The sequence below is a fragment of the Cervus canadensis genome, chromosome 2 (genome assembly GCF_019320065.1).
Source record: "Cervus canadensis isolate Bull #8, Minnesota chromosome 2, ASM1932006v1, whole genome shotgun sequence".
In the NCBI taxonomy this organism is placed as follows: domain Eukaryota; kingdom Metazoa; phylum Chordata; class Mammalia; order Artiodactyla; family Cervidae; genus Cervus; species Cervus canadensis.
Window position 1 is genome coordinate 33540539 of NC_057387.1, and position 121896 is coordinate 33662434.

The window sequence follows — 121896 nt, forward strand, 5'->3', positions numbered from 1 at the left end:
CTGCGAGTTGCCTGTCAGCGCGGGGCTGTTGTTAGCCATGTTGCAGCGGAAGGAAGGAGGGAGGGAGAAGGGAGGGGGAGGCGGCCAAGCTCGATCTCGCTCTTCGGGACAACGGTCCGGGACCCTACTCCATGGAACGCCGTCGAAGAGGGGGCCGCCTCGCTGTCCCCCAGCTGGGTGAGGGAGGGCAAACGGGACGTAAGAGACGGACCCCTGGTCGAGAACAGACGCCGAATCGTGGGCCTCGAGAACTCCAAGCAGACACTGAGCCGGCGGGCCTGGTAGCGCGCTCTCTTCCGCCAACTGCCCCTGGGAGCAAGATGGCGGCCCCGGCGGATATGACGCAACACGTCCCAGAATGCCAAGCTTAGCCGACGGCCAATCAGAGACGCCCAGGTGGGCTGGAGATTCCTCTTCCTAGTTCCGCGAGTTCCGCGCGCACTGCGGTCGCGGCCCTGGCCTCCACTGCCTAACTCTTTGGAGACTTACACTGGGGATTTGGCGGCCAGGGGCGGGGATTATCTGTCTGATCTGTATGTTGGACCGCGGCCCCGGTTTCTCCTTTTCGGAAGCTTAGCGGAAAGGCGTTCGGAGGGCTGTGTGCTTGCAAATTCGTGACTCTTGATTCCTGTGGAGTCTCTTGGGTTCACAGTTTTCGTATTCTCTGATAGGACCGCACTCATTCATGTGATACCTATGCAAAGTCGTCCGCCAGGCTGTAGTGTCTGACCGGAGGTCTTATTATTGGAGCCTAAATTTATTCAACAGTAAGGTCGGGATAACATTTTACTGGACTGTTAAAAAAAAAAAAAAGGCATTTTAGCATTAAAAGAACTGCTGTACCTGTAGCGCCGTTTTGTTACGTGACTTCTATTTGAGTACTTACATTCTGCCGATGCACTCTGACTGGGGGAGGAAGAGGTGGAAGAAGCTGGTCGGTGTGAAAATGAGTCAGAATCGGTCTCACCTTTCCAAAAGCTACTGTTAACCTAGAGAAGATTTATGGTGTTTGGGAGCTAAGAGAAGGCTAAAAAAGGCAGTAAAGTTTGTGCAAGTATTCATGAACTGGGCAGTTTTATAAACAGAAAGCAGCCTGAGTATCCATAGAAGCAAGGAAGATCAAGCTCAGTAGCAGGTAGTCTGGCCGACCGAGGCCAGGAAATACACTTATGGGGGAGTAACGACTGGATAGGAATTAGACCACCTAAGTGCCTGGAATGCCAAGATGAAACATTAGGAATTTAATGTCATTTAAACTCAAGGGTTACAGCTATGACTCCAAAGTCACCTTCGATGGTAATATGCCTAATAGTCTCTGGTTCCAATTCATTCTTCACAGTGTTGCCAGAGCCATCCTTAAAAGCGCCGCACTCCTTACTCAAAACCTTGGATGCTCAGCGTCATCCTAATTGCCAAAATCCAAGGACATTTTCCATTCTCCATCCTATTTGATTTCTCGTTGTGGCACTTTAATCATTTAGTCTTGCCTAGAAACTGTTGAAGTTGGAAGTTTGAAGGTGGAGTTTTGTTTTTTTTTTTTTTTAAAGTATTTAAACCTTTTATTATGTATTGGAATATAGACTATTAACAGTGTTGTGTTCTTTTCAGGTGAACACTGAAGGGACTCAGCCATACCTATACGTGTATCTACTCTCCCCCAAACTCCCCTCCCATCCGGGCTGCCACAGAACATTGAGCAGAGTTCCTTGTGCTATACAGTAGGTCTTTAGTGGTTATCCATCTTAAATGTAGCAGTGTGTACATGTCCATGCCAAGCTCCCTAACTATTCCTTCCCTCTGTTCTTACCTCCACCCCAAGCTTAAGTTGGTTCTCTGTGAGTCTGTTTCCTAAGTTCATTTGTATTTCTTTTTAGATTCCACATATAAGGGATGTCATATATTTTTCCTTCTCTGTCTGACTTAATTGAAGGTGGAGATCTTAAGTTCAGTGGCTTAGACACAGAGGAGGGGAAAAGGATAAGACAGAAACTTAGGGGGAAATCCGCACTTGGATGAAGTTGAACCAGTAGGAGACAGTGGTATGACAATGCAAGGAAAGATGAATAAGAAATGAATGATTAGAGTGATTAATATTTAGAGCTGAACAGTACGTAAGTGATCATCCTGTCTAGTTCCTTTATTTATACTGGAGAACTAAAGAACTAAGAACCACTTTCAGAAGTGGTTTTTAACTTCCTAGTAAATCTTGTTTTTCTATACATTAGTATAGACTTACTTCCCAAGGAAAATACATGATCCCAAATTTTAATGAATTACTGTTAAAAATAGCATGAAAAAAATTTTGAGCCCAGTTTTTCCTTTATGTGTATTTTTTTGCCTTGATAGTAAGTTTATTAAGTTTACTCAATGACATTAATTGCCAAATCCTGCTAAATGCTTTCAGTTCTGTTCATGTTGTGTCCGACTCTGCGGACCCCATGAACCATGGCTGCCAGGCCTCCCTGTCTATCACCAACTCCCAGAGTTCACCCAAACTCATGTCCATCGAGTCGGTGATGCCATCCAACCATCTCATCCTCTGTTGTCCCCTTCCCCTCCTGCTCTCAATCTTTCCCAGCATCAGGGTCTTTTCCAATGAGTTAGCTCTTTGCATCAGGAGGCCAAAATATTGGAGTTTCAGCTTCAACATCTGTCCTTCCAATGAACACCCAGGACTGATCTTCATGCTTAAATCTTTTAAAAATTCATTTACCTCTAGACTTTGAGTGAAAAGCTTAGTAGAGAGATTGAAGTTTGATGTCAAAGTTTCAGTGGCATCAAACTAAGTATTAATATCAAATCAGGTATTAAGATAAAGTGCTTGACATATTCAATGAATCCCTAAAACAGCCTGAATGTAGAACTATTATCCCCATTTAAAAAGTTATATTTAACTTAGGAATACTACACTGCACATAGATAAAGCTGGGAAGTTTGGTTTGCTTCATTTTGATACATGTACACTTATTGTCTTAGTCTTTGCAGGCTATAAAAAAAATCACAGACTGAGTAACTTATTAACAACAAAATTTTATTTTTTACAGTTCTGGAGTTCTGGAGAGTTCAAGGCCAAGGGGAAACTCTCTTCCTGCTTCATGGTTGGCCCCTTCTAGCTATGTAATCACAAGATTGAAGTGATGTGGAAGTTCTCTGAGATTTCTAAGAGCACCAACCCCATTTGTGAGGGCTCCTCCCTCATGATTTAAGTACTTCTCAAAGGCTCCACCTCCTAATACCATCATTTTGGGGGATTAGGGTTTCAAATTCTAACTTCAAGGGTTAGAACTTTGAGAGGGACCCTTAGGTCTATCTCAGTACCCATTAAATTATCATCACAATCAAGGTAACAATCATACATCATCCCAAAAGTTCTCTTGTGCCCTTTTGTAATCCAGTCTCTCCCTCCATCTCCATCCCTAGCAATCACCTTCTGTCAATATAGATTAGTTTGCATTTTCTTGAATTATAATAAATAAATACAATCATACACTAGGTTTCCTTTTTACCTGGCTTCTTTGACTCAATAATTTTGATATTCATCCTTGTTGCTTATATCAGTTGTATGTGTGCTTATTTTATTTTTTTACTGTGTAGTATTACATGGTATGGAATTACTACTATTTGTTTACCCAATTATCTGCTGGTGGACATGTGGATTTCTAATTTTTGTCCATTACAAATAAAGTCACTATGTACATTTGTGTACTAGTCTTTGTGTAGATGTTTTTGTTTCTCTTGGTGAAATACCTAGCATAAGACTGACAGAGTCATATGATAGCTATATGTTTAACTTTTTAAGAAACAGCCAAACTGTTTTGCAAGGTGACAGTACCATTTTACATTAACACCAGCAAAGTCTGAGAGTTCCAGTTGCCCCATAAACTCATCAACACTTAGTATGAGGATTTTTTTTTTCTTTAATTTTAGTCATTCTAAAGGGTGTGCAGTAGTATCTCACTGTGGTTTTAATTTACACTTCCCTTATGACTAATGATGTTGAACATCATTTCAGGTACTTACCAGCATTCATATACCTTCTGTTGTGAAGTAACTTCAAATCTTTTGCCCATTTATTTATGTGGTTGTTTGTCTTGTTGGGTTGGAAGATTTTTGTTTTACATGGTCTGGATAGAAATCCTTTGAAACACGTGTTGCAAAGATTTTCAGTCTGTTTCCTGCCTTTTAATTTTGCTAGTGGTGTCTTTCAAATACTTTTTTTATCTTGATGAAGTCCAAGTTACGAAATTTTTTTTTTGCTGATGATTTGTGCTCTTTTTGTTCTAAACACTTCCATCTTTAAGATTGCAATGATTCTCTTATGTTTTTTAAAAGTTTTATAATTTGAGAATTGGTACTTAGGTTTGTGATCCATTTTGAGTTAATTTTTGCCTATGGTGTAAGGTAGAGTTGATTTTCTTTCTTTTTTTCCCCCATGTAGCTATTTAATTGATCCAGCACCATTTGGTGAAAAGACTTATTTCCCTGTTGAATTTCTTTAGCATTTTTGTCAAAAATCAACTGACCCATCATGTATGAATCTACTTCTGAACTCTACTTTGTTTCATTGGTCTTTATCTTTTCGCCAATACCAAACTACCTTGATTACTGCAGCTTTTTAGTAGGTTTTGAAATCAAGTAGGTTAGGTCTTCCAACTTCATTATTTCTTTTAAAAATTGCTTTGGTTACTCTGGGGCCTTTGTGTTTCCATCAATTACTTAAGAAAAAAGCCTGGCATGTGGAAGGTGCTTGATAAACATGTATCATTTATGAATAAGAATTAAAATAATTGCCAAATGTAACTAAAATAACATAAAGTGTTCTAATATTTTGAAGATTTTATTGTTGAAAACAAACTACAAAAACATCAACCACAATTCTAAAGTAACAGAAGAAGCCATTGACTAAAGTACCCAAGAATAAAAATCTGATACTACTGATAAGTTGTTATAAACAGTCAAAAGTGTTAGACAAAGCTATCCCTGTTTCCTTGGTTATGACTTCAAAATACTGAATCAGATGAGGTATGAATTGAGATTTAAGAATTATTAGGTTTGGGGGAAAATGCTTACATGTATATGTATGGCTGAACCCCTTTGCAATTCGCCTGAAACTACCACAACATTGTTAACTGGCTATATCCCAATACAAAATAAAAATTTTTAAGTTTGGGAAAAAAAATTAATAAAAGAATTATCAGGTGTTAGTAGAACCTGTCAATCGTTTCACAATAAACATAAATCAAACCATCCTACTATATGCGTTAAACTTACACAGTGATGTATATCAATTATTTTTCAACAAATTGAGAGAAGAAAACAATCAATTCCTGATCCGGGAAGACCCCACATGCCGCGGCGCGATGAAGCCCGTGTGCCACAACTATTGAGCCTCTGCTCTAGAACCAGGAGGCTGCAACGACTGCTCCCGTATGTGCCACAAGTATTGACGCCCGTGTGCCCAAGGGCCCATGCTCCACAACAAGGGAAGTCACCGCAATGAGAAGCCTGTGCACCACAACTAGAGAGTAGCCCCCACGCACCACAACCAGAGAAAAGCCCTCACAGGAACGAAACACTGGCACAGCCAAAAATAAAGAAAAAATTATAAAAATAAAAGAAACTAATTGCAACACATCTGACCCCAAATGTTAGCGGTTTCCCCCACCCCCACAAACCAACCAATTTTTCATCTCTTTGTACACTATGTGTCCTACAATTTAATTGCAGTCCTGACACTAATTACTCGGAGTTAGCACATACTGCGCAGGTCAAGGGCTCAGTCCCACATGCCTTCCCAATTTAGGCATCAGTCACAAGGAGTGGTGAATGAGAGCAGGACCCTTAGGGCTCTCCAGCTGCAAGTCCTTTCTGCGCCCCTTGGTTCTTGTTTGTAGAAAATAGGCTTCATTCAACCTCCTTGACCTTCCCTGAGTTCCTATCACTGCTCACAGAACTCAGAACACAGAACTTTGCTTCTTACTACAAAGGCTATTATAAAGGAATAGCCAGATGAAGAGGTACATAGCGTGAGGTTTAGAAGGACCTCAGTGCAGAAGCTTCTATCCCTGTGGAGTTCCGGGTGCAACAGCATACAGATGCATGGCTGTCTTCATCAATCTGGAAGTTCCCTGAACTCCATTACTTAGAGGTTTTGTGAGGTTCTATTATTGATACATTGGGATGCTTGATTGAATCATAAGCCAAGGAGGTCAGGAAGAAAGAAAGTGAAGTTGCTCAGTTGCGTCTGACTCTTTGCTACCCCATGGACTGTAGCCCACCAGGCTCCTCCGTACATGGTATTTTACATGCAAGAATACTGGAGTGGGTTGCCATTTTCTTCTCCAGGGGAGGAGGTCAGGATAGGGCTGAAAGTTTCAACCTTCTAATTACCTGATTTGGTTTATCTGGCAACCAGTTTGTATCTGAAGCTATCTAAGTGCCCAGCCAGAATTACCTTACTAGCATATAAATGATACCAAAAAAACAAACAACCCCACCAAAAAAAAAAAACCAAACAAATAACCCCTTATCATTCTAGAGATTTGAAGGATCTTAGAAACTCTTGTTGGGAGTTCCCTGGTTGCCTAGTGGTTAGGATTCCGGGCATTTACTGCTGTGGCCTGGGTTCAATCTCTGGTTGGGGAACTGAGATCTTGCAAGTGCTGCAGCATGGCCAAAAAAAGAAAAGCAAAACAAAACAAGAAGCTCTTATTTTTGGAACTGAGGACTAAGAACCAAGTATTATAACAAAAGATGCTCCTATCACTCCTATCACTCAGGAAATTAACCAGGGCTTTAGAAGTTCTAGTGCTAAGAACTGAAGACAAAGACCAAACATATATATTTCTCAATATACAATATTTATTTATTTATTAAATGAAGAAACAAATTAATAAATTATTGGTTCCACTTGGAGAGTAAGCCTGATTCAAAGTCTTCAGTAAATGTGAGGACAGCCCAGGAAGTCAGTTAACTCCATGTCAGAGAAGGATAGACATGTGTCTCAAAGATGCATCAGTGTTATTCAAGGGTGAAGCAGTAATCATGATGTAAAGTAACATTCATAAGAATGAACCTGAATTATTTAAATTATTGTTACGAAGGCATGGGATTATTTTAGAAAAGATATGCAAATTTTAGAAAAAAATTACATAAAGCTATTAGTTATTTAAGTTTTAAATGATTAACACCTAGTTATCTGAAAAAGCCTTATCTTCATCATTTCGTGTAAGTGGGATGTTGCTGTAAAAAAAAGGATAGTCAGTTGTTAAGAACACAAACTCTGGGGCTTCCCTGGGGGCTCAGTGGTAAAGAATCTGCCTGCCAATGCAGGGGACATGGATTCAATCCCTGCCACGTGCAGGAAAGTTACAGTCAAGTTACAATGCTATAACAAAACTCCTTTCAGATCCATCTACTTGTTTATATGAATGAGGTCTTTAGCACTTACATATACAAGTATGAAAAAAATAGCAGGAATTCCCTGGTGGTCCAGGGGTTAGGACTCGGTGCTTTCATTGTGGTAGCCTAGGTTCGATCCCTGGTCATGGGGGAACTGAGATCCTTTAACCTGCACAGAATTGCCAAAAAAAGGATAGTATTGACATTATGCTGTGTCTCATCTTTTTTATTTTTATTTTTTGCCTTGCTGCACAGGATCTTAGTTCCCTGACCAGGGATTGAACCCATATTCCCTGCAGTGGAAGCCTGGAGTCTTAACCATCGGGCCACAAGGAAAGTCCCGTGTGTCTCATCTTAGAAATCAGCAGTATTCATAAACAGCTACATGTACTAACTGTTTAAAAAGATATATCTTATTAAAAGATGTATTTCTCATAAAATGTTGCTTTCATGTTTAATAATCACTTATCAATATTTATAGTATGTGCCATTTTGATCAATTGTGCATTAATAGTAACTGTTGAAAACAACCAGATAGAAGAAAAACATTAACACTTAGAGCCTTATAATCCTAGGAGATGAAATTATTTTCTTTAACATATATAGTTGTTTAGAGAGAAGTATGATAAGGTGATCACTAGAAGATGTGTGAACATAAAGATGTCATTTGGAAAAAATTTTATGAGTAGAATGAAAATACTGGATAAAGGAGGAGTGATATAAAATTTCTTACTTCATATGGAGCTTTTTCATGTCTTTTTTTTTTAATTGGAGGATAATTGCAATGTGGTGGTGGTCTCTGCCGTACGTCATTGTGAATCAGTCATAATCATATATATATATCCCCTCTCTCTCGAGCCTCTCCCAACTCCCTTCCACCCCTCTAGGCCATCACAGAGCACCAGGGGGCTCCCTGTGTTATGCAGCAGCTTCCTGCTAGTTTTCTATTTTACACATCAGAATGTATACATGTAATGTTACTTTCTCAATTTGACCTGCCCTCTCCTTCTCCCACTGTGTCCACTAGTCTGTTTTCTACGTCTGTGTCTCCATTTCTTCACTGTAAATAGGTTTCTCAGTACTATTTTTCTAAATTCCATTTATATGCATTAATATACGATTTCTCTCTCTGACTTCACTCTGTGCAATAGGCTCTAAGTTCATCTACCTCATTAGAACTGACTCAAATGCATTCATCTCCATGGCTGAGTCACAGTCAACTGTATATATGTACCACAGCTTCTTTACCCATTCATCTGTCAGGGGACATCTAGGTTGCTTCCATGTCCCAGCTTTTGTAAATATACTGCAGTGAACATTGGGGTACATGTGTCTTTTAGAATTGCGGTTTTCTCAGGGTATATCTCAGTAGTGGGATTGCTGGTTCATATGGTAGTTTTATTTCTAGTTTGTTAAGGAATCCCCATACTGTTCTCCATATGGTTGCACCAACTTACATTTCCACTTCATGTCTTCTTAAAATGACTGTTGTATCAGTTAGCTATAGTATTAAATTTCATTGAATACTTTTAAAAAGTTTTTATTTTTTGGTAGCACTGCACAGCATGTGGGATCTTAGTTCCCTGACCAGGGATTGAACCCGTGCCCCCTGTAGTGGAAGCACAGAGTCTTAACCACTGGACCACCAGGGAAGTCCTACACTGAATACTTTTTAAAAAGCAGTGTAAATATTATTTTCAAACATCAATATTTATAATACATAGCAAATTAGATCCATTACAACCACTTAAGCATTTGGTGAAAAATTTGACATCAGTTAAAAAATGTGTGAAATTAAGAGAACAAGAAGACAAGCCACAAACTGGGAGAAAATACCAGACATATATGATAAAGGACTTTTATCCAAAATATACAAAGAATGAGAAATTCAGCAAGAAAATTAACAAGGTGATTAAAAAATGAGCAAAAGATCTAAGTAGCCACCTTGCCAAAGAAAATATTGCTTCCCTCATGGTTCAGTGGTAAAGAATCTGCCTGCCAATGCAGGAGACACAGGATCAGTCCCTGTGTGAAGAAGATACCCTGGAGAAGGAAATGGCAACCTACTTCAGTATTCTTGCCTGGGAAGTCCCTTGGACAGAGGAGCCTGGTGGGCTACATACTGTCCATGAGGTCACAAAAGACTCTGATATGACTTAGTGGCTAAACAACAACAAAGAAAACATACAGATGGCCAATAAACGTATGAAGGACTTCCCCGGCAGTTCCGTGGTTAAGACTCTGAGCATCCATTGCAGGGGGTGCAGGTTTGATCCCTGATCAGGGAATTAAGATCCCACATTCTGTGTAGTGTGGCCAAAAGTTAAAAAAAAATGTGTATATGTATAATAAACATATGAGAAGATGTTCAACATTATGTCTTTAGGAAATCCCACTATACACTTATTAGAGTGGCCCAAATTCAGAACACTGACAACACCAAATGCTGATGGGATGAGAAGCAGAAACTCTCATTCATTGTTGATGGAAAAGCAAATGTTATAGCCACTCTGGAAGACAGTTTGGCAATTTCTTACAAAACTAAACATAATTAAGGATTCTGATTACCCTTTGCAATGTGTGTCGGGTGGGTATTTCTCCATACCATCAAGCAATGCTCAAGACACTCATGCTTGATGCTCAGGACACCAAGTGGGTGTCCTACAGTTCAAATTAACTTTGACAAGGTCTACCTGGAGATTATGTCAGACCCCATAGGTTAAGGGTTCCTACAAGTCTGCCCACCCCTTCCTCTCAGTTAGACATTGGTCACAAGTCTAGGTTGATACCTGTGCTGCTGCTTCTTTTAACATTTATTTATTTATTTGGCTGCTCTGGGTCTTAGTTGCAACATGCGGGAAATTTTAGTTGGGGTATGTGGGATCTAGTTCCCCAGCCAGGGCTCAAACCTGGGCACTCTACATTGGGAACATGGAGTCTTAGCCACTGGACCACCAGGGAAGTCCCCGATAACTTCCCAGTCATTTATTTCATGTTAGACATCTATACCTGCTGGAATAGTCGAGCCATAACAGAGGACCTCTATTTTTCTTTTTCCCTCAATACAGTACTTGGTCCAAAATAGGCACAACTGTACATACTTATCAAATAGATAATCTTAGTTATTTCTCCTTTTTCAACTGAAAAAAAAGTTGACAGAGAGGGTAAGTAAATTTCCAAAATTTAGAGTGTAATAGTCAAATCAGGATTTTAGGTCTATTTGACTTAAAACTCGTCCTGAAAATGTCTACTATGTCCTGTATCTCAGTGGTACTTAGAATCTAGTGGAGGAAGCTAAGATTAGATATGTTGAGAAAATGAGATGACAAAGAGTAAGTCACAATATTGGCTGTGGGAAGGAACAGATGCAACGGACAGCTTGAAAAGGTCAAGATTTGGTGATTGTCCAAATGTGGGAAGGATGGGGATGAATAGAGCCAAGGATAATGATCAGGCTTTGAGAGAGTAGAAGACCAGGAGAATGATGAAACAGGAACATTTGGAGAAGGAACTGAGGCTGGATGCGAGAATTCAATTTTATTAATGAGCCACCAGCAGGCAAGGCAAAAACTATAAATCCAGGAATCCTATACAAATCATTTATTAATTTCTAAAAAAATTTCTTCAAATGTTTGAAATTGTGGTAAAATATACATAAAATTACCATTTATTTGATTTGGATAATTTTTTTGGCCACACCATGAGGCATGTGGAACTTTCCTGACCAGAGATCAAATCTATGTCCTTTGCAGTGCAAGCATGGAGGCTTAACCACTGGACCATGAGGGAAGTCCAAAATTTACCGTTTTAAAGTGTATATTAATAGTTCAGTGGCATGAAGTACATTGATATTGTTGTGCAACCATCCCCATCATCCATCTATAGAATTTCCTCATCATTCCAAATTGAAACCCATTAAACAATAACTCCCAATTCCCTCTCCCAGCCCCTGGCAACTACCCTGTTAGGTAGTCAGTCAGACATGAGTGAGTCCCTGCCCCAGCCTGGATGGGGTCATCTTTCCATCCCCCACCTGGACACTGGTGATCAGAATATGCCCAGAGATCCTTCCTTTATTTAGTCAAGGACTGCTGAGTTTCCAGCCTTGTCAGGACCAAGCTAGATAAAACTTGACAGCACAGGCTGGTGCAGGCCCACCAAGACCTTAAAGGTGACTCAAAGTAACCTGGAGTTCATTATGCCATATTTATAATAAATTAGCAATGCAGCTTTTGCATTACCTGCCCCTCTGCTCCCAACACACACACACCATTGGGTTTCGCTTGGGTGCTTATGGGTAACTGCAATGCACACGAGAAGAAAAGTTATATAACCTAAAGCTGTCAATCAACTTGCCAGTCAAATGATGCAGGACACAGGGAGGGACTTTCCACCACTCTGAAAAATTAACCCTACCCACACTGTGGGGCTGCTTCTGGTTTAATTTTAAGCAGCCGCTCTTAGCTTTTCTTGGGAGAGTACTTCCACTTTGCCAATAAAACTCTTGCTCCTTAAGACTGTCTGAGTCTCTCATCTGATTTTTTTCCCTTGAGAGAACCAAAGAAATCATCATCGTTCCACTGGTGAGACTTCTACTTCCTGTCTCTATGAATTCGACTACTGTAGATATCCTGTATAAATGGAATCATACCAAAGAGGAAGAAAAATAACTTTTCCTTTACCTTTTTGAGTTCTTGCCTGAGATTCCTTGTAATAAGAGATGGATTAACAAGAGAAAAACAGATAGAAGCTTATTAACATATATCTAGGAAGAATGAGTTACTCTCTGAGAAGGCCCAAGCTACCATCTTACATAATGTCTTCAGTAAAGATAAAGGAAAGATATTGGGGTGGTGGTGAGAAGAGGCCAGTTATGGGAGGTCACCAGGAAAAGCATGGTAAAAGGGGTAATGTTTGTTTTATAGATTTAAATCAGTATCTTCTTTCTCCAGTAAGATTTCAAGTGATTTAGTCATCGTTCTCTGCCAGAGAACTCACATAAATAGAGATTTCCTTTACAAACATATATTTCCATTTCAAAAGGGTAACGTCTGTGTTTTCAGAGATTCTTCTGTGTCTGCTGTTTCTTTATTTTTTTAATTTTAATTTTTTAAAAGGATCAGCCTTTTCTTTCTTTTTAAAATATTTACTTATTTGGTTGTGCCGGTCTTAGTTTTGGCATGTGGGATCCTTACTTGCAGCACATGGGGTCTTTAGTTATGGCATGCGAGATCTTTAGTTGCAGCATGCAAACTCTTAAGTTTAGGCACATGGGATTAGTTCCTTGACCAGAGATGGAATATAGGTCCCCTGGACCACCAGGGAAGTCTCTGTCTGCTATTTCTTTAAACAATCAGCTAAAAACAGTCCTTATGCCAAAGAGGCATATCTTGGGGAGCCATTTCTGCTATCCTGCCTTTGCAACTTCCCCGAGAAGTTCCTGCCTTTGAAACATCCCCAGAAGCTCAGTTGGTACATTGCTCCATTTCTCATTGAATTAACCTCTTTATCCTGAGAACAGGTCAGTTAAATTAAAGTGTGCTATCTAATGTCAGGAGGCAGTGATGCAGGTTGGCTTCCAAAGTCACGCCTATATGGTACAAGCAATCATGTATTCAATAAGAGGCATTGCCATGGAAACAGAAGAAAAACAAAGTTAATGGTTAGAACAGAATATAAACAAAAATTTTGAGTCTAGGGAGCTGTTAGTCAAGATTTCTAGATGTTGGGCTTGAAGCATCTTCAGAGTGAGGAGAGGCAGCAGTAATCGGATAGATTTTCCTGTTATCTCTGGTTGATGGCAGAAGGTGTTCCAGTGAAATTTCTGAATGGGCCATAGCGCAAAAAGCACAAAGTTGGTCTGGATGTGAGATGTTGTGGTGATTTCTCTGAAGTTTATATCAAGTTATTCAGCTTCAGCTTTTAAGTCTTTAAGAAAATGGCAGTTTTTGTCTTTATGATTTCAAGTAACAAGAGTGGGAAAAATGTGGAAATGTTAATTTAGTGACAGATATTGGTGAAAACTAGAAGAATTCAGGATTCAGTCTAATTTTCAGGTAGATAACAAAACCCTTACGGCAGAGAGTGAAGAGGAACTAAAAAGCTTCTTGATGAAAGTGAAAGAGGAGAGTTAAAAAGTTGGCTTAAAGCTTAACATTCAGAAAACTAAGATCATGGCATCTGGTCCCATCATCTCATGGGAAATAGATGGGGAGACAGTGGAAACAGTGTCAGACTTCAGTTTTTTGGGCTCCAAAATCACTGTGGAATGGTGACTGCAGCCATGAAATTAAAAGACGCTTACTCCTTGGGAGGAAAGTTATGACCAACATAGATAGCATGTTGAAGAGCAGAGACATTGCCAACAAAGGTCCGTCTGGTCAAGGCTATAGTTTTTCCAGTGGTCATGTATGGATGTGAGAGTTGGACTATAAAGAAAGCTGAGCACCGAAAAACTGATGCTTTTGAAATGTGGTGTTGGAGAAGACTCTTGAGAGTCCCTTGGACTGCAAGGAGATCCAACCAGTCCATCCTAAAGAAGATCAGTCCTGGGTGTTCATTGGAAGGACTGATGCTGAAGCTGAAACTCCAGTACTTTGGCCACCTCATGCGAAGAGTTGACTCATTGGAAAAGACCCTGATGCTGGGAAAGATTGAAGGCGGGAGGAGAAGGGGACGACAGAGGATGAGATGGCTGGATGGCATCACCGACTCAATGGGCATGAGTTTGAGTAAACTCTGGGAGTTGGTGATGGACAGGGAGGCCTGGCGTGCTGTGATTCATGGGGTCGCAAAGAGTCAGACATGACTGGGCGACTGAACTGAACCAAAACCTCTTGGCAGGAAAGCAATGACAAACCTAGACAGTGTACTGAAAAGCAGAGACATTACTCTGCTGGCAAAGGTCTGTATAGTCAAGGCTATGGTCTTTCCAGTGGTCATGTATGGTTGTGAGAGCTGGACTGTAAAGGCAGAATGCCAAAGAATTGATGCCTTTGGACTGTGGTGCTGGAAGAGACTCCTGAAAGTCCCCTGGACAACAAGGAGATCAAACCAATCAATCTTAAGAGAGATCAACCCTGAATATTCACTGGAAGTATTGATGCTAAAGCTGAAGCTCCAGTATTTTGGTCATCTGATGCGAACAGACAACTCATTCAGAAAAGTCCCTGATGCTGGGAGAGATCAAGGGCAGAAGGAGAAAAGGGCATCAGAGGATAAGATGGCTGGACAGCGTCACTGATGCAGTGAACATCAACTTGGGCAAACTCCAGGAGAAGGTGAGGGACAGGGAGGCCTGGTGTGCTGCAGTCCATGGCATCGCAAAGAGTTGGACATGACTGGGTGATTGAACAACAACAACAAAACCTCCAAGGCAATGAACAGGACTAGAATCCAGTATCCACAAATCCAGTGTCTATTGAAGATTATTTTTCCTTCCCCACCCACAATGCAATATGTGTCCTTTTGTGACCACCCTATTTCACTTAGCATAATGTTTTCTAGATTCATTTATGTAGTAACATGTCAGAATCATTCCTTGTAAAGGATGTATATGCCACTTTCGTTTATTCATTCATCCGTTGATGGGCATTTGGGTTGTTTCTACCCTTTGCTATTTTGAATAATGCTGCTGTGAACATTGGTGTAAGAATATTCATTCCAGTCTCTGCTTTCAATTCTTTTGGGTACATAAAGTTAACAGATAAACTGAGGAATGTTGGAATTTTTAAGATTTTGATCAAACAATAAAAAAGAATTTCAGCAAACATCAGTTCAAATCTGGTAGCTCCTAATCACTGTCAGGAACTAGAGGAAAGGTTTTTATAGGAAAGATGCCAAAACAAAGCAAGGAAATTACTTGACTGGGTATCACTTGTTGACAAAGAAATGCAGAAGGTTGCAATAAGAAGAGATCATTTGGGGTCTTGGGAATTACAACCCAGGAGACACACATTTGGATAAAACCCAGTATTTTGTGGAAGAGAAAGTCAAGGGCTTATAAACGAAAAAGCCACAATGTTGTTAAAATTATCTGCCAAAAATTATGACTGACTGGACACAAAAAAGGAAATATTTGTCTTTAAGGGATATCCTATCAGGCGTTCTTTCGGGGTAGAGGTTCAATAATTATCTTGAGTTTTGGAACATTGGGCAGACGGTCTGGATGCCTGAATTAAGGGAGTAAGTGGTGTTCAGTTCAGACTCTACCTAGGCTCACACATGCATGAGTCACACTTCTTCAACGGTCTTCTGGCTCCATTTTAGAGAGCCTTCTTAGCAATACCTATTCCATTTTGTTTTTTGCTTTCACAAGCTTAAGCTGATGCCTTATTCAGAAAAGCCTACTTGCTTATGATTGGTTGTCCTTAGGTTTCCATTACTCTCCCCCACTGTGGGCTAGCCAGGCGTGTGTAGGATCTTAACTCCCCACACCAGGGACGGAATCCATGCCCTCTGCATTGGGAGCTCAAAGTCTTACATGCTGAATGGCCAGGGAAGTCCCTAGGTTTCCATTTCTTAACATTGAGGCATTTGCACACTTTAGTTTTGTTTATACAGGCTTTTCAGGGCATTAGAGCCACCTCAGTCCAATAGCCTCCTTATTTAATTGATTTAAAAATACACAGAAGTGGAATTAACTTTCTCATGCTTAAAGATCCTGTTTAGATTATATATTCTATAATAGGACATATGCTCCTTCAAGGAAGGCTGGTGGTTAAAACTTTTGTTTCCTAGAGCCAACAGGAACCTGCTGAAGCTTACCTTAAGTTACAAACTTTTCCCTAGGAGACTAGAACCCTCAAAATGTCAAAAATAAACATTGTGCAATGTATCTTTGTGATACCCCAAAGGGGTCAGCATTGTGCTTTGCATATAGTAGGTGTTAAGTGTTTGAAAATATGTTATTTCCCAATATATTATTTATGATGTATTAATAGGTTATTTTGCCGGGAGAATTATCAATAACCTCAGATATGCAGATCATTTCTGCCTTTATGGCAGAAAGTGAAGACGAACGAAAGAGCCTCTTGATGAAAGTGAAAGAGGAGAGTGAAAAAGTTGGCTTAAAGCTCAACATTCAGAAAACAAAGATCATGGCATCCGGTTCCATCACTTCATGGCAAATAGACGGGGAAACAGTGGAAACAGTGGCTGACTTTACTTTTTTGGGCTCCAAAATCACTGCAGATGGTGATTGCAGCCATGAAATTAAAAGACGCTTGCTCCTTGGAAGAAAAGCTATGACCAACCTAGATAGCATATGAAAAAGCAGAGACATTACTTTGCCAACAAACGTCCATCTAGTCAAGGCTATGGTTTTTCCAGTGGTCATGTATGGATGTGAGAGTTGGACTATAAAGAAGGCTGAGCGCAGAAGAATTGATGCTTTTGAGCGGTGTTGGAAAAGACTCTTGAGAGTCCCTTGGACTGCAAGGAGATCCAACCAGTCCATCCTAAAGGAGATCAGTCCTGGGTGTTCATTGGAAGGACTGATGTTGAAGCTGAAACTCCAATACTTTGGCCACCTGATGCGAAGAGCTGACTCACTGGAAAAGACCCTGATGCTGGGAAAGATTGAGGACAGGAGGAGACGGGGACGACAGAGGATGAAATGGTGGAGGGCATCACCGACTCAATGGACATGGGTTTGGGTGAACTCCGGGAGTTGGTGATGGACAGGGAGGCCTGGTGTGCTGCGGTTCATGGGGTCGCAAACAGTCGCACAAGACTGAGCGACTGAACTGAAATGAATTCATTAGTAAAACCAGATCGAGTCTCTTAAAATAGGACTAAATTCCTCTCCCAACAGCAAAGGCAGCTTCGTTTCTCCTCTCCTAAGCTTTTCTCTCACATATTAGAAAGAAATAACTTTTGAGGTGTTAGGTTGAATCTCTGCAAGGGAAAGGGCAGACGATAAAGTAACTTTTCTAAGAGATCAGATACTTGTGTCCAGAGCATGCGGTAGTTACCAGTTGGAGGTTTGCGGACTGTACGGTGTTAAGGCTTTTCTGAGTTCAGATGTTACCGGCAGAGCTTTAGGCAGCCCACGGTCCCCTTTAAGGTCCTTGTGGACTGTTCTGGGAATGGGAGTGTTGGCCGATTCGGACGAGAGCGGCTGCTCGGCTCGCGCTCAGCCCGGTCGCTCCTCTTGGCACCTTCCATTGGCCGGGACCGTTTTCAGCTCTTTGCCGCGCACGGGGAGAGCCGCGAAGCCAACAGCCGCCGGAGCCCAGCGCCCTGCTCGCGGCCCCGGACACGCCGAGCGAGGTGCCGCCTCGGGCCAACAGTCGCGGCTCCTGGCCGGCTGGGGCGGGTCGCAGCTGCTCGCGAGGGGGGATGTGGCAGGGATCGTGGTCCCCCCGCTAATGTGCGGATGGAGACTTCAGACATGGCTCTGGAGCATGAGCCACAGAGGCCGTTAAAAGACACAAACCCAATGTCTTGGAGCCAGGAGCCTAGAGGAAAGGGGCTGAATCCGGAGCTGGGCTCCGGACACCTCGGGCGGAGGAGTAGGGAGTCCCCGGGGCGGTGCCCCCGGCGCAGGTGTGGCGGCGGGCGGGTAAAGTCACGTGGTGAGACCGCGCGTGCGCCAGTGTCAGGGGCCGGGCCCGGGGAAAGACGCGGCCGCCGCTTTGCGGCACCGGCTCTCCTCCGCAATGTCCGCTGGTCGGCCGCGCGCGGAGGTGCTTCTTACAGAAAGGTAATAGTTGCATCCACTCATGCTCTCCTGAGCTCTCTCGAGGAGGGTTTCCGAGTTACGATTTAGAGAATAACTCAAGTCAGGAGATCGATGTGTCCACACTTTAGACTGAGTTCTAGTGGATAGAGGCAGATGTGCAACAGAGTACTAAAAATGTAAAATTCAAGGCCAGTAGTGAATTGGATACGTGCTGGAGCATATATGCTTCCGTTGTGGCTCAGCTGGTAAAGAATCCGCCTGCAATGGGGGAGACCTTGGTTCAATCCCTGGGTTGGGAAGATCCCCTGCAGAAGGGAAAGGCTACCCACTCCAGTATTCTGGCCTGGAGAATTCCATGGACAGCATAGTCCATGGGGTGGGTCGCAGAGAGTCGGACACGACTGAGTGACTTTCACTTAGGACACTTTTCTCTTTAAATTTCATTTTGACCACGTGTGAAAGAGTAGCTGAAAGCAATTTGAGTGACGTTGAGGGCTTTAATGAAATAGTCACAACTGATAGAACTGTTCAGTTTTAATCCAACTAACAGTAAAAGGAAAGAATGGGTGTTATTGCGTGTGTTTGGTGGAGCGGAAGGCCACTTAGGCTTCCGTAGTTTCTTTGCTATTGTCTGAAGCAGTGCTTCCTGGATACATTCTGTGGGTTAAAGGATACTTTAATGTGGATTAAACGTAAAGAGAAGGGAGAAACCTTGCTCTCTTCCTTCCCAGTGATCTAGGCAGCAGCTACTTAGTCTAGCCTTTCCTCTACAAAACTGATACACTATTTACAGCCTAGTCATTAATGATTCCTAGGGGTTGCAGGAGACAGCTGCACTTCTGTTTCAACGAAACTTGAAAACAAAGGCGGAAAACAACATGGAGGTAAGGCTTCCTTCGTGACCTGCTGTATGACTGAAGAGTCATCCCCGTGATACCCTGTGAGGTACATTCCTCCCTCGCTAACCCTGGGAGGTAGGTTCTAGGACACCGCGTGCACACTAAAATTCGCGGATGCTCAAGCCCTTTTTGTAAAATGGTTGTAATTCACATGGTTATTAAGGACTTAGGATGTGGCTTTAACAACTGAAGAATGGAACTTTAGTAGACTTTAAAATTAATTAAAAATATTTCATTATTGGAAAAAACGGAAGTATGTTTGGAATAACTTGGGCGAATCTTTTTAAAGGTACCTTTTTTTGACATTCAAATACAGATAAGGCATTTCTGATTTTATCTAGAAATATTTCAGATATATTAATTATACCTTAAATCTATTAAAAATAGGCTATGAGAAGGTTGCATATTTGCATATTTTTTGAACAGCAATGCTCTAGTGCATTTTGGATTCCTTTATAAGACTGTGTGTATAAGTCAAGAAGCAACAGTTAGAGCTGGACATGGAACAACTGATTGGTTCAAAATTGAGAAATGAGTATGACAAGACTGTATATTGTTATATCTTGCTTATTTAACTTATATACAGAGTACATCACGTGAAATACCTGCCTGCATAAATCAGAAGCTGGAATCAAAATCAGTGGGAGAAATAGCAACAGTCTCAGATATACAGATGATACCACTCTAATGGCAGAGAGAAAAGAGGAACTAAAGATCCTCTTGATGAGGGTGAAACAGGGGAGTGAAAAGTTGGCTTGAAACTCACCATTCAAAAAACTAAGATCATGGCATCTGGTCCTGTCACTTCATGGCAAATAGAAGGGGAAAAAGTGGAAGCAGTGACAGAATTTTATTGTCTTGGGCTCCAAAATCACTGCAGATGGTGAAAGCAGCCATGAAATTAAAAGATGCTTACTCCTTGGATGAAAAGCTATGATCAACCTAGACAGCATATTAAAAAGCAGAGACATCACTTTGTTGACAAAGGTCCCTATAGTCAAAGCTATGGTTTTTCTGGTAGTTATGTACAGATGTGAGACTTGGACCATAAAGAAGGCTGAGCACCAAAGAATTGAGGCTATTGAATTGTGGTGCAGAAGACTCTTGAGAATCCCTTGAACTGCAAGGAGATCAGAGCAGTCAATCCTAAAGGAAATCAGTCCTGAATATTCATTGGAAGGACTAATGCTGAAGCTGAAACTCCAATACTTTGGCCACCTGATGTGAAGAGCTGACTCATTGAAAAAGACACTTGTTGGGAAAGATTGAAGGCAAGATTGAAGGCAAAAGGAGAAAGCTTCAGCAGAGGATGAGATGGTTCGAAAGCATCACTGACTCAGTGGATATGATTTTGAATTTGAGCAAACTCTAGGAGTTAGTGAAGGACGGGGAGCCTGACATGCTACAGTCCATGGGATTGCAAAGAGACAGACATGACTTAGCGACTGAAAAACACCAACAATAATTTAGGAACAACAGTAACAGTAGTTATGGATTAATCATGACATTATTTTGTAATGGGAGTCATGTCAAGGAAATTTTGACATTTGTAAAAGGAAAACTATTTAGGACTATTGCACTAAGAGCATTGCATTAGGGGAGAGAGGTGGGGCCCAACTCTATGCAATAGACAACTGGGGATACATGGCATGTGAACAGAATGAGGGAATCAGTGGGTGGAAAAGAAAGGAGAACCCCATCAAGGGTATGGGGTTCTTGCTAAACCTATTTGATAGGATTCTGAAGGTGGGCCAGTGTGATCACATATTGAGGTGGGGGATGAAGTGTGTGATCAGGTATCAAGTGTGGGTGACTTTAGGATACCTGTAAAACTGTGGTAGGCCAGCCAAAGACAGGACAGGGTTCAGGAAGGTGTAGTCAAAAGAGGGCACAGTCTAACTTCAGTTTGGTTAAGGAGAGTCTTTGTCAGTTATAGACAGGTTCTAGCCTCCTGACCACCTGGACCCCAGGGTTTCCCTGGTGGTTGAGTGGTAAAGAAGTTGCCTGCCAATGCAGGATACGAAGGTTTGATCCCTAGGTCTGGAAGATCGCCCGGAGAAGGAAGTGGCAACCAACTCCAGTATTCTTGCCTGGAGAATTCCATGGACAGAGGAGCCTGGTGGGCTAGAGTTGGACACAACTTAGCATGTATGCACTAGCTGGACCCTAGGCCTTGTAGTTCAGTGTGGCTGGGAGACTTATGATTGTGTTATTAAATGAATTCATAAGTAATTTTCCCTTCAGCTGACCCTGAGTTATAGGGGGCATTAAAGTCAGATAATAATTTAAAAGACATGAAAGGAGGTTTAGATGAAATGAAGTGTGGAGGAAGTACAGTGCCACCTAATCTTAGGATTTGAGGTGATTCAAGGGTCTATGTATTCTACGAAGTGGTTGGGGGAAATAAAACTTTTCTCTTATTTAATTCCTGAAGTCATGCATGATTAGAACACTTACCTTTTTTGTTGTTGTTGTTGTTATTTATAAACTTTCAGTGCAATAGTGTGGTTGATGGAAACGTCAAAGAAGTTACCAGTAAGAAGGTAATTAAGTTTAATCCTCCATTATACAAACAACGTTACCAATTCGTTAAAAATTTAGTGGAGCAACATCAACCCAAGAAGGTAGGTATTTCTCTTTCCAGATATTTGCTAATAATGCCTTCTCTAATGCTTTGTCAAATAAAAATATCTTAATAAGGACCTAGCGAGTAAGCAGAGGCTATACGAGAGGACTTTTGCAAGGAGGGAAAGGGTTTGCAATAGGGAGAGCATCTGTCTTCATGGGCAAAAAGGAATTTTCTTTTATAGAGAGGAGGGTGAGGAGAAGTACGATAAAAGAGTGGTGTAATTGGATAGTGGAAGGTGTGAACCCTGAAACCAGCCTATTACCTGGGAGCAGTCCTTGGCTAAATGCAGTCCAGTGTTCAGGGGCCTGGAAGGAGGAGAGAATTTGGAGACAAGTAGTCAAGGTTATCATTCTAAGCAAAGAATGGGAACACTAGGCAACATCTGTGAGTGTGGGCAAGATGGTACCTTCTGAAAACTCTTCGTGGAAATACAAAGCATGGGGGATAGGAGCACAGAGGTCAGGTAAAATTCAACATTGCAAGTTTCAGATGTGAAGGAGATCTTGACATGTTACCACTGGATGTGATCTTCATGTGGTTCACATTTCTAGAGCATTTAGTCCACACATCAGGTAGACAAGTCGTATGGACATAGATACTGTGGTTCTTTTTAACTAGATAATAATGGTGGGGGAAGGCAAGGAACACTTGGCATCCATCTGCTTTCCCTTTGTAGCAGAGGTATGTGATCAGTGTTGGCACTGGATTCTGTCTTAGTAACACTTAGTCCCTTCTGTGTCAGTGTTTGGATTTCTTTTTTTTTAAATATTTTATTTATTGATTTTGCTGTGCCAGGTCTGTCTTAGTTGCATATGGGATCCAATTCCCTGATCAGGGACCAAATCCGGGTTCCCTGCATTTGGGAGCATGGAGTCTTAAGTCACCGGACCACCAGGGAAGTCCAGTGTTTGGATTTCATAGGACCAGGGAAACTGGCTAGCCCAGTGAACATCTGAAGTCTGTAGGGCCAGTTACAGGCTAAAGGATAATCGACTTCTTAAGAAAATGGTAGCTTCTCTCATGAATTAAGTTAACCTCTACAGACTTCTCTTTGCTATGTGGTTTACAGTTAGTGATAGGTTTATAGTTAGTGACAGTGATCACATACCTCTGCTACGAAGGGAAAACGGATGGATGCCAAGTGATAGGGCTCATATATACTTAGTATAGTTTCAGCTCCATTCTTTCTTTATACTATTATATAGTATATATTATATACTAATACATATATAATATTTATACTGATAATGTATTAGTATATACTAATTTTTAAATAGCATATTATATACTATATTATATAGTATACTATATATTTAAAAATTAGTGCAGCTCAGTGCTTCTGTGATACGCTTTCTGTAGTTAGATTTTCCTTTTTCATTTCTGTGTTCCCCTTCTCCCACCATTCCATAAATGTGCCTGCCGCAAAGAGGAAAATTAGTGAATAACCATGGGTGTAACTCAGATGGTGTCTCTTTTTGGGTGTAGGTACTTTTAAGTGTTTGTCATGAATTATCTTCATTTGCCCTTTTCATAAAGTAGAGTTCAGAAATATATAGATAACTCTCTGTGGCTAATGAAGATTATTGTGTGATTAAGAAAGTCAGATATAATAAAAATCTTAAGAATGTATGTGAATATAAATTAAGGAGATTAGATTAACAGATTAGACTGTGTCCTAGTATGTTTGGTCAGTATCCCTTTTTAAATCTTCAAGCTTCTCGGAGGCACAGACCCCTCTTAGAACACTTGCCTGTCATCGGTGCTGCTCCTATGCCAGGCCCCTAGAATTTACCTTGAAAACTGAGTTAGTTTATTTATTTCTAATTATTTAGTTTTGCTTGTGCTGGGTCTTCACTTCTGTGTGGGCTTCTCATTGGGGTGGCTTCTCTTGTTGCAGAACACAGGCTCTAGAGTATGGGTTTAGTACTTGTGGTGCATGGGCTTAGTTGCCCATGTGGCATGTGGAATCTTCCCAGACCAGGGATCAAATCTGTGTCCCCTGCATTGGCAGGCAGATTCTTAACCACTGGACCACCAGGGAAGTCTATGAATTAGTTTATTGTCCAAACACTGTAGTAGGTCTTGGGAAGTTAACAGGATCTAGTTTTTCTCCCAGGTTTTCAATGTATCAGGTTATAATTTCCTTTTTATTTTTCTACCAAAAAGATATTATGTAATTTTTCTACCAAAAAGATATTATGTAATTTTTCTACCAAAAAGATACTATGTAATTTTTCTGATACCCAACTCTTTCTGGAGAAAGAGTGCTTGATCATGTGTGATTTCTGGCTATAATGTCTTTGAAATAACATTCTTTCTCATCTACAGGTTGCAGACTTGGGGTGTGGTGATGTTTGCCTCTTAGCGATCTTAAAATACCAAAAGTGCATTGAAGAGCTTGTTGGAGTAGATATCAATGAGGGGAGACTTAAGTGGAGTGGGTAATACTGAATTCTCTAAAATAATTATGCATTAATCTATAACTATTAATTATAGTTAGATGAAGTATTTTTTTTTCTTGGCCATGCCATGCAAATTATGGGATCTTAGTTCCCCACCCAGGGATTGAATCCAAGCCCTTGGCAGTGGAAGTTTGGAGTCCTAACCAATGGATTGCCAGGGAATTCCCAGATGAAGTGTTTACTTACACTTCTGTACAACTTGTTTAAAAGAAGGCACTATGAGAGCTGCAGGCTTACCAAATAGTGCCTTGACCATGACATTAATTGTTTGTATGTTGTGAATAATACCTAGAAGTTCTGTTTACCTATGTAGAAAGTATAGCCTCAGTTCAGTATTTAAAGCCGTCAAAGCATTGCAGATTCAGTTTCAAATGGCAAAGTCCAATGCTGAACACCAAGATAACTTAAAGCAGAGGATTTAAATTGCCACAGCACTGGGACAGAGGCCCAAGGCCTCCTTCAGTTTGAGTTGAGTTGCTTGCTCATATATGACTTCCACAGATCGTTTTAAGAATGTTTTTCTTCTAAAGAACAAAACATTTAATATCACTGATCCAAAGTGAGGAGAGAGAACCAAAAGTATTAATAGTGAGAGCAATATCAAGTACTAAAAATCTTGTTCTTGTCGGCCATTTAAAGTCCCATGAGAGAGGAAGTTACCCTGTGACCTTGTGCTTAATACAGCAAGTCATGGACACAGGCTATGTCAGACTTAACCAGTGTAGGCAGGAGATAATTTATCAGGGGATCAGAGTTTCTGTAGCTGGTAAGATATTCTAAATAGATTATATGTGTTCAAGTGTTCCTTCTGCAATAATGCTTTGCAGGTCAAGGCTGTCCCCATGTGTAGGGGATCATCTGGATCCCCGAGAGCTGGATTTAGCGATTACCTTGTATCATGGCTCTGTTTTAGAGAAAGACTGTCGTTTGCTCGGATTTGACTTGGCAGCATGTATTGAATTGTAAGTATGAAACTGGTTCTTACTATACACATTCATTTGAAAAATATGAATTAATCAGTCTCAGTAAAGTTAGTATCCTAAATATTTGTCATAATCTGAGTTATTTGTGGAGAAAATTGCTTGTCAGTTGGGACTGGGTTTTCACTGGTTTTTTCCAACTTTTTGTTTGGAGATGATTTTAAGCTTATAGGTTAAGATACAAAATGTATAGAGTACCATGAACACCCATATCCTTTATCCTGATTCACAGGTGAACATTTCCCTTATTTTCTTTATCTTATGTATATGTGCTCTCTTGTTGTTTCCCTCAGTCTCCCTCTCCCTCCACACATTTTTCTTCTGAACCACATAAGTGTAGGTTTTACTCTTTGCTCCTAACAAATTCAGTATTAAACAGGCAGTTCCCTTTTTGTTATTGGTGGTGCCTCATGGCTTGCAGGATTTTGGTCTCCTGACCGGGGGTTGAACCCAGGCTATGGGAGTGGAAGCACCGAGTCTTAACCACTGGACCACCAGGTGGTTCCTCGGTTCTCTTTATTTTTAATAGGAGTATTTTTCAGTTTGGGCTCTTAATGATTAGATTCCTGGAATACAGTAGAGCACTGTATTTGGGTCCTCAGGTCGTTCCATCTGGAGGCACTAATGTCTGTTTGTTCCTGAGGAGGTTAATTTTGATCTCTCCAGTCAAGGTGTGTTTGTGCTTGCTTAGCTGTATAATTACTGCCTTCCAGCCCCAGATAAGCAGAATGGAGACTGCACACCATGCACATATCTTGTTACTCATCCATATTCCCCCCTAAATTTGCCTGTATTACATGGTGGTAAATATTTTCTGTGGTTTCAGTACTTCTCTGTATTTACTCGTCAGGAGCCCTCTCACCCGTTTATTTATCCTCAGTGTGAACTCATGAATTCCTGTTTTTTTTTTTTTTTTAATGGATTGTGACTTACTTTATTTTGTTACTCAGATCTTCCCATGATTGGTCAACAGCAGTGGAGGGTCCTTTCAAGCTGGCATCTGTGTCCTTGTGATATGTCTGGTTTTTGGGTTTTTTTTTTTTTGAGCACTGACTTCCTGTTGTAACAAGATGTACCAGACTGGTTGTCTACTTTTCCTTCCTAATCTGCCACTTCTAGTTCTTTCAATGGGAAATGGTATTCAGAAACCAAAATAGTCTCTAAATGACCTCTTAATAGTAGTTAAGTGTCTTATTCTAGGGTCAGTTTGCCTACTGTCGTGTCCAGATTTCCAAGTGTTTAGTAATGTATTCTCTAGAGCAGTGTTTTTATTTCTTTTGTATTCCCTTATGCCTGGCACACAGTAGGTGCCTAATGTTTGAAATGACTGACGGAGAACATTGGAACATGGGTTGAAGAGCAAGGCGCAGCGATCAGTGTCAGCCATGTGTAGCCTGGGTCTGAATGTCATTTTTAAGATCGAATATTCCATTGTATATATCAGTGTGCTTATTCATCATTTGCTTATTTTTAACTGCCTTTTGGCTATTGTGAAAAACGTCAGATCATGTTTCTCTTACCTGGTCTGAGAGGTCCATGGTTAGACATTGCTTTGCTAAATCAGTTAGGGAGCTACTTGCAAGTGAAACTAGGTTTCATTATATCTTTCTCACTGACCACTTTAGAATAGAACATTTTGATTCAGAAGATCTGGCGAAGTTTCCTGAAGTTGTCTTTGGGTACATGTCTCCAGCCATGATTGTCATCAGCACACCAAACTCTGAATTCAATTCCCTGTTTCCTTGTGCAGTCTTTAGAGATTCAGATCACAAATTTGAGTGGAGCAGAGTGCAGTTTCAGACCTGGTGAGTTCTTAAGTGTCTTTTTTTTTGTGTGTGACTACACTGGAGGTTTAAACCATATGAAATCTTAGTATCTATGGTTACCATAATATGTTATTTCTTACTTTATTTCAATAAAATTGATTCCCAAAATGCAACTTAGCATATAATCATTAAGGAACTACCACCTTTGGGCATTTATTTTCTCTGTCAAGTGTGGAAACGGTGTGTGGGCACTGGTACCTCATGTGAAGGTATCAGGAGTTATCTCCCAGAATGGCATGACAGATGGTCATGTTCTGGCAAAAGTGCAAACCCAAATAGGAGTTGGGATTATAGCCCTTCTGGTTTCCTTGTCCTTGCATGCTGTTCCATATTCTTATGATTACTGGGAAATTGACACTGTCATTGCCTTAATGCTTTTTGCAGAAATAAGCAAACCCAGTGATATGGCCTTATGTGAATGTTGTAGGAATTGCAGTTTATTTTAACTTGTAATTTTTATGTTCTGTCCTACTGGAAATGGTTGTTTTAGTTTAAAAAACCATCTTTTCTCTTTGTTTTGACTCTTAGGGCTTTAGATGTGGCCAGTCGCTACAGTTACTCGGTGGAGTTTACTGGTGTGGGGGAACCACCCACAGGAGCTGAGGATGTTGGCTATTGTACCCAGATAGGAGTCTTCCGGAAAAAAGCAGAAGCAGCTGGATTGGCTGATTTGGAGCATCATGGTGAACATGTTTATGAAGTTGTGAGTGTTCTTTGTTCTCAGAGCAAGTTCACTTACTGGGATGGTGAGATGAGTCCCCACTAGAGAGAAGTGTGAATGACGTTCTTTTGAGGAAAATCCCATGCTCCATGATCTCTCAAAGCATGTTACAGAGATGATCTGCTGGTGTCTTGGAAATACTTCTCCAGCAACTGTGCACCCCACCCCCCCAACTTTGTAATCTGTTAGGAAAGAGGAAAAACAGCAGTAGTTTCTGTGTAGCTTGATTCAGGACATGACTTGAAATTGAGTCTGGAAGCTTGTCAGACCCATTTTGTTTGAGGAGGTGTGCATGGTAAAGAATATGTTGAAGAATATCTATATGCCAGGAATTTTTGACCCTCATAATTGGGACATTCACAGTAGGTAAGGTTTCACATGTTCATATGCTTAATTGTATATGCAGGTAATTCTAATGTGCTGAAAAGTTACTAGTGGTTTTGAAAATTTTTCTTCTATTCCAAGTCTTTTTTTTTGCTCCTTCAGGTTTATACAACCTCATACCCAAGTTTACAGCAGATAAATTACCGTAGACGTGTGGTGATTTATCTAGTGTACCGAGAAGTGAGCAGATTGAGACAGAAATACCAAGTGGGTTTGAGACAGCATGAATTGGAGCCTGAGTTCGTAGCCCCTGGCAACCAGACAGGAAAATTCACCCCAGACCTTCCAGTTCCAGTACTCACTGAAGATGACAAAGCCATGGAGATGGCTCCCCAACCTTTCTGTATTGAAGATAAGTTTTACGTACCCCTGCAAAGAATCATTGCTTATCCCAGGCTGGGGCACTTATGCGGTAATGTAGAGAAGCTGAGAGAGTTCCTTGGTGACGTGATTGAACTGAACTGTGATGGTTCTGCGGTGAAGGTTGACTTGAACGATTGTAGTGACTTTTGAGCCATCCTTACTTCCTGAAATTCAGGATCTTCGCAATAATTGGGCTCATTTAGAATTTAAACATTGTGCAGTCATAATTGAGGTAGCTTTTCATTTTAAAATCACCTAGCTTTTATGGTTTTTGGTGTGTGTGTTGACTGTTGATATTAAAGAGTTTTAAAGAAAACTGAATTATCCAGTAGTGTTTAAAACCTTTTTTCAGGGGGTAGAGCAGCTTTAAAACCTCTCCCTCCTTTGGGCTTAATTCTAACTTGTGATACTTAGCCTAAAACATATATACAATAGGAATGCAGGTATTTGAGAGAACAAAACCTCAACAGTCAAAATATTGCCCATGGTTTTTGAGTTTCGCTCTCTGGAGCTTACTGGCTGGAATTGGGGTGGTAGTAGCAGTGGGAGAAAGAGAAATATAGTTTCTTGTATTGGGCTTCCCTGGTGGCTCAGATGGTAAAGAATCTGCCTGCAATGCAGGGAACATGGGTTCGACTCCTGAGTTGGGAAGATCCCTCGGAGAGGGGAATGGCTACCCACTCCAGTATCCTTGCCTGGAGAATCCCCTGGACAGAGGAGTCTGGCGGGCTGTAGTCCATGGGGTCACATAATCGGACATGCACGTAATAAGAAAAAAAGTTGTCTAAATGAGACATTTTTTCCTAAAGCATGGGAGTGCAGTGGTTAGCCAACCAAGTGACTGCTATACCACACAGGGACCCCTCTGCAATCATATGTCCATCCTGCCATTCCACTGTATTTCATGTGCACCCTGGGGACAAAGATGGTTGTTTGAGCTTTAGCTACCACTTGGCAACTTCCAAACCAGTGAAAAAGAAAAGGGAAGGGACAGAGGGCACGTGCCAGCTGTCTGGTAAGGTTTTTTGCACTGCTCCTGATTCTTGGCCAGATGGAAGTCTCATGGCCAGGCCTTACAGCAAGGGATGCTGGGAAGTGGAGCCTTTTATTTTGGGATGTCATGTGCCCATGTGGTAGGCTTCTGCCAAGGAACTAGGGGGACAGAAGACATTGTGGCAACCTGCCACAGCTGGAATGTCCTGAAACAAGCTCTGGCTAGGCAGACTGGGTACCTGAGAAGGGCTTCCTTGGGGGGGAGGGGGAGGGCTGTAATTCTCAAGCTGAGTTTTGAAGGGTTAATAAGTAGATGGAAAATGGATTTGGTGGGGGATGGTGAGTAAAAAAAAAAGGGATTCTGGGAGAGAACACTATTAATCTGACTGTTCTATCAGATCCCCTCTATGTACTTAACACTGATTTTACTCCCCGAGGCATGCAATCTAGACTTTTGCACCACTCCCCCCACCCCCCCCACCCAAAGGGCCCTCTGTCCTCACCTTTCTAGGCCTATGCAGCTTTCTAGGGTTTCCTTCTCATTGCTCTTCTGTTAGAGCCAAGATCTTCTAGCCAAGACTCCAAAAATCTACTTTGTTCAGGCTTAATGACCTCCCAGAAGTGTTTAAATGCCCATGACTGCTATGGGTGATGGGAACACGTTCCCCGCAGCTCCCCCACCCTTCTGTGGCTCCTGTACCTGCTGCCTTCTTGATTTGTCTTTACCTCCCTATCTTGATACAAGCCTTTATTTGCATGTTGAATGGTTCTAAGTTGGGGGTCAGCAAACGTTCCTCTGGGGACAGAGTAACTTTGAGTGTTGCAACATGCAACTGCACGAGTTGACTGGAAAAGTGAACACAATAATTCTACATGTTTTTCTGAGACCAAATGATTAAATGTCTGATTTAAAGAAAACAGCACTGGCCACCCTACTCGTATCTGCATACATGATGAGTTGCGTGGTACCTTGCCAGGTTCTAAGTGTCTGTGATACCCATGGAGTGTGGGTACCTGCTGAGATGCAATATAGTCTCCTCCAGCCACTCCTCAGCTACTCTTGCCTTCTGCTCGCTTTACAGTCTTGCCCAAGGGCAGCCCCCAGCTCTCTGGAAACCAGCTCCCCAGGGTGCAGTGCTGGAAGGCCTGTGGCTTTTCCTGACTACCGAGGATAATTTGCTAGGAGGTTTCTGAGAAGTGACATAATCTTATCTGAAATTTCACAATCATGTCTTGCTCCCTCCCACCTCCCAATTTGTGGGCTGCATATTAGTAGGCAATTTGGTGAAGTGTTTTATATAATTTAAAAATCTTTTCATTGATGGAATTTAAATTAAACTTCATACACTTTTTTTTTTTGGTCATGCTGCATAGCTTGTGGGATCTTGGTTCCCTGACCAGGGATAGAACCTAGGACCTCAGCAGTGAGAGCACAGAGCCCTAACCACTGGACCACTAGGGCATTCCCTGAACTTTATTGACTTTAAACTTTATAAACCTTAAAATTTCTCCTTAATGCCTAACTTTGGAAACACCACTGGGAACCCGCTTCCTCTCAAATTCATTGCTTTTCTAAGAGAGTCCACTATTCCTTACAGAAGTCCAGTGGATAAAATATCTATTCTGATATCAATTATTTCATATAAATGGTATTATACATTTTGATGCAGCTTTATCATTAGTAATATAAAATTCATTTTCATCTATTTGTATCCCATTCTTTTTAATGACTACATATGCTTTTTAATAAAGTGGAAATAGTAGTGCAAGTTCATGCTAAAACCCAGACTGCTCATAAAGGTGTAAAGAAGAAATCCCTCAACAGTTTGCGCCCAGCCCTTCCATTTCACTCCCTAGAAAACTATTAAAAGTTTTTTGTTCCCCATGAAGTACAAGTAAATTCCAGTTTTGCAAAGACTAGTGGCCTTTTAGGGAGGCAGATTTTTTTTCTCCTAGGAAAACCATTTGAATGGGCCATACTTTTGTAACTATAAAGGCCTTAAGAATAGCAAACTTTGCTCCACGGAATTAAAGTACACTGTATGCCAGTGAAAAAGGTTGTTGTGTAGGAGGAAGAGTTTTATTTGCAGATTTGCTTGGAAAGTTACCACCACTGCCACCATCATGGCCCACCCACCAGGTTAGATGGAAATTTATGCTACCCGGTATTAGCTGGAACTTACAGGCCCTTGTTCTGAGTGAAATTTGCCTGTAATTCCTATTTGCATGGTCTGGCAACTCCAAACCCCCTTTAAGAATTTCTGCACAGCTCACAGCACTCCCTTGTAGTGCAGCTGGGATGTGAAACAGCCCCTTCAGTATCTCAAGACATTCTACACAGCCCCAGTCTCAGCGCCCTTCCCTTAGCTTCTCACCTCCTCACCCCTCTCTCCTTCCTAACCCGTCTGTCTGCAGCATACCCAGCAGCTCAGCTCTCTTTAAACTGCTCTCAAGCCTCTGGGGCTCATTTCCGTCAGGGAGTTATTCCAAATGAAAGTAATTTCTTTGATTAGAGTTTGGGTACCAACAAAATTACCTCTATATAGCCGGTAGTGTGGAGACTGAGCTGAGCACCTGGAGGCTGGAGGCCAGGGACTGAGCGCCGCCAGCAGTGCTATGGCGGAGTCTTACCAGATTATACCTTCATGGAGTGTGCAGGTGTTAACATGGCCAACATGGTTTATCACTGAATGTGGTGCACATCTTTAGGGATATCCAGAAGTAGGGAATATTTAAGAGTATTGGTAAGATCTAGCAAGCCAGCTGGTAGGAGCTGGAAGCCAAATTTGTACAGTAAATGTTAATTTCACCTCTTTTGCAACTAGTTTTTGATGCCGCCATCAGTCTAGTTATACACCTGTCTTAACTGTCAATGGCCTCTGCCTGTTTACCTGTTGGGTTCTAAGTTCCTTTTATTTTTTTATTTTTATTTTTTTTAAGTTCCTTTTAAACTCTATGTGCTCTGTGCCAGCATTGCTGCCTACTCCACTTAATTCCTGTAATACACTGTGACCAGACCTGAAACTAGTCAAACTCTGGTCATTCTGTTCTTTCCTAGAAGTGCTGCATTGCTTCCTATTTGCACACCTCATCCCACACTCAGGTATTTTGCCTTCATTGAATCAGCTGTGTTTTCCCACTGCCATCTCTTTGTCCAGCCTTGTCCCTCTGGAATCCCTTTATCATGCTGACCTCCCAGTCTTTTCTAGGAGGAATCATGTCATTGAGCTTACTGAATCTTTGGTTAATTCCATACTAAAAACAACTTTGCCTTGTTTAAGCAGAGTATGCAATGCTTTAAAATCTTTTAAAGTGCTTGAAGTTTTTGAATTTAGTACTGAGAACACAGAAAATATGTTTTTCCTTTGGTCTTAATTCCAAAGAATATAGGAATATAGGGGAAAGAAGAGCCAGACAAAGGCTCATGTGGGAGAGGCAGTTTGGAATGGAATCACTTAAGTTCAATACCAGAAGGTGGCATAGTTTTCCCACTTAAGAGTAAATGCATTCATTTGCTTTGAGGATTCCCTATAAATAAAATGCAAAAAAAATTTTTAGTTATGCCCATTTTCTTTAGATGTTCAAAGCTTTTGCTGTGCATATTCAGGAAAATCAATGCTGAAATGGTTTCAAGATCTAGCAGTGGAGTCAGTTTCTTAAGAGAAATGGTTGAAGAGACATCTCCACTTAGCTGAGCTGTAATGCATAGGGATGGGGTCTAAACTAATTCATACAGAATGATCTTTGCATTTTGTTATTACATGGTCCCTATGGAATAGAGATCACTGATTCATGGAATGTCTAAATTTAAGCCTTTTCTGTTTATGTTTCCTAAATTTGTGTTACATCTTGTGTAATGTGGGATGGGTTAGCTCTACCAAAGATTGCATATGATGCAAAGGAAAAGACAGGTTTCATTCCTTTATATCTGCTGCAACCAGGTATGTATGCTATGTATGTACAGGAAGGAAAAGGTAAAATAAGGTGAAAGAAGGGGGAGGATGTAAGGAGGAAGGGAGAAAAAACTAGGTGTTGAGGAAAGATGGGGCAAGTCATAAGAAGGCTGGGCCTGGGAACCCCATGCCTGAGACATGGGCAAGAACGTCTGAAGGGACAGGACACAAACAGATTGGAAGAATATTGCTAAAATGAAAACACTACCCAAGGCAATCTACAGATCCAGTGCAGTTCCTAGCAAGATACCAAGGACGTTGTTCACAGAACTAGAACAAAACTTAAAAAATCTGTATGGAAAAAAAAAGACCCAGAATTGCCAAAGCAATGCTGAGGAAAAACAGCAAAGCTGGAGGCATAACCCTCTCAGAAATCAGGTTGTACTACAGGATCAAAACAGTGTGGTATTGGCATAAAAACAGATATACAGATTAATGGAAGAGAGTAGAGCACCCAGTAATAAATCCACACAACTATGCTAAATTAACCTTTGACAAAGGAGATGAGAATATATAATGGAGAAAATGTCTTCAACAAGCGGTGCTGTGAGAGCTGGACAGCTACATGTTAATCAATGAAATTAGAACACTCCCTCACAGCATATACAAAGATAAACTCAAAATGGTTTAAATACCTAAATTTAGGACATGATGCCATAAAACTCCTAGAAAAGAACACAGACAAAACATTCTCTGACGTACTCATAGGAATGTTTTCTTAGGCCAGTCTACCAAGGCAACAGAAGTAAAAGCAAAAATAAACAAATGGAACCTAATGAAACTTAAAACTTATCATGCACAACAAAGAAGCGATCAATAACAAAAAGACAACCTATGGAATGGGAGAAAATATTTGCAAATGATATGACTGATAAGGGGTTAATAGCCAACATATGTAAAGAGCTCATACTGCTGCTGCTGCTGCTAAGTCGGCTTTAGTCGTGTCCAACTCTGTGCGACCCCATAGACGGCAGCCCATCAGGCTTCTCTGTCCCTGGGATTCTCCAGGCAAGAATACCGGAGTGGGTTGCCATTTTCTTCTCCAATGCATGCATGCATGCTAAGTTGCTTCAGGCATGTCCAACTCTATGCAACCCTATGGATGGCAGCCCACCAGGATTGTCTGTCCACAGGATTCTCTAGGCAAGAATACTGGAGTGGGTTGCCATTTCTTTCTCCAAAAGAGCTCATACAACTCAACATAAAAAAAAAAAAGACAACCTGATTAAAAAATGGGTAGAAGATCTGAATATTTTCTAAAGGAGACATACAGATGGCCAAGAGGCACATGAAAAGATGCTCAATGTTGTTAATCATCGGAGAAACACAAATCAAAACCACAATGAGATAACCACCTCACACCAGTCAGAATGGTATCATTAAGAACTCAAATAACAAATGCTAGTGAGGATATAGAGAAAAGGGAACCCTTGTACACTATTGGTGGGAATGTAAATTATGTGCAGTCACAGTGAGAAAAAAATATGGCAGTTTCTCAAAAAATTAAAAACTACCACATGAACCAGCAATTCCACTCTCGGATATGTATCTGAAAAGAAAAAACTAATTTGAAAAGATATGAACTCTGATTTTCATAGCAGCATTATTTACAAGATGTGGAATCAATCTAACTGCCCATCAACAGATGAATGGATAAAGATGTGGTATATATACATTCAGTGGAACACTGCCGAGTCATAAAAACAAGATTTTGTCATTTCCAACAACATGGATGGACTTGGAGGGTATTAAGTGAAATAAGAGAATGATAAATACTGTATATTTTTATGAATCTAAAAAATAAACTAGTGAATATAACAAACAAATTTACAGATATAGAGAACTTATAGATATATACACTCACAGAAAACCAACTAGTAGTTACCAGAGGGGAGGGGAAAGAGGGGAGGGGCAAGACAGGGGTAGGAAATTATTGTTTTTTAAGTATTGTATTTATTTATTTGGCTGTGCTACATCTCGGCTGCAGCACTGGGGATCCTTGATCTTTGCTGTGGCATGTGGGATCCAGTTTCCTGACCAGGGATCAAACCTGGGACCCCTACTTTGGAAGCTCTGAGTCCCAGCCACTGGACCACCAGGGAAGCTACGCCCCTGCCCCCTGCCCGGGGGGGTGGTTCAGGATTAAAATTTTCAAATTATTAAGTATAAAATAAGATACAGGATATATTGTACAACAGAGGGAATATAGCCAATGTTTTATAACTATAAATGGAGTATAAGCTTTAAAAATTGTTAGTCACCATGCTGTACACCTGTACACCTGTAATCAATCATATTGAAAGAGTCTGAGGGGACAGATGAGAGGCTCCTGCCAGGTTCCGCTGTGATCCAGGACAGAGTCACCTGGATAGCCCTGTGTACTGAGGAGGAGGTCTGAGGGTCTCCCCCAGAGTGGCCATAGCCCCCCCCCACTTCTGCCAGCAAGCAAGGTACTTTCCCTTTAACTTATGTAACCTTTCATAATCTGCACCGTCCAGGGAAGTCATGACAGTCTACATGGATCTGGGTTCAAACTCATAGTGAACCACAGTTCTTTCATTAACTTTAAATTGCTGTTATAATTTGATTATATGCAGGGAGAATGTGTTGACGTTTTCCCTCTCTGTGAGGACATTTTAGTCAAAAAGAACAGTCTGTACAAAGGTGTGATGACCATGAGTATCATTTAAAGCCATGATTTTAACTTCTAATAATGCCACACTTATTGACCATCTTCTGTCTTAACACTAGAGTTAAGATGTGTATGTAGATGCTACACAAAGACAAATTCTGGCTTGATCAAACACTAAGTGCTACTAAGTGGCATATTCCTAACATTAGCTTTTATGTTCTTCATCACAACCAGAAAGAGTTGGTGGTTTTATCTCCAGGCTAGATTAGAAAACAGGTTCCGAGGGGAGTTTGAATTCAAATTCAGGTCTGTCTTATTCCCAAGTCCATGCTCATGGGACTGTAGAGAAGTCTGTAAACTTGGTATACTACTTGGTCATAAATAAAGGGAAGCCCTTAGGGAGAAGTTATACACTGGTCCTCTCCCTTTGGTTTTCTTTCGTTGGCAAGAATCTGGTAGATTTCTGAAAGAATCTTAACTGAAATTTTAAAGGATAAACAACATTCTAAACTTTAAGATATGATTTTTATTGAACATGTGTAAGATTCACCTTTACATTACTCAAATATTTTACAATAAAAAATTAGTTTTGGTAAAAAAAAAAAAAAGGAAAACATTTCCTGGATTAATAGTTGGACAATTAACAAAAAATATAAATATGAAGGTCATTTTCCATGTATTAGAGATTAGAATACTAATGGAATCACTTCAATAAAATCTTATTCATAAGCATTTACATGATTACCCACAACTCTGTCAACTTCCAGAGGACCGAGTAAATGTATAAGAGGAAGGTGATCCCCAGAATAAGACATATCTCCAAAAAAACCAAACTGAATATACCCTAAATGTCTTCCTGTATGTGGAATTTGGTCAATGAGTATCAATAAGAGAATTCTTTGTTATATACATAGGGTGAACATAAACACTTGTAAATGTGGAGTTTGCTGTCCACATAAATTAAAAATGTCGCAAATTCTGTCACATGGAGAGTAGTTAGAGATCACCCACATGACCATTTAAAATATACTGTGTATATATATTATCCTCTAGAAAGTCATATATAAGGGAATAAGGCCTTTATATCCAAAGCAGTCTTAAAACAGGTTAATATAGGCATGTTTCATCCTCTGTATTTTTAGACTTCATATTCTTTAACATCTCAGCTATTAAGACTATGTACAGTACCTAAGCCAACACATGAGTAATGGCATAACCCAATTTCAACTATAGCATAGATTATATTAACATGACGTACCATCCAGGAGAACTGACCAAGCATACTTTCTGAACTGCCCCAGTTAAAGATCTGTTAAAATGCAATCCTGTCACATGAGCCCAGTCTCTTTCAGAACATTATCATATATAACGGAAGCCTAACATTTCAGAGAACTTCAGTGAAGTATTTAATAATACTATTAGCATGAACTTGCAAGTAGTCTGTTAGCATGGAAACCTTAAAATTCTAAAAATACTTCTGGATGTTTTAATATATCAAAACTCATTGACAACTGAATATGTTTTGACTGGAAGCTAGATTATTTTCCCTTCTAGCAACAAATGGGTTAAGTGGTAGACACCTGTGGCTCGTGGTTTTTATTTAAAAAACAAAAAGCACATACAGAAGAATCTAGTTTGGACAGCATTACTCTGATAGTATTTTGCTGGAATGGTTTGGTGGACTTAAGGATTCTTGGTCAAGACTTTCTCAGATTCTAAGTAACCAATCTGAATCAGTTGTCTGTATACAGAAGCCTCCACCAGCACCACTGCAAAGGGGAGTCGGCAGTCAGTGTATAAACTAATGGCCCAGGGCCTTCTCTGCCCTTTGCGACCCTTCACATCCTCTCTAATCTTGGTCACCAGCACAAGTCACAGGAAGTGCCCCCCCCCAAGGTATTTAAGACACTTCATTACCTGATCAGAAATACTTAGCTTTAAAAAGTTAAAAGATCATGAATCCTTTTTTCGAGGGTAAGATTAGAAAAAGAAAACGTTATACATCTGAAAATTCTCCAAGACTAGGTGGTTTAAATATTAGATTTTAATATTAAAAAAATAAAATCTGTAATATTTAAGTTAAAAATTTATTAAGTTTTCAAATTTATTTTCTAAACTCAAAACGGAACCAAAAGTGGACTTGGTATTTAATAAGCAGGTTTTTTTTGAATAGCTACATGGTTAAGATATTAATAGTACAATAGTTTAAGAAAAACTAGAAAATAAGACACATAGGTCCTTCAACAAATATTTTTGAGGACTCTAAAGAAATCTAGTTGCAAAGTATGCTGACAAAACGCAAAACAGAATAAAATAAATCCAGACTTTCACTGACTACAGAAGACACTGTCATCTTTTTTCTTCCTAATGTTTCTACTTATTAAAATATTGGTTATATTTACTGCTACATTAATCAAGATGTATCTGGTGACTGCTCAATCAAAGGCACGATTTTCAAAATCTCTCCACATTTTGTTTTTTAAAAATAATTCTCTATCATCTTAACTACCAAGAGCCAGTCTTGTATTGGGCCAAGGGCAGTCGAGGATCAGTAAGATGGGGGCAGTGTCCTAACCATGGCATCTCTTATGTATCTGAAGAACGTCCTCACGGAGCCTAACTTACAACCTAGTTTTTATAATCACTTTCAAAACTGCAAAATCATCTGTAGAGATGCCAATAAAAAATATAGAACTAATACTTTGAAAATAGAAAAATACGTTTTTAAGACGTCATACTAAATATCTCTCTAAACAATATCTTCACATCTCTCTTAAAAACTTTGATTTTCTTCTTCCCATAATATATAATGAATGGATCATTCACCTGTTTATTCACAGACAGCAAGTCTTTACCACTTAAGGTAGTATTTTCCTTGGTTAGATTAAAATGTTCAGGTCAGTGTTTTTCTTCATAACAAATCTTAATAAGAAAGGTTAACTAATAAGTGAGAAAATTCTATCTTTCAACATTCAAAATATCCCCAAATAGGGTGTTATCTCTTTAAAAAAAAATCAGAATCTATTTATAAAAGTAGTTGGAATAGCCAATCATTGAAATATTAAAAAAAAACCCTTAACATGAATTATTAAAAAACTTTCAAACCTCTAAATTTGGGTATTAAAATAAATTTTCTTAAAAAATAATATTTTTCCCTTATTTTGCCAACATGGAAATACTAGACCAAAGTAATTCTAACACACTGCATTTCTTGAACCTGGTTTTGAAAGTTAAGGACTGGGAGTTACTGGTTCCATAGGAGCAACATTCTTTTTCAGTGACTAATTAAGTCCAACAAAACTGAGATCTTTCCACACAGAAACTGTCATGTAAGACCAGAAAAACTCTTAAGGTTTATCTGCTGTGCTATTTAACTGGATCCAGATCAGATATTCTTTCTTTAAAAGCTCTACCTGATGTATGTTGTTTTCTATTCTTGCCTCAAAATAACTAATTTCTGATGCAGCAAAGAAGAAAACGGAAAACAACAGGTCCATGTCAGTAAGGTCAAGCGGCTATCCCTTGTTCTTTATCCATTACCTCCTTGGAATGATTTTCAGTTTCATGTAAGCCTAAATCTTCAGAGAAAAGGCAGTTTTGTTTCTGACCGCATCTCAATTTTCCTCCTGTTGTTCTAAAGTTTGACTCCTAAACCCAGCAGATATTATTGTTAGTTAACAGAGCTCTTACGTTAGGGCATCTTATGAAAGCTTAACATACTGAATCTTACACTTCTCTTAGTCTTTTATATCGCACTAGTGGGAATTCTGCAGCTCATCTAATATTAACAGGTAATGATACATACTGCATAATAATAGCATTATACTCATTCATGTATCTCAGACTTAAATAACACACACTTGTTTTTCAATTTATGACTGATTCGTTTAGAATTAAGCATTTTACATATTTAAACTGTAGTATAACACTTTCCCAAAGCACAAACACCCACATTTTATATCAATTATTGTATCAAGAAGAGTGAATGAATTTAGTACAATACTGTAAGGAGTATACTATGGAAGATTTCCTTCCCAGGAATTATATCTATTCTTGGCATAATTTATAGTTTAAATTATTTTCACTTCTTGTCTCGCAAACACAAAATTTAAAAGCTAGAGCCGAATCTGTTGAACATGTCTATCACAGGTTTGACACTTAAACACTAAAACTATACTCAGATGTATAGTGTTTTTTCCCACTGGATGTTTTGACAGAAAAAGCAGGCTTTTCATTATTATGTGCAGTGACCACAGAGGCCGTATTCCTGTAAGCACACGTGGCACACTGCTCTGGTCCTACTATTTCAACGTCCCTGTTGGCAGGTGTGAAAGGAGAGTGGTGGGCACCTTCAGAGGAGAAATCAGTGTTGGCTTTCCTCTTGACAGACGAACATGCTTCATTTTTTTAATAGGTTCATTTGCTCTAAGTGCTTGAATAAAGTGCCTTAATAGCTCAACTGCCCACATCTTAAACCCACAGGGAAGCTTCAGTTCACCAGCTTGACTTCTAGCGTTTGATCACAACTTGTTCATAAGCTCCAGACCCCACCCTAAAAATAGGGAAAAGACAAAACAAAACTTCAAACTTGTGAGCTGCAGTGTTTGACACTGTTCCAGTTAAACTTGCCCCCAAAGAGACAGTGCATTAGACATTTTCTACTTGATTTGATATCCACAAGGCTTACAGGTATCACAGAGAGAAAGTACTTTAAGTCTCCAGTGTTTATTAACTGCTGCACTGGGATTAGTCTGGTCCCTGATCACCTCATACTTATTCCCACGTAATCTAGAAATGTTTCCAAATTCTTACTGTGGCAACATACTGTGGCAAACATGTCTATGTATAAATCTGAAATATATTGACTCTGGTGGTTCAGATCTTGCACTGAGTTAACAGATGACAGTTTCTAGTAGCATTAGTAGTGTGGCGGTGTCTTTACATACTTAACTGGGAAGTGCAAAACTTATTTTAGTCAAATGCAAATGTCTTTGTAAGTGGTCCTCTTTGTAAGTGGTCCATATTGTAAATTATATCTATGTAAATGCAGATTAAAAGGGAAAATGATCTTGAAGAGGGATTTATTTCTTTATAAGCTTGGTTTGTCAGACCGTGGGTTGTCTCCTACATCTACCCTCCCCCTTTCCATGGTTTTAGCTAGGTACAGGTTGCTTGGCTTGAGAGCACATTTCCTAAACTCTTTGGTCTGTAAGTGTGGCCTTGTGACTAAGTTTCCCCCCAGGGGGCATGAATGGAGACATGCCAACTTCTTCCTCATTTGCTTAAAGGGAAATTGCTTGTGCCTTGAACGAGTGGCAATTTTGACAACACAGGTTAAGGAGAATGGTAAAGGATAAAACAGAGGTACCTGCATCAGTGAATCACTTCTGGGGCAAATGTGTCCCTCCAGGCTGGCCATTTTATTTTGGAGTCTCTTTATTACAGCAGCTTAGCCTTTGCCCTAATATGCCAGGTACTATCTGACCTCTATTAATGAAACATGGTGAATAGTAAAAGACTTAAAATTTGCAAGCTTTGTGAATAAAAGTATTAAGAAATACTTAAAGGCCTCATCAACAGATTTTCTTTTTTTGCCGTTTTTTTTGCTATTTTTGATGCACCTGGTGCCTTAGCCTTATGTTACAATGGAATAAACATGCATGTTCCTTCTATTGTTTCTTGGTCTAGGAGGATAAGGTTTGTGTGTGTGTGGTGAAGGAAAGCATAGCATTTATCGCAAGGTACCAAGCAAGGAGTCCAGGGCAGGTAATACTTAAAACATCCAAGCTAGGAATTCCCTGGTGGCCCAGTGGTTAGGGTTGGACTTCCCAGGTTGCGCAGTTGGTAAAAAATCTGCTGCCAATGCAGGAGATGCAAGTTTGATCCCTGGGTCTGGAAGATCCCTTGGAGAAGGGAATGGCCACCCACTCCAGTGTTCTTGCCTGGAGAATTCCATGGACAGAGGAGCCTGGTAGGCTACAGTCCACAGAGTCACAAAGAGTCAGAAAGTCAGAAAGAGTCAGAGTTGTGAGCACACATTCTCACTCCAGTGGTTAGGACTCTGCCGACTGCATGGGTACAATTTCAGTCCCTGTTGGGGAGCTAGGATCTCACAAGCTGTGAGGTGCAGCAAAAAAACAAAAAACCAAAAACCACAAACAAAAAGCCCACCTGAACTCCCCTGATAAAAGTTTCCATAGCACTGTAAACAGGGTCTTTCTGTTGGCACTGGGTTTATTTTTGGGTGAGGATCTTTCTACCCTTTCAGTGATCCCTCCTGAATGAGCAGGAGGAAAGCTGAAGTGGAGTTGCATGGATGGAGGGTGTCACTGCTCAAAGTTAACACCAGGCTCCAATCTCCTCACTGGTCAAGATAACAGGGGCTACCTCCTGACATTTCACTCTGAGCATGCCAGAGATCAGGAAGACCAGAAGTCACTACCATGACTGGTCTCTGCCCTTAATGGCATTTTAAGAGGAAATTTTAAAATTATAAAAAATGGAAGTAGTAGTAACCACTGGTAATGGTGGCTACTAGTCCACCATGGACTGACTGAACTGGAGTTCTCAGTTGCTTGCTCAGGGACTTCTCTTCTAACGGATTCATTCTAAAGAAGAAATAGGAACATCTTCAACAGAACACCAGTGAACACTCTTTCATGTCTGCAGATAATCAGAATTTGAAGGAACCCTGGTAAGCACCACTACACAGTGGCTTTCAGATGACCTAAAATGGTTCTGTTTCTTGAAGTGATGGAATAATAGGAACCAGACAACTGGATAGAATATATGAAACAACAGTTTTCACACATTGGACAACAGGCAGCATGGAACTGGTCCTGAGATAGGGGAAAGAAAGCAAGCAAGGCAGACAAACTGCCCCAGCATGCTTCCTGAAGCCATTTCCTTTTGGATCCTCCAAGCCTACAGTGCAGGGAGGGAAAACCCAGCGCAGTGAGGTGGTCTCTTAGAGTGGAGGAACCATGTCAGAGCTCAGGGATGCCACAGGCTAGAATTTGTAAGTCCAGGGTGTCAGAAGAAGTGGAGAAAAATAATGGCTGGAGTACTCCCAATTTTGAAGAAAATTGTAAACCCACAGATTCAAGAGGCTCAATGAACCCTAAGCAGAATACATGCAAAGAAAAACCCACCAAGGCACATCACAACCAAATGCTAAAAACCAGTGACAAAGAGAAAAGCGTAAAAGCAGTCAGAGATGAGAGATAAATCTCAGAGGAATGGAAACAGACTACTTGACAGAAATTAAATGTCCTAAGGGCAAGCAAGGAGGTGCATGCAGGGTTCTGTAAACAGCTCGGAGCCAGCCAGGCTGTATCTGCTAGACTTATAAAGGATTACAGCAGACAGTCCTCCCCAAGTCTCTATCACTTGTTGCTCTGTTCTCTTCAATCTCACAGGTTCCCTGTTGGAACTTTGGTTCACTTGTGCCTCTTCTGTGCCCTAGGTAAATGATTCTGGTTTTATCCTGTGCTACAAGTTTATCTTACATAATATATCTAACACTAACACATTAGCTTCTCTGATGAATACCCACTATTTATGGACAGACCTATGTGTGCAAGTACCTGCTGGACAGTTCAAACAGATTAATTGCCATAGTAACTGTGAAAGACAGACCTTTGATTAGTAGGAGAGGACAGAGGATGAGAGATGGTTGGATGGCATCATCAACTCAATGGACATGAGTTTGAGCAACCTCCAGGAGGTGGTGATGGACAGGGAAGCCTGACGTGGGGGTCACAAAGAGTCAGACATGACTGAGCAACTGAACTGAACTGATTGAGTACTAAAGTGCTTACTGCATGCCAGATTTTGTCCTAAGCATTACCGTGTCTTATATCATTTAAACAGTATAACTCTTATGAAATAGGTTGTATTATCATCACTATTTTAGATGTGAGGACACTGAGGCAGAGAGAAGTGAAGTAACTTACCAAAGACACACAGCTCATGAATGGTGGAGCTTGGGACTAAACCCAACCCAGGCAGCCCATGTATGTTGGGGTGTGTGTGTTATTCTTCCAGGGATGCAGCTGTCTTTTTTGTAGCAAGTGAGAGATGCAATATGTCAAGATCACTAAGGCTAAGCTGGGCAATCATGGCTAAGCCAGGACAGTGGCGCTAGTGGTGAAGAATTTGCCTGCCAATGCAGGAGACATAAGAGATGCGGGTTCAATCCCTGGGTCGGGAAGATTCCCTGTAGTGGGAAGTGGCAACCACTCCAGTATTCTTGCCTGGAGAATCCCCATGGACAGAGGAGCCTGGCGGGCTACAGTCCATGGGGCTGTAAAGAGTCGGACACGACTCAAGTGACTGAGCATGCACAGGAACAGAACCCATGTCTGACTCTGGCCCATTCCCCTTGCACCACGACACACTGTCCCTGATGTTCTTCAGCATGTGATATGAAGAACCCCAATGGTCCCTTTAGGCTTCCATGTACTGGGTGATAATATTCTAACATTCATTTGGAAGGAGGATAGGAGCCATAATTCTTAACTACACAAAACCTTTGTATTTGGTTTTAAAGAATTAAAAGAATTCTTTAATTTGAAGAATTAAAAGCTAAATTCTTTCTCAACTAGAAATTATCTTTCTTTTCTCCGCATAACAACACAAATAGCTAGCATATATTGAGAGCTTTCTATGTGCCAGGTACTGTGTTAAACAACTTTACATCAGTGATCTAACCCTCACAAAAAGCCTGTGAGTTAGGTAACTTATTTATCATCCCCATTGTACAGGTGAGGAAACTGAGGCTTACAGGGAGGTTATTAACACTGTAAAGTCAATAGTGGTGGCCCCTGGGCAGTCTAATGAAACAGCCCATGCTTCTGAGCATTTATTAATCTGGTTGCAACTGTGTCTTTTGGTTGCAACAGAGTCTTTTGCTGCTGCTCCTAAATAATACAGTGAGGGCTTAGTGAGTATAATCTAAAAGAATAATAGCTAGGGCTTAGTGAGTATAATCATGCCATTTATATTTTAAAACAACTCCACGAAGTACTTATATGATTGCATTTTCCAAGAGTTAAGTTCAATTGAAGTTAAATGGCTTACTCCAAAAGTGGTCTGGTTAGGATGTGAACTTGTCTCTTTAATTCAGAAATACATTTTTCTCTACCATACATATCACTGTCCTCATAAATTTTATTCTTCTATCTGTTCCCTACTACTAGACTCTGCTTGCTCCAATCTACCCTCAAAATCACGGCCAGTTACTTTTCTAAAATGCCAATCTGCCAGTTCTCTGTTGAAGAATGACCAGTGGCTCCCTAGTGTATACAAGAAGGTTAAACATTCTCTTATGGCAACAGAGGCCCTTTATAACCTGTCTTAAGATACTTCCCAGCCTCATGTCTCACAACTCCATTTCACATGCCCCACCTCCTCAGAAAAACCTGTTCACTGGCAATTCTTTACATAGGTTATATTAATCATGAGCCAGTAAGGTAAAATGATTAAGTATAATGAATGGGCTTTAAGACTCAAAAGAGACATGGGTGTGAGTCCTGGTTTTCCCACTAACTAGCTTTAAGGCTTTCCTTGGGTAAATTACCTTAACCTCTTTTTATCTTTTTTCCCTCTTTTAAAAAACTAATAGTGGTATTTTTTTGAGCATTGAAAGAGATAAGACTTGAATGAAATATATATATGGTGCTCAGCACATAACTAATAAATGCTCAGTAAGTACCACCTATAATTATTATATATTCACTATTATATAGTTATATATTATAATTATTATGCCTGTAAGTTCTTTCTATTTGTTCCTACCACCAGGAATATTTGTCTTCCACATACTCCCTGGCAACTGCTCACTTATTTTATTCTCCCAGTGCTCTACCAGTTCTCTACTAATACATTCTAAAAACACATCTAAGGAAATCAACAAATAAACTTAGAAAATACAAATTGTATTTTGTACATACTCAGGATAAGGAAACATACTCACAGGATATGGAAAACTAAGCTACACTAAGAGCTGTAATTTTTCTCATGGAACTACTAATACTTTGCTTTCTAGACTCAATCTGATACAAACTTTGTAACTTTCATCTTCCACTCATGAACATTTAAAAAAAAAAGTCACTCTACTCTTTAGTAAGATACTCTTTGGTCTACATACCTGTTTGGAAGATGACGACTTCCAAAGGTTGTTCTTCCTCCAGGACCCACAAATAACCTTAGTCCTTCTTCTGCAAGGACAATATTTGTTATACATATGATTATTACTGTCAAATAATATTCATATTTCAATAAGTTAACATTTTACATTTCAGTTTTGTTAAAGAAATAAAAACTTAAAAGAGCTACACACATGTTTTAAAACAGGCAGTTTAAAAGAAATCCTAATAGTTACTTCTCATTAACTTTCTGTAAGCTATTTTTCTTAAAGCTGAGTAAAGAAGACAGCTGTTCCTACAAATTTCCTCAAGTGGGGTTTAATTATTTCTCTTCACAACCAGTTATATAATGAAACTAAGGCCACTGTTAACTGCTCTCTAGTCACACCAGCATGAATAATTATACTTTTCAAATCGGTGGCATGTAAATTTTCAGCTTCAGTGAAAATGCTAAGGAGCGAATGAGGGACTACCACTCAACCTCCCAAACTGCAGCAGTGACCTGAGGTACTTATGCCCCGTTATGACAAAGCAGATGACGGTACCTATTATAAAGCAGACGTTGATGCATAGTTTAAAAGTACAATAAAAGCTTTCTTAAAAATTGATATTTTTATGAGTTAATTCTTTCCCAAATTTAATGTCCATTAGCAAATAAATTATAAAGTTGTTGTTTAGTCACAAAGTTGTGTCTGACTTTTTGTGACCCCCCATGGACTGTAGCCTGCCATGCTCCTCTGTCCACGGGATTTCCCAGGAAAGAATACTGGAGTGGGTTGCCGTTTTCCCCTCCAGAGGATCTTCCTGACCCAAGGAATGAACTCGTGTCTTCTACTTGGCAGGTGGATTCTTTATCACTGAGCCACCTGGGAAGCCCAAGTTATACAGTTATCTTCAGATTTTTAATGAGTGTTAAGTTTATTTTACAAATATGCAACGCTATCATGATGTACAGCCTATTCACTACTGACCACATGGATTATACAAACCTGGATCACATATATCTAAATATGCGTGCTAAGTCGCCTCGGTCATGTCTGACTCTTTGCGACCCTATGGACCATAGGTCTGCCAGGCTCATCTGTCCATGGGATTTTTCCAGGCAAGAATACTGGAGTGGACTGCCATGCCCTCCTCCAGGGGATCTTCCCAACCAACCCAGGAATCGAACCCACATCTCTTACATTTCCTGCACTGGCAAGCAGGTTCTTTACCACTAGCACCACCTGGGAAGTCCATATTTACATATACTTAATGGCTATCTACACACCTTCTGCACTGGAATCTAGGCTGAAGTCTTGACTCTGTAATATTTTCTCCACAATATCATCTGCATCCACTCTGGTATCATCAACTCGCTTCAGCTGAGATTCTACAGAATCTTGCTTCACTGGGCATCTTTGAAAATAATTAAAAAAAAAAATTTCTCCCTTTATTATGTCATTAAAATGAAGTTTTAAAAAAATTTTTCCCATTTAAAGTGAGTTCAAAATGATACCTATTGAGTATTTCTAAAGCTGTATCTTCTTTATCTGCTATATCAAGACTTGGTTCAGCTGTCTTTTGCTCAGCTTCATCACATGGCTCTAGAATACTTTCAACTCCTGTTGATGTACTTCCCACTGAGGTATTTCTCCTGTGGCAGAGCTCAGAGAAACTAGATGACCGGGAGTGGCAGGAGCTATACCCTGTCAGAGAAAATCACTCTGGTTGTTAACACTAGTATCAAATACACTGCAACCAAACATGTCTTCCCTGCACCGCTCTTAGCCTCTACCTGATACTTTCGATTGCTGGCTCGCATAGCTTGATGTTCTAGAATGTCCACAGGCACCGAGTTCGTCTGGAACAGAGGCACTCTTTGCTGAGAGATCTGCAATATGTCATAACATGATGTTACTTTTATTGTCAACAAGTCAACGGTTGATATGTATTTTAATCTATGGATTTTGTTGTTGTTTAGTCGCTAGGTTATGTCCAACTCTTTTGCGACCCTGTGGGCTGTAGCCTACCAGGCTCCTCTGTCCGAGGATTCTCCAGGCAAGAATACTGGAGTGGGATTACCATTTCCTTCTCCACAGGATCTTCCTGACGCAGGGATCGAACCTGGGTCTCCTGCATTGCAGGTGGATTCTTTGCCACTGAGCCTCCAGGGAAGCCCAATCTATGGACTTCAGAAGCTGCTAAATTCATTATCAAGAGTGAAATTCCTTTAAATCAGTACAATGTAAATAACTGTTGCAAGAAATACTGTACAAAGAACTTAAATACCTCAGTTTACCAAAGTGCTATGGTACCTTTCATAAGATTTAATAGCATTCTATCTTAAATAAAACTATTTCAGTTTTTATATTTAGTATTTCTCTGATAAAAAGGAGTCAAATGACTCCTGGTGGTCCAGTGGTTGAGACTCCGTGCTCCTGATGCAGGGGGCCCAGGTTTGATCCTTGGTCAGGGAACTAGACCCCACATGCCACAACTAAGGCCTGGCACAGCCAAATAAATAAATAATAAATTTTTTTTAAAAGGGAGTCAGATGGATTCTTCTAAATTCTCACAGAATTTCCAGGTTTCTGTATGGTGTTTGAGGAAATCTTGCTTCCCAAATCTATCACAACGGGAGGCTAAAGAGTACTTTGTGACTTTTGCATTAGAGATGCCAGTGCTAGGCTATAATTTGTACAAATGTCTGTGGTTTAAAACGACACAGCATGTGATATACCACTGAGAATAAGGTTCTGCAGAAATTGATTATAGTATTCAGTTTCAAAGTAAATGTACAAAAAAAGCAGTGTCAAAGCCACTTCTACTATTTCCCTAATAATGTGCATATTCCAGATGCCAACTGTGTATTTTCAGAACTAGGCTTCTTCTACAGAATGCAGAACTGTGGCCATTTTCATGAGGGTGAAATATTTGAAAACTAGAACTGTTTTTCACTTACGGGCAAAATAAAACCCAACTGAGTAATATAACAATTATAACAACAGCTCTATAAATGATATTGAACACAGATGGGCCAACAAATGCTGCCAAATAAGTAAGCTACTGGAGTGACCTGGACCTTCTGCAAAGGGTTTTTCATTTCTGGACAGACTGTAAGGTACAAATGCAAACCAGCATCCCTAGTCCTGCTTGACAGTGGTTCTAAGCCCTAGTACAGCAAATTCCGAATGCAAAGAGTTGGTTCATATCAAGAATTATACACTTTACTCCTAGGGTTAGCTCAGATCTTAATTCATCCATTTACTGGTTTACTGGTTTTCAAAATATGTTCATTCAATAAATATTTATTAAGCTCTTAGCAGGTCAATGCCCAATACTGTACAAGATATAAGGGTACAAAATAAATAAAATATATGCTTCATGTGCCAAGTACCAAAATACAAGCACCAAAAAGAAGCTATCAAGCACTCCAAAGGACAAACACGTCGAACACTATGTGGTAATAGGGGAAAGACCTCTATTGGAGATTAACTCCAGGTTTTTAACAACATATAGGAATTTCTTGGCTAGACTAGGCAGGAAAAAGCATGCCTTATCTGTAGAAAGGCAAATAGTTCCATAAAGCTGGCATATACCCAACTATGATTGAAGGAAAGAGAGATGAGCAGATACCTGATAATGAAGGACTTATCTCTATGAGTTTCAGGATGGAGATAATCCAATGGCTTTAAGCAAGGGTGTGACTTGACTAGATTAACATTTTGGGAAGATCATTTTGGCAGCAGGATGAATAGAAGGTGAAGGAGTGAAGATTTTCATAATAATTCAGCTGAGAGATGCTGAGCAGGCACAAATGATAGTACTTCACTACTAACTAGAAGTGTGTGCCAGGATAACTGCGACAGAAAATACAGGAGGAAGAGTTAGGAAGATGTGCTGGGCATGTGGAATTTAAGACATCTGAGGACGCCCGTTCACTGGTCACAGATTTCTACTGTGTCCCTGGCCGTTATGCTGTTGATCCAAAGATAAATTAAGACCTGATCATGAGGAACTTAGAAGCTTGCTGAGAAAAAAGTTAAACAGATGGGTTTTAGTCTAATGTGACATGAAGTGGATGTTTCCAAAAAGCATTTGGAAACATGTGCCTGGAGTCAGGATGAAGCTTTGGAGGCAACACAAATTGTAAATCAAACACACTAACTCATATTTACATGATAGTTAAACTGAAGGTACAGATGACATTGCCCAGGGTGGGGTGAATGGAGAGAACCAAATCCTGGTGAGCGTCAATATTTTAAGAGGAAGGAGGAAGAAGATAAGCCTCCGAGAAGTTAGAGAAGAGAAGCGGAAGCCAAAGGAAGAGAAAGTTTCCAGAAAGAATAAATGGCCAATTTATTCAAATGAGAACAGAAAAAATGCCCACAAGATTTGACAGTCATATCCTTGGAGACATCATCAAAATAGGGCAGAATGCAGAAGCCAGAATCCTGTGTGTTTAGGAATAACTGGGCAGTACATTATTCCTAGAAATTTGGCTATGAAAAGTGTGACAGAACGAGGGTGGGCATGGAGGGAGGAGGCGAGTATGTGCCCAAGGAGGAACAGGCGATAGAGAATGATGTAGGGCTGATGAGTGTTTGGTTTCCAATATGAGAAACAATTCAGAATATTTAAATATTGAAGAGAAGGAGCCAACAGGAAAGTTACAAGCCACAAAGAATTCACTGATATCAAATCAGGAAATATCATAACCCTCATTATGTATAAGAAAGCTTATCTTTGCAATCTAAGGAGTGCTGAAAACATTAATTGTATCACTACACCTTTCTTCTTCTTCTTTCAAATAATAACCCTGGGGATTGCAGGGGATAAAAAAGGAAGCTCATGAGTGCTTTTTCCCCAGCCAACTTGACATTCCCCTTACCTGCTTTACACTTGGGGGGCAGCCTATGACTGGGAGTTTGCCTGGAGAAGTGATCCCAGCAGCAGCATCACCTGGGCACTTACCCATGCAGTTTTCAGGCTCCAATCTGGATTTACTTAATCAAAAACTCTGGCTGCAATGTCAGCGATCTATGGTTTAACAAGCCCACCAGGTGATTCTGATGTGCACTAATATTTGGGACCGACTGACAGAGGGCACGTGATTCACGGACGAGAAGCACCACCTGAAAGGTGACTGGCAGAAGCTACTGGGCATGTGGACGCTCCCGTAGCGTCCTATTGGATCTGTGGGCCGCAGAGGCACACAGTGGTGGGACCGGGAGGGTCACTGCAACATTGAGCTTTTAATTCATCAAAGCATGACATACCCTTTGGACAAAATGAAGCCCTGGTTTAAGCAAAAACTGCATGATTAAAACTCTGCTAATACTTATTGGCTCATTTCTAGTCGCATATACTCACAGAATTACAAATTTGGGAGGGGCTTTGGGAATCTTTTCGGGTAGTACCATGACTCACAAACTAGAAAACGAGTAAGCGACACATCCATACCTGCTATCCCAAGATGAATTTTGAGAGTCTCTCCACCTTTTCTGTCTTCTTCCAGAGATTCAGATTCACCGGCAATTGGTATACACATTGATGTAGAAGGAGGCCTGCAAACAAACATTCCTAAGGATCAGAACTTAATGGATGGTGAATGTGAAAGTTTGAAATGTTGTTAAGGGATGGATTATGTAGTCAGTGCACAGCCTCAGTAAAGGTGTCTGGTAATGTCCCCTCTTTGAGGATGAAAGTGACAAAAATCAACAAAATAATGTACGAGCATTCCTCAAAACTTGATTAAAATTCATGAGGGAAAAAAGTTTTTTACACAACAAAAGAAGTGAGACCAGAAAGGACTTTGCCTCCACAGAGTCGGATGGGAAAACAGAGGAGGTGTATTCTCAGGAGAGTGGTGCAGGGGCTCCAAATGTCAGCTTGATTCTCAGGCCAGGCAGGGATGTGTCTGTGCCGTGGAGGTGGCGGCACAAGCCCCTCTGTAGCTGAGGCTGCAGGGGATACCTCACGCCTCCGACGGTAAGATCTCTTGTCGGCTCCATCTACTTAAATTATCTATGGTTTTATCTTCCATCTGCTTCTTGTGTACACAGGCCACCTGCTTGAGGAAGAGTCAATAAAGAGCCTCGTTGTTTAGATTTGATTTTGAGGGCTGGATTCTTCGGGAGTAGGTGATGAATATAGTTTCATTCGTTCACTCAAGGCTCCTGTCTCCACATAGAAGCTGTGAAGCAGGGAGGGACAAGACTGATTTCTAACAACAATTTTTTTTTTTCTTAAAGAAAACATTCTTAATCTTTTGAGGTTGATATCTAGAGGAAAATCACATATCTCTAGAGACCATCCCTTGGTGACCTGAAATAAAATAGGAAGGTGGTTGAAGGGGGATCATGAAGCTGACCCATTAAGTGGCAACTTAAATACCTTACTGTGTTAGTTCACAGGAATCCTCATGCTATTTAGGTCCTCATGCTATTAGGTCTATGCTATTTAGGTCATGCTATTTAGGATACAGACATTTAAGATTTGCATTCAGTTCACTTCAGTTGCTCAGTCATGTCCGACTCTTTGCGACTCCATGGACTGCAGCACGCCAGGCTTCACTGTCCATCACCAGCTCCAGAGACTGCTCAAACTCATGTCCATTGAGTCGGTGATGACATCCAACCATCTCATCCTCTGTTATCCCCATCTCCTCCTGCCTTCAATCTTTCCCAGCATTAGCGTCTTTTCAAATGAGCCAGTTCTTCACATCAGGTGGCCAAAGTATTGGAGCTTCAGCTTCAGCATCAGTCCTTCCAATGAATATTCAGGACTGATTTCCTTTAGGATGGACTGGTTGATCTCCTTGTAGTCCAAGGGACTCTCAAGAGTCTTCTCCAACACCACAGTTCAAAGGCACCAATTCTTTGGTGCTCAGCGTTCTTTCTCATTCAACTCTCACATCTACACATGACTACTGGAAAAACCATAGCTTTGGCTAGACGGACCATTGTTGGCAAAGTAATGTCTCTGCTTTTTAATATGCTTTCTGGGTTGATCATAGCTTTTATTCCAAGGAACAAGTGTCCTTTAATTTCATGGCTGCAGTTACCATCTGCGGTGATTTTGGACCCCCCCCCCAAAATAAAGTCTCTCACTGTTTTCATTGTTTCACCATCTATTTGCCATAAAGTGATGGGATGGAATTCCATGATCTTATGTTTTCTGAATGTTGAGTTTTAAGCCAACTTTTTCACTCTCCTCTTTCACTTTTATCAAGAAGCTCTTTAGTTCTTCTTTGCTTTCTGCCATAAGGGTGGTGTCATCTGCATATCTGAGGTTATTGATATTTCTCCTGGTAATCTTGATTCCAGCTTGTGATTCATCCAGCCCAGCATTTTGCATGATGTACTCTGCATATAAGTTAAATAAGCAGGGTGACAACATACAGCCTTGACATACTCCTTTTCTGATTTGGAACCCTGTCTGTTGTTCCGTGTCCAGTTCTAACTGTTGCTTCTTGACCTGCATACAGATTTCTCAGGCAGCAGGTCAGATGGTCTGGTATTCCCATCTCTTTAACAATTTTCCAGTTTGTTGTGATCCACAAAGGCTTTGGTGTAGTCAATAAAGCAGAAGTAGATGTTTTTCTGGAACTCTCTTGCTTTTTTGATGATCCAATGGTTGTTGGTAATTTGATCGCTAGTTCCTCTGCCTTTTCTAAATCCAGCTTTAACATCTGGAAGTTCATGGTTCACATACTGTTGAAGCCTGGCTTGGAGAATTTTGAGCATTACTTTGCTAGCATATGAGATGAGTGCAATTGTGTGGTAGTTTGAACATTCTTTGGCATTGCCTTTCTTTGAGATTGGAATGAAAACTGACCTTTTCCAGTCCTGTGGCCACTGCTGAGTTTTCCAAATTTGCTGGCATGTTGAGTGCAGCACTTTCACAGCATCATCTTTTAGGATTTGAAATGGCTCAACTGGAATTCCATCACCCCTACTAGCTTTGTTTGTAGTGATGCTTCCTGAGGCCCACCTGACTTCACATTCCAGGATGTCCGGCTCTAGTCCATTGATCACACTATCACGGTTATCTGGGTCATGAAGATCTTTTTTGTATAGTTCCTCTGTGTATTCTTGCCACCTCTTCTTAATAGCTTCTGCTTCTGTTAGGTCCATACCATTTCTGATCTTTGTTGTGCCTATCTTTGCATGAAAGATTTGCATTAAACCTATTTAATTGATAGGTTATTCCTATTCCAGGGTCTCCTAAATTCCAAAACTGCATATTCTATTAGGATATCTAACTATTTATTCTGCAATTTTTTGTCCAATTAAACTCATATTCTTTCCCCAAATCTGTCTTCTTCTTATAATCCCTATCTGTGAATGCCATCGTAATCCAAAACTCACCAAACTAGAATCTTAGGTTTTGCCTCTGTCTCCACAAAAAAACTATTAGACCTAATAAATTAATTCAAGAAGGTAGCAGGATACAAGATTAATATACAGAATTCACTGTTTTACACTAACAATGAAATACAGAAAACTAAAAAAAAAAAAAATCCCACTTAAAATTGGATAAAAAATAAAGAAACAAACCTAGAAATAAACTTAACTGAGGAAGTGAAAGAACTATTCACTGAAAACTAAAACACTGATAAAGGAAACTGAAGGTGATTCAAAGAAATGCAAAGATATACCATGCTCTTGGATGGGAAGAATATTGTTAAAATGGCCATACTACCCAAAGCAATCTACAGATTTAAAACAATCTGTATCAAATTACCCATAATATTTTCCATAGAACTAGAACAAATATTAATAATCTTTAAATTTATATGGAAAAACAAAGACTCAAAATTGCCAAAGCAGTCCTGAGGAAAAAGAACAAAGGTGGAGGCATAACACCTCCAGACTTTAGATCATACTACAAAGCTACATTAATCAAAACAGTGTGGTCCTGGCACAAAAACAGATATATAGGCTAATGAAACCAAACAAAGAGCCCAGAAATAAACCCACACACCTCCAGTCAATTAACCTATGACAAAGGAGGCAGGAATATATGATGGAGAAAAGACAGACCCTTCAACAAGTGGTCTTGGGAATGCTGGGGAGCTATATGTTAGTCAGTGAAATTAGAACACTCCCTCACATCACATACAAAGATAAACTCAAAATGTTTTAAGGACCTAAATGTAAGACATGCTGTCATAAAACTCCTAGAAGAGAACATAGGCAAAACATTCTCTGACATAATAAGCATCCCAATGTTCATAGCAACACTATTTATTTACATTAGCCAAGACATGGAAACAACACAAGTACCCATCAACAGATGACTGGCTACATAAATACAATGGAGTATCACTCAGCCAAAAAAAATGAAATGTTGACACTTGTAGCAACATGGATGAACTTGGAGAATATAACACTCAGTGAAGACAGATACAGAAAGACAAACATTTTGATATCACTTATATGTGGAATCTAAAAAAATAAAACAAAGTGAATCTATATACAAAACAGACTCAGAGACATAGAAAACAAATTTATGGTTATCAAAGGGGAAGGGGAGGGATAAATTAGGAGTATGGGATTAACAGGTACATACGATTATATACACAAAATAGGTAAGCAATAAGAATTTATTGTATGGCAAGGGAATAATATTCAGTATCATAATAATCTGTGGAAAAACTATATAATTCATAAAAGAAATGCAAAGAATGGAGTGTATAGCCACAGTCACTAATCACTGATGGTGACTCATGCCTGCCTACCTAAATTCTTATCTTTTTAAAGCCAGATCCTTTGTTTTGCCTTTCATAGGTGGCCAGCTTGCCGTGTCTCCACCCCTCTACCTCTTAGGCCTGCTTTCCAACCCTTCAAAACTCTCAGCCTGCAGCCTCCTTTCCTTCTCTTTCTCTATCCGTCTCCCTCTGGCTCTGCGCCTTCCTGTCCAGCCTGACTTCACAACCATAATATTTTGAGCTATTCCTTCAACTTGGCACCACTTGTTCTACAGTCTCAAAAAATCTGAAGACCCCCTACCCTGGATAATTTCAGCCATCTGTACCAATTGCTCTAATACTGGGGCAACTAGGCATTATAGAGAAAATTCATCAACCACAGGGACTGACGTTAGAATCTGAAATCTCAGTCTCCCTAGACGACTCAGTTGTGTTAAATACATAATCAGTGAGTGCCGATCATGTGCCACATTTTTATTCTAAGTTACCCCTTTTGTTCTGAAAATGTTTTTGTATCTCTTATCAAAAATTGTTTAATGTGGTTCAATTTCAGAATGAAAGGAATGGGATTATTTTGTGTGCTCAGTTTCTCAGTTGTGTCTGAATTTCAAGTAATATAAGAGTGGGCTTCCCTGGTCGCTCAGTGGTGAAGAATCCACCTGCCAGTGCAGGAGACGCAGGTTTGATCCCTGGATCGGGAAGATCCTGGAAAATCCCATAGACAGAGGAGCCTGGTAGGCTACAGCCCAAGGGATTGCAGAAGAGTCAGACACACTCAACAACCAACCAACAGCAACAATGTTAAAAGTATGTGAAAAAAGATCTCCTAAAATGACACTACTACCTGTTTGGTATTTCATAAATATTCTCTCCATGCCCTGTAACAATGCTATAAACTTATGCAAGCTGTTTTCTCTTCCTGAAATGTCTCTACCTACCTCCCCTGCTTCGTGGTTTTCCCATTCATCCTTTAAAACTTAGCCCAGTGTCATCCCCTCAGTGAAGACTTTCCTGGCTTTCAAAGAAGAAGAGTTAAGGACTCTATCCTCTATGCCTCAATAACATCCTATGTTGTGTGTCTGTCACCCATATAAATAGTGAATCCTTCAGAGCAAGGGGTTAGTCTTAACTGAGTTTGGTAAATGTTAGCACATGGTAGGCAATCAATACACGTGTACTGAATCAGTGAATCCTGGGGCCATGGACAACTTAGTTCCTTAATCTCTGACATGTCCTGACATCACAGAGTTAATAATATCACATCATAGAGTTCTTTCAAGAAATAAACTGGGAGACTAATATTCATTAAATCATTTTGAGAAATGGAAAACTGCCTTCCTTCTAGAATATGAACTCTCTAAAGCCCTAAGCTATTCAAGAGGGTTACATCGTCCCTAGATCTGCTTTACCACCAAATCATTAAATGCCAATACAGCACATAACTTCTCTCTCCAAGTATCTTTTTCATCAGCATTAGAGGTTGGCTTTCTTTTCAGAGTCAGCTTCATTCTTCTATGAAAGCTGGTGGATATTTGATGAATTGTAGAGAATTATAAAGTGGAGTTTAGGGCAAGTTGTTAGAGGTTGATTTACCAGCTGTCTTCTTCACACGTACTGGCTTTAGTATAAAATTTGTTTCTGAAAAACTGTTTGATCTAAGTCACAGATCTTCTGCTCATAAAATATAAAAACTAGAATTTAACTCAGAGTGCTAAGGATCTGTATACTCATTTATTTCTCTAGAAGGTTTTTGAAAACTTATAAAAAATTCAAAGACAGACAAAAGCAGATAGAATAGCACAATGACCCTCTCCTGAAGTTATTTATATCTTTGTCCTGCAGACAAATAGTCAAGTTTCTCAACTGCTCTGTCTGTGCCTTAGGGTCCTCGTTGGTAAAAAGTGAACTTGGATTATACTCATACTTTTAAAACTGGCTTCATGAAGCTCTCTTAGCAACTTCAGGGGTAGTAAGGTACTACATCTTTTTCCCCTTCAACAGGAAGATGGTATATAGGGGACTCATATTTCTGCCAAGGATTTCTGTGGAAAGGTATTCTGGGAAAAAAAGTCACCAGACAATTTCCAACACTTGTTTCAGCTCTGAAGTACTGTCATTTTACATATTTAATAAACACTGAAATACAACCTGGTAAAAATAATTCACTTTTCTCATCAGGAGTTCAAACATTTTTCTGTTCAATCCATACTCGATATAAGAAGAACATGGATGTATTACAGTGGCTCCTTTTTCATAGAAAGTTGCACAATTTCAGATACTCAAAGGGAAAACATTAGGGGTGTGAGTCTTCTGAAAAATACTTTTATGTATTTTAGGATTAGGTAAAGTTTGTTTATTCTAGTGAGTCATGAAAGTCTTTCTCTATAAACTCTAGATTACCAGAATTACAATTGTGGAGATAATACAGAATATAAGATGATCTATTTTGGACATCTCCAGTACTTGAGTTTCACAAATAGGTGAAATGGCAGAGAAAGGGACAGAAAGGGAATAGCCATTAAAAAGCTCCTAAGAAGGAATAATGAATGTATTTTCTTCTACTAAATTTTGCTGCTCTTTTTCTCATTTCACTCTAAACTGATTACATTAGGAAAACATATTGTCACCTAAGAAATCAAAAATTGTTAGTCCCCAAAGAACAGGAAATAAGGAAAGAAACCAGGAAATTATCATTTGGGAGCAAATAGCATAGGAAGGCTAAATTATTGGAAGATGCATAATTTTAATCAAGAACTGATTTGTGTTGTTGCTGCTGTTCAGTTGCTCAGTCACGTCTGACTCTTTGCAACCCCATGGACTGTAGCCCGCCAGACTTCCTGTCCTTCACCATCTCCTGGAGCTCGCTCAAACTCATGTCCATTGAATTGGTGATGCCATCCAACCACCTCATCCTGTCATCCCCTTCTTCTCCTGCCTTCAATCCTTCCCAACATCAGAGTCTGCTAACAAGTCTTTCTAACAAGTCTGCTCTTCGCATCAGGTGGCCAAAGTATTGGAACTTCAGCTTCAGCATCAGTCCTTCCAATGAATATTCAGGATTGATGTCCATTAGGATTGACTGGTTTGATCTCCTTGTAGTCCATGGGAATCTCAAGAATCTTCTCCAACACCACAGTTCAAAAGCACTGATTCCTTGGTGCTCAGTGTTCTTTCTGCTCCAACTCTCATATCCATACATGACTACTAGATAAAGCACTGACCATAATACAGACCTTAATGTAAAGTAATGTCTCTGCTTTTAAATATGCTGTCTAGGTTTGTCATAGTTTTTCTTCTAAGGAGCAAGTGTCTTTTAATTTCACGGCTGCAGTCACCATCTGCAGTGATTTTGGAGCCCAAGAAAAGAAAGTTTGTCACTGGTTCCATTGTTTCCCCATCTATGTACCATGAAGTGACGGGACTGGATGCCATGATCTTAGCTTTTTGAATGCTGAGTTTTATGCCAGTTTTTTCATTCTCCTCTTTTACCTTCATCAGGGGCTCTTTAGTTCCTCTTCGCTTTCTGCCATAAAGGCGGTATCATCTGCATATCTGAGATTATTGATATTTCTCCCAGCAATCTTGATTCCAGCTTGTGATTCATCCAGCCAGGCATTCTGCCTGATGCACTCTGTGTATATTTTCATCTTTATAAAATATATATGCCATGGCGTGGTTTGTGTATGCTCAGTTGTGTCTGATTCTTTGCAAGCCCATGGACTGTAGCCTGCCAGGCTCCTCTGTCTATGGAAATTTCCAGGCAAGAAATACTGGAGTCGGTTTCCATTTCCTTCTTCAGGGGATCTTTCCAACCCTATATATATATAATCTTTAGATATAAGTAGAGAACTATATGAACGTTACTATTAAAAACATGAAGTTGATGCATAGTGAAGTAATTGTTTACTTTTCTAAACATGTTTTTTCTCAAATTTTAAATGCTATCTGGTTAACTTTCATTTTTAATTATTAACTGTTTTTAAGATTGCTAACAGGCATCCTACTGCCTTTTCCCATTCAGCTCACTCTCCTACTCCCTGAGAAGACTTTTACACATATTTTCCTCTTTCCTCAAACCCCTACCTCCATCTTTCCCATCCTTGCTTTTTAATGATTACCTTGTTTCCTATATTATTAGGAAATCAGGAATAATTCAATAGATACTTATGTATGTTTCCACTTCTCATATATCTGCATCTGTAGCCATATTCTCTGCTTTCATCCCTCTTGATAACCCAAGGACACTATTCTAGCAATTGTCCTTTTTCTCTTCAAAAGCATGTTTCTCCTTGTCTACTGGACTATTCATGTCAGGATACAAGTGTGCTGCGCTATCTACCATCTTTAAAAAAGAAACCAAACAGAAACCTGCCCTGAACTCCACATTCCTCTTATTTAAGACCCCATTTTTTTCTGTTCCTTTTTCACAGCAAAAGTCCTCGTAAGAATTGTTTATACTATCTGCAGTGTTTCTCTTCCAAAACTTTAACCTCTCCAGTGTGGCTGTAGTCTAAATGCACTCCACAGTGCTTGTCAGAGTCACCAGTAGTCAACTCTCAGCCCTCATTTTCCTTCACCTGCTTCAGTAGTGTGGGACACAGATGATTACTCCTTCCTTTTTTCCTACATGCTTGTCATCTGGTTTCAGGACAGTGCTCTCCACTGGCTCCTTCTTCCTGTCTGTCTGGTTGCTACTTTGCTGGTGCTTCCCTACCTCCCCAGCCTCTAACAGGCAGGAGAGTCCCATATCGTGGTCTGTGGTCCTTTTCTTTATCTAAACTCATTTCCTCTAGGTCACTTAATCGAAGCTCATGGCTTTAACTCTATCTATGTACTGATGATATGATGATTTCTGAATTTACATCTCTAGTCTGGGCCTCCCTACTGGACTCTGTAGTGATATACCCAACTGCCTACTCAGAAAGCCTGGCCGGATGATAAACAGGGATCTCACACTTAACATGTCCAACATCCAAGCTCCCAACTTGCTCCTCTTGTAGGCACTCTCATTTCAATAAATGTCCACCATTCTTCTCGTTACTCAGGCCCCAAGCCTTGAATTCTGAAACAGCCTCCTGACTCATGTACCTATTTCTACCCTTGGCCCCTTTGCTGGTCCCACAAATTGTCTACTCTCCACCTACTAGCCAAAAGTCTGATGATTTTACTCCTGGTTTTAAACGCTCCAGTAGCCTTTTATCTCACTCAGATTATAAGTGGCCTATGAGACCATTATTATAATGGCTTACAAGACCTTTATCATCTGGTCTCATCTCCTATCATCATATTCTTCATTCAGTCTCTCCTAGACATACCGGTCTCCTGAAAGTTACTTGAACCTGCCAAACACACTTCTATCTCAAGGCTTTTGTCCTTGTTACTGTTGTCTCAAATGCTCTTTCCCCAAATATCTGCATGGCGTGCTTCCCACCTCCCTCAGGTCTCTGCTCAAATACCACCCTAACCAGGAAGGTAATATATAAAACAGCAACACTTCTCCTCACCACAGCCTTCCTACCCAGCTTTACATTTCTTCAAAATACTCATTGCCATCTTTATATCATATATTTACTTGTTTGCTTATTGTCTGTTTTCCCTCTTAGAATATAAGCTCCAAGATGTCAGGGACTTGATCTATTTTTTTTCACTGCGGTTTGTCTAGTGTCTAAATTAGGGCCTAGCACATGGCACCTAATAGGTATTTACTGAAGAAATGATAAGTTCATAGAGGTCAAATTAATAATTCTACTTTGTAATAATTACACCCAAAGCCTGAAGATGACAAAAAACCCATAGCTTAATTAATTTAGAAAGTGGAGAGTTTGTTTGGTAAGAAGTAAGAGTAACTTCTATGAGGCTCAGGTCAGTCTCCTAAAAGAGGAACTATTCCTTCACTGGTATTACTCTACGAACACTACAAAATAAGAATGTGCAAATGTAAACAAATATTACACTTTCAGACAAATAACTCATTTACTGAGCACCAACTTACGTTTTGAAACATGGGTCACCAGACATCAGTTGCATACTAATCCAAACCTAAACATGAGAAAAAGAAATACTGTAATTATAAAAATCTCAAGAGGAAAAGCCACATCCTGCTAATCTATGTACCTTCCACAGTACCTAATCCAGTATTTCCTGTTTTAGAAGGTATTAAATAAAATGATTACTGAATTTGGTTATATCCAATATTGAATTTCTACCTTATACAGACATGGGTTAAAAGTAATTTTTAACATTCAAAACTTTGCAAAAATAAGAGTGGAAAAGGTAGAAATGAAAAGCACAGACTTCAAGGAACTTCCCTATAGGTCCAGTGGCTAAGACTTCACCTTTCAGTGCAAGGAGTGAGGGTTCGATCCCTAGTTTCCCAAATAGGATCCCACAGGCTTCACGACCAAAAAACCAAAACATAAAACAGAAATGATACTGTATCAAATTCAATAAAGACTTTAAAAATGATCCATGTTAAAAAAAATCTTAAAAAAAGGCAAGGGTTTCACCAGTAATTATCCTCTGTGCTGTTCTGGTCTATTTTATATGTCTTTCCTCCCAGATTCCTGTGTTGTTTAAATGTCTAGAATGTTTTCCTCCAACACGTTTGCCATATGATGCTTCTAGGAGTGCTGCTGGTAGCCTGTTAAGAGAAGAATGCTTCTGGCCTTTGCTCTAGATTTGCACCTGAACGAATTCATTAATGTACTTTTAAAAAAATTTTATTCATTCATGCAGCAATTATTTTGTAAAGCTTGTACATTATGTGAGGCTTAGAAATATCTGATCTTCCTGACATTCGAAGCTATTCAATGCTTTTCACCAACAGTAAAGGCATTTCCTCTGGAGGATCTCTGTACAAGTTTATCCTGAAGACTAAATGCTTAATGCAAGTCTCCACATGCCTATTAGCAGCATCTGAAATATGAAATGCACAGGGTCATCTATGAAGTCCCCCATTCTAAGAAGCTAAAGAATAAAAGGGCTCAATCTTTGGAGAAATCTAGACTCCCATATACTCTGCTGATGGGAATGTAAAGTGTTTCAGCCACTTGAAAAAGTCAGGTAGTTCAGTGAAAAGTTAAAAGCAGAGTTACCATGTGGCCTAAGAATTCTGCTCCAAGCATATATACTCTTGAATGTATGCCCAAGAGAAAAGAAAACATATGCCCACACTGAAACTTGTATATGAATGCCCACAGCAGCACTGTTCATAACAGCTGAAAAGTGAAGGACCATTAACTGATAAACAAAATATGGTATAGCCATACAATGGAGTAGTATTTAGCCATAAAAAGGAGCACAGTACTGATACATACTACAGCATGGATGCACCTTGAAAAACATTATGCTAAGCTCAAAGAAGCTAGAAACAAAATACTACTTATTCTATAATCCCACTTATATGAAATGTTTAGAAAAGGCAAATCCAGAGACAGAGTAGGTTAGTGGTTGCTGAGGGCTATGGGGAAGGGCAGAGAGTTGGGAGAAAGTGGGAAGTGACTCCTATTGGGCACATACGAGGTTTCTTTTTTGGGGTAATGAAGATGTTCTAAAACTGATTATGGCAATAGTTGGACACACCTTTGAATATACTAAAAACCATTCAATTGTGTACTTTAACTGGGTGAAATGTATGGCAAGTGAATCATAGCTCAATAGAGCTATAAAAATTTAAAAGTATTCAAAGTCCTTGTCTACCTACCAGATGGATCAGCTTCTCTTTCAAGGTACTAAGTGACTTAAACTAGTGTTCTTGCCACTTTCTGGAAAGGAGGAGTTAGCATCTTGTTGAACATCCACCCTGTCCTGAAGCATACCATGAGGCTACTATTGCAAACATATTTTGGGAAACGTACCAGGCCAAGACCTTTTAGACAAGGTCTCTAAAAACAGCCTCCTCCACCTCCCAGATTTTGCTGACATCATAGCAAGCCAACGCCACTTAGCAGCTGAAGTTCTCAGGAGGGCAGGCAGGCTGTGAGTAAGCACAGGAAGCTGGTCTGCAGACAGAAATTATAATGCAGAGAGCCAAGAACAGTCCCTAGAAAGGTCCTTCAGTTCCTGGGAGTTCAGGTCTGGTTGTAACTTCCCATCCTAGGGCTCTGTGAAATGTCCCTGCATTTGACCTAAAGCTCTCTTTTACAGGAGCTAACTTAAGGGATTTCTATTTCATACAACTAAAGCATGTTGGCAAAATCACATACAGTAACTCTTTCAGACCTCAGGATCAGCCCCCCAGGGCAACTACTGAAATTCCCCTTTTATAGAGGAGGAAACAGTGGGGCAGAGGTGAAATGCTTACACAGGGCTCCAGAGATCTAAGAACAAACACAGAGCCCTAATGTCACAATCCACCCTCCTGCTACGTGGCTGTAATTATGTTCCTTAAGTTCCCTAAGCCTCTGGCTACTCAAATTCTGGCTGAAAGCTGAAAGAATGAAGGAATGAATACCTACAGTACCATTATTTGGAAATGGTGTTTTTCTGTTTTGTTGGACCAGAACTTAAAAGCTTTGCTAATGCTTTTTGAAATGCTATTCTCTAGCTGCTGACTGCCTTTTAAGAATCAGCCATACTGCCATCAAAAAGTCTACAAACAATAAATGCTGGAGAGGGTGTGGAGAAAAGGGAACCCTCTTACACTGTTGATGGGAATGCAAACTAGTACAGCCACTATGGACAACAGGGTGGAGATTCCTTAAAAAACTGGAAATAGAACTGCCATACAACTCAGCAATCCCACTGCTGGGCATACACACTGAAGAAACCAGAAATGAAAGAGACACGTGTACCCCAACGTTCATTGCAGCTAGATGTCCATCAGCAGATGAATGGGTAAGGAAGCTGTGGTACATATACACAATGGAATATCACTCAGCTATTAAAAAGAATGCATTTGAATCAGTTCTAATGAGGTGGATGAAACTGGAGCCTATTATACAGAATGAAGTAAGTCAGGAAAAAAAACACCAATACAGTATATTAACATATATATATGGAATTTAGAAAGATGGTAACGATAACCCTGTATGCGAGACAGCAAAAGAGACACAGATGTAAAGAACAGATTTTTGGACTCTGTGGGAGGAGAGGGTGGGATGATTTGAGAGAATAGCATTGAAACATGTATATTACCATATGTGAAACAGATCACCAGTCCAGGTTCAATGCATGAGACAGGGCTCTCAGGGCCATGCACTCGGACGGCCCTGAGGGATGGGATGGGGAGGGAGGTGGGAAGAGGGTTCAGGATGGGGGACACCTGTACACCCATGGCTGATTCATGTCAATGTATGGCAAAAACCACTACAATACTGTAAAGTAATTAGCCTCCAATTTAAATAAATAATTAATTTAAAAAAATCAGCCATAGGATCTTATTATGTTCTTCTGGAAATACCAGTGATAATGGTAATAACAACAACTTTAACAACAGTCATGATTTGAGAATCTATTATGTGCTAGGCTAAGTGAGTTTGAAAAGTGTCAGGAATAGGTTATTCTTTGTCTGCTAACTTCTGACTATTTAGTTTTACTCAGGATTATTTTCCTTTCTTATCATTCGGTAACTTACTGTAAGAGGGTAAACCTAACTAAAATACAGCAAAAGTTTCATCCAGTTTTACTAGATCCAAGTACTTTCCATACATTTTCTCTACTGGTCTCATTTAATACTGGCACCAACTCTCTGAAGTGTGTCTTCCCTCTGGGTTCCCCGGGGTATAGAGCTTCTTGGAAACAGTAGGGCAGATGTCCAAAGTGAGTTCCACCTGTCTCTTCACTTGGGAGAGTACCCAGTGACTTCTATATGCCCACCACAGCTGTGCTGGCAGTCACCTTTGGGGAGCTGTAAACAGGGAAAGGTGTTCATTTATGATGTTCCTTCTGCTCCGTAAGCTCTCAGGCTGTAGTGGTTGTATGTATTCTTCCCTGAATGTTCTCAGCACCAGAGAGAAACACCTTAGGATCATGAAGGTGAACATCTGTTACTTTTCAGTGCTTCTGTAATTTGGATTGTTTTTTCCTCCCAGGTGCTGTGTATTTCAGTGGTGTGGCCAGCTTATGATCCTAGTACTGATTCCCATCTTGACCTTGTATGTTTGTTGTTGTCTAGTCGCTAAGTCATGTCCAACTCTTTGTGACTCTGGGCTGTAGCCCACCTGGCTCCTCTGTTCACTGAATTTCTCAGGCAAAAATACTGGAGTGGGTTGCTCCTGGGGATCTTCCTGACATAGGTAATCAAACCCATGTCCCCTGCATTGGCAGGAGAGTTCTTTACCACTGAGCCACCTGAGAAGCCTCACAATATACACCTATGATTATTTAAAGGCTAAGAATCTCATTTGTTGAACATGTAAATCTGGAAATCTGCTTACTTTAAGAATGGAATTGTCTTGTCTTGTATTTTTGGTATCATAGCCTTCCAGTAAACAGCGACGGGTGGTATTTCCTGATCCAGCAAACTCTGCCAGGTTTAGATCTGCAAAGCCCAGCTATGAAAAGAAAGAGAATTATATTAATAGAATATCTAGTAGGCTTCTATCATATTCTCTTTAAAGAAGACATTCAACCCATGTTCTAGCCAAGTTGTCTCAAACTTTGGTTATTTGCAGTTTTTGCCAACTTAACAACATCTGTTTTTCTTTGCCTAATATGTCTTAAAAATTAACTCACTTTTTGTAAAAACATATGGTTGAGCTTGTAAAGAATCTGCCTGCAATGCGGGAGACCTGGGTTCGATCCCTGGGTTGGGAAGATTCCCTGGAGAAGGGAAAGGTTACCCACTCCAGTATTCTGGCCTGGAGAATTCCATGGACTATACCCTGAATTCCATGGGGGTCACAAAGAGTTGGACATGACTGAGTGACTTTCACTTTCATTACTTAATTTAACTCTCTTGTCTTGAGTAATATGATCTCTGAAATAACACATTTGTTTACTCCATACATTTTTCTCTACCCATTAAAACACATAACTGTTGATGTAAAAATGTATATTAAACAATGGAAATCACTGCAAGTAGCACACCGCATTACAGGAAATACTAGCAGACCAACCTTGATCACTTGCACACACACACACAGAAAACTGATCAGACTTGCCTCTCTCTGTTCTGGTTTGGCTATATTCCCAGTTAAACACTGGTGACTACAGATAGTTGCAGATTATTAAGTTCTCACTCTCCACCTGAGAGCAAAATGACTTAAGTGTATCACACACTTTCTTTGGTACAAGCTCCCGCTCCTTCACCACCTTCTACAATATTTGCCTCACTGGTCTCCCTTGAGCTAAATCACTCTTTATGAATGAAGCCTTCTTCTTTCCTTCCCCAAACCAGCCTTCTCTGCTGTTAACCCAAAAGCTTGGCTCAAACCCATTCCTCCCTCTTATTACTATTCAGGTTTGGGCCCCATTTTCTGCAGCTACCAAAGATTACTGTCTGTTCTTTCCTCTGATGTGGCTCAACTTTATTTCTCATTCTCAACTGGTAAAAAAAAAAAATTATCCCCCTGATATCATTATTTTTTGAACAAACAAAATCAATTCTACATCACTAAGTGTATATAGTCTTTTAGTAACAAAGAGTGTTTTGAGTTTGTAATTAATTAAACACATCTCCCTGAATATAAAATAAAAAGTATTTCAAATTTCAAATCCTGCTGTGATTTTTTTAAAAAGGTTCCTGGGATTCTTTTTCCTTTTTTTAAAATCATATTTATTTTTGGCTGTGCTGGGTCTTCACTGCTGCATGGGCTTTTCTCTAGTTGTGGTGTGCGGGCTTCTCATTGTGGTGACTTCTCTTATTGTAGGGCCCAGGCTACAGGTTCACAGGCTTCAGCAGCCATGGCTCCTGGGCTCTAGAACAAAGGCTCAATAGTTGGGGTGCATGGGCTTAGTTGGGCTTCCCTGGTGGCTCAGATGGTAAAGAATTCACCTGCAATGCAGGAGACCTGGGTTCAATCCGTAGGTTGTGAAGATCCCCTGGAGGAGGGCATGGCAACCCACTCCAGTACTCTTGCCTGGAGAATCCCATGGACAGAGGAGCCTGGCGGGCTACAGTCCATTGGGCTGCAGAGTCAAACACGGCTGAGTGACTGAGCACAGCACAGCACATGGGCTTAGCTGCTCTGAGGCATGTGGACTCTTCCCGGACCAGGACGGAACCCATGTCTCCTGCATTGGCAGGCGGATTCTTTACCACTAAGCCACCAGCAAAGCCCCCTGCTGTGATTTTTAAATGCCTGCTTTAACACTTTAAAGTGCATATAAATGCATGTATGAATGGCATTCAAGAGGAAGATTTTACTTGTAGGCTGGAGCACTATTTTAGCAGTTTTTAATTGGTACAAAAAGAATGAAGGAAAGAACTTAAGAGATCAGTTGTAGAACACAAGCTCCAAAGTCTGTGAGTCAGAAACACGTTAAGCCACAAGTAACATCTACCTAATCTTCATGTGATTACTCTGACCCAAGAGATCAGCAAAAAGCCGGGAGATGTCCAGGGCAAAGCCACACCCAGATGAACGTGTGAGGGCTCCTGAGGCGGTGTGATCACACATCATTCACATGCCCTATCATATCATGCCTATCACATTCTGTCATTTCACATACGATCCTTTCTCTTTGAACCTCTAATATCTTTTCCACCCACAGTTTTTGCTGATGTCTTGCCTCCTATTTCATTTACAAATAAAAGCAATCAAAAGAGCACTCAGCCCCATCTGTGCCCATGTACCCGCCTTCCCACTTACTCTAAGTGAGCTGGCTGTGCTCCCATCTGAAGTCAAGCACTCTGCTCTTGTCTATTCAAGTTCAATGTGTCAGGGATTCTTCCCTCTCTACTGGATCATTCCCATCAGCACACAAACGTGCTGGATTTTCTCCCATCTTAATGAACAGAAGGAAACAAAACCTCACCCCACATCTGTCTCCAGTCCACTGTACCATTCTGCTGCTCCCCCTCACAGCAAAACTCCTTGAAAGACATTTGCACTGACTGTCTTGATTCCCCTGTCCACGGCCACCTTGTCATTTCCCCTCCACCTCCTTATCTACTCTTCCAGCCACAAGATCCTTTTCCTTGAAAATGCCAAGACCACCTCAAGGTCTTTAGTACTTACTGTTCTTTTGCCTGATGCATTCTTTCTTAAATCTTCTCTTAGCAGTCTTTCTCACTCCATTAGGGTCTATGTTCAAATGTCATCTCTCTAAAGGGGGCTTCCATGACCATTCTAGAGCATGCCTGCCTCCTCCCTCCCCTGTCCTCTAACCTTCATCTGCATTATTCTTCTTAGTAGTTATCATCACATCATGTATGTACATACTTCGTATCTATTGTATATTGTCTGTCCTCCTCACTCAATCCCTCATCAGAATGTAAGCTCCCCAAAGGCAGGGGTTTTTGTCTGTTTTAGCTTACTGCTGGACCTCTTACACTTAGAGTAGTGCTAGGAACAATGCTTACACAAGGCAGGCAATTATATATATTTTTTTGAATAAAAAACAGCCTTAAGGCTTACCATCCACTGCCAGAATGCTGGTATTATAGTGTCACTAAGCATAAAGCAAATTAAAAAAAAAAAAAAAAAGAATCTGGTCAGCTCCATGAAGAAAAGCATACTGAGGTCAACGTTTACTGAATACTTTTTATGCGTTTGGCCTTGCTCTAGATACTGAAAACCAGTCATGAACAACACGTTTAAGAACTGTCTCGGGACTTCTCTAGCGGTCTGGGCTTCCACTACAGGAGGTACGGGTTCAAACCTTGGTTGGGGAACTAAAATCCCACAAGCCGTACAACGCAGCCTTAAAAAAAAAAATCCAGCTGTCTTGAAAGAGCTTACATTCTAATGAGATACAAGAGTCCATATTTCCTTGTGATTTTCTCTTTGGTTTCACTGAGATAACTGTCTCATTAAAATGGCATAAATACATACATTCTAGGTATAACTGTGATAGATCTTGTGCTGGATCAAGGAAGGCACAATTACAAGAAAGAGAGTGAAAAAGAACATTTCTCAGTGGGGAGGGATGACTAAGCTGAGTTCTTAATGATACATGAGTTGACAGAAGCACATGCATGGTAGGGAAAACATCAAGTCACAAGGCACAAATGCTAAAACAGCACAGCACACCCCAGGAATGTTCTGAGGGCAGTATGTCTGAAGCATAAGGATGAGTGAGTGTGTGTGGGTGGGTGCATGTATAGACGGAAGATCTGTAAACCAACATGAGTCTAATATGCTAGATTGAGGACTTTGCATTTTGTTGTCCTTTATAGGCAATAGAGAGCTGCTGGAGGACTAAAAGTGGAGGAAGGATATGATATCTTTGAATTTTAGAATGATCCCCCTGGCAATAAAACAGAGAATGAACTGGAGAGAGACAACAGAGGAAGAGAACAAAAGATAGGAGGCCAATGTGCGTTTTAAGTAAGAAATAATGAAGGCATAATCTAAGGCAGTGGTCTTGGGACTAGACAGAAGAGATGGTTTCAAAAGCTTTTTATAGAGAAATGAAGATTTGTCAATCACAGCAGACTCTTTTTTTTTTTTGCCTACCTGCCATTTAATGCCTTGATATTCCTTGCTAGCAAGCCCTGATTTTATTCAAGTATCCACTCTTAGCTCATCCATGTGCACAAGGAAAGTAACCCAATTCCAGATGACTGTTCAATTGTGATTAGTCTAAGCTAACCATGGCAATCCATTCCTGCTGCCCATGACTAGTTTAGTAGCGGGCATATGATCCAGTTGTCGCCAATCAGAGGTACGGGGAAATCCTCTGGTGGCCATCTAGGAAGTTTTCTCACTCAAAAAAGACAAATGGAGAAGAAGCTGGGCTTTGTTATATGTGAATACGTTGACTAAAACCTGAGCAGCTAGCAACCTCCTGATCATGAAGGGATGAGCCAAGGACAAAGTCATCGCATAGAGAATGTAAAAAATAAATAAATAAATAAAACAAAAAGTAACGTGGGTCCTTGATGATATTCTCTAGTCAGTGAATCCTGGAGAAGCTCTATCTCATATCTGCCTGTTTCGTGAGATTAAAAAAGCCTCTATGTGAGGGGACTTTTCTGTTACTTGTAGCAAAGAGCATCTGAATTGACATTGCAACCAACCAGTTTGAGGGAGTTAGGTCATTTGACAGTTGAAACTAGTGCCCTGGTTCTTGGTTTAGATGACTGGATTGAAGGAGACACCATCACAGAGACTGGAAATACAAGAGGAGAGTGGGGAGTTCCCTGGTCGCCTAACGGTGAGGATTCTGGGCTTTCACTGCCATGGCCAGAGTTCAGTCCTTGGTGGGGGAACCCATAAGCATCATGGTGTGACCAGAAAAAAACAGAGAAGTATGTGGTTTAGAGAATAAAGAGGTTTAGAAATAAAAGAGAGTATGTGGGTTTCTGGTATTATTATTAATTACTAATTCCTTCTATCTAGCAAAAAGTGAACACATTCATTAGTAATTCCATATAAAAGTATAAAAGACAGTATAGAGGGCGCTAAAAGAGAACAGGGTGGGGAGTCCTATTCCACTGGGGGTTGGGTGGGAATAAGACTACCTCCTGGGGAAACCGAATGAACAGCTGCTATTGTTTAATGCAAACCAGAGATTGGCTTCTAGCAAGAAGTTTAAACTTAATGACATCCCATAATCAGCATTTAGAAAGAATATGCCTATAATTTACTGTTAGATTCAACTGTTCAATCTCCAAATTGCTCTATTTAAAAACATCTGTGCTTGAACTGCAATTAGAAAAGCAAACCATTTAATTTTTAGGCTTATAAATAGCAATGAGGGATATTACAAATTCCAAAAGAGTTAAAGAAGACCAACTTACCTTTGCATAAGCTTTTCCACCTTTTAATTCCTGCCAAAGATAAAAAAACACTATCAGGATATCATATGACTGATGATTTAAAATTAAATATATGTCAAATAGTCTTGAGGTAGGTATTTATATGCTGGCAAATCCACTCCAGTATTCTTGCCTAGAGGATTCCATGGACAGAGGAGCCTGGTGGATTAAAGTTCATGGAGTCAAAAAGAGCTGGACATGACTGAGCAACTACACTTTCACTTCAAGTATAAAGTAAAATTTTGACGATCTTAAATCTAACTATTTGGATGTCCCCCACCCCGCTCTGGCAAGTAACCAGAGTATTTATTTAGAATTTAACTTAAACTTGAAGGAGACAAATGGTAAGAAGACAAACTAACATTTAATCTATTTGCTGAAGAAGAAACTGCCAAAAAGTGTCCTGGACACATTGCAATAACCTGAATCACCAAAGAAAGGCTAAATTATTTACTTAGTTAAGCATATCAATAATACATTCACAAAGATTTCAACAAGAGTGGAGATCCCCACCCCAGAGACAACCACTGTTAGTGATTTTTAGATGTGTATATGTATATGTGTGTGTATATATATTTACTCCCCCTTTACTCAGATAATAACATACTACATATACCTTACTTTTTCTCCCCTAAAACATATGACATTGTTCCATGGTAATACAGTAGAAACTTCCTTATCTAACTCTTATCTAATGTGAACAAAACTGGCAAAAGTGAAAAATAATAAAAAAATATATAGACGCTTTACTATAAATGCTTTACTTTAAAATATATAAACTACATTAATTTGCCAAATCCCTCAATTTGAGACATCACACAGATACAAGAATTAACATGCTTAGACACTGCTTATCACACAGTATATACTCCGTACATGTGTTTGCTGAATGGAGTTATCGTCTTATCTTTCTTTCATAAACCAAGATGCACAACGCATTATGTACCATTTCCATCTTCAAAGAGGTGAATTTAAATAAGGTGAGAGCTAATCTATGGTAAACTCTATTGTTCATGAATATCTGCTATCCCTCCCCTTCTCTGGCCCTTTAGTCATGCCACCAGATGTACTCCATTATGAATTACCAAGTTTTCCTTTATTATAAGGTTACTGTCATATCTTTAATAGTGCCTTTCTTTAAACAAAGCAAAACTTTTTCTAGATAATCCTAGTCTCTACTAGCTAATTCTTTTCTTTGCTCCCCTCTACAGCCAGATTTTCCAAAAGACTTGCCAAAATTTGCTGCACCCCACTCTCTCTTCAAAGTTAACTCTAATTGGGTTTTTGCTCTCATTTTCCCTCTGCAGTGGCTCTTAGGATTACCAATGATCTCCATTTTTATTAAAGTCCAAGGCTTTGGCTTCATCTTACTTAATTCCAAAACAGCATAGGACAAACTTGACCTCTTTCTCTACCTCCTTCCTAATAAGATTTTTTTCTATAAACTTCCAAGGTGCTACAATTGTCTACTTTTCTTTCTACCTCCCTGGCTATTTCTCACTCTCCTGTGTAAGACCTACTACTCCTTTATTCAACCTCTGTGGAAGGTATGCTAGCTACATCCCAAATATCCATTCTTTCCCTCTCCATCATAACAGAATCCTCTATTTTTAGCTGGGCTTTGGCTACCCAAAATAAAGTAACTGACTACATTTTTCACTTTCTTTTTGTACGATGGCCGTATGACTAAGATGTGGCCAAAAGTATGAGAAGTGATATATATGAATTCTTGCTCCTTTCTTGTACTTGCTAAGCAATTTAATACCACTTCTAAGGTTTGGTCTAGGGCCTCTTGTTTTCTCTATCTACACTTTCTTGCTGACCTATCCCTTTCAGGTCTACGGCTTTAAATTAAGAAGTGTACGCTGACAACTCCAATCTTTAGCCTGAACTTCTCCTCTGAGTTCCATATTTTTGGAGTTCCATGTAGGCATATTTAAATGCCTACATGACATGTCCACTTGAGGTCTCATGTGTGCTCAGCCACCTCAGTCACCTTCAACTCTTTGTGACCCTATGGGCTATAGCCTGCCAGGCTCCTCTGTCTATGGAATTTTCCTGGCAAGAATACTGGAGTGAGTTGCTATACCCTCCTCCAGGGGATCTTTCTGACCCAGGGATGGAACCCAAGTCTCCTATGTTGCAGGCAGGCTCTTTACCTGCTGAGCCATTGCGGAAGCCCCTGATGTCTCATAGACACTTCAAGTTTAACATGGTCAAAATAGGTCTACTGATCTCTATTTATCTGCCCCCCCTAAATTGCTCCAATGCATGTCTTTGCTATTTCAATAAACAGCAGAATCATCTACCCATATGCTCAGGAAAAAGATCTAAGAGTTATTCTCAATTTTGTTTCCCACATTCACCATATCCAATCCATTAGTAGGGGGGCTACCTCCAAAATACATCCTGAATCATACCACCTCCAACTGTTGTAACTCCACGCCAAAACATAAGCATTCCTCATTCAAACTATCCCAATCAGTTAAGTGGTTTCTGCAATTCACCCTCCACACAGCAGCAAAAGTCATCTTAGAAGATCATGTCTCTCCTTTTTAAAATCCTCAAATTGATTTCAAATTCCAAACAAATTGATTCCAAATATACAATTGGAATAAAATCTAAACTCCTATAAAGCTCCACCTGATCCAGTACCTCCAATCTCATCACCAAGAACTTCCATTTCCATGTGTTCTATGTTCCAGCTAGGCTGGTGGTCTGTCTTTAAACATGCTAGATTTGTTGTTTATCCTGCATGAGGTTCACAAGACTTTTGAATATGTGGCTCAATATCTTTCATCAGTTTTAGAAGATTCTCAGCCACAATCTCCACAGACTCTCACCTCTCTTTTCAGGGCTCCATTGATACACATATACATGTCAGACCTTTATATTGTTTTCTGTGTTTTACACTCTCTTCTGTGTGCCCCACACTTATATTTTCTTTCTTCCTTTATAAATTTAAAAACTTTTATTATGTAAAATTTCAAACATACACAAAAGTGGAAGAAGTAGTATAATAAATCCCCGTGAACCCATCAATTAGCTTTAAGAATTATCAACACATGGCCAATTTCATCTTATCTGTATCATTCCTTATCTACCTCTTGTCGTCTCTCCATTTTTTAAAAATAGTAGGTCCTTGTTGGGTTATTTATTTTAAATATAGCAGTGTGTAAAGTCAATCCCAAACTCCCTACTGATATTTTCTTTTGTCTTATTTTCCAAAGTGTGCTTCAGTTGTGGCAAACCTGCTGTTAAATACATCTGTTGAGATGTAGTTTCATTTACTCAGCTTTAAATTTTAGTTACTGCATTTTTCAGTTCTAAAATTCAATTTAATTTTAAAAATAGTTTCAAGTTCTCTTATTTCCCATACTGTTGACTAATAACAATTATTGTAAAAGGTTTATTAGATCTTCTCCAAATCTGTATCTTCTATGGGTTTGTTTTTATAATCTCGTTTTCCTTTTGATTTTGGTCATGCAGTCATGTCTTTTCATATGCTTGGTAGTTTTTTGTGTGTGATAACCTGAAGAAATAATTTTAGGCTCAGAGTAATGTTATTCTCCTCCAGAGAAGATACACATTTTTTTCTGGCAAGTAGAAAGGTCAGGACCTATCACTTTCATTTAAGCACTGACTAAGCTGATTCGAAGCTGAATGTCAATTTTTGTAAGGGTTGATCTACAGCCATTTTACTCATTCTTCTAGGTTGAAACTCTTATAGAGTCCCAACTAGAAATTCAGGGTATTTATCAAGGCTCCTTCTGCGAGTGGGCTCTGGACTCCATTTTTGTCCCCTTAGTCCTGTAAAATTGCCAGAATCTCAGCTCAGCTCCTTAGCCTCTCCATCACTGCTTTTGGCTCAGCTCCTTAGCTACTGCTTACAAATTAGCAACTGCTTTGAGGGTAAAACCAAGACCAAATGTCAGGCTCATCTCTTTATGCTTCCCTGGTCTTTGATTCTAAACCTCTTAAATCCTTGCTGAAGACAGCTTCTAATGCCTTCAAGCAGCTATTTTTAATATTTTGTATAGTTTTTCGGAAAAGTTCACCCTTCTCAGAGGGAAGGGTGGCCTGCAACAAGCTAGTCCATTAATCTGAGAAACATAAATCCCCAAGTTTATTATAATTTTAGGGCCTGTTATGGATTTAACTGTGCTCTCCCAAAAGAAATGCTGAAATCTTAATATGCAGAACCTCCGAATATGACCCTATTTGAAAGCAGAGGAGGCTTTACACAGATAATCAAGTTAAAAATGCAGTCCTAATCCAATATGACTGGTGTCCTAATAAAAAACAGGAAATTTGAACACAGACATGCACAGCAGGTAAATAATATAAAGACTCAAAGGGAGAAGACAGCCATGTAACCAGAGTGATACACCTCCAAGTCAAAGAAAGCCTCAGACTAAGAAACTAAGAAAAAGGCATGGAACAGTTTCTTCCCTTCTTGCCTTCAGAGAGAACATGGCCCTACTGACATCTTGATTTTGGACTTCTGGCCTCCCGAACTGTGAGGCAATAAATTGTTTTAATCGACTCAAGTTTGTGACACTTTCTTGTAGCAGCCCTAGCAATCTAATGAAGGGGTTTTTACTTTCAGGGCTTCCCTGGTGGCTTAGACGGTAAAGAATCTGCCTGCAATGTGGGAGGGTACAGGTTCAGTCCCTGGATTGGGAAGATCCCCTGGAAAAGGGAATGGCTATCCACTCCAGTATTCTTGCCTAGAGAATTTCAGACAGAGAAGCCTGGCGGGCTACAGTCTATGGGGTTGCAAAGAGTCAGACATGACTGACTGACTAACAAACAATCTGTGACAGTTAATTTTATGTGTCAACTAGACTGGGTCATGGGGTGCCAGATATTTGGTTAAACATTATATCTTAAAGTATGTTTTGCAATGCAGGTAGTATTTATACAGTTGGGTTTACTAATTTTTCTTTATGGGTTCTCACTTTTACATAATAATTAGATAGGATAAGGTACAGTAAGTTCAGTAAGTACTTCCATATCCCAAAGTAAGAGAATACTAGTGGTTCACCCATATCTGTTCTTTCATTCTTTAATTTTGGAATCTGACAGTCACTCAGCTAGAGACTACATTCACAGCTTTTCTTCTAGTTTCGTGTGATCATGTAACTAAGTTCTAACCAGTATGAGCACTTTTGAGTCATGCCCTAAAAAGGAATGCATTTGTTCTCATGTTGCTTTATCTTCTTTCTCACTGGTGGAGAGATAACAAGACTAGAGCAACTTCCTTGGATCTAAAAGTGGGCATCATACAATGAAGATGGCAAAGCTGCTTTACCAGCCCTGGATCCCTTGGCTATTACCTGAGAGAGACATACACTTCTATTTTAAGTTTACAATGTATTACATTGAAACAATATGAGATTACAATTTTTATAGATTATTGGTAATATGCTTCAACTTAGTAAGCAGAAAGGAAATTAAAAAAAACCATGGGTTTAAAATCAGATTTGTATTTGGGTTCCTAATTTATCATTTATTAGCAAAGTGAGTTTGTGCAAGTAACAACCTCTTTGAGCCTTGGTTTTCCTGAAAATGGAAAAGATAGCACATTTTCAGGGCTGTTATTAGACACAAAATATGCAAAGTCCCCTAAAAGACAGTGCCTAATAAAGAAGAGAAACAATGAATGGCAGGATAAAGACCTATTATGGCCCCTAAACTAACAGAAATAAGATGAATAATTATATGCATAGTGATAATGAGATGAAGGTTCTTGATACAATTTTATTTCTTCAGATTCCGCATCATATTTATCACAGCAATTTAAATTATGCTGCAGGTATGAAGTGAAATTACATATAACAGTTCTAACAGTAAAGCAGAGCTAACTAAAGTGAGTCAGTGACTGTGGAAGTAACCACGGCCTCTGAAAGCAGAGAAGTGACAGGCTGTTTTGATACCTTCCTCACAGACACTCTGTAGATACAAGGGTCCAGGACACCTGTGGTGGCACTCGCACTCATTTTGCACATAAATGAGAACTTCTTCCTCCAGTGAACACAGTTTGCTTGCACCACCTCCCTGAGGGGGGAAAAAAAAAGAACCAGTTAATTAACTATGATAGTACTGATGACATGTTAAAAAGCACACACACTATTTCACTCAAGTTCATAATGTAAATATTTGGAAACAGTGAAATATGAAGAAAACAAATTCCTAACCATGTGATCTGAAAATCTTCAGAAAGTTTTAATTATTCACAGGCAACTGAAAAATAGTGAATGTACTTATCAATTCAATTAATATAGAATGATGCTTCACCATTCATTCAACACACAATACACATTTGTTTATATTAGATGTGATGAGTATGTGCTAGGTGATTAAAATATGAAGATCAGAATAACTGTTTTTTAACCTGATTGGGCTTAGAGTTTAGTTAGGGTAAAAGACAGAAATATAAAAATACTTATTCTAAAACAACTACTGTCACAGCTTTACTCCTATTCCAGCCACAAGAGCTACCACTAATGGACAGTTCACCACATGTTATTTAATCTCACAACAACCCCAGGGGTAACAACCGAGGCAGCTGACACTATCCTCACTTTATAGGTAAGGAAGTGAAGAAGAACTAAAGACCCTCTTGATGAAAGTGAAAGAGGAGAGTGAAAAAGTTGGCTTAAAGCTCAACATTCAGAAAACTAAGATCATGGCATCTGGTCCCATCACCTCATGGGAAATAGATGGGGAAACCATGGAAACAGTGAGGGACTTTATTTTTGGGAGGGGGGAGCTCCAAAATCACTGCAGATGGTGACTGCAGCCATGAAATTAAAAGATGCTTGCTCCTTGAAAGAAAAGCTATGACCAACCTAGACAGCTTATTAAAAAGCAGAGACATTACTTTGCCAACAAAGGTCCGTCTAGTCAAAGCTATGCTTTTTCCAGTAGTCATGTATGGATGTGAAAGCTGGACTATAAAGAAAGCTGAGTGCCGAAGAATTGATGCTTTTGAACTGTGGTGTAGGAAAGACTCTTGAGAGTCCCTTGGACTGCAAGGAGATCCGACCAGTCCATCCTAAATGAAGTCAACCCTGAATATTCATTGGAAGCACTGATGCTGAAACTGAAGCTCCAATACTTTGGCCACCTGGTGCGAAGAGCTGGCTCATTGGAAAAGACCCTGATGCTGGGAGGGATTGGGGGCAGGAGGAGAAGGGGATGACAGAGGATGAGATGGTTGGATGGCATCACCGACTCTATGGACATGAGTTTGAGTAAGCTCTGGGAGTTGGTGATGGACAGAGAGGCCTGGTGTGCTGCGATTCATGGGGTTGAAAAGAGTTGGACACAATTGAGTGACTGAACTGAAATGTGCATAAGGAGAGATGTTACCTCTAGGTCATTTAGGTAGGAAGCAGCACCACCAGCATTCAAACCAGGCTCATTTAACTCGAAAGTCCACGTGCCCATTTTTTTCAACTCCTCCTCCCTTTCAAGTTTCCAGGTCTCTCTGTACATGCTGTTCCCTCTACCATTCTCTTAGAAAGGAAGGATAATTATTCCTCTAACGTCAGAAGAAAAGAAAGGCAGTGGGCAAAAACAGAGCTGGAGAAAGCAGAAAGGAAAGGCAAGAGAGCTCAGGTTAAATGGTTTTTATTTTCTTAGGAAAGTAATAATGAGGTGACTTCTATAGGATGATAGGAGCTGATGGGTGGCTTGTAAGGCTGAGGATGGTGAATGTGACAGGGAGTCAACTTGTAGCTGCCTTAGTGAATAAAATGTATTTCTACTGGGACCAATTGATTTGGTTTTATAGATTTTTCTATCAATGCACAGACATCCAAAAACAAGAAGTGCAAAAACAAATATAATTTAAAAGCCAACTATGTGTTTGTGTGTGGTATGTGCATGTTATATATAAACAGAGACGAGGGTATGTATTTTATCATAGATTTAACTGTAGTAACTTTAGCTTTTTTTTTTTTTTTTCATTAGGAAGCTTTAGCTGATTTAAGAAATTATATGAAGAGAATGCATGTGTTCTTAGGGGAATTTCCCTAGAAATCCAGCAGGTGTGCAATTTATCTGTATAAATTTGTCTGTATACAGCACAGGCAGAATGAGAGTTGCTTGGCAAAGGACAGGTCTGAAGGTATTTGTCAGGCAACTGGAGGCACCCCCAGTAAGATGAGAAGCAGCTAATCTGTATACTCAAAAATAAGTGAATTTGAAAAATCGGTGAATAATGAGATAACAAACATTCCTCTAAACATCTCTTAGCCTAAACACTTGATCAAGGCATCAGCCATGGTCTCTGGAGCTTCCCCCTTAAGCTATGCAGACAAACAAGTCCCAGTACTCCTGGACTCTTCCGGAATATTTTGAGCTTCAAGGCTTGGTAGTTCCTATCATTGAGACCACTGATAAATGATCAAGAACCAGAAATAACATTAAAAAACACATGTTATTTTACTTTTCTGATAAAATTAAATAAAAACTTCTGATCAAGGATGGCAGTATGGGTACCTGTATTAACTTCAGCTCTCTCCCCAAAACTTTCTAAATAAAAACAATTTTTTTTAAAGTCACCATCATACAAGGACAAAGAAAAACCAGACAGGAAACAAGAAAAAAAAAAGGCAGTGATAGACAAGTAATGTCTGACTAAGCAAATCAAAGAATGCTGAACCTTAAGCTGGTAACATTGAAAGCCAAGAGCAAGAATTTAAAATTGATCTTGAGGTAGAATGAAGGAAGACAAAAGGCAGAGTCAATGAGCACCCTCCACATGCACAAAGCTTTTACTCAACTTTTAGTGCTCCACAGTTAAATATGAGTAGATACTTAAGGAAAATCCCTTAATATGAAAGCCAGATCAATAAATAGAAAAAAAAAAAACCCAAACAAAAAACAACTTGAACAAAACAAAGTCTACACTGGAAGAAGAAAAGAATATCAGAGAGAAAGAAAGTACATCTACCATACAGGAATAGGATGCTGTTTTTAAAAAAGGAACATACAGGAAACTAACATGGTAACAAATAGGATCACCCAGAGGAAATCAGTGAACTCTTAGAAACACACAACTTACCAAAACAATCAAGAAGAAAACTTGAACAAACCGATACAAAATAAGGAGATTGAGTCAGTAATCAAAAACCTCCCAACAACAACCAAAAAGCCCAGGATCAGCTAGTTTCAGGGGTGAATTCTACTAAATACTCAAAGAATAATATAAATCCTTCTTAAACTTTTTCAAAAAAACAGAAAAGAAGGAACAACACTTTGAAACTCATTTTATAAGCAGCAGCATCCTGATACCAAAGCCAGATAAAACCACCACAAGAAAATAAAACTATGGACCAATATCTCTGATAAAGATAGATACAAAAATTCTCAATAAAAATACTGGCAAACTGAATTTAACAACATATTAAAAGGATCAACGCATGCAAAATCAACATGATATATATACCACAGTAACAGAATTAAAGATAAAAACCACGATTATCTCAATTTAGTTCAGTTCAGTCACTCAGTCGTGTCCGACTCTTTTCCATCCCATGGGCTGCAACACGACAGGCTTCCCTGTCCATCACCAACTCCCAGAGCTTACTCAAACTCATGTCCATCGAGTCAGTGATGCCATCCAACCATCTCATCCTCTGTCATCCCCTTCTCCTCCTGCCTTCAATCTTTCCCAGCATCAGGGTCTTTTCCAATGAGCCAGCTCTTCGCACCAGGTGGCCAAAGTATTGGAGCTTCAGTTTCAGCATCAGTGCTTCCAATGAATATTCAGGATTGACTTCCTTTAGGATGGACTGGTTGGATCTCCTTGCAGTCCAAGGGACTCTCAAGTCTTCTCCAACACCACAGTTCAAAAGCATCAATTCTTCGGCACTCAGCTTTCTTTATAGTCCAGCTCTCACATCCATACATGACTACTGGAAAAAGCATAGCTTTGACTAGACGGACCTTTGTTGGCAAAGTAATGCCTCTGCTTTTTAATAGGCTGTCTAGGTTGATCATAGCTTTTCTTTCAAGGAGCAAGCATCTTTTAATTTCATGGCTGCAATCACTATCTGCAGTGATTTTGGAGGCCCCCCCAAAATAAAGTCTCTCACTGTTTCCATGGTTTCCCCATCTATTTGCCATGAAGTGATGGGACCGGATGCCATGATCTTAGTTTTCTGAATGTTGAGTTTTAAGTCAACTTTTTCACCCTCTTTCACTTTCATCAAGAGGCTCTTTACTTCTTCTTCACTTTCTGCCATAAGGGTGGTTGTTATCTGCATATCTGAGGTTACTGATATTTCTCCCAGCAATCCTGATTTCAGCTTGTGCTTCATCCAGCCCAGCATTTTTCATGATGTACTCTGCATATAAGTTAAATAAGCAGGGCAACAATATACAGCCTTGACATACTCCTTTTCTGATTTGGAACCAGTCTCTTGTTCCATGTCCAGTTCTAACTGTTTCTTCTTGACCTGCACACAAATTTCTCAGGCGGCAGGTCAGGTGGTCTGGTATTCCCATCTCTTTAAGAATTTTCCAAAAAAAAAAAAAAAGAATTTTCCAGTTTGTTGTGATCCACATAGTCAAAGGCTTTGGCATAGTCAATAAATCAGAAGTAGATGTGTTTCTGAAACTCTCTTGCTTTTTCAATGATCCAGCAGATGTTGGCAATTTGATCTCTGGTTCCTCTGTCTTTTCTAAATCCAGCTTTAACATCTGGAAGTTCATGGTTCACGTACTGTTGAAGTATGGCTTGGGGAATTTTGAACATTACTTTGCTAGCATATGAGATGAGTGCAATTATGCAGTAGTTAGAACATTCTTTGGCATTGCCTTTCTTTGGGATTGGAATGAAATGATCATCTCGACAGATGTAGACAAAAGTATCTCACAAAATCCAACATCCATTCATGATCAAGACTCTTAACAAAATAGGTAGACCAGAAACTTACCTGAATACAGTAAGGACCATATATGAAAAGTCTATAGCTAATAGCATAATCAGTGGGGAAAAACAGGTAATGCTTCCTCTAAGTACAAGGCAAGAATGTTAACTTTCTAGGGATTAAGACACTATCCAGACACATGAATACAACCTCCCAAGGAGTAGACTGACACATGAACTAGGACTCTGGGTCAGGTTCTCATGTGAGAGTAAGAAAGTCTAATAATGAGCCAAGAGACCAGGCTGGGATGAAATGGGCTATGAAAAGTGTACTCACCTATTAATTAACTCACAACATGGCACAATCTAGAATCCTTATTGGAGGAGAGAGAAATCCAAAAACGAAGGCAGAGTAAGACCCTCATATAATACTCTGCACAATATACTGCCAACCACAGTAAACACTCAATAAACATTTGTGGACTAAACACATAAATGTCATTCATGGGCCACAAACAAACAGTCTCAATTACCAGTTCCTGTCTATATTACTTCACAACTATTCCTAACTCAATCTCTTTCCTGTGTCTAGTCCCACTACCCTAATTTTGTCCCTCAACAATTCTTCGCTGAAATATGGCAACATTTTCCTAAATGGCCCCCACTCAAATCTACCCTCCTCATGTTACCACAGAGCTCCTTCTAAAATACAGAAGGTGACATCCTTCCTCTGTTTAAACTCTGTCACTGTTTCCCCATTTCAGATTCGGCCCTACCTCCTTAACATGGCATCTCCATGATGAGACCCCTAAGTCTTATCGCTTGACTCTTTCGGTCTCATACTGATTGTCATTCCCCACTTACTTCACACTATTTCTCATTTGTATGCCTTTCTTCATGATGTTTTCTTTACCTCGTCCACCATCTACTCTCCCTTTCAACTACCACATTCCCCAGTTTAATTCTGATTCACTTGTAGACTAGTCATTATCCCCTCGAGGAATCTTTCCCCAACTCAGCCTCCAGGTGAAAGCCTGGCGTCCTGTCTGACCTGGCCTGCCTTGGTCCCTGAATACCTCAGCGTCCACCATTCTCTCTCCTGGAGCACTGCCACTCCATGCTCCAGGGTGGCAGAAACTGGCTGAGTTGGCCTCCTCATCATTCCATTTAGTCCTCATCCCCCAGGATGTGGTCCTAATTTCCTTTATCCTTGCTTTGTTTCTGGCAGATTCTTAAACAATATATATTTGAAAGGAGTCAATATTGCAAATGAATTTTTTAAATTTATAAGCCTAAGGTACCCCTGACCATGCTCTTTCTTAATAGGAATTCAAATAGAATATATTAATTTAAATAATCTTTTAGATTTTTTTACTATCAAAGTAATAGCCTTGGAGTTTCAAACAATTTCTCCAAACAAAAAAATTTTTGTGTGCCTTCAACAATTACTCAATTTTTGTGTGTGATAATCTTTAATGAACACACACACAGCTGTCAGAAAATGGTCCAGACCACACAAACAAAAAAAAAGTAGCCAAGTTAGTAGTGACAGTTTGTTATACTGATGAGTTACTATGGAAACAAACTCAGACTACTTGACAACTGAGACAAAAGTCACATTAGTAAATGCTTTCCGTTATGTGACTCACTAATTTCCTATGAGTCTTATATAGTTGCTTAACCATTTTCAAGAAACAAAGCAACAGAAATGATTTGTGTTGATACTGTGGAAAACCAAGTATTTGTAAGATAAAATGATAAAGCTGCTGATTGTGAAATATGTAAACAGGGGACTTACTTAACAGAAGATAAATGTTGCCATGGCCATTGTTTATGCTTCAAGAGAGTCAAAGAAAATCTAAAAAGTCTTAAACAAATACAAATAATATAAAATGAAATTAACATTATGGATCCATTTTTTACAACTTAGAACTGCATTATTTAATATTCTAAGAATAACTTGCACATGTGTACTCTAGGCACATACTAAAATTATGCCATATTTTGGTACCTCAAAGCATTTTTAACTTGTTAAAAACAGTAGTAAAAAACGGTCACGAAGAATGAAAGCTTTCTGCCAGACAGCATTACTGCATGGACGTTAAGAGCTTATCTCCGGAGCCAGTCTGACTGGGTTCAAATCCTATGCGTTCTTCTTGCCAGTTATCACCCTGACACAATCCTTAAACTCTGCATTTCCATTTCCTCCTTTATGAAACAGAGATGGTAACAGTATTTATACCTCAAGAAAATTTTGGGAAACCAAGTGAATTATTACACTTGGTATTTGGAACAATGCCTGATTTATAATGGGCCTCAATAATAGATGTTAGAAATTGTTACTATCAAGGATATAAATAGTTCAAGTCCACTTACATTTGCCTTCCAGAGAGAAATAATGGTTAAATTTTATTGAGAATTTTCTTCAACAGTAAAGGAGATTTCTATTTTATAAAAGATACAGATTCCTGAAAAAAATGAACCTTTGGGAACTGAGGTAAAAACAGCATTTTGAGACTCCAGGGATAAATTAGCTCTATAAAGTTGTGACTTTAACATACAACACTAAGGATCAGTGAATGTCTCTTACCCCACAAGTATTTCTGGCTTGAGGAGCTGAGTGCACTGTACTATCTATCACTCAGTGGAAAAAACTGAGCAGTTGTTTCTGGTGACAGATGTGACTGAAAGCTTGATTCTGCCCACCTGGACGGAGTGGCTGCTTTGCAGAGGAACAAATAAAACAGGGGAGGGGTGGGAACGTGGATACTATGAGTTAAAAAAGTACAAAAAGTAATTATATCTAAAATATAGATTAGATATAAATGCTCCAGAACTCAGTTAAATAAGCTCAAAAATACTGGAAAGTGGCAATTTGAACTACATTTATTTTTAAACAAGTGGGGGGAAACTGAGTGTTTTGAATGTCGTGTGCAAAACTGATCCACGTCACCATCTCACCATCACGACTGAACATGGCAAGGCGGGTACACTGTCCTAAAGCAAACACCAAATTCTCAAGCAGTGTCTGTAGTTCAGTGGGGGGTGAACGAGTAATTCATGCTAGGAATTTGTGTTATGTTGTTGTACTTTACAGCAGCAACATGAGTGTAAACAGTAGACAATAAAATTTTATTTAATAAAAAAAAAAAAAACTGAATGCAAGATTTTTTTCATTCATTCATTCACTCAATTATACATTCATTCATTCTGCTAGTAGTGTTAGTGAGGGAAATGACAATACAGTTTTGGACATTTTGAGGCTGAGGAGCCTGAGAGTCCCTGTGACAATATAACTTAGCAGAAATACATACTTGTTCAGATAACCAAAATATATTTATCATATATAGTTGGTCTTCATGGACTGTTTCTGGCTCACAGCTCCCCAAACCCTTGGAATTTCCTAATTGTTGATAATAAAGGTGTCTTTTGTTATGTGAATGAAGTGACTTTTAGATCCCGCCCTAGGGTGGAGGCTGGTAGCCAGGAGAACCAACCATGAGAATAGAGGATTGGAACTTTCAGTCCTACCCCATGATTTCTGTGGAGGGGAGAGAGGCTTTACGGTTGAATCAATAGCCACAGAGCAATGATTTAGACAAACTGGACTAAACAATGAAGGCTTCATAAAAACCCAAAAGGATAGTTTTCTGGTCCTTTTTCAAAGAGCTTCTACATCAGGGAACCAGATCACTCCCATGTGCCACCATGCTAGCGTCTGGAACTCTGTGGAACACTGATACAGAAGATACAGGATAAGAAGGGGGGACAGGCAAAGGAGACTCCAGTGTCAACAGAGACAAACAAAGGAGATCATGTTACTACCAAAAGATTTTTAAGAAGGAAGAGTTCAACAAAATCAAAAGCGTTAGAGAGGTCAGGTAAGATGAAAATGAAAAAGAAGCAATAATGAAGTCACTGATTGCCGGGAGCCATTATGGGGGATCCCACCCATGACGAGGTCATAAAGAAAATACCGGGCAGGCAAGGCTGTCCGGGACCCCATCCATGACGAGGTCACGAGGAAAGAACCTGACAGGCAAGGCCGTCTAGGATAAGGGACCCTCCAGGTTGGCCTCAGCCTCTACCCTACCCTGTATCCTCCCCCCTTTTTCTGCTGTTGTTCTTGTTTGCCCTGTTGCAGATTCTTGTGTTGCCTGCTGAGAGCTCTCCTGCTCCTCTTTCACTGAATGAGGACCAACTTAAAACCCTAATTAATAAATCTCCTGGACGCTGGTACCCTATGAAGAGGCCAGAGATGAAGGAAATGCTTCCATTCATTTTGCTGGCATTCTGGCTTGTTTGATAAATGTGTGATCTCATTGCACAAAATGCTCTTGATTGTTCTAAACATCCTCAGCACAGTATGCTAACAAAAGCGTATTTGTGAGAAAAGCTCCACAAATATGACAGCCACAAATATGCCTAATAGAAAATACTTTAGAGATTAGCTGGCGACTTCTTGCAGGTAGTTAACTTTTAGACTAAGAGCCTGTTTTGTGCCATATCTACTGTTTCTGCAGTCCTTCGCATTTCTGTTCTGTAAAAATGTAATCCTATCTAGTTCCCATAAAGATGACGCTTATTAGAAATAGATTAATTATAAGAAAAACAGGGTCGGCTACTGAAGTTGCTTAAGTCACACCAGGTGCAAGCCATAAAATGTTAGCAGGCCTGAAAGCCAAATGATAAAAAAGACTCTTGTGAACGAAAAAGTATGTGGGTGACATCCTGTTTCTGTTGAAGGTCAAGTTGCTGTAATGTTTTGAGATGACCTGTGTGTAAGCAATATGCACTTCCCCCAAAGATGTTGTTAAGGGTATAAAGAAGCCGTGCAAAAATAAACTTCAGACTCAGCCCCGAGCTTTGTCTCACTGTCTCTCTCATTCGCCGACGCCGTTCATCCTGAGGGTTCCCCTGGATCCTGCTGGGGCTGGACCCCGGCAACTGATGCTGTGTAGTTCGGTAAAAAGGTGAAGGCAGGTGACTATGGGAAGTAGACACAGGGAACACAGACAATGGATTTCAAACATTTTAGTAATACAGTGGAAAAAATTAGGGAGGCAGCTCATATGGCGTAGAACAAGGATTTCATTTTAACATGCTTAGTGTTACAGGAGAGAACCAGTAAAGAGAAAAAGTCAGAGTTGAGAGGGTATGAAAGTCAGAGGGGATGGGACTCAAACAATAGCTGGAGGGAGTGGCCCTGAATAGATGAGACTCCTCCTGCATCATGAGGAGGGGTAGAGAAAGGACCAAGCTCTAATGCTGGCAAGTTTGTCAACAGATCACTCTTCATTGCCAGAACTGTTCTAGAGAAAAATTCCATGTAAGAAACAGTACTATTTGATATATAGTAGCCAGATTTTGCCAAATGCTTGCTTGCTAATAATCTGCTGTACATATTACAAAAAACTGAAGGCTCATGCAAGAAAGACCGCCAATCAGTGACCTGGCAGACGGCCTAATGAGAAATTTCATTTTTAAAAAAGTATGTAAAGCTATGCCCCATTTTTATAGTATGATAATTGACTAATTGTTTTTATGAGTAAAAAGTGTTTAAACTCAAAAATATGAATTGATGTTTATCTAGAGAGAGATGTATTCTTTAAGTTCCCTCACATAAACTCACAGGTCATTCTTTCTACATACTTTTGGATCATATTTTTAAACAATGAATACAATTAGAATAGCATAAAAAAAGAAGACTAGCACCCAGGTCACCTCTCAGTTTAACCTACAGTTTTCTTTCTTTTTTTAATTGAAGTATAGTTGACTTACAATGTTGTGTCAGTTTCTGGCGTACAGCAAAGTGATTCAGTCATATATATACTTTTTCATATTCTTTTCTGTTATGGTTTTATATGATATTGAATACAGTTCACTGTGCTATACAATAGGACCTTGTTTATCCATTTCTATATATAATAATTTGCATCTGCTAATCCAAATTTCCTAATACAACCCTCCTCCCACCCCCAGCAACTACAGATCTATTCTCTAACATATACCTTTCTATTCATAACTTTTCAGCTTATTAGCCAGCCAAAGGAAAGCTGGATGGCATAATGGAAAGAGAAAAATATAAAGTATCAAGACCTTTTCTAGCATAAACTATATTGACTTTGGACAAGTCATTTAACCTGCTGGGGCATCAGTTTCTTCACTGAGAAACAAGTGTTGACCTAGGTACTATGTAGAATCAAAATGAATATTTTTGACACATATTTTTGACACATATCATACATGAAAAATAGTTTATTTTTCTGTAACTACATAGCAGCACTTCTTTACTTTCTAGAAAGGACTGTACAGATGAAAATGGCACAATAAAAACAAGAAATAATAGGGAAAAAAATCTTAATTTAAGGAAGGACCTATACTAAAAATTTAAGAATACACACAGTCTAAGGAATTTTAAAGAAAACTACACAAAACTTCCCAATTTTCATCAGGTAAAAGTCCTTTGAGATAGTGAAAATTAAAATCAAGTTATATACATAAGAATAAAAATATGTCCTCCACAACCCTTATAAACAAAGGTACAAGGGACTAACTACAGAATTCAGAAGCTGATGTGAACTACTGATTCTGTATGAGCCAATAAACTGTGTTGTGTATGAAGGAAAAAGAAATATTTTGTCAGGCATGCAAGGACTAAACTAAACAAAAAGCAAAAAACTATCACAGGTATCATTTCTGATTAAGACATGAAGAACTGCACAAGAAAAAAAGAATTAAAAGTTGTATCTTCAGAACAAAAAAAAGGTCAGAAACCAATTCAGAAGTTACCTGTTCTCTAAAAAATATTTTACTTTGAACAACAGGACTTTTTCCCCCTGCCTGAATTGTCTAAAGGCATATGTGAAAATAACAGATACAGTTTCTTCAGTCACTTATTTAGTTAGCCAGTGTCCAGATCAAGAAATGAATGGCTCCTTTTAGTTTCCAGATCAAGAAATGAATGACTCCTTTTTGTCTGAAGACCAGAGGCCAAATTCTTCAACTATGCATTCATCCCTCCAAGGTCTACCTCTCAGCCTCTCAAACTTGACCCCCTCTGATTACCTTCATTAACTTCACCTAACTGAATTATACACTACTCCCTATCCAAGCTCTATGTACGTACGCCTGCCTAATGCTGTTCTATTCCTTTAGGATGCCCTCCTAAATGCTTTCTATCCTTTTCCTATGATCCAACCTCATCCACATAATATAGGAAAAGGAACCAGTCTGAGACTCAAGAGGACCTAGGCTCAAGTCTAATTTCAACACTGAATGATGTTGCACAAATTACTTTCCTTTACATAAATTTTCTCTTATGAAATGCTTTGATTTTAGCTAAACATATTAGTATAAATTATATCTATCTAGATATTTATATATTATATAGATTGGCAAACATGTTGCCTGAATCTATAAAATCTATAAAAATTTACAGTAAGGGGTAATTTAGAAACACAAAGGATGCAGGCACACAGAGAAGCCACGTGAGAACACCGCAAGAAGGCAGGGATCTGCAAAATAGGACTGAACTTGACCACACCTTGACCTTGAACATCCAGCCTCCAGAACTGTGAGAATATAGATTTCCATTGTTTAAGCGACTCAAAAACCACAGTAATTTAAAATTAAATGCACACACACACACACACATATAGTTGTTGTGGAGTCACTAAGTCGTGTCTAACTCTTGGTGGACTATAGCCCACCAGGTTAATCTGTCCATGGGATTTTCCAGGCAAGAATACCGGAGTGGGTTGCTATTTCCCTCTCCAGGTTATCTTCCCAACTCAGTGATAGTACACGAGTCTCCTGTATCACTGGCTCTGAATCTGCAGGCAGATTCTTTACCGCTTTATATATATCTGTGTAAACTACAAAGTGTTAACAAACCAAGACTTCACTCAAAAACTTATTCTATGATGCCATTTCCTGAGCCCTGGACAAAATTATTCTCTTGTTCCTATAAACTCCTGGGACATTTTACATCTACGTTTGGAGCTGCCTTACAAGTGAAAGATACTGAGAGCAAGAGAAATAGGACTTTAACAAAGTTTTGCTGTGTGTTAAAAAAGTACTCTGATATTTTCATAAGCGTAATTATTGAAAGGGAACTCTAAAGTATCAGAAGAGGTTTTCTGGTACAGTGATATTAAATAGTGAATTCCAAAGAACATGCATTGGCCATCAAAACCTATTTGGAGATACAGATAAGGAGGAGAAAACTGCAGAATGCTTACATTCTTGAGATCAGAGGGAAATAGGCCAGTGACTCAGCTGGTATGTGACAAAATGAAAAAAAAAAGTGAAAGCATTAAGTCACTCAGTCACATCTGACTCTTTGCAACCCCAAGAACTGTAGCCCACCAGGCTCCTCTGTCCACTGAATTCTCCAGATAAAAATACTGGAGTGGGAGTGGGTAGCCATTCCCTTCTTGAGGGGATCTTCCCAACCCAGGGATTGACCCTGGGTCTCCTGCATTGCAGGCAGATCCTTTACCATCTGAGCCACCAGGAAAGCCCCTATGTGATGAAATAGTACAAAATAATATTAAAAATGGACTTTAAAAGTTCTACTCTGGCTATCTTGGTTATCCTTAATATAATGATACAATAATCAGGAAAAACTCATTCAAGTGAAGTAAATTAAAATCAAAGGCACAGCAACACACTCTGGCCAACTCTACTTGAAGGGAGGTCTAGGGGATAGACTGGGAGAGATCTGTGCAGCAATGAAAAAATGAGACTACAAGGAGGTTGCATATGAAAGGACTGTAGTGAGAATACATGGTGGGATATTTCTTGAGTGGCAGAGACCCGCTGCGGTATCTCCTGATGATTCTGATCACAGTCACGTAAGCTTCATGTTTATGCATCACATTGCATCACTTGCCATGTCTGACACCATTCCTCACATGGAAGGAAACCACAGTGGAAGCAGAGTAGCTGAGTTAGAGAAACTGCCATAAATATTTTACACAGCCTCTCAATTGTTCTGTGTGCTGGTTTTTAAGGATTACCTTAGCAGATTCTTGACTTACTATCAGTTGGTACTAATTTACAGTTTCTCAAATTAGGAAGCAGCCAGTGCTAACTAACAATGTAATTATTACTGAGTTCCTGGTTGCTTCAGGAAGCCTTACACTATACAATGAGAGAGTTTACAATTCTCAACTGCATATAATTACAAATGCATATTATCTACATTGTTAACAATGATTGCTTATTGTTCCATTAACAGAAATTATGAAGGTAATTTATAATTGCTTATAAAACATTCTTTACTGATTTAGCCTACAAGCAAAACTTTAGAACCAATCCCCTTGTTAGGCAAGGACCATGAACAATCTTTTCTAACTACCTTCCTGGGGCTGTTATTTCTAAAACTGCTTCTGCCTTGTACATAGTGTAAATAATAACATCCACAGGACAGACCAAGTAAGATATTTATTTGAAATGGAAGTCATTCCTCAACCATAAGGAATGACCAAAATGGGGAGACCTTCATGACCAGATGGTACCCAGAGGTTATAATAAAAAAATACCGTTAGGGACTCTGAATTGGCCTCAAAAGATAACAGAAGATAAAATATTAATAACTTTATGCTTAAACACCAGCACCAGAGAATTCCCAGAAACTGCTATAGAAATGTGGCTGCAGTCTATGAACAAGGAAATATATAAAACTATAACTAGAAAGAAAATGTCACTAAATAAGTTCACTCAAGAGCGACGTGAGTGATGACTCACTATGAAAAAATGAAGCAAACATGTGAAGTCCAAAATCAAAACTATGGGTTGTTTCTCATTTGATTAAGATAAAATAAATCTTGGGTGTAAGCTAGTTTCTAAGTCACAATGCTTGGAGATAGAATTTGATCACTAAAAGCCCTAGAATTTCTTCTGAAACCAGTAAACAGGTTTCAGGACAGAAAAAAAACATTTTTCTTTAAGACAAAAGAAAGACTTTCAGTCTTGGTTTTGTTTTTAATATCTGTATCCCTATTGTCTTTTACACTATTCTTTTGCCCCAACCTATAATCATTTTCAAATCTCTATCCTAAAAATAAAAACACAAAATTGTTTGTTCTGCTTTCCCCTCCTTTACCTAATTCCACTTTTCTCCTTTTCTTCATTAACAAACTTCACAAAAAAAAAAAAAATTACACTCACTGCATCCAGTGCTTCACCACCTGCTCACTCCCTAATCCCTTAAAAGTGAAAGTCGCTCTTTGCGACTCCACAGACTACAATTCATGGAATTCTCCAGGCCAGAATACTGGAGTGGGTAGTTTTTCTCTTCTCCAGGGGATCTTCCCATCCTAGGGATGGAACCCAGGTCTCCCGCATTGCAGGCGGATTCTTTACCAGCTGAGCCACAATGGAAGCCATGTAAGGGAAGCCACAAGGGAATCCCTTAAGACCTGGCATCTATTCCTATGACTCCAATAAAACTACTCTCCTAACTTTATCACTGGATTTGCTGTGCTTAGTAGCTCAGTCGTGTCCAACTCTATGCAAGCCCATGGACTGTAGCCTGCCAGGCTCCTCTGTCCATGGGATTCTCCAGGCAAGAATGCTGGAGTGGGGTTGCCATGCCCTCCTCCAGGGGATCTCCCCAACTCAGGGATCAAACCCAGGTCTCCTGCATTGCAGTAGGATGCTTTACTGTCCAAGTCACCAGGGAAGCCCAAGAATATTGGAGTGGGTAGCCTACCCCTTCTCCAGGGGATCTTCCTGACCCAGGAATTGAACTGGGGTCTCCTGCATTGCAGGTGGATTCTCTACCAGCTGAGCTACCAGGGAAGCACTGGATAGTCACATTCAAAAGAAGGCAACCAGACCACTATCTTACACCATACACAAAAATTAACTCTAATTGGATTAAACTGAATGTAAGACATGAAACCCTAAACGTTATTGAGGAAAACAGGTGGTAGGCTCCTTGTCATTGGTCTTGCCCATGATTTTTTAACACCAAAAGCAAAAGGAAATAAAAGCAAAAATAAGCAAATGGGACTACATCAAACTGAAGGACTTCTGCACCTCAAAGGGAACTATCAACAAAATGAAATGACAACCTCCTGAATGAAGAGAGAAAATATTTGCAAATCATATCTGGTAAAGGATTGATACCCAAAATACAAAAAACGCACACAATCTGATTAAAAACAAACAATCCAACAAAAAAATGGGCAGAGGATCTCAACAGACATTTTCCCAAAGACATCCAGGTTCATGAAAAAATGCTCAACATTTTTTCATCATTATCAGGGAACTACAAACCAAAACCTCTGTTAGAATGGCTATCATCAAAAAGACAAGAAATAACAAGTGTTGATGAGCATGTGGAGAAAAGAGAACCCTTGTGCACTGCTGGTGAGAGTGTAAACTGGTACAACCACTATAGAAAACAGTGAGGAGTTCTTAAAAAAAATAAAAAACAGAACTACCATATGATCCAACAATTCCATTTCAGGGTATTTATCTGGGGTGGGGAGGAGGGAAAAAAGGAAACACTAATTCTGCATACACAGTCCCCTTCCATGTTCACTGTTCATTATTTACAATAGCCAAGATACAGAAACAACCTGTGTCCATCAATAAATTAATGGATAAAGAAAAATGTGAAATACACACATGCACAATGGAGTATTATTCAGCCAAAAATAAGATGGAAATATTGCCATTTTTTTTCACAGCATGGATGGACCCCAAGGGTATTATGCTAAGTGAAATAAGTCAGAGATATATGGATCAATAGTATATGCTCTCACTGATACGTGGGTGGGTGAAATTGGTGAGGGGATCAAAATGTACAAACTTTCAGTTATAAAATAAATTAGTCATGAGGTCACAGTGACTACAATTAATAATACTGTATTGCACACTGGAAAGCTACTAAGAGAGTAGGTCTTAAAAGTTCTCATCACAAGAGAAAAAGGTTTTCTGTAACTATGTCTGATGATGAATGTTAACTAAACTGATGTGGTAATCACTTCGTAGCATATACAAATATCAAATGATTATGTTGTACATCTAAAGGTAATATAATGTTATATCAATTATGCCTCAATAATTTATAAAAAAGTTCACCGAATACTTGCTGACCATCAAATAAAGAGTACAGCTCTCACATGACTCCATCTCTCCACTCTAGGGCAGGGCTGAACACCCTCTCCTCAAGTTTTTTTTTTCTTGTTTAGCTTCTGTGATGTTAAACCCTCTCCAATGTTTTGTTCTCATTTGTCTTCATTATGTCTTCTTCTACCAAAGTTCTATCCTTTGACTCCTGTGTTTTGTTCTATAGGCTATCTCAGGTTTTAAATATCTTGCCCATATGGATTACCCTAAGAGCTAGGTATGAAAGAAGTTCTGACTACTGTGCTCAGTTTTAGACAAAATCTCAGCTGCCTATCACACACCTTGCCTGCACCTCACATTCAGATATTCACAAGAAGGAGCCTGGTACTGGCAAGAGAAGGCATAAACTGGAACAAATAGGAATATCCAAAATAGAATTGTTACTTAATATACAGCCCATTCATAAAAGATTACATTGTACGGCACTACTAAAATAACATGCTAAAGAGTTTATTTTTTTCTAGAGACATTTCATAACAAGGAAAATGCTTATAATGTTCAGTTTTTTAAAAAAGTGGGATAAAAGACTGTGTATGCAATTTGGCTTCAATTGTGTAAAAAGTGAATTAGAAGAAACTAGAAAGGTATATTTCAAAATGTTAACAATGATTCTCTCTGATGGGTAACATTTTCTCCTTCATAATTTTAAGTATTTTTCCAAATGTTCTACAGAAATCTTGAATTAATTTTAGAATCAGAAAAAATGGGGGATTCAAGGTCATGTTGCCAACAGAATAAAACCTAGTCTTCACAGAATGGCATCCCAGGCCTGCCAAAATCTGACCTCCAAAGCAGTCTTGTCCTTAAATACAGGCCCTGAATGTTTTCTGTTCTGCTCTACCACCTAGCCACCATGTTCTTAATGCGATCCATTTTTATGGTTCTGTGCTCCTGCTTATCAGGTCCATTCTTCTACCACAAAGCAAGATATGTTGTTGACTTTGAACATTTTTGATCCCTAAACCACAATACAAAGTAGGAAAGTAATGCTCAAAGTTTTCTGTTCTATTAGCTAAGAAAGAAAAATTTTACAAGTCTTTTATACAACTCATAATGAATACTAATGGTAGCAACAATAAACATAAAATTAGCTAAAATAACTCACTGACTAAACAACACAAGATAAAGACTGTTTTTGACTATAAATTGCCACAAATTAAAAATTCTTAACAAAATTTAGATAATATAAAATCTGATCCTGAAAAATTGGAACTTAATAAAAATAATAGCTACTATACAGATTATGGTAGATTAATATAAATTAAGATAGCTATTATAATCTTTGCAGTTGATTTATACCTCATGTTCATTGTAAAATATACAGAGAAGAGAATAAACACCAAAGAAAATAATTTCACAAAATAAAAAGTGAAGTGAGAACAGAAATAGTTCAGTTGCATGGAATAGTGCCTGGCACATACACACAACAGATATTTGTTAAATGAAAGAATAAACTGATATAGAAAACTGTCCAAGGAGTTAATTAGATTGGCTTAATGGAGTTGTGTCAGAAAGTGCTTTTAAAAATACCATTATTGAAATATAATTCACACACTATGCAATTCATCCATTTAAAAGTACAATTCAATGGATATTCATAGAGTGTGAAACCACCACTACAATCAATTTTTGAACATTTTCATCACTTTGGGAAGAAAAACCTCATACCCATGAATAGTAAGTCCTCATTTCCCTCCAACCTCCCAAACCTAGGCAACTTCTAATCTACTTTCTGTCTCTGTAGACTTTGCCTATTCTGGACATTTCATACAAATGGAAACATATAACAGGTGGTCTTTTGTGACTGACTTCTTTCACTTAGCACAAAGTTTTAAAGTTTCATCCATGTTGTAGCATGTATCGGGACTTTCTTCACATTGCCAAATGTTTCACTGTATGGATAGTCCACATTTCACTGATCTTTATCAGCTGACAGACAGTGGAGATATTTGGATTTTTTGGTTATTATAAATAATGAACAATTCATGTATAGTTTGGATAAGATGGTTTGGAACCTCGTGAGTCTACTTAAACACAGGTATTTTCAATAGTAAATACTATAGTACTACACAGTCTATGCCTGGCTGAATCTCAGAATGCAGAACTGTGGACATGGAAGAAAGGGAGAGCTGACAAATATAGGTGGGTCTTTGGCTGTGCAGACTCTGCATGTAATAGAAAAAAAACCAACAACAAACCAACCCAAATCTGACTCTATTAGTAATCTGTTGCTTCTGCTTTAACCCTTGTGCTTTGTTGCCTGTGCTTAGTCATGCTGGCTCTGCCCCTTTTGTAAAAAGAATGTTGCTTGTTACCTGAAATATACAGGATAGCCCATTCTCAGGTACTGATCTTTAAGAGTCCATTCACACAGAGATAAAAAGTTGCAGAATAGAGAATATTTGTTTTGTCCTAGGTTTCCAAAAACATTGCAACCCAACCTACCTAGACAGCTTCAAGAACAAAGGATTTCTATACCAAGAAGTTTGCAACAACTAACCACATCCCTCCCTCACCCAGCCTTTAGAAAGGCTTTGCTGAAACCTTTGGAGGAATTTGGGGTTTGGGGGCATGGGCCACCCACCACCTTACATGGCCCTGCAATAAACCTTTTCCTGCTTTTAACTCGAGTTTCAGTTTGGCCTCATTGTGCACAGGGCGAGCACTGCTAACTCCCATGCCCCATGTTGTTCAAGGGTTCACTGTACATAGTATTTTACAGAACAAACTTGTGTTGACATGTTTTCATTTCTCTTGGGGTACATTAGCGGAACTGTCAGATCATATGGTAACTGTTTAACACTTGAGGCATTACCAGTGTTTTTTAAAGCAGTTGCACTAGAAAATGCTTTCTTGATGAAGATTCAGTATTGATATGTGTGTGTGTCTGTGTGTGTGTGTGTGTGTGTGTGCGCGCACGCGCTGAGTCCCTTCAGTCGTGTCCGACTCTTTGTGACCCTGTGGACTGTAGCCCACCAGGTTCCTCAGTCCATGGGATTCTCCAGACAAGAATACTGGCATGGGTAGCTATTCCTTTCTCCAGGGGATCTTCCTAACCCAGGAACTGAACCCGTGTCTCCTGTATCTCCTGCACCGCAGGAGGATTCTTGACTGTGGAACCACCGGCGAAGCCGCCAGTATTGAGCAGTATTGATGTATCACTCTTAAAAATAGTTTTTGATAATAAACACAAGTAAAAATAACATTAAGAGTCAAAATGACATTTTCATCCCTTTCCCCCCACTCCTATTGGTTAAATCCTACTAATCTTTCAAAGCTCAGCTCACATGCTGCCTCTTCTAAACAGTCTTCTCTACCTTCTCAGTAAGAATTGATAGCTCCCTTTCTCCCCTGAACTGCCATACAATTTTATTTACTGTATTTACTGCTACTCTGGACTTTGTCATTCTGCCCTATATTGCATGTGACAGTATTTCCCACTAAACTTCACACTCCTGGATGGTAAAAATTATATTTAATTCCTATGTTTACAGTAATGATTATTATAAAGAATACATCATTTGAAATGATGAAAAGTGCTAACACAAAAGATGAAAGTAAGCATTATACATAGTATTTTACAGAAATTTTTTTTTCTGTAAAATACTATGTGCAACAAATAAGATATATCTTTCAGATTTACAAGCAAAAATAATGGCTTAAATAAGCAGAAATCCAAGTTGGGGGAAAAGAGGGACTTTCCTAAAACTGTTAAATAAAAATTACTATATAAGCCCATGTCTGTATTTTGTTAAATCGTATTAGTTGGTAGAATGGCTTAAACGTACTCATCAAGGCTATTGCAGAAAATTCAGGGTGCAATTTCCCTAAATTACAAATTTTTTAAAAGAGAAAACTTTCTTTTTAACACTTTCACTTTATTTGAATGTGTGCTCAGCTGTTTCAGTTGTGTCCAACTCTTGCAACCCCATGGGCTGGAGCCCTCCAGGCTCCTCTGTCCATAGGATTAAACTGGCAAGAATACTGGAGTAGGTTGTCATTTTCTTTTCCACTATGTGAGTATTTTTGTTACTCAGTTGCTTAGTTGTGTCCAACCCTTTGCCACCCCATGGACTGCAGCACACCAGGCCTTCCTGTCCCTCACCACCTCCCAAAGTTTTCCCAAGTTCATGTTCACTGCATCAGTGACGCCATACAGCCATCTCATCCTCTGATGCCCTCAATCTTCCCCAGCATCAGAGACTTTTCCAATGTGTTGCCTGTTCGCATCAGATGACCAAAATACTGGAGCTTCAGCTTCAGCATCAATCCTTCCAGTGACTATTCAGGGTTATCTCCCTTAAGATTGACTGGTTTGATCTCCTTGCTGTCCAGGGACTTTCAGGAGTCTTCTCCAGCAGCACAGTTCAAAGGCATCAATTCTTTGGCATTCTGCCTTCTTTACAGTCCAGCTTTCACAACTGTACATGACCACTGGGAAGACCATAGCCTTGACTATATGGACCTTTGTCAGCAGAGTAATGTCTCTGCTTTTCAACACACTGTCTAGGTTTGTCATTGCTTTCCTGCCAAGAAGCAATCGTCTTCTGATTTCAAGGCTGCAGTCACCATCTGCAGTGACTTTGTAGCCTGAGAAGAGGAAATCTGTCACTATTTCCACTTTTCCTCTTCTATTTGCCTTACCAGTAATAGGGCCCAGATGCCATGATCTTAGTTTTTTTAATATTTAGTCTTAAGCTGGCTGTTCCATTCTCCTCCTTCACCCTCATCAAGAGGCTCTTCAGTTCCTCTCCGATTTCTGCCATTAAGAGTGGTGTCATCTGCATAGCTGAGGTTGTTGATGTTTTTCCCATCTATCTTGATCCTTGCTTGTAATTCACCCAGCCTGGCATTTCTCATGATGTACTCAGCGTATAGGTTAAACAAACAGGGTGATAGCAGACAGCTCTGTCATAGTCCTTTCTTGATCTTGAACAGATCAGTTTTATATAGGGTTCTAACTGTTGCTTCTTGACCCACACACAGGTTTCTCAGGAGACAGGTGAGATGGTCTGGTATTCCCATCTCTCCAAGAGCTTTCCACAGTTTGTCATGTTTCACACAGTCAATCATAGGCTAAAGCCTATGAGTGGAACATGACAAACTGTGGAAAGCTCTTATTTGAATGTACTAACATGTAAATAATCAGCTTGGCCTAATAAAAATTGGGGGGGGGTGTAATATATTTATTCATGTTTTTAAAATGTGGAAAAATATGTAACAGAATGTACTTTCTTAACCACTTTTAAGTGTATAGTTCAAATATATTCATACTGTTGTGTACCAAATCTCCAAAACCCCTTTCATTTTATAAAACTGAAATCTATATCCATTACACAAAAACTCCCCAATCCTCCCTCCCCTCAGCCTCTGGCAACCATCATTTTACTTTGTCTCTGTAGATGTGACCACTCTAGGTACCATGTGAGTGGAATCACACAGCAAATGGTAGGTGAATAGATAAATGATGGTATGTCAAGAAAGCAGAATACTATTCACTGGGAAAAAGAAATGAGCTATCAAGTCATGAAGACATGGAAAAATCTTAAATGTGTATTACTAAATGAAAGAAGTCTACTTATTGAATCTGAGTATGGCTACCCACTATATGACTCCAACTATATATCGAGCTGCTGCTGCTGCTTCTACTAAGTTGCTTCAGTCATGTCCAACTCTGTGCGACCCCACCCTCGGCAGCCCACCAGGCTCCTCTGCCCATGGGACTCTGCAGGCAGGAACACTGGACTCGGTTGCCATTTCCTTCTCCAATGCACTCATGCATGCTAAGTCACTTCAGTTGCGTCTGACTCTGTGTGACTCCATGGACAGCAGCCCATCAGGTTCCTTTGTCCACGGGATTCTCCAGGCAAGAACACTGGAGTGGGTTGCCATTTCCTTCTCCAATGCACGCGTGCATGCTAAGTCGCTTCAGTTGTGTCTGACTCTGTGCGACCCCATGGACCTCACCAGGCTCCTCTGTCCACGGGACTCTCCAGGCAGGAACACTGGAGTGGGGTGCCATTTCCTTCTCCCTAATACACCAAGAGTGAGTCCTAATTCAAGCCATAGACTTTGGGTGATGATAATGTGCCAATGCAGGTTCTTCAGTTGGAGCAAATGTACCACTCTGGTGTATGATGTTTACAGCAGGGAAGGCTGTGTGCATGTGTGTATGTGTGTGCAGGTGTGTATGTGTGTGCATGCGTGGAGGCAAGGGATACCCAGGAACTCTGTACTTTTATTCAGTTTTGCTATGAACCTAATACTGCTCTTAACGTTTGCTTTTAAAAGAGGAGGGTGGGTAGAAGTGCCCTCACAGAATTCAGTGAAGGAATCAGAGAAGTGGGAGGTTAAAGTAGAGAAAAAGGTTCTTGGATACCAAGATAGTCAAGTTTTAAGAAATAGCTAATTATCACAGAGTTCAGAATAGAGCACCAAGGCACAAATGAGAAAACAACGACTAGCTATTATACATGGCTGAGAAAACGAGCAAGGATAATTTCCGCTAAGAGCTGGAGTAGAATTCAAAGTGTGGGGTTGAGAGGAGAAGAACACTTAAGAGATGGCAAACGTGGATTATTCTTTCATAAAGTATGGGTCAACTCAAGAGGAAAGGGATATATGTATATTTATGGCTGATTCACACTGTTGTATAGCAGATACCAACACAACATTGTAAAGCAATTATCCTCCAAATAAAAAGAAATTTAAAGTTAAAAAAATAAAATTTGAATCAGGATTGTACAGAAAGGGAGAGAAAAAAGGAAGTTAGATGAAGACAGGATCAAAGGAAAATGACTTGGCATCTAAAAGAAAGAAGTTTGTTCTCTGAAATGAGAGTGAAAAGATCAGTGTGGATAAAGACTAAATTTGTAGCTGGAGGATGTCAGACAGACACAGACAATAAAAGCAAGCAAGGACTCCTAGGTAGTAAAAGGCATGACCTAACATGGCCTCATTCTTGCTCTCCTAGAAGGAGAAGCTGGGGAATGTGTCCTGTATTACCTCGTCCTTGGATACAATCCTAATTTATTTTATACCCACACTGGAAATCTTAAGGCCATTCAGTTCTGTGTATACCGTTCATTCCTGCAATCCACAGGCAAAGACTACAGTGCAAGTACTGGTCGCTTTTTCTCCCTACTTCAGAATGCTCTTTCCTACAGTTCTGTTGCTGTTCTCTTCCCCAACTCATTCTACCACATCACACGAGACCCTGGTTCCAGGGCTACACAAACTCCTACATTCTCTTCACTTAACAGTCCACTGCCTAACTGAACCCTGGCTGTCTCGCGAGCACACTACTTGTGTGGAAGCCCTGGAGGGTAGATATTTATTCTCCACTCCCATCTTCCACAGGAAGCAGTGCGAGCGTTTCCCCAAATCCTTGGTGCCACTTATAGGCTCTAACTCGACTACTTCCAGCATGAGGCACATGACATCTGGCTATGTAACACTCTTATTCTCTGGCTGTTTTAACATTATGCAAATAACCTAACATCCCAGACCCAGAGTCCTTTGCCTTATGCCTATCCTCACACCATTTCAGTAACACCTATACACTGGACCTTGCCCACTCTATAGAATTTCTCCAGAGAAAGATGCACAAACATGCATGTTGCCATCACTAAAATTCATGTTTGAAATTTCAGTTGGACCTTGTCTTTGATCATCTGCCTCTCCCATTCCTTACAGAAGATTTTCTGGTCTTTAATCATCTTCATATCCCTTATCTTTTTGGATTCCTACTGAGAAAGCTAAGGTCATCAGATGAGAATTCTCTTAAACTCCAGCCCTAAGCTAACCTACTAACTTTGCATAAGACACTCCTCTGCTCTTGGTTCCCTGGACCTTACAATATTCAAGCAAGCCCACTCTCTCCTGTTTCTTATGTGGCACTGAAATAACCACTATACTAACAGGGCTTCCAGCACACTCCATGCTGCTGTTACTTGCCACCGTGCTGGTGGCAAGCAGATCCTTCTGCTGCTGCTAAGTCGCTTCAGTCGTGTCCGACTCTGTGCAACCCCACAGACGGCAGCCCACCAGGCTCTGCCGTCCCTGGGATTCTCCAGGCAAGAACACTGGAGTGGGTTGCCATTTCCTTCTCCAATGCATGAAAGTGAAAAGTGAAAGTGAAGTCACTCAGTCGTGTCTGACTCTTCACGACCCCATGGACTGCAGCCCACCAGGCTCCTCTGTCCATGGGATTTTCCAGGCAAGAGTACTCAAGTGGGTTGCCATTGCCTCCTCCGAGTGTTCCTTCCACTATTCTGTTTATTCTCCAGCTAGACTTTTTTCAAAATCTTGCTAAGGAATTATCTTTTATGATACTTCCCCTGACACCCCCACCCAAAACAAACCAGGTGAACACTTTTCCTACCCTTTCTTGTATTTATTTCTACTAAAGAGATGGGAATGAAAAAAATAAATAAATAAAGAGATGGGAATGTGTAAACACACATTTATTTCTACTAAAGAGATGGGAATGTTAAACACACATCTACTTCTGTTTCACTGGCTACGCTAAAGCCTTTGACTGTGTGGATCACGACAAACTGGAAAATTCTTCAAGAGATGGCAATACCAGATCACCTTACCTGCCTCCTGAGAAATCTGTATGCAGATCAAGAAGCAACAGTTAGAACCAGACACAGAACAACAGATTGGTTCAAACTGAGAAAGGAGTACGTCAAGGCTGTATTTTGTTACCCCGTTTATTTAACTTATAAGCAGAGTACATCATGCAAAATGCCTGGCTGGATGAAGCACAAGCTGGATTCAAGGTTGCTAGGAGAAATATCAACAACCTCAGATATGCAGATAATACCTATCTAATGGCAGAAAGAGAAGAGGAACTAAAAAGCTTCTTGATGAGCATGAAAAGAGGAGTGAAAAAGCTGGCTTAAAATTCAACATTCATAAAACGAAAATTATGGCACCCAGTCTCAACATTTCCTGGCAAACAGAAGAGGGAAAAGTGGAAGCAGTGAGAGATTTCATTTTTGGGGGGTTCCAAAATCACTGCGGATGGTGACTGTAGTCATGAAATTAAGACACTTGCTCCTTGGAAGAAAAACTGACAAACCTAGACAGCACATTAAAAAACAGAGACATTACTTTGCCAACAAAGGTCTAGTCAAAGCAACGGTTTCTCCAGTAGTCATGTACGGATGTGAGAGTCAGATCATAAAGAAGGCTGAGTGCTAAAGAACTGAGGCTTTTGAATTGTGGTGCTGGATAAGACTCTTGAGAGTCCCCTGAACAGCAAGGAGATCCAACCAGTCAATCCTTAAGGAAATCAACCCTGAATATTCACTGGAAGGATTGATGCTGAAGTTGAAGCTCCAGTACTTTGGCCACCTGATGTGAAGAGCTGACTCACTGGAAAAGACCCTGATGCTGGGAAAGATTAAGGTCAGGAGGAGAAGGGGTGACAGAAGATGAGAGGGTTGGATGGCATCACTGACTTAATGGACATGAGTTTGAGCAAACTCCAGGAGACAGTGAAGGGCAGGGAAGGCTGGTGTGCTGCAGTCCATGGAGTCGCAAAGAGTTGAACACAACTTAGCAACTGAACAACAACTGAATATTTTACACTGCATGGAACTCTTTATAGGTAATTAAAAGAATGAATTTGGGTGAAATGAATGGTAGAAACAAGAACTACAGGAATTGAGTAAGTCAGTTCAGTCACTCAGTGGTGTCTGACTCTTTGAAACCCCATGAACTGCAGCATGCCAGGCCTCCCTGTCCATCACCAACTCCCGGAGTCCACCCAAACCCATGTCCATCGAGTCGATGATGCCATCTAACCATCTCATCCTGTCATCCCCTTCTCCTCCTGCCCTCAGTCTTTCCCAGCATCAGGGTCTTTTCAAATGAGTCAGCTCTTCGCATCAGGTGGCCAAAGTACTGGAGTTTCAGTTTCAACATCAGACCCTCCAATGAACACCCAGGACTGATCTCCTTTAGGATGGACCGGTTGGATCTCCCTGCAGTCCAAGGGACTCTCCAGAGTCTTCTCCAACACCACAGTTCAAAAGCATCAATTCTTTGGCACTTAGCCTTCTTTATAGTCCAACTCTCACATCCATACATGACCACTGTAAAAACCATAGCCTTGACTAGATGGATCTTTGTTGGCAAAGTAATGTCTCTGCTTTTTAATATGTTGTCTAGGTTGGTCATAACTTTCCTTCCAAGGAGTAAGCATCTTTTAATTTCATGGCTGCAATCACCATATGCAGTGACTCTGGAGCCCAGAAAAATAAAGTCAGCCACTGTTTCCACTGTTTCCCCATCTATCTGCCATGTAAGAGGTGAAATCATATTGGGGATGGTGAGAAAAGATTTCATTTATTCAACAAATAATAAATATTTATTAAGAACACAGTATGTGAAATAAGTGTTGGAGAAAAGCGGTGGGTGGACAGTAGTATGGGACAGATGTGAGCATAAAGCCGATGAGACATTTGATCTAGATCTTGAAGAATGCCTGGAATTTCAATCAACTAAAAGAATGGTAAAGAAGAGGTGAAAATAGGAAAGAGGATCAAGGAGACAGAAACACACACACATTTGGCACACACAGGAAGAGAAATTTATTAGGAAATAAAATACTTAACCACATTGGGTTAGCCAAAAAGTTCCTTTGGGTTCTTCCATGAGATCATACAGGACCCTGAACAAACTTTTTGGGGTCCTGTATGATAGAAATCCTGGAGTTAGAGCTGTAAGAATAATCTAGGGTCACCCATCCTTCCAATGAAGGATAACACTCCTGACAAATGGCCAAGGTGGGCTATTCACTGACTACTGTATTCCTTTAAATGTTGGAGATTATTTTTTCTGTTATTATATTGAATAGAAACATGCTGTCTTTAACATTTCCCCACTGGTCCTTGGTTCTCTTCTCTGATCTACCCAGCCTAAGTCTGTTCTCTCTTTATGGGATAGTCTTTCAGATATTTTTCATTTAACTGATGTATGACCTTGAACAAATTAGGTTGCTTTCCTGCAGATTAACTTTCTCTTCTCTAAATGAGGAGAATGGCACAGGCTAACTGTCCCCTGATAATTGTCTTCCCCTTCTCTCTATCGTAACTGAATCTTCTGCAGGGGAAATGGACACCCAGCAGAGATGACATTTCTCTACCTTCGTGGGGCTGGATGTATTCTCCTGCTTAAGTTCTGGTCAATGAGCTATGAGCAAAAAAGACCTCCCCTTCCCCTTTCCTCCTTCCCGGTGGCTGGAATTCGGATGTAGGGTGAGCCAACTTAGTCCCTGTGGAAGAGAACAATACCCTGGACCTGAAAGAGCAACAAGATAAAGAGTCAGGGCCCCTGATAACTTGACAGATCAGAGACAACACATCAGCGTGAACTTCATATGTGAAAAAATTTCTCTACAGTTTAAGCCATTTGTTATTTTTCAAATATATGTGTTACAAAACTTGATATATATCCTAATCCAGTAGGAGGCAAAAGGGATTTTACCTCTACAACAGGGATTTTGTAATAAATAAAATTAGGAATGTAAAATATATAAATATACATGCTCATTTCTTAGTATTTGAACACCATCATTTTCTCCTGAAACTCGCTCTCAGAATCTTAATAGTTCCCTGGAACTCTACTTGATAATATCCCTCAAAGGCTGACACCCCAAAGTGAATATTAATTCTTATAAGTTGTGTATAGAGAACAGCATCTATTTCCCCATCAGTTCAGTCAGTTCAGTCGCTCAGTTGTGTCCGACTCTTTGCAACTCCACGAACCGCAGCATGCCAGGCCTCCCTGTCCATCATCAACTCCTGGAGTTTACCCAAACTCATGTCCATTGAGTCAATGATACCATTTAACCATCTCATCCTCTGTCATCCCCTTCTTCTGCCCTCAATCTTTCCCAACATCAGGGTCTTTTCAAATGAGTTTTCGCATGAGGCCTTTCAAATAAGGCCACTCTTCGCATTAGGTGGCCAAAATACTGGAGTTTCAGCTTCAACATCAGTCATTCCAATGAACACCCAGGACTGATCTCCTTTAGGATGGACTGGTTGGATCTCCCTGCAGTCCAAGGGACTCTCAAGAGTCTTCTCCAACACCACAGTTCAAAAGCATCAATTCTTCAGCACTCAGCTTTCCTTATAGTCCAACTCTCACATCCATACATGACCACTGGAAAAACCACAGCCTTGACTAGACAGACCTTTGTTGGCAAAGTAATGTCTCTGCTTTTTAATATGCTGTCTAGGTTGGTCATAACTTTCCTTCCAAGGAGTAAGCGTCTTTTAATTTCAGGGCTGCAATCACCATCTGCAGTGATTTCCCCCATGACTTCCTTATATATATATAATTTGGGAATCTCAGAGTATTTGTCATTCTTAGCAAAGCTACAATTGATTTTTTCTCCAAATATCTGCATTCTTTCAATAAACATTTATAAACTGCCTAGTGTGCAAGACTCAGTGATACAATAGTGAATATTAACTTCCTAGTGTAAAATGGCATTAATAACAATTTTACAACTATCCACTAATGAAACAATTTTGAGGACTTATAGCTGCAAAGTCACACCTTGAAAAAACAAACCAGTATGTGCCTGAGTACTACGTTTCTCATCTTCCACATACAAATAACCTCGGGAAATCTAAACAGGCCAGGTCTACAGATTTGTTTAGAGGTGTGGCACGCTGGAACCAGTTTTCTGAGACCAGCATTCAGAAAACATATTATATATATTATTACTGGTTTGTTAAAACATAAGATGTTTAACACATAACATAAAAATTGAGAGACAGCAGAGTTCTGTGACTAACAGCATACCCTGAAGCCAGACTGACTCCCTGCTTGGCCACGTACTAGCTGTGTTCATCTTCAGCACCTCTTTGGCTTATGTTTCCTTAGGAATAAAATGAGAGTAACAGCAGCAGTAATAGTGATAACGTAATAATAGTACTATCCTCCTAGGATTCTTCTGAGGATGTGAAGGCTTAGAGAAGTTCTTGTGTGTGTGTGTTAGTCATTCAGTTGTGTCCAACTCTTTGTAACCCCATGGACTGTAGCTCACCAGGCTCCTCTGTCCATGGAATTCTAGTCTAGGCAAGAATACTGGAGTGCGTTGCCATTCGCTTCTCCAGTGGATCTTCCCAACCCAGGGATTGAACCTGCGTCTCCTGCATTGCAGGCAGATTCTTTTACCGTCTGAGCCACCAGAGAAGCCCAGAAAAGTTAGAGCAAGTTAGTAATACATTGATATATAAATCAAAAGACTTAAAAGTGCCCTGTGACTCAATAATTTCATCTCTAAGTGTTAATCTTTAAAAAATAACAATGTGTGCAAAATTTGACTTTAAAGATGCTCAATTTAGTGTGTTTATAAAAATGCTAATAAAAAAAAAAAGCAAAGAAGAAAGACTTTCAAAAAGGGCTTTGTTCAGCAAACTAACTGCACACATTTACACAATGGAATGGTATACATCTATTAAAAATAAATTATGGGAAGAATTATTAAATGAAAAGAATGTAAGAATGGTATGACTGTACTTTGGCTTTAAAAATAAAGTATGTGATAAGTGTGTGGAGGGTGTGTGTGTGTATATGTGTGTGTGTATCAATAAAGACTCCTAGGTTATACATCAAAATACTAATAATAGTGATTATCTCTAGTTGGTTCACTTATTTTTCTCTTCTATTTTCTAAGTTTTCCACATGAGTATGTATTATTTTTGCAATAAGGGAAAAGTTTACTAAAAAGAAGTACACAATGTGCAGAGAATTAAAATCTTGAAAACATGAAAATATACTCTGGCCAAACAGAAAAAAACCCCTTCAGTTTGTTTACAAAGTAAAAGATCCGATACAGATATGCTCATTAGCTTCCCAGACACTCCCTGGATTCACGTGGTTTTCTGCCACAAGTTCATGTGAAACTTAGAAAAATATTTAGCTATGAGCACACACACACACACACACACACACACACACACACGCACAAAAGAAAAAAATAAAGCAAACTTAGAAATCCTAAAAAATACAGGAAAATTTTCCTATTATATTCTTTATTAAAGCAGACCAGAAATTAAATCTGTTCTGATAGTCTCAGTAAACCTCAAAAGTGATCTGAATGCTTTTACAAAGTTAAGAGTGTTCTGAAAAGATTTTAATGTAATATTCTCGTTTTGAAAGATCTTCAAAAATATTTTATTAGGCAATAATTTGGTTTCAGTTTATTAGATCACTATAATCATACAATTTATTTTTATAGTATATAAATAGCTGATCATTTTAATAACATTTATTACAAATAAATACCTTTTAATCTTTATATTTTTTCCTAACCTCTTCACTGGATGAGGATGTTGCTCAGTTGCTAAGTCATGTCCAACTTTTTAATGACCCCATGGACTGTAGCCCGCAAGATTCCTCTGTCCATGGGAATTCCCAGGCAAGAAGACTGGAGAGGTTACCATTTCCTTCTTCTAGGGATCTTCTCAATCCAGGGATTGAACCTGGGTCTCCTGTGTCTCCTGCATTGGCAAGTGGGTTCTTTACCACTGAGCCACCTAGGAAGCCCCTTCACTGGATACACCTTCTTTAAGAAGCTGGATCCTTTTAAGAATAATTTTCAATAACAATCTTTTTTTTTTATTGGAGGATAATTGCTTTACAATGTTGTGTTGGTTTCTGCCGTATAACAACGGGGAATCAGTCATAATTTCCCTCCCTGTTGAGCTTCCCTCCCTGCTCCCACTCCACAGAGCACAATAATAATCTTTAAAAGGGCAAAATCATGTAAGGAAATTCTAGATGAAAAATTTAGTAAGCAGGCTTACCAGAACCTAAGAAATCCACACTAAAAATGTCTCCAACTGCTTATCAGGCTATCACTCAATGTAGTATGTTAAACATACAACTGACCTCTTCGACCCTCCCTAACAATATATATATATATTCCCCTCAACAAAACGAAACAAAGATTTTTCTTGACTTCTTTACTCTGTCTTGTCATCAAGTCATTTGCCATAGCATTATCGTTTCATCAGTGACCTATTAATACATGAGAAGCCTCCATGTTCATTTTCTTAATCACTTTGCCTGGGTTATTTTAATAGACTTGTAATTTGTCTCCTCATTTCTAATCTATTCCTATCTGAATACAAAGAACATCAGCCCAACAGCCAGCTTAAAAGCAGTTTAATCACATTACGACTTACTGTAAGAATCTTAGATCGACTTTTATCCTATGAGCAGTGCAAAGTAAATTCTTTATAATGGCACTCAAAGTCACTATATTCTGCCAGAAGTTTAATGTGAACTCTTGGAGCAATCAGGCTGATTTATCACCAACTCCTACTGCCAACTTGCTCCATCAGTCCTCCCCACCCACATTTCCTCAACACAAATTCATCCTCCCAGCATGCACAACTGAAAAGCTGATGTGGTTTTCATAAACTTTACAGCTGTAAATAAACTCTTTACCTTCAGAATTTCAACAACATTCACATACTGTCTGACTCATTGATTAGGCACTATATCATACTGTCTCCTGTTAAGCAATTATACATGTATGATCTAATTTCCTTAAGTAGAGGTAACTGCCTTATGGGCCTTTATATTTGTTGTATTTTTTATAGCCCCTGACAGACAGCTAGAAACTTGTTAAAAGCAAAATTAGTATTTGGTAAATAATGAATGATCTACAGCTTTAATTTTTGCAGAAAACCAAGTATATTTATAATTTGCTGTGTCCCTCCAAAGCTTTTCTTTAACAAAATGAATTATTAGTTTATGTAGGTTCATGCATCCAATCAGGAGGTCCCCACAACCATCTCCAGGCTCAGTGATCCATTAGGAGGATTCACAGGACTCAGCAGGTAGTCATACTCATGTCTAAGATGAACTATAGCAAAAGGATACAAATAGAATCAGTAAAGGAGAAAAGTGCATGGAACAAAGCCCTGAGCAGCCAAGTGCAAGCTTCCAAGAGCTCTCTCCCAGTGGAGTGACCAAGGACCAACTTCTCAGGTATCAAACTGGGACAACACATGTGTATACCAAGGAAGCTCATTAGAGATGCAGTACCTAAGGATCCTCCCCACCCCCCTCCCCTGAGCTGGTCATGTGGGCACCCTCTGCCCAGCACAGGCCAAAATCCCAGACTCCCAGAAAGTACTCAGCACCAATCACACTGTAGTTCAGGCACAATGAGCCACTCTAAAGTTTTATGTCAGTGTAGGCAACTACTGATCATTGAGTTTCCCAGATGCCAACAAAAACACTATAAGCAGGTCTTTCTATGGAAAGCAGTCTTGGGTCTGCTAAGTTAACCCTTTTTCTACGTAGTCCAGTGAATATTTTTATGGCAGAAATGTTAGATGTTAACTATATTTGATTTTTGCCAAAGCTCAGGTAATTTTTTAAACAATTAAAATCTAGCATTTATTTAGAGATACACTGCCTAGACTGGTATCCACAAATAAAAAGTTACACAATTTTTAAATAATTCACATCCTTTAAGTATTCCTGGTTTTCTTTCTTTTTTCTTCTAAAATGAGGTTATCTTTTTCAAGTCAACATTTTCATAGTTGTCAGAAGAAAAGTATAACATGTAATGAAAACAAACCCTCTTAGATAAGCTCCTTGTCTTCTCTTTAAATGTCAGTTGGGTGCCAGAGCATTGTGGTAGCTGTTTTAGGTGCATCATCTTACTAAATCCTCACAACACCCACATAAGCCAGCAATGGTTTCTATTTTATAGATGTGCCATGGTGGAGCTAGGATTTAGGTTCAGATCCGCCTCATTCCATACTCTTGGTCTTAGATTTATATCAACTACCTCTACCTAATCAGGAACAGCCTCCTTATTATAAATTGCTTCCCTTCAAACTACATGGGTGTTGTCTGGTTGGTTATACACAGCATTATTTTTAATTTAACTGACTCCGATTACAGTCACATTTTAGCTGGAAAAGAAAGGCGTAAATTTCATACAGGATACTCTACTTTTTCTTTTTCGATCTTGCTAATTCCAAATCAAATTACACCCCTTGCTTGTTAACTACAATGGGAAACTCCCTATTCAGCACAGCACACAACTTTCTACTTTATCTGACATTAATCTGCTTGAAATTAGACAGACCTGAATTCCAATTTTGGCATTTCACTTACCAGATGTGGGGACCTCGGGAAAGTTATCTCAGGTCATTCATCTACAAAATGGGGATTCCTACCTCACAAACTTGCAGTAAGAGAAGATAATATATTTAAAAGGTTTGCGTGCGTGCTTGCTCTATCACTTCAGTTGTGTCAGATTCTTTGTGACCCTATGGACTGGAGCCCACCAGGCTCCTCTGGGTTCCCCGTGCAAGGCTACTGCAGTGGACTGCCATGCCCTCTTCCAGGGGATCTTCCCAACCCAGGTATAGAACCTGCTTCTCTTATGTCTCCTGCACTGGCAGGCAGGTTCTTTACCACTCACACCACTTGGGAAGCCCACTTAAAGGGTTTAGGCTATTCATATTTGTCAAATAAACAACTGCCTAAACACCTGGATAACTGATTCATAACTGATAGGAATCAAGCCAATGAGGGAGAAAGCAGGGAGTAGAGAAGTACCCTGACCACCAGGTGTCATCACTGGCCCAGGAGAGCTGGTCTAACTGCCAGAAGCCAGGGGTGGGACTGTCACAGGACAGGGTAAGACTGTCACTTGCACCTACAGAAACATTCAAAAATTGGCTTTGGCTTTCACCCTTAAGAGCTGGTACAATGTTTATTCCATCATTCTCAGTAAAACCGTTCTCTTACCAGTGTGTTAAAAATGACTGCAGTGGATGTATCATCATATTAGTTTAATTAATTAAAAAAAAAAAAACACCTGGGACTTCCCCGGTGGCTCAGACAGTAAGGAATCTGCCTGAAGACCTGGGCTTGATCCCTGGGTCTGGAAGATCCCCTGGAGAAGGAAATGGCAATCCACTTCAGTATTCTTGCCTGGAGAATTCCAAGGACAGAAGAGCCTGGCGAGCTACAGTCCATGGGGTCAACATGGGGTCAACAAAGAGTTGGACACAACTGAGTGACTAACACACACACACACTTAAAAAAAACTCCTCAGCTGATCTTTAAAGAAAAAAAAATTCTGAGAATCATTATTGCTTCATAACTCTTTTGCTTTAGTCAACAAGACATTTTCTGGCTTCCACAGGCTTCAATATTGCCACCTTGGACAATTTTCTCATCCCAACTCCACAACCCATGGACATTATTTCTTTTACATAATTAATAGAGATGACAAAAGGCAAACAGAGTATGTTTTAGGATAAACTCCATGTACAGCACTAATGGCAAAATAAGCATTAACTAAAAGCCTTATTCCTTAAAAGTTCATTTTTTAAAATTCCACAAATTTTCTCTTTTCCTAAGGAACACTTACCCTACGGGAGATCTGTCAACCTACAAATAGTCTGACATGACTCAAGGAACACTTACCACTCCTGACTTCATTCTGTAATCTGCCAACAACGCTCCCTGAGAGGCCCAGGGGTGCATTTCAAAATGAGAGCAATAAAACGAAAACACACACACACAAAAACCCAAAGTGAGAACAGCTTCTGGTTCTAAGTCCTCCACACTGAGAGAGACAGGTCACTTCAAGACCGGTCATTGAGTGAGTGTTAGGGCGTAACTGGACACGCAGCTCTGAGATGAGACCCAGACTTGTCCTGTCTCCAGGGAACACTTGACTCAAGTCTGACCAGGCCTGGGCATCCCGGGCGCCCGAGCCCTCCAGCAACCGACAGGCAAAAAGAGAAAGGCTAAATGCACAGGCAGATTCTGTTTAGAGCGGGCGCTCCTGGAACTCGAGCGGTTTGGGTTATTTTTGTTCTAACAGCAGCTCAAGTTCCACTCTGCATCTCACATACATGGAAAGGTCTGAAGAGAAACCAGAAGCATCCTCTCCCTTCTGACCATCGTTCCCATTCCTGGAGAACTGAGGAGGGAAGAACAGATACCAGGAACCATCTGGAATCATAAGCGCAGGTGGCTACCCCAGCCGAAAACCTATTTGCGAAGCACTTTATGCAGATCGATACACTCAGACTGGTCCCTAGAGAAAGAAAAGCTCACGAGGCTGGCCGCCCTCCTAGAGTAAAGGGGCTGCATCAAGAGATGTTGCCCATCCAGCTGCTCCGGAGCAGCGGGCGGCGCGGCGGGCGCGTTACCTGGGGGACTCGGCGGTGAAGCTGCCGCCGTCCAGCAGCCGCATCTTGCAGAAGAGGACCCCGTTGACGAAGGGCACTGAGGAGAGCTCCTCGAGCTCGAAGTCCACCTTAAACTTAAACTTCTTCTTCTTCATCATCATGAGAGCCAGACGCCGGCGAGCGGGGTGCGGGGGCGGCCCCAAGGGGCGCGCGGGCCGGCGCCGCCGCTTCAACTCGGCCGAGCCCCGGGCCCTCCCAGCCCCATGGCCCGCGCCGCGAGCTGCGCGCGGGGGCGCGGCCGGGGGGCGCCGAGGTCCGGCCGCCGCCGCCTCCTCTTGCGGCAACTCGGGCCCGAGCGCGGCGGCGGCCGCAGCGCGGACCCCGCCCGCCCGCGGGGAGTGGTCGTGCTGCAGCTCGCCTGAGCGCGGGGAGCCCTGTCCGTGTGCAGCTTGCCGCCGCCGCCGCCCGTCTGGGAGGAGGAGAGGCGAAGCTGGGAGAGCCGCCGCTGCCGCCGCCTCCTCAGCGCCACGGGGCCAGAGGCGCCCCCAGCGGCCGCGGCCGGCAGCGCACCGCCGGGCGGAAGTGGGGAGGGCGGGCGAGGAAATTCGGGGCGGGCGGGCGCTTCGCCGGGAAACTGACCCGCGACGGCAGTTAGGGTGTCACGCCTCTCTGGGGTTAAAAGAAAACAAATCCTACCAAAAAGGAACTTCCTTCTACAGCTTCCTCTCGGCCTTTCTTTACTTATTTTGCTCCGCCTCCTTTCTCCTCCTCCCCCTTCAGCGATATTTTTTCCCCTTGGGTTTGAGAGTCATGGGTTAATAGAGTGAATCAGAATCTCCACGACGTTCTTTTCGTCAATTTGAAATCCTAAAACTAAAATTCACGAGCCTCCTCATATAAAATGAGGAAGGAAAAGAAAGGATTAAAATGTGCTGAGGACTCAGGCCCTGACTGCTACAGACGTTTTCTCTTGTTTATTCTTTAATTCCTGTCATCCAGGATAAAAGCGTACAGAAAAGATTAAAATAATACCTTTCTTTCTAAAATTTAGTCTGTCCAAACCGAGACTGTAAAGCCTAAAAATAGTGTCCACAGATGCATAGCAACTACCTGCCCTCTATAGGCATGTGTATGTTGTTGCAATGTGTCTTCCCTGCTTACTTACATAATATTCCCGTTTTCAGTCTAAATTATAACCCTCGCAGTAATCTTTCTGAAAGGCTGCAACTGAAAAAATCCTCGTTTCCAGTTCTCTCATTTATCCATGCATTCATTCACATAAAAATATTTTTAATCACCTAAAATGTTGGTCACTATCAAGACCCAATGATTTATTTTTAAAAAAATAACAACAAAACAAAAAACCACATAAAAACCCTGACCTCAACGGTTTTATGAGTTAGTGAGATGTATATACATGTATATATATACACACACACACATATATATAAATCGGTCGTTAAAAAAGAAAACCCACCACGTGTGTTTGTTTAGCATGAGGACTCAGTTTGTCTCCAAATCAGAAGGGAAAGCAATTAAAGTAATTGATATTAACCAGTGTTCCGAATTTCAAAGAAGGAACAGAATTTGGTACAAAGTGGGCTGTGGGAATAGGGTGTGTTCCGGGCAGAGGAAATGAAGGTAAAAACCCAGGGGCAGAGTTTAGGAGTCTGGGGTTGGGAGTTGGTAGTGAATATAGCTGGCTGGCCATCAGGACAAGGAAAGGCAGTGGGAAGAGTTAAAGGGAACTTTGCGGTTTGTAACTTGGAAAACGAGATGGAAGCAGGAGAGGGCAGATTGGGAATGGAAGAGATAATGAGTCTTTAAGCTGTGAGACATCAGGGAGAGAAGGGCAGCCTTAGCTCACGGGAAAGGTTAAAGCTGAAACCATGTATTTGGGAATTAGAATATGCCTTGATGGCTGAAGCCCCAAGAATGGATTAAAAATGAGTTACTCTGAAGAATATTTAATGGGTAGATGGAGGAACAGGAGCTTGTGAAGGCACCTGAGAACAAACAAAGAGGCGGTCAAGGAAGATAAATGGCCTGGAAGCCAAAGAAGAGTTTTAATTATTTAACATTCATATTTATTAAGACCTACTGTGTGCCAGGCACTGTGCTGGGGACTAGAGATACAAATGAAGAAGGCACAGAGGGGCTTATAATACAGATGGGCACGCAGATCAATTAGAGAGAGGGAGAGGGAGGTAGGTCTACCATCTATGGAGAGCGGAGGAGGGGAGTCTGCATTGCTGCAGAGCAATCCTGGGGGATTTGGACTGAAAAGAAGCTATTAAACTGCAGCTCTAGGAAGTTATTGGTAATCTAGGCAAGTGAAGCCTCCATAAAAGGTGATGGCAAAATAAGATTAAAATGGTCTAATAAGCAGATAGGGTAGGGAGTTCCTGGAGAAAGAGAACCAGGCATTGTTTTCTGGACATAAGAGAAACCTCTTTTTTGGCCTAAGTCATTTTGGGATCTAAGCCTGGTGACTATACTTGCCCTTGAACAGATGTCAGTAATTAATGATCTTAAGGGAAGTGAGGGAATGCAAAAACAAAGGGAAAGCAATCAAGAAACAACAGTTTAGCAATAAAAGAGTCCTGGTTCCTCCTCAAGGGATATATGTTACAATCTAATACACATTTTTGAGTTGAGCAGGATATAAGCCACCCCCCCTTCCCACCACCCCCACCCCTACCTCCCCACACCCAGGTGGAGGACAATAACTACATGCTGGGACCCCAGACTGCTCAGAACCTAATGAATGATGACATAGACTTTTTCTGACTTCAACCAGCTAAAGCCTGGACTCTGATCACCTTTGGCCCAAATCTACACTAAATTCTCCTCTGCTCAAGCCCCTTCATGAATAGGCATATACCTTTAGCTTAAAACTTCTTCAAATTTGCAGCTGGGGAGACACTGCTTCAGGAAAGATCCCCAGTGTTTTCCTTACTTGTTGCAAGTAATAAATCCTTCCCTCTCTTTGTGTCTTTTGGCTTGACACCTCCAAGAAGCAAACCCAGTTTTAGGGTAGCAGTCTGGGAAGTGAATGGTAGTTAGTCATGAGGAAAGTGTGACAATTTTTTTTCCTGACTTTTGCCAGTGAACGAAAAGAGAGAAAACAGTAGTAGCTAGGAGAGGAAGATTCAAACTTTTTCAATGACATTCTGGAACTATCCAACATTTGTCAAGTGCTTAGTATGTGCCAAGCACCTTTGTAAGTCCTAGCTATCTAAGATGCGGTTTCTATTCCAAATCTTAGAGTCTCTTGGAGGACATAGGTAAGTAAGCAGGCTGTTGCAGTACGATGTAATATTGAATCTGTCTTCCTGTGACAGTAGGTATGAATGGAGTCTTCTGTGGGAATGTTGTTGTTCAGTTGTCAAGTTGTGTCTGACTGTGGGAATACCGTACATCTAACGAGGATAAGTAGGGTTGTGGAAAACTTTCTAGGGTAAGTGACATTCGAGCTTCTGTCAGAATGGTGAGAGTGGGGGTGGAGAGCAGTTTCCAGGAAGAAGGTCCTGCATGTGCAAAGGCTTGGGGGAAGAGAGACCGTGTTGCAGGAGGAACTGAAAGAAGTTCAGTCTGGCTGCAACTTAGAGTGGGGTGTGGTGACAGGGATATAATACGGAGCCACTGAAGTTTTAAAACGGGAATGATATACTAGAATTTGAAGTATATAAAGATCTCTCGCTTCACTAAAACTGAAGGAAGGAAGAGAGTCTAGTATTCTTATTTAGACTTCATTATTAAACACTGTGCGTGAGTCAGGGTCCAGACAAGAAATAGACATCATACTTAAAGTGTTTAAATAAGGAAATTTTAATGAAAGGATTCTTTACAGAACTGCAGACTAAGGAAAGCACAGACTGGTGGGGTGTTGAAAGGAGGGGGGTTAAATATCCTGACCTCTTTCATCTCCTGCTTTCTGATCTCCTGCTGCTTACTTCCCATGATCCAAAACCAATCGAAGTGAGAGGGCAAAGAAACCTGGAAGATGCAGTTGGTAGAAGATGGCCTCCTGAGGCACAGAGGAAGGCACCAAAGGGTGGAGAGTGATGGAGTTTAGGGGATAGAAAGCTATCAGTGCACATCTGGTTCAGCCAGGGTTCACTGTAGAAACCTGAAACAAACAGCTATCAGTCAAGCAGTTCAGAGTCCTTGGAAGGGCTGGTGGAGTAGACGTTAACAGACTATTGAATTCATTTGTGGCAAACATCAGATGCCACTATTATCCAGTCCTTTTTTACTTCTTGGGCACATGGGAGTTTACATTTATCAATCCCCTTGCAGTTCAGTAGGGCCATGTGACTAGCTCTAGCCAGTAAGATATGAGAAGTAATACATCATTTCCAGAATGAGACAGTGACAAGCTTTTGAGCAATTCTCTAGCCTTTCTCTGCCCTGCTTCAATTTTCATGGAGGAAACCGTGTGCTCAGATGTAGTAGCCACAATATTGAAGCAGCCCAGATCACTGAGTAAGCACCTGGAGAACAGCTGCCCACATTTGCAATAAATTTTTGTCCCTCGGTTTTATTGAGATACAGTCAATATGTAACATTGTATTAGTTCAGGATGTACAACATAATGATTTGATAGAGGTATATATTGTGAAATGATTACCATCATAAGTTTAGTTAACATCAATCACCTCATATAGTTACAATTTTTTTGTGTTTTTAATGAGAACTTATAAGATCTACTTAGCAACTTTCAAATACACAATACATTATTATTAACTATAGTCATGATATTGCACACTACATCCCCAGAACTTATTTATAAGTGGAAGTTTGTACATTCTGACCCTCTTTATCCATTTTTCCCAGCCCTCCAAACCTTTCCTCTGTCAACTACCAATCTGTTCTCTGTATCTATGAATTTGGTTTTTTTAGAGTTCCACATATAAGTCTTTCACTATTTGAGTTATTCACTTATGATGAATAAGTGAATTCATACCTCGATGTTCATCCATGTTGTTTCAAAAGGCAAAGTGTCCTTCTTTTATACATTGCTACAATGCCCATAGTTCTAGAAGAGGTTGGAAAATGAAATGTTTGTAGGTTATGTTTGAACCAGTTGGGCAGAGCTCAGTGTAAAGAATCTGCCTGCTATGCAGGAGCCACAGGAGATGCGGGTTCAATCCCTGGATTGGGGAGATCCTCTGGAGAAGGAAATGGCAACCCACTCCAGTATTCTTGCCTGGAAAATTCCATGGATAGAGAAGCCTGGCGGGTTATAGTCCATGGGGTCACAAAGAGTCGGACATGCCTGAAGGACTTAGCACACACGGGCAGAGGTTATGTTTACTGGCTGCATTTAGCAAGATATTAAAAGTGAGACACGCTCATGCAATAATAAACAGGTTTGCAAGCATAACTGAAGAGGAATATAGAGAGTACAGCCATTTGGAGACTCAAGGGATTGGAAGAGTCTACTACTCTGTACTTCAAAGAATAGGAAATAAGATTAAAAAAAGCTTTTGCGCAGCAAGGGCCCATTAAGACTCAGCCATGCAGCAAAGATTAGATTTAGGGTGTGGCCTCCACATTTAGGTCTGATGGTCTCTCATGTTGAGAGGATGAGAAGCATGGGGTGAAAAAGCAAGGAAATCAATTAGGATAACAAATTATCTCTAGGAAAGAACTTTAGTGTTAGTGGCATTATGAAACTGACTGGATGCAAACAGATCAGAAAGTCTTTCCATTTTTGAGGAATTGTATTGCTAAAGAAATCATGAGCCTGTATTAAAAGCTGTAATTTCCACAAGGAAGCCATAATTCTGGACACCCACTTCACATGTGGCTTTAGAAGAAAAACTTCAGAGGGCAGAGTCGGTGACCAAAGAGGACAATGCACAAGGGGAAGTGGGCTCCTTGCAGAAAAGACTAATATGGTCCAACCTAGGAGCTCTACCCACTGCCAGTTCAGGGCCATCACAAAGCCTCCATGCAGAATTTCATCTTTGCAATGGGCCAGTGCCTCCCCTTCTCCCTTTTTCCACCTGGAAGTATTTATTGCAATACATTTGTTCCATCATTATATACGGGGTGTGACTAGTGAAGATATCTTATTCCATAGGTCACAGTGAGTTTCTCATCACTATTGACATGTTGGACCAGACAGTTCTAGGGTGGGTATGGTGCTGTCCTGTGTATTGTACAATTTTAGTAGCATCCCTGGCCTTTATCCACAACATGCCAGTAGCATATTCCTCCTTCCCAGTTGTGATGATCAAAAATTTCTCTAGAACTTGCCTATTGTTTCCTGGGGAACAAAATCACCCATGGGTGAGAATCACTAGGCCACAAAATGATGTGAAGTTACATCCAGACCTGATGGAGAAGCCTGTGTGGTTACCTGGAGATCCTGTACTTTGAACTGGATGAAGTAACCAGGTGAGATTTGAAATTATCTCTCTTGGAGATTATCTATTTGGGGAAAAAGGATGAAATGGATATCTTATGACCAAGTGGTGAGGCTATGGCCTAGAGTGCTAGGTCATCACCAAACCTGTTTTCTCTTCTTCCTGAGTATTTTCCAGTCTCCTTTGCAACTAGACGCTGCTGCAGACTGACTCCCAGCCAATGAAATAAGTGCATATTCCAGACCTGGTCCATACAAATCTCCTGAATGTGATTCTTTCACTCTTAACCCATCTAATGGCTGGATGTTGATTTAAGCTAGCCTTGGAAGCCAAGTGTTGAAAATGAGAAAGCCTCTGTCAGCCTGTGCATTTCTACTAGCAGCTTACAGCAGAGTCCCTCACTCACTCTCCCAAATCCACTGACCAGGATATTGGTTTGTGAAGTGTGAGAATTTAACATCTAATTTGTGTGTGTGTGTGTGTGTGTGATTTTTAAAAACTGTGATAAAATACATATAACATTTACCATCTTAATCATTTTTAAGTATACAGTCCAGTGATATGAAGTACGTTCACACTGTTGTACAACCACCATTCATCTACAGAACTTTTCTGTCATCCCAAACTGGAACTCTGTACCCATTAAACAATATCTCCCCGTGTTCCTGTGCCCCAGCCCCTGGCCACCATCATTCTACTTCCTGTATCTATGGATTTGACTCTTCTAGGTACCTCATGTGAATGGACTCTTATGGTATTTGTCCTTGGGTGAGTGGCTTGTTTCACTACATTTAATTTCTAAAACCACTGAAATTTGGGGTACATTTGTTGTACCAGCCAGTATTATATTTTCTGTGTCTGGAACAGAGTAGATCCTCAAATAAATGTTTGCTGAATGAATACTCAACTATTGTCATTAATTTGAGATATTTGTTTAGCATATTATGATGCATTTAATTTGTAAATTATGTTGTTTTATAGTTATATAAAGTTACAAGGTCTAATTTTATGTTTAAAATACATTTATAAAATCTTTTAATTATAGTAATTTAGATTACCATTGAGAGTTCATGAGATCTTTTTTCTATATTATCCATTTCAGGGAAGCACTCCTATACTGGGTTGTTTGCAAAAGCATATATTCTAAGAATGGTAAATCAAATACTTGTCTTAATTTTCCGTTGTCTAAAACAAACTATGCTAGCATTATTGAGGAGTGATCATAGGACAGTATGACACAGGAGTTTGGATAACAACTTTCCCAGCCAAGCAAAATGGTTTTAATTTCACTTCAAAGGAAATATGACAATAAAAACACATCCTCCTTTTTTGGTTCTGTGGTTAAATAAGGTCATTATTGATATCTAAGTACTGACATTTGACTGTCTTGACTACTTGACTTGTCTGCCTGATGAAAGGATAAAAGCTTTCAATGAAAGAATCAGATTACTTTCTGAAGTGCCTCCATTAATTCTAGAACTTGATCTCATCAGTAGTTCTTTTTACCTTTTTTCGAGTTTCTATGGAAAGACAGCAAATTGCCTTTGTGGTTCTTTTAAAAACAAGCGCTAGATTGTACACTTTTCTATCAGAAACTACAATGTTTGTTCAGCAGCTCCTTGCCAGTCAGAATATAACTAGA

General features: G+C 40.0%; 3 protein-coding genes across 5 annotated transcripts in view; 1 reads left to right on the top strand and 2 right to left on the bottom strand.

Annotated features, from left to right (window-relative positions):
* Window positions 1–323, bottom strand: part of PRPF38B (pre-mRNA processing factor 38B) — an 8618-nt gene extending 8295 nt beyond the window's left edge. Inside the window, exon 1 of one of the 2 annotated variants that reach the window (XM_043460472.1) lies at window positions 1–323. This exon is cut by the window's left edge and continues 237 nt beyond it. In XM_043460472.1, coding sequence (XP_043316407.1) covers window positions 1–39 — 39 coding nt within the window. In that variant the 5' untranslated portion in view covers window positions 40–323. The other variant, XM_043460471.1, reaches the window with a different exon arrangement.
* Window positions 324–17480: 17157 nt separating this feature from the next.
* HENMT1 (HEN methyltransferase 1) lies at window positions 17481–28665 on the top strand. Of its 2 annotated transcripts, none has more exons than XM_043460475.1 (8): window positions 17481–17673; window positions 18901–18969; window positions 21480–21608; window positions 23942–24054; window positions 24903–25037; window positions 26681–26860; window positions 27410–27584; window positions 28089–28665. In XM_043460475.1, exons 2-8 carry the CDS (start codon window positions 18964–18966, stop codon window positions 28497–28499), a joined length of 1149 nt encoding a protein of 382 aa, XP_043316410.1. In that variant the 5' UTR covers window positions 17481–17673; window positions 18901–18963; the 3' UTR covers window positions 28500–28665. The 2 variants fall into 2 exon arrangements, with proteins under 2 accessions (XP_043316410.1, XP_043316408.1); XM_043460473.1 differs by lacking the exon at window positions 17481–17673 and adding an exon at window positions 17750–18106.
* A 7768-nt stretch (window positions 28666–36433) lies between these two features.
* Window positions 36434–114339, bottom strand: FAM102B (family with sequence similarity 102 member B). The gene is made up of 11 exons (XM_043460476.1): window positions 113899–114339; window positions 77577–77697; window positions 71620–71649; window positions 66149–66265; window positions 61765–61811; window positions 51521–51624; window positions 47853–47948; window positions 47574–47763; window positions 47346–47473; window positions 46078–46147; window positions 36434–40479 (listed from the first exon to the last, which is right to left on the bottom strand). The coding sequence occupies exons 1-11, from the start codon at window positions 114036–114038 to the stop codon at window positions 40437–40439; spliced, it is 1086 nt and encodes a 361-aa protein (XP_043316411.1). The 5' UTR covers window positions 114039–114339; the 3' UTR covers window positions 36434–40436.
* Between the last annotated feature and the right edge of the window lie 7557 nt (window positions 114340–121896).

Excerpts from the sequence above, each read along its gene's own strand:
- HENMT1 (XM_043460473.1), top strand. The coding sequence starts at position 17,780 with ATGGAGACTTCAGACATGGCTCTGGAGCATGAGCCACAGAGGCCGTTA. Across the intron at positions 18,970-21,479 it reads AGGCGGAAAACAACATGGAG|TGCAATAGTGTGGTTGATGG; the intron begins GTAAGGCTTCCT and ends ATAAACTTTCAG. Across the intron at positions 26,861-27,409 it reads AGAGTGCAGTTTCAGACCTG|GGCTTTAGATGTGGCCAGTC; the intron begins GTGAGTTCTTAA and ends TTTGACTCTTAG.
- FAM102B (XM_043460476.1), bottom strand. The coding sequence starts at position 114,038 with ATGATGATGAAGAAGAAGAAGTTTAAGTTTAAGGTGGACTTCGAGCTC. Across the intron at positions 77,698-113,898 it reads TTCACCGCCGAGTCCCCCAG|GGAGGTGGTGCAAGCAAACT; the intron begins GTAACGCGCCCG and ends TTCCCCCCTCAG. Across the intron at positions 40,480-46,077 it reads AGTCGTCATCTTCCAAACAG|GGTGGGGTCTGGAGCTTATG; the intron begins GTATGTAGACCA and ends CCCTATTTTTAG.